Source organism: Malus sylvestris, chromosome 5, assembly GCF_916048215.2.
Source record: "Malus sylvestris chromosome 5, drMalSylv7.2, whole genome shotgun sequence".
Classification (NCBI taxonomy): Eukaryota; Viridiplantae; Streptophyta; class Magnoliopsida; order Rosales; family Rosaceae; genus Malus; species Malus sylvestris.
Window position 1 is genome coordinate 32,036,847 of NC_062264.1, and position 141,561 is coordinate 32,178,407.

Consider the following 141,561-nt stretch of genomic DNA (forward strand, 5'->3'; position numbering starts at 1 on the left):
GGGACCATACGCATTCTAGGGGTGATGAGGCTTAGTTGTACTTGGTACATTTCGATAGGTGACCGTATATTAGTTGGATTCTATTGAGTGGCCAAAATCCATACTTTTGCTAATTTCCATAAGGTTAGTCCAGCCCTAGATTCGAGTGAATAGGAATTGCTCATAGTAGACGTTGTGTTTTTAAATTAGATTTATCATGTTTTCACTTGGAATCCAGGTAGGGAATTATGTAGAATTCCTTTATTAAATTTCGTGAATTGATATGTGATTTATTAATTGATTAACATAGTTAAATGTTAATATCGTGCATCTTTGATTCATGGAATTGATTAATTGACGTGATTGTGGAATGACGTTGGATATGATTGTTATTATTATGATTAGATTAGTTGATCACTGTGGCTTAAGAATAATATTGTACTTCGTTGGTTATTTGATATGTTACATGTTGTGGATTGAGGTATCATATTGAAAACATAGTGATTTATATGATGGATGAATGGAAATCTTGAATGTCAAGTGGGTTTTTTATGTAGCCCTGAACCTAGTAATTTCATGTTTGTCAAGTTCTAATAATTGATTGAGGAATGCTACGTTTTTTTTGCTTGAACGTACTGTGATAAACGTCGGAGCGTAGTGAAATGTAAACTACGAATGGCTTGATCCCTTCTTAGGTTACATAGGCAGTCTAACGCAAGGTTGGATGCAGTCGTGGAATAAAAGAAAATGACTATGTGGTTAAATAATTGATTGTGTTTTGGTTTTGTCTAAGAGTCGAGACATGATAGATAAACAGGAATGTGGTGACGTCACGTGTCGATCTTGGACGTATGTCGGGATCGGGGCGTGACAACTCCACCCCTTGGTGTAGGTACTATCGTTTGTTAAAAAAAAGTCAATAATTGTTGTTGCCTAATTGTGTAGGCAATTACTACCCTACGAGTTGGAACCACTCTTAAGATGGAGAAATTTTTTAGTGTGCCCGAAACAGGAGCGAGACATCACATGTTATTATATAAATGAATGAAAATTTTATTTTTAAGTGTCCTTTCACTTATATTATATAAGAAAATCTCTAGGCAATATATACAATTTTATATAAGAAAATTATAAATGATTGAACATATCATTTATAAAATTTTATTTTTAAGTGTCCCTCCACTTATTTTTGGTCTAGCTGACATACGATGTACTCAATATCTTCGATCATTTCATTTACGTCCAACTTTCGCAACGTTTTAACACATAGTTGCTAGAAAAAACGAAACAAATTTACAATCGTCTCAACAACCTTGGGATTCCAGTAGGCCGAATACCAATTGGAAAAAACTGCTACAATAAGACATGATAGTCATGACTCTTTAAACCCAACAATGTCTCAATGTCCATTTTAACATGTTTTGATATATTGCTAGCGTACCCGTCTGGAAATTTCACACTTTGCTGTCACTTGAAGAACTCATTCTTGTCATTCAGCTTGAAAGTATAATTGGTGTTCTTTTTCTTGTACTTACCATGGATTAATGTAGGCCAGAGGTTGAATCTTATCCCCATTGCTTGCATGCCAATGCGAGTCTTCGTGGTGTCCTTCGATTTTCCCTCGATAGGTAGAGTCGTTCCCAAAACATTATCGCAAACATTCTTCTCAATATGCATGAGGTTAGCAATGTGTTTGATTTTCAATTTTGACCACTATTCCAAATCAGAGAGTATACTATTTATTATCCAATTTAGTTTTCAATTGGTTTCGAACCTTCCCCAAATTAGAGCGTATTCAACTTGGACAATATTTCATCTCTAAACAATTCTCTTGGTCTAGGTCGATACTTTATTTTCCAATCAAATGTTTCAGGCTTGTTACGCCACTCGTGATCCCAGAGGAGCCATTTTTGGTGAGCCAAGTAACATATCTTTCCAGCGTGCCAAAATGATGATTTGTCTTTACTGCATGTTGGGCATGTCATATAACCTTTCGTACTCCATCCCGACAACATACAATAAGTTGGAAAATCATTAATTGTCCACATAGCTGCGACTTGCAAAGTGAACATGTCCCCATTAGACCTGTCGTACGTTCGTATACCTTTTGTCTATAAATTTATCTACTCATCAATCAACGACCGCAAATAAACATCAACGGTATCACCGAGTGATCTGTGCTCGGGTATTAAAAGACTCGTAATCGTAAATTATTTATTCATGCACCTCTAGGAGTAATTTATAATGAAGCATGACCACTGGCCAAGTGCTGTACTCATTCGAAAAATTTCTAAACATATTGAAGTAGTTAGAATCAAGTCATAACTTGACATTTGTTGGCTCTGCAGCCAAATATGGATGGATTTCATCAAATCATTTTCATGATATGCCATCAGTCGGATGTTGTAGAACATCATCATCATCATCAACTTGTTCCTTCTTATGAATCTTTGTAATCTTGGCTTAAGTGAAAAATAACACCTTGTTTGGAATCTTATTCTTTTGAAATCTCGGCTTGTTGAACTTAGGAAAATTATCTAACTTCTTGAATTAACCATAAAACAATACACAATTGTTTGTGCATGCATAGATCTTGTCATGTCCCAACCCGAGATATTCAAGATCTTCTTCGAGCCAAAATGATTTACAAGCAATGCATTTGGTTTCAGAAGCATACTTTTAACAATTCCCATCATCATATATATCGTAGTTATGATTGGTCATATTACACTTTACTTTCATATACATAAACTTTAGAACAATTTTTATTACGAAAAACCTTCACAACCAAAGTACATTCTCGTTGAGTTTCCTTGAGCAATTTATCGTAATTCTAGGGATATGTGGACGACTCTTTGTCTATATTGAGCGAAACATTAGGGAAAGCATCATTCAATATGTTCATCACTTGGTCACCATTAACACAGACAGATAAAGAGGGTTTATGCTTAACTATCTCACTGTCGGAAGATGTTGACGCTGTAATGAGTGGTTCTCCGTTATAAGTCTAATTGGAGTAGTTGTATACCATCCTATTCATATACAAGTGATATCGAACTTCGTCCAGTGTCATCCAAACATAGTTGTTACATTTCACGCAATGACACCTCATACAACTATGAGCACTGATATGTTTGCTTTCAAATCGAATAATGTTGTTGATCACATCTGTTTGTACCATACTTGACCAATCTCAAAACTACTGAGCACCGGTCAATGTTATACCGTCAAGGACCCAGAAGAGTTTCCCTCCAACTAGGAGGCCAATCACAGCGCGACACTTGTTGACATCAGAAGCCAATCATAACGCGACACGTGTCAACATCAGAAGCCAATCACAACACGACACGTGTTAATGTCAGAATGAAACTAGAAACTCTCTTCTATAAATAGAGATCATTCTCTCACAATATTTCCTAATGTCATTTGTACTAAATCATTCATTAGTACTTACTAAAGGAGAGCTTGAACCTATGTACTTGTGTAAACCCTTCACAATTAATGAGAACTCCTCTACTCCGTGGACGTAGCCAATCTGGGTGAACCACGTACATCTTGTGTTTGCTTCTCTATCTCTATCCATTTAACAATTTAGCGAAAGTCACAAACTTAACACTTTCTGTTGTACCAAAGTCCTCAATGATTTTGTGTATCAACATTTGGCGTCGTCTGTGGGAACGACACTTATTCCCACTCTCTTCAGCTTTGCCAAGCTGGTTTCCACCATTCGTACACTCTCTTTTAACCAGGCATCTCTCTCTAACATGGGGAGCGAAAGAAGCCACAACACATAGAATGACACCTCTCTTGCACCTAGTGCAAAGCAACGAAAGAAGGAAGGAAAGAGGGTTGCTTTTCAAGCTAAAGTTGATGAGCTAGAAGCTCAGAACAACAAGATAGCAATGAAGAATGAGGTCCTCCAGGAGCAGTATGAGAAGCTCTTTGAGACGCTCCACGAAACTAGGCGTATTCAAACATGCGAGCTCGTTGCCCCAGTGGACATTAACCATCATCTGGGTGCCCCCCAACACGAAGGGTCACCTCCCTTCGACATGGGTATCCCTGATGAGGAGTGAGCTAATTATCAAAACATTGATCAACATGAGACTTCTCTCAACCCAGATGCTTCGACTCGAAATAGAAGAAGTGGAGGAAGACACATCTTTACAGAAGGGTTGGAAGGATCGAAAGCCGTTTATCGTGACTGCCGAGACTTCCTAAAGCAACGTCGGAGAATCCCCTCCACATATGCTCGAAGATTAATGACCCAAGGGTTTCTGAAAGACTTAGTCCCTTCCCACGACCCAGGCCAGCTGTCAATCTAGGGAAAGAACGACAGGTCCAAAGGAACATGAAAGTACGGGGGACTCTGAGGTATTCCGACAGACTCACCCTAGAAGTCAGTACGACGAGTCCAAGAAAAAACCACACACCCTTGCTCAAACTTTCCTACTTCCAAGAGACGATGAAGACTTACGAAAGAAAATTCCAATGGTACATGACTCTACTCAGGACCCCCTTATCCTACAGCTCTTTGGGGAAGTAAACAAGTTGAAGGCCGAACGTCAGGCCGAGATACCTGACTGGAATCAACCCAGGCCTGGCCCTCTCACAAGAAGGATCATCAACACCCCCTTCAAGCGAAGACAAAACAAAAGCTTGGTTTACAACTCTATCTTGGAAGGGAGGACCCAATTGAACACCTTAACCTCTTTGAGTCCACCATGGCATATCAGATACACACCGACGAAGAGCGATGTCTTCTCTTCCCCTCCACCCTCTCTCGCGGAGCTGTAAACTAGTATTGCCGTCTTTCACCTGAGACATTAGACTCATTTGAGGAATTGAGGAAACTGTTTGTCTCTCAACACATCTTCCAGACCAATCACTTGCATTCTGCAGATGACTTGTACACTATTCGCCAGAAGCCGAATGAGTCACTACGAGGGTATGCCGGTCGCTTCAGCCATGAGTATTCTTGCTGCGCTGAGGCAGATGACAAGACTGCCCTCAAGGCCTTCACGGAAGGCCTACGTGATTGTTTTTTCAAGTACATGATCAATGCCAACACTTGGAAGACTTACTCTGAGGTGATGGCACAGGCTTACAACCACGCCTCCGCCGAAGCAAGGACATAATAAGGGAACCCCCATATGGTTAACCCCTGTCAACAAATGGGAAGTGGAAGTCAAGTTCTACCAAGTGAGGAGATATTGGCCATTCAAACACCCATTGCATCATCTCCTGCCTCATTTAGCTACTCGCTAAGTCACCAAACATATCTGTCTCTTGGTAAGAGGAAAGATTTTTACTCTCAGCAAGCCCATTACAACAAGAGGGATAAAAGTTCGTATCAAGACAACCAGGGGTGAACTTATCGTCAACTATTATGACTATGGGGCCAAGCCTCACTCTTTCAAAGTGGAGGACTAGGTACTGAAGGAAATGCTATTATAAGAAGGCATACACATTACAAATGTTTTAACTCTCAACCACTTGAGATCTTTTGCCACACAAGCCATTCGGCAAATATTTAAAGAAGAGGGAATTTAGACAACTTCTTTTGAGTCTTTTACGTTCCTAGCATTGGAACACTTGGTCTACGCTGACATACCCTTATACTCCAACTCAGAGCTTCAAAATGCGTACATTGACAAAGTATGTGATACTAAGTGTTACAACTAACATGGTTCACATATCAAAAGCATGGATCCCTTCATGCATATCAAAACATTCATAAGCATCACTCATATCAATCAGCATAAACATTATACATTCCAACACATTCATACATTCCAACACATTCATTCCAACACATTCATACATAAACATCATGCATTCCAACACATTCATACATAAACATCATACATTCCATTACATCCATACATAAGCCAATTGTGCTTCGAAAGGGTTCAACATACTTTGTGTCTTCGACACTTGCTACAATGTGCCTCAACACTTTGCCCTTATTCTCACCAACCAGGTGATGAAATGTGAAGAAGGAACTCATCTTCATGCCACCAACCAGGTGATGAAATGTACAACCTGTACTCTCATATCATTTGGCAACTTGCCACTCATGCCACCAACCAGGTGAAGAAGGAACTCATCTTCGTACCACCAACCAAGTGATGAAAGCAACTCACCATTCATTCCACCTACCAAAAGACGAGTGGTACAACTTGTACATGTGAACTCCTAGCATTCACAAATAATCAAAAACCCTCAAGCTTGACAACTCAACTAGGGGAGCACTTATGCCCAACAAGAGTTAGTCACCAACAAAGTCTTATTGCAAGCCAACAACAACTTCAGTGCATGGCATACGAAGATCAAGCTATTCAGCCATCTTGCATCTGCTTCAGACATTTCCCTTTTGTAACAATGCAAACACTACAACTCGTAGAAAGCTTCACACACTCTTGATCAAGACAGTGTGAAGCAAAACCAATTTATGGTGCCAACAAGAGCTTCATCAAAGGAGTTCAACCACAATTCTCAAAAGCTTCACACACTCTTGATCAAGACAGTGTGAAGAAAAACCAATTTATGGTGCCAACAAGAGCTTCATCAAAGGAGTTCAACCACAATTCTCAAAAGCTTCACACACTCTTGATCAAGACAGTGTGAAGCAAAACCAATTTATGGTGCTAACAAGAGCTTCATCAATGGAAGGCAACCATAATTCTCCAAAGCTTCACACACTCTTGATCAAGACAGTGTGAAGCAAAACCAATTTATGGTGCCAACAAGAGCTTCATCAAAAGAAGTTCAACCACAATTCTCAAAAGCTTCACACACTCTTGATCAAGACAGTGTGAAGCAAAACCAATTTATGGTGCCAACAAGAGCTTCATCAATGGAGGGCAACCATAATTCTCAAATGTTTCACACTCTTGATCAAGACAGTGTGAAGCAAAACCAATTTATGGTGCCAACAAAAGCTTCATCAAAGGAGTTCAACCACAATTCTTAAAAGCTTCACACACTCTTGATCAAGACAGTGTGAAGCAAAACCAATTTATGGTGCCAACAAAAGCTTCATTAATGGAGGGCAATTACAATTCTCAAACCTTCGAAGCAAATTCAATTTATATGGTTCATCCAAACCTTCGACTACTACAAGGTGTGACTTGCATCACAATCTTTTGCTCAACAGTGTGGAAGCAAAATTTGTATATGTTGTCTCTCCCACATTTTCAAATTTCTAGTTTCCCAAAAAAAAAAAAGGAAAAAAAGGGAAATTCAACAAAGCTTCATCAATAGAGGACAACTACAAATTCTCAAAAGCTTCACACTATCTTGATCAAGATAGTGTGAAGCAAAATCAATTCGTGGTACCCAACAAAGCTTCACCAACAAAAGCTTCATCAATGGAGGACAACTATAAATTCTCAAAAGCTTAACACTATCTTGATCAAGATAGTGTGAAGCAAAATCAATTCATGGTACCCAACAAAAACTTCAACTCCAAAGCTACACCAACAAAAGCTTCATCAATGGAAGACAACTACAAATTCTCAAAAGCTTCACACTATCTTGATCAAGATAGTGTGAAGCAAAATCAATTCATGGTACCCAATAAAAGCTTCATCAATGGAGGACAACTACAAATTCTCAAAAGCTTCACACTATCTTGATCAAGATAGTGTGAAGCAAAATCAATTCATGGTACCCAACAAAAGCTTCAACTCCAAAGCTTCACCTACAAAGCTTCAACTCCAAAGCTTCACCTACAAAAGCTTCACCCACAATAGCTTCACCTACAAAAGCTTCACCTACAAAAGTTTCACCCACCACAAAACCTTCACCCATAAAAGCTTCACCCACCACAAAAGCTTCACCTACAAAAGCTTCACCCACAAAAGCTTCCCCTACAAAAGTTTCCCCACCACAAAAGCTTCACCCACAAAAGCTTCCCCCACCATAAAAGCTTCACCAACAAAAGCTTCACCCATAAAAGCTTCACCAACAAAAGCTTCACCCACAAAAGCTTCACCTACAAAGCTTCAACACAAAAGCTTCACCTACAAAAGCTTCACACTATCTTGATCAAGATAGTGTGAAGCAAAATCAATTCATGGTACCCAACAAAGCTTCAACCTCAAAGCTTCACCTATAAAGTTTCAACACCAAAACTTCACCTACAAAAGCTTCACACTATCTTGATCAAGATAATGTGAAGCAAAATCAATTCATGGTACCCAACAAAGCTTAAACCTCAAAGCTTCACCTACAAAACTTTAACACCAAAGCTTCACCTACAAAGCTTTAAAAAATATATATATTTTTTTTTCAAAAATTCGAAAATTTGGAAATTCAGAAATTCGAAAATTTGAAAATTAGAAAAAAAAAATTTTCAAAAAAAAAAAAATTCAAAAAAAAAATTGCGTAGGCCTCATTTTCTTTGGGCCTAACAACTTTCATAACAAATATATATGAAGAAGGAGTTTTGGGCTACCACTTAGAAAGGAAACGCCTCATTCAACTCCATCGACCGGAGACTTGGGGGACTCCTACCATATGCTACTGCACCTTGATACTCAGAAGTCTCACGACCACTCAGTGACTTGGATTTTTCAAGTCTCTAAACGAGAAGTTTTCCTCACTCGAGAAATTAAGGGAGCACTACCTCAACCTACATGCTTCACTCATAAAGCTTCAACATACAAGCTTTAACAAAAGGAAAAATTCAAAGAACTTAGTGAAGAAGGCCTTGGTGTATTTAACACAATACGTTGAAATGAAGCAAAGCTTGTTTATTGATATCTCCGATAAGTTACAAATATGTACATATACATGAATCAAAATAAACAAACAAGAGGGAGCCTTCACAAAGGTTGCTCATGAGAAGTCTCAGCAGTCGGCAGAGCCCCAGAAAGAGGAGGCACCAGAGGGTGATTATTTGGAGCCTCAATAATAGGCAGAACCCCAGAAGGAGAAGGCACCGAAGGTTGATCATTTGGAGCTTCATTACGCGGTACAGCCCAAGAAGACGAAGGCAATAAATGTCTTTAGAACAAACCTACAAACCTGTGATGATCAAGTAAAATCTGACCATCAGATTCCTACAGCTGGTTGAGCTTCCTCTTCATGTTTGTAACATAGTTATGTGCGAGCCTATGCAACTGTTTATTCTCATGCTTGAGCCCTCTGATCTCCTGTTTGAGACTTATCACTTCAGCCGCCAATGATTCAACTTGGCGGGTTCGAGCAAATAGGTGTTTGACCATATTAGACACAGAACCTGCACACTGAACACTGAGAGCCAGAGAATCCTTAACAGCCAACTCATTAGACCGTTTGGAAAGTAGTCTGTTATCTTTGGGAGTGAGAAAGTTCCTGGCCACCACCGCATCGGTCATATCATTCTTCATCACAGAGTCCCCAACGGTAAGTTGACCAGTAGGGGATAAGAAGGATGGGCACCATATGTTGTCTTAAGAAGGCATGGCTGCCTCTTCACCAAAGTTCAAGTCAAAAAGACGGTTGGATGGGCCAGACATTCTCAGAAATGATGAAGGAGAAATGAGGTGCAATAAATCTCTGAAGTAAAAGGAAAATTCCTACAAGCAATAACTCTCTGAATGTACTTCTTGCACACAATTGGTGCCCTTATAAACGAAAGGGCAACATGGCCATTGATTCAAAAATCGAATAGGCACCACTCTCCGGATTTCGAAGTGGCACCACTTTCCATACGCAACATCAGCTCCTCGGGTACCACAGATAACTTTGCCAAAGATCTCTAACAAAGTTTAGACACATAAATTTTGAAGGTCCAGCTACCCTACTATTACCCACAAGGGTAAAGGAACAACACCACTGCTTGATAACTAGAAAGTCCCAATGTATGTCAACCTCCATCCTCCACAGCCAGGCAGACCTGCAAATATAAAAAAATGCTCAACTTTTCTTCACATCCGAGAGGGCACTCTCAGCAGAATCTCTCGAAATACTCAGATTCTTTTCCTCCCGATAATACCTCTGCAAACAAGCCACACCAAAGAAAGAGTATCTCATATCATTAGGGTTAAAAGTAAAAGTATCCCATATCATGCTTTTCCCCTATCTTTTCCTTTGGCCTTGTTCTTACCTGCAAGACAAGGAGAAAGAGAGCAATCAGTCAGCACTTGGAATCAAGCTTCCAGTTAGGAACTGATTGCCTGGAACCCCTTGCCTGATTACTTACCTGGCATTGCTCTTGAGTACTCATCTTCAACATCTTATGCTTCTAGAGAAGATACCACATCTGTTTGAGGAACATATAGGGCAAGTGAGAAGGATACAAGGAAGCAAGTGGAGACAAGCATAACAGAACACGTGCTGATACATCCACTACTTTGTCAACAGCAAAAGTATCCCATATCATCAGGGTCAAACGTACTCTAGATTTGATGGACTTGTTTTGACCCTCAATTCTTGAGTCGGCCTTATACTCTGGAGGAAACCAGAAAACTATCCAGCCCAGTTCAAGAATAAGCCTGTAGAAAGTTACATCTTCAAAAGCAAAAGTATCTCATATCATCTCTTCTCCATTTGCTTCTCCTTATCCTTATTGCTGTTTACGACACAAGGAGAATGAGAACAATCAACCGGAAGCCGAAGTCGAACCTTTGATCTAGGTTGCTTGCTTGGAAGTCTGATTGCTTACCTTGTCTGTTACCTCATTCGGCAAATCTCCTAGCTCGGTGACTTGGGGGACTTCTACTATAGGGTTTGTATCGCACTTGACCAAGCCCGAAACTACAAGTAAGTTTCAAGTGAAATTGATAGATTGCCTTGTGCATCTTCATCGGTTAAAGATACTACCCATGGATGGAGGAAAAGTACTTCCAGAGAAGATGCCACATCTACATATGAGACAGATAAGGCAAGTGAAAATGATACCACACTTCGGTACTTAGAAGTTTCATGATTACTGAATGGCTTGGATCTTGCAAGTTCCCAACCGAGGAGCTTCCCTCACTCGGGAACTTAGGGGAGCACTGTTTGTACCATACTTGACCAATCCCAAAACTACTGAGCATTGGTTAACGTTATACCGTCAAGGACCCAGAAGAGTTTCCCTCCAACCAGGAGGCCAATCACAGCGCGACACGTGTCGGCATCAGAAGCCAATCATAGCACGACACGTGTCAACATCAGAAGCCAATCACAACATGACACGTGTCAATGTCAGAATGAAACTAGAAACTCTCTTCTATAAATATAGATCATTCTCTCACAATATTTCCTAATGTCATTTGTACTAAATCATTCACTAGTACTGACTAAAGGAGAGCTTGAACCTATGTACTTATGTAAACCCTTCACAATTAATGAGAACTCCTCTACTCTGTGGATGTAGCCAATCTGGGTGAACCACGTACATCTTGTGTTTGCTTCTCTGTCTCTATCCATTTACATACTTATCCATAATAGTGACCATAGCAATTTAGCGAAAGTCACAAACTTAACACTTTATGTTTTATCAAAGTCCTCACTGATTTTATGCATCAACAACATCCAAATATTGGTCACGACTTCTATCTTGCAACTTGATCCACTCCTTGTCCATTGTGTCTGTTTTCAGAGAATTTAGTCATCATAATAATTTGATATGCTTCATCACCACTTTATGCCTCCAGTAATAATCATATCCCGTTTCAAAGTGCACTTTTTGTGTTGCAATTTGCAATTCATACCACTATTTCTTATATTAAAAAATTCGGCAGCCTCTCCCTAGGTTTCCAAGTGCATGACGTAAATATTGCAAACAAATATCTAGTATGCACTTGAAGAACATTAGGATGATACAATTGAATTTTTCATGACGAAACTTAGCCATGTTCACCGCAAACCCTAAACACATACTAGTGCACTCCTAAACTGTCCGAACTGGACAATTCAAGAATCAGTTAAATCGCGGAGCCGCATAGTACGTCTACACACGCATCGAACTGAATCTCAATTAGGTCTAAGTTTTTTTTTTTGAATTTATTATAAGAATTTAATCAACATAATTAATTTCGTATAAACGGTTATGAAATTTTAACAAATTTTACACCACGATTTCTAGACTAAAGCTGCACAAATTAAATTTGGGTAACACACAAACTCAAAGTTTCACATATCACACAATTTCAACATACATGTATATCACAATTAAACAAATTCAAACTTACTAATTTATAATTAAGAGAGAATTACATACCTTTCTTTTAATTTACTTCTAATCCAATCACAAACCTACAAGAATCAAAATTAACCAATCACATTCAAATAAAAAATTATTCAACAAATAAAAATAAACTAACCTTAAATTAATTGCGAGAGGGAGAGATGAAGGAGAAGGTGTGAGTGAGAGAGAGAAAGGGGCATGGGGTTTGCAGAAGCAGTGGTGGCAGCTGGGGTAGGAAGACAAGAAAAAATGAGGAGAAAGAAGAAGACACATACCTATTTGAGAATAAGGGTTTGCCCGACAAACCATCTCGTCAGGCAAGTACTAGGACAACGTCAAGCAAGGGCTTTGTTGGTGGATTTTAAACACGTTATCGTGGACCTTTGACCAACGACGTGAAAGCGTGGGCCGATGAAGTGGCCCATCAGATAAAGGACATGTAGCCGATGAGCACAAGTTTCGTCACACAAACCTTAAGGTATTACGCACCAGTTTTTTTCTCTTGGTGCCAAAAACTTGCTAGACGAATATAACCTTGCCGACAACTATGTTCCGTCTCGTACAAGTTTTGAATAAACCCTAAATGTTGTTTAGCTTTGCTCTATCAACTCAAAAATTTGTCGGGTAAAAGATCTTTATCCAACAAAATGTTGTTGGTCGGGCCATAGATTTTATAGAGCAACCCCAATTTTCTGGTAATTTTTTCTGCAGCAGGTCTGCCCAAATTTGATACCTAAATCTTGAAATCAAATGATTAATAACTAATCGGAGACTTTAACTTATGAGTCAAGTTCTAAATGATGGTTTTTTTTTTTTGGTAAATAAAATATATTCATGAGAAAAATAAAATACAAGCAGTAAAGAGTAGTTGAAAATACAAACACGTAACAAAGAGTTGCATCTAAAAGAAAAATAGACAGCATCTGCATCAAAGCAGCAAAAAAAAGACACTAACTATTCATAGTTATATTCCATTCCCATAAAGTAGAGTCATTAGTAGCTTAATGGGTGATTTTCAAAGAACTCAATCAAAGTCTAATGGTGGACTTAAATGAGTGGAAATGGGTTGACTTGAGTTCTTGAATCTACGGTTGTTCTACTCCCTCCAAACATAATACACTGTAACATCAAGACTTAACTTCAAAACCATCAAAGATAGAGATATTCCCTTGCAACAGCTGGTAGCCCACATGACAAAAAGAGGCCAAGGGAGCCTTAGCCAAGGGACACCACACTTGAATAGCACCGAAGGCCAAATACCATCGGTAAAAGGACACTCAAAGAAGAGGTGGCAATGAGACTCCGTAGCACTAGAGCAGAGTACACAAGTGACAGGAACTGACGAAGCAAAAGTTAAAATTCTATCCATAGTAGAAAGCTTGCATTTAATAGCCAACCAAAGAATGAAGCTCATCTTGGGAATATTTTGATTATACCAAACAAGCTTAGAGCAACCAACTGTAGGCTTGGATTTCCGAAACTTATCCCAAGCAGAAGCAACAGAGTAGATGCCAAATGATGAAGGAGTCCATCTAAATGATGGTTTCCCAAACAATTAACTATGTCAATAAATGTGGTCAAAATTAAGAAATTTGAGTAAAAATAAGATTTTCTTGTCAAATTTTAAGAAAGACATGACTTCTTACAAAAATCCAAATTGCATATCACAGAGTAACCAAAAGAATAATACTAAGGAAACCAAATTTTAAACTAAATTTGCAGATCAAATGATGTGTTACTAATACCAATAGGAAATATACACGTTATTCTACACTTCAGTAATCCAATCATCAACATCCACATCATTAGTTTACAAAGTTTGGTTTGGAAATTTAGTATTCCTAGCATTACTTTTATCCCCAATCAAAGTTAACAAAATTCACCATTCATACTACATATTCAAACGGGGTCCAACCTTAATGAGAGAGTTTTTTTTTTGGAAAAATTAGTATCCGGTCTCTAGTTTCTAATAGTTATTGACTAAGACCTTATCAGTTTTTAGATTTTGATCAAAGTCTCCATCATTAATATATTAATGAATTACATGTAAGTTACATAATTTTTATAATAAAAATTAGTAATTGATTTAGAGTTTTAATACTCACACCCTTATTAAACTCCTAATTTACTTTCAATTCAAACATTTTTAAAATATAAAAAATAAATTATAATAAGTTTTGTACCCATTAAATTAAATTTTCAATTTTTTAATCTTATATGTATCTATTCTTAAATATACCAATTTGTTATATGAAAAATGTACCATTTTTTTAATATAAAATGTAACCTGTTTTTAATATAAAATTCATTCAATCTTTTCTCTAATCTATTTTTTAAACTTATATGGGTACATTCTATTTCGTTGATTTGAGAATATATCCATGTCAAGTTTAATAGAAGAAATTTAGTAATGTTACTAAGCCTAATATCTTTTTTTTAATTGTTTTTGAAGAACGTACCCATGTTTTGGTACAATAATTTTTGGTTAGTTTTGATGAACGTACCCATATATATATATATATATATATATATATGTGCACTGTTACATCTCGGCCCGGGCTCCCACCACATCCTGGGCTCGACTTCACCGTAGCACGATATTGTCTGCTTTGGGCCCCGACCAAGCCCTCACGGTTTTGTTTATGGGAACTCACACGAGAACTTCCCAATGGGTCACCCATCATGGGATTGCTCTCGCACGAACTCGCTTAACTTCAGAATTCTTATGGAACTCGAAGCCAGTTAGCTCTCAAAAGGCCTCGTGTTAGGTAGAGATGTTTATACACATATAAGGCTTACAGGATCCACTCTCCTGGGCGTTGTGGGATGTAAGACCCACTGGGAAGTTCTCATATGAGTTCCCAGAAACAAAACCGTGAGGGCGTGGTCGGGGCCCAAAGCGGACAATATCGTGCTACGGTAGAGTCGAGCCCGGAAGGTGGTGGGGCCCGAGGCAGGATGTGACACACACACACTCACAATATATTGGAGAGTAATTCATCTTTAATATTTTTAATCCCATAAATTATGGGTTTTATTTAAAATCTCATTATATAAATAACTACAAATTTCATTTTTAATTTAAATTATGGGTTTTATTTAAAATCTCATTATATAAATAACTACAAATTTCATTTTTAATTTAAATTATGGGTTTTATTTAAAATCTCATTATATAAATAACTACAAATTTCATTTTTAATTTAATCCCTATATAGAAAGACATTATTACATTAATGTCACGGACTTCGATAAAAAAAACTAAAAGCCACAAAGATTTTAGTCAAAGAACATTAATAGTTAAAGACCGCATTCAAAGTGTTCTTATTTTTTTCTTTAGGTAATTTTATTAGATCCGAATATATCCGTTCATTTTAATAATCTTCCCCTATATCGGACCAGATTCAAGCCAATAAATTTCATTTCTGATAAAGACAATAAAGCACAACCACCTTCTGCCACATATGGATGAACTTCACATGTTACCCTAGCTAGCACATACACCACCAGATATGAACAAATGCAAGAAAAACAAAACAAAACACGCATCCAAGGGTTCCCACTCCCTAACATGAAAAGATATATCTGATAAAAAAAATTTGAAAAAACCCAAAACAGTACTACTAGCTAGAAACATATCAAGAACGTGAGATCAGGGGGACACGCGAACCATGCATGCAAACACAGCTCCGAGCTCTTCATTTTTTGTAATCTTCTCTGAAGCAAAGAGCCACCTGCCCTGCAACAAAAAATGAGGTGTAGGCAATTCAAAGCAACATAGCCATGCAAAGAGAAAAATGTCGAATGATGCCTTACACACATATGCATACGTGTCCCTCCTTCTCCTCCTCCTCCTCCCCCTATAAATACCAACGCCTTCTACTCGCCACTTCCACCATCTCAAACTCAAAGCAACATATCAACTTAGTAGCTTTCACTGATCACTCCTTTTGCATTTTTACCATGACGAAGTCTTTGGTTTTTTCTCTTTGCTTGCTTCTTGTTTTCAATGGCTGCTTAGCAGCACGACAGCAGTTCCAGCAGCAGGGCAAACAGAATGAGTGTCAACTCAACCAGCTCCAAGCTCGGGAACCCAGCAACAGCATTAGGGCGGAAGCCGGGCAGATCGAGACATGGAACCACAACGAGGATGACTTCCAGTGCGCTGGTGTCGCCGCTGAGAGAATCACCATCGAGCGCAACGGCCTTCACTTGCCTGCCTACTCCAACGCCCCTCAACTCATCTACGTCGTCCAAGGCAATGTCTAATTATATTAATCAACATGTTAATTAATTACTAAACTCTGTAATTACCTGAAATATTTACTTCGTCCAATATGTAAATATACCGTTGTATTAAAGAAATATTAAAACATTTAATGTGTGATTGTTCATGCAGGTAGTGGTGTTCTAGGAGTCGCGTTCCCTGGGTGCCCTGAGACATTCGAAGAGAATATGGACCAATCTCAGCAGCAATTCCAGGGAGGCGGCCAAGAGCAGCGCGAACAACAGAAACAACAAGAAGAGCAGCAGAGACGTCAGCAAGAGCAACAGGGACAACAAGGACAGCGAGGCCAGCAGGAACAGGAGCAATGGCGCCACCAACAAGGCCAACAAGGCCAACAAGGGCGGCAACAACAAGGCCAGCAAGGTCAGCAAGAGCAGCAAGACCGCCACCAGAAGGTCCGCCGCATCAGGGCTGGTGATGTCATCGTCATCCCCGCCGGGGTCGCCTTCTGGACCTACAATGACGGCGACCAGGAGCTTGTTAAAGTCAGCCTCCTCGATGTCAGCAACGACCACAACCAGCTAGACCAAAACCCTAGGGTACTATTAACGTGCTTAATTACCTATGAATTGATTATTTTTTTAGGAACTGTTTTTAGCACTTCAAAAATCTCATTTGGCACTCTTTACAAATGTTTTTTTGTTTTTTTGTTTGTTTTTGTTTGTTTTTAATATAAAAAGTTTGGAGTGACAAATGAGATTTTTGGGGTGTCAATAACAATTTTAATTTTTTTTTGTCAAACGATATATTTGTTAGATTAGGAAGTCAACCGGTTTGAACTCAGGTTATGATGTAAAGGCAACACTCCAGGGCCACTAGCTAATGAATTAATTATTATTTAACAAACCAAAACCCTTGGTTATTATTTACGTCCTAACTTAATTAAATAAACATAAAAATGAAGGTTGTGTCTCGCATACAATTCATTCGTGTCTAATTGCTGTTATGAAGTGCAAATGCATGATCGACCTTAATTAGTTAACTAACTTGTTTTTATTTCAAAAATTGTAGAAATTCTATCTCGCTGGTAACCCAGAGAATGAGTTTGAGCAACAAGGCCAGAGCCAACGCCAACCACGCCAATTCGGGCAGGGCGGCCAGAGAGAGCAGCAACAATTTGGGCAGCATGGACAACAAGGACGACAACAACAACAACAACAAGGACGCCAACAACAACAGGGCCGCGGCCAGCAGCAACAAGGAAGCAGCAACAATGTCTTCTCGGGTATGAATACTCAACTCCTCGCCCAGGCACTCAACATCGACGAAGAGACCGCCAGGAGCCTCCAGGGATCAGAGAACGACAACAGGAACCAGATCATCCAAGTCAGAGGCCAGCTCGAATTCCTCCAGCCACCTAGAGGCCGACAGCAGCGCGAGCACGAGGAGAGGGAGCAGCGCCAGGTGGAGCAGGAGAGGAGGCAACAAGGCGGACAGCAGGGTTTGGTGGCGGCCAACGGCCTCGAGGAGACTTTCTGCTCCATGAGGTTGATTGAGCACCTTGGCAACCCTCAGCGCGCCGATGTCTACTCTCCTCAGGCAGGCCGTATCAGCACCCTCAACAGCCTCAACCTCCCCATCCTCAGTGCTGTCCAACTCAGTGCCGAGAGAGGCTTCTTCTACAGCGTAAGTAAAATAATTTACATGCATAAATACCTTTTTATGAAGTATTAATATCTTTTTTTGAACAAAAAGTATTTTTTTATTAATTTAAAGGAATATTGATATTTGGACAATTTTCCTTTAAAATAAAGTGGAAGAGTAATGCTAGTGAGACTCAATTTGGAGGTTAAATTTTGAAAACTAAAGGACATAGAAGTTGATGATTGATTTTTTACTTAGGCATTGATAGACGTGTTCATTTATATTGATGACTCATCATTTAGTTTGTAAATTTAGTTTTCAAATTGAGTCTCCCTAGCATTACTCAAAAATTCATTGTCATTTCTATTATCCCTAAAGAGGTAGATGATTACATTATTACTTCAATGTTGATTAATGTGCTTATTTCTATTTGTGACACATCATTTAGTTTGCATATTTAGTTTACAAATTTAGTCTACTTAATATATATTACCCTTACCCAAAATATAAAGGGAGTTTTAACGAAAAACCCACGATACTGTTCACTTTAACAAAAAATCACATTTTTACACTAAAAAGTCAAACCTGATACTATTCACTTTATCCTTTATTTTGTCATTATCATTAAAACTCAAAGTTTTCAAGTTCTTTTCATTAGTTTTCCTAAATATTAAATGATCAATCAGAGACAATACAAATAATTTTATTCCAATTTCAGAAATTAATATTAAGGCTTCCAGAACTCATTTTTCTTTAAAGAAATGATGCAAAACATTGTGATCACCTTGCAACACAAGCAATCTTGTTCTAATTCAGTAATTAATTAATTATATATAGACGTGACAATGATTTATGGGGATGATTTTTGTCATGCAGAACGGTATCTACACCCCACACTGGAACATAAACGCCCACTCAGCGGTCTACGTGATCAGAGGAAGCGCTAGGGTTCAGATCGTGAACGAGAACGGCAACCCGATCTTGGATGACCAAGTGCAGGAGGGACAAATGTTCATCATTCCCCAGAACCACGGAGTGATCTCGCAAGCCGGCAACGAGGGATTCGAGTACATCGCCTTCAAGACCAACGACAACGCCATGATCAGCCCTCTTGCCGGCCGGACTTCCTTACTCCGCGCACTGCCGCTGGAGGTGCTCACCAACGCCTACCAGATTGAGCGCCAGCAGGCCCAGCAGATCAAGTACAACAGGCCAGAGAGCATTGCCTTGAGCTCCAGCCAATCTTTCCAGAGGAGGGCAGTTGCGTAAATGTATGTTGGATGAATGGGAAGAATGTAGTGAGTGCGGCACGTAGTTTTTTTTTTTTTTTGGAGCTATGAAGTGAAGAGGGTGAAAATAAATAAATAAATAAATAAATAAATAAATAAAAGCCCTTATAGGGCTTTAAACTACTAATGTAAGAGGAAAGAGTGTGTACCTACTAAGTAAATAAGTACTACGTGTAACCTTATGCATGTAATAATAATCCCATCTAATGAAATTTTCCTTTTCCCTAAACATGGCTTTGGCTCGATTGTTGCAAATTAACAACCTTCAATTCATAGTGTATGAACTGAGAATATCCATAATTCTCTTGACCAATAACTCTAATTAAGAAACAATAATAATTTTCTCCACGCAAATGACGTGTTCTTTAGGATGGGCATACGCTTTTTTCAAAAAATGTACCGTTTGTCAAAGTATTTCTTGGATATATCCCTGAAAGTGAAAATGTCCACTGATTGTACTGAGCTCTCCGACCTCGGATGACCACTGATTGTCTATTCCTCTTTGGTGGCCGCATACATAGTCATATGTAGGCTATCTATGGCTACAGAGCAAGAGAGTTACAGTTGTTAGAATTGTGGGCAAGAAAACTATTGCCTTATCCCTTTTTTTCTACTATAGTGATTATCACTGTTCTGTGTAAGTGGTTCTCAATTGAGTCCTTTTCTGTTGCCGTTGATCCTAGCTACGGCTGGGATCGGTGGGTTTTTTTTTGTTTGTTTCTTCCTCTCTTTCTCTTCTTCCATCCGCTATTTTCTTTCTTGGGTTTCTTGGTTGATCTGCCTTTCTCTCTTCCCTTTGTTGTCTCTCATCCATCTTCATCCAATTTCCGAGCTTCTGTCACCTTTGACTGCGATTTGTTGTGGTATTTTGAGTGGGTGTGTATCGATCTGGTGCTTCCATTGGGTCGGGTGTTCCTTGCACCGTCACCTTCTCTTTGTTGTCTGCCTTTGTTGGCAGTGTTGCTCGTGGACTCCCACGAGCTTCTTTCAATTGGCTGTAGGTTCTTGGTGGTTTGTAGCTGTGCTCAGAGTGAAGCTTGGATTTGGCTGCGGGTATCGATGAGGTGCAGTTTAATTTGGGGCAAGATTTTGGATGGATCGACATGCACAGCTGCTGTTTTGATGGTTGTAGCGGTGGTGGTGGCGGACGATGCAGCGGAAGTGGATGTTTCTGGGTTTTCTTTTGTTTTCGTCTCAACTTTTGGTTGGGCTGCTGTTCTTTGTTTGTGTGTTTTGTTTTTGGGCCTTTGTGTTGTATATTTTGGCTCTTTGTGTTGTAATATTTGTGGTTGAATATATGTTGCCTTTGTTTCCAAAAAATAAAAAATAAAAAATTAGACTTCATTAGTAGATGTATTATAATTCAAGAGTTAAAGTTTTCTTGGTTAGGAACAGTTAGCTCTCGTGGTTGAGGGTGAAATCTCTTTTGTAGTAATGAACTTGATCATATCGCAACTCGTAAGAGAGACACATGGCATTTGTTTATCGGCCATGATGTGACCTTTATTCCGTACACCAAATTCACTAGCCGTTTGAATGAAAGAGATTTTTTAGTGTGAACAGTACACAGAATGATATACTACGTGTCACTATATAAATAATGGGATATATGTGTTACAAAGTTAATTTCCACCACTTATATTTCGATCACAATAAAAAAATTTCTCATTGAATGGAGAGACGTAAAAGACGATGCAATTTAGAGTCAATGATCTGTGATCACTAATTGTGTCAATCGTTAAACGTGTGACCAGCCCTAGATTTATGGTATGATTCCTCCATCAGTTGAAACTTACCTGATCCGCGGGTCCATGTTATGTTTAGTAAGTTTCTCGGTCATGCTTGGCCTTAGTGTGTCTGATCCGCGGGTCCAGTAGATTTCCTTCCTTGGTCCATAATCCGAAACTCACCACTTCACCTGCATCAGTTGAAGTAGGCCAGATCGCACATATCTTTTCTGTGGGAATTTGAGGGACGGATCGTTAATGAGGTTCTCCCAGGCTACGTGTGTATATCTCATTGCATGGTGAAAATGAATTTCCAAATTAATCATCAATCCGTGTGTTGCTAACTTTTTTTCTTTTTAAAAGAGAAACAACATATTTTATTCCATGAAGGGGAAAATATAATATTCTAATACAAATGAAGATGATGACCCCAAACATGTTAGAAACCAATGCATCTGGTGCAGATGAGTATTTGCAAACAAGATTTGAAACTACAACATAATAATCTCAGATGTAACAAAAAATTATGAGAGTCAGAAGAATTCATAGAAACCAATGCATCTAGTGTTGCAAAATCATGTTGTCAATATGACCACGGAAAAGGGTTAGCATTCTCTTTGGATTCAATGTGATTCTACTTTGGCAGTGCACTATCTTTCCAATAAATTTGACCGTTGGCGTTTATTGGTTGATTGGTCTAACTATTGCACTATTCTCCCTTCCATGCGCATTCGAGTTTCTCACATCTATCATGAAGGTAATTAGGTGGCTGATTGTTTATCGAATTTTGGTGCAGATAATGTTGGGATTCATGGTAGGAATCTTCTCCTCTGTGCGCAGTTGCAACTTTTGTTCTTGATCATTCGCGGCTTCCAAACTTCCGCTTCTCTTAAGAATTATTTTAATGGCTTTCTCATGATCTAGATTTGAGTTTCATAATTTCATTGTTGGTTTGAGCCTGGATCATTCTTTATTGCTCAATCATTTTCATTTTTGTTGTTTCTAATGGATTATTAACACTGTGCTAAGATTAGGTTTCTTGTTTCCCAAACTTCTTGTACCTTTAGTTTTTATATTATCAATAAATTCACAATGTTTTTCCACGATAGCAATATATGCTGGAATGAATTTGATATTGTTGTTTTAATTTTTTTTTTTATTTTTAAAATTGTTGCAAGATTATGTGAGAGATGAAAGTTCTCAAACCACTTGTGGGATAGGAAAACACCATACTTTTATATGGTATTTAGTGAACAGGACTTCGCGGCTTCAAATCACCTTATGATCCCAAAGGACAATTTTAGAGTAGGTCCAGCAAAATCAACCAGTTTACCTCCGGTACTCTAGGTACTGTTTGATACGCAGACGGAACAGGACGGAACAGATGATATAAATATTGAAAAAGATAAGGAGAAATTTTGTCATAAAATGTTATAAATTTGTGTTCCACGGATGTGGAATGAGTCGTTCCAGGGGGAAGAGGTGGAACGAAAAATTAGCCAAATTTCGTCCCATGGGACAACCCGTTCCACAGTTTTTAGGCGCACCAAACGTAGGATGGAACGGCTCGTCCCGTTCCGTCCCGTCCCGTCCCACGTACCAAACGGTACCCTAGTGAACCACCAAATTGACCACAAAACAACCAAACTCGCCTATAGCGAGACTATCAACTCACCTGAAGCGAGATGACCAAACTCGTCATGAGAGACAATACTTATACTGAGTTTCTGGAGTTATTAGTTATTACAAAACAAGACTTGAAAAAAAAAAGGCAAAAACTAACAGGCAACATTACTCAACAAGATCCTCCCACTGATGATTTGTATCTATGCAGACTAGATCATCGTTGTCGTCCAAACCAGATCCAAACTTGATCCTTCAATGCACCAATCGAGCCGAGAAATCTAGTACATGACTCGATTTGGATAGAAACTACTCATGACTCGAAAGCCTCAAACGCTTGTAGAAATTAGAGAGTGGAACAACCATTGATCCGTCCAAAAGACAGAATCAAGACAAACTAACACCAAAGATAAGAGCTCACCGAGACGAAAGAGATGGTGAGGGTTCGACAATGAAAGACCGCCGGACGAAGGAGATGCGGTCCCCGCCACAAACGCGACAAAATTATCTTAATTAATTGTTGGACCACTGCAAGTGGGCTTTTACAACAGTGGTAAAAATGTGTTGTACCCTTGTATAACAGCGTGAGTTTGAATCCCGTCGGAGGCTATCTAACTTACTAACGCACATCTAACTTACTAAATCTATCGTTCGACTCAAAAAAAAAAAAAAAAAATTGTTGGACCACTTAGTATTCGTTTATTACCATGTTGGGATCTTTTTGGTATTTAATGTCTAAAAATGTTTTATGGTAGGATAAGGATCCTAATTTTAAGTTTCGAGATTGTATTCCTTTGTTTAAAAAATGAAGTCTTTATATATATACATTTTAAATAATCAGGAAGGAAAATATATGTTATGCAAAATGCAGTCCTTTTATTATGTAGTAGTCGTAGTATCAGGTGGTGCTCCTCTGTTTTTAGTCAATCAAAGAAGAATCAGTGACACACCCCGACCTGAATCGAGGCGTGCTGACCGTCATATGAGAATGACGTAGCCATGTGCGCAGTGCAGAAGTGATAGTGAAAATGTGGGTAAATAAAAACCAAACTAACTAGTTTACACTAGATACATACATAAGTGCGAGTAGAGATGTTTATAGTATAGCCAGAGCATAGGTAACCTGGATGCAGTCCAGCCAGCTAAATATTAATTATACAAGACATGAAAGAAATTCGTACATTATTTGAAGTTTGTCAGAACTGCCATAAGTCCTCGTAAGCCACCAACACGAACGTCTAACTAGAACCTGGAGGGGTAAAAACAAAGCTTTTTGAAACCATTTCTCTTTCCAAAAATAATAACCCCTTGCTGTAAAACCCGTATAATTTCCCAGAAAATAATAATACATACGTATGCAGAAATCATGCTCGAGAGCAATGAAACCAAGTATATGCCATGTCAAGTATCTCAGTAATAAATATGTATGATGAAGGATCATCTGAGGAGTCACACATAGAATTAAAGTCAAAAGGGGCATCATCTAATGAGTATTCTATTGCCAAGAAACGTCCTAGGAGGGTGGTTACAAAACCCATCAGATTCCAAGATTAAGAAGGCTAATAATGTTAAACTGCTCTATCTATTGGGTTTCTCTATTTATTTCATGTACTAGTTTATGTTCTTTTTTATTGTATAAATAACTTGTACTTGGGATGTGGGAAGGCAAGTTTGATTTGAATGAAATTACTACTATTGAGTTATCTGTCAAGCTTCTCTTTATTCCACGCTTGCATTTTGCTCTACCTTTCCAATTCTCTACAGCCCTAAGAGGACTGTATCAATTGGCATCAGAGCCAAGAGTCATTGGGATCTCGTTTCCGCGCAGTCACTTGTAACTCGATGGTTCGAGGTGGACGTGGAGGTGGACGTGGTCATCACCAACGTGATCCTCGCGATATCGAGAATGAGGAATTGAGGAGACAATTGCAGCAGTTGACGGAACGTTTGGAACGTCTCGAAACCCATAACCATCACAATGATGGTCAAGCCTCTGATGAAGATGGCAACCCCTTCCACTTACGCGTTCCGGATGAAGAGTCAAGTGAAGAGGGCAGAAACAGACATGGTGATCATCTAAATGACAGGTTCAACGACATCAATATGAAGGTGGACATTCCAGAATTCGAAGGGAAGATCAGACCAGAAGAGTTTATCGACTGGCTGAATACTGTTGAGAGGGTCTTTGACTACAAAGAAGTTCCAGACCATCGTAAAGTGAAGATTGTTGCCATTAAGTTAACCAAGTATGCATCCACTTGGTGGGAACAATTAACGGTTCGAAGAGAACGAATAGGGAAGTTGAAAATCACATCTTGGGATAAGATGAAGAGAGTATTAAGAAAAAAATTCCTACCTGATAATTATCTTCAAGAGTGGTATTCGAAGATGTATAATTTTCGGCAAGGAAGCATGTCAGTAGATGAGTACGTTGAGGAATTTGACTTGCTCATGGTTCGTTGTGGTGTAGATGAGCTGGAAGAGCAGACGATTGCACGCTACCTTGGTGGGTTACGCAGGGAGATTCATGATGTGGTTGTGTTGTATCCCCATTGGTCGTATGATGATGTCTACAAATTAGCAATCAAGGTAGAGAAGCAACTTAAGCAGAAATGTAGTCGACCGGCAACGGGATTCAACAATCGTTACCCAAGTCAAAGGGAGCAGATTTTCGACTCCATTCGAAAGGGAAATTTCAATCCAAAAGCTTCTGATAAAGAAAGCAACAGCAAGACTAATACGGGTCCAAGTTCGAATCTACAATTCACACCAAAGCCTCATGTCTTAAAATGCATCAAGTGTTCCGATTTAGGGCATGTACAAGCCGATTGCCCAAATAAAAAGTTCATCAATCTTGCAGAAGAAGTTTTATTTGATGAAGACTCATTCAAGGAAGAAACAGCCCCGATATACGATGTTTACAAAGACGAAGAAGAAGTCACATGGAGCGATCATGGGGAAGCTCTTGTTGTTCGGCGAAACATGAATGTTGTTCGGGTTAATAACGAAGATTGGTTGCGCCATAGTATTTTCCACACCCGATGTACTTCTGGGGGAAAGGTATGCAATGTAATAATAGATGGGGGAAGCTGTGAGAATGTTGTATCGCAAGAAATGGTGGACAAGCTTAATCTAGAGACCGAGAAGCGACCAACTTCCTACAAGCTTTCTTGGTTCAAGAAGGGAAATGAGGTAACTGTCGATAAACGTTGTTTGGTGTCATTTTCAATTGGCAAGACATATCAAGATGAAGCTTGGTGTGATGTGGTGCCCATGGATGCTTGTCATTTATTATTAGGAAGGCCTTGGCAATTTGATCGAAAGGTTTTTCATGATGGGTATAAAAATACCTACACCTTTGTTAAAGATGGAGTGAAGGTGATTTTGGGGCCATCAAAATATGACCATGTGGAAAAAATAGGCAGAAAGAATGGCGCTAGTTATCTCACCATGGCAGAATTTATGGAGGCAATCAAAGGTGAGACTCACGTGTATGCGTTAGTGATCAAAGAGCAAAATTTGGGGGGCAACATTCCTCTTTCTGTTAAACCTTTAATGCAAGAATTTTCTGATGCCATTCCGGAAGAATTACCATTTGGCTTACCACCAATGAGGGACATACAACATCAAATTGACCTCATTCCCAGTGCAAATCTGCCAAATAAGGCTGCCTATCGAATGAGTCCTAGTGAGCATCAAGAGCTACAGAGGCAAGTACTAGAATTGATGGAGAAAGGGTTGATTCGAGAAAGCATGAGCCCATGCGCCGTTCCAGCTCTTTTGGCTCCTAAGAAAGATCAAACGTGGCGAATGTGTACGGACAACAGGGCTATAAACAGAATCACCATCAAATATTGTTTTCCGATTCCCCATCCGGATGACATAATGGATTCACTAAGTGGTTCTCAAGTGTTTTCAAAAATTGACTTAAGGAGCGGATATCACCAAATCAGAATCAAACCGGGCGACGAATGGAAGACGGCTTTTAAAACAAGGGATGGGTTATATGAATGGCTCGTTATGCCTTTTGGTTTATCAAACGCACCAAGTACATTCATGCGGTTGATGAATCAAATATTCAGGCCATTTATTGGTAAATTTGTGGTTGTTTATTTTGATGACATTTTGGTGTATAGTAAGAATGAAGAACAGCACGTTGGACACCTTAGGCAAGTTTTGCAAGTCCTACGAACAGAAAAGTTATATGCCAATCTCAAGAAGTGTGACTTCCTGACTAATAGTGTGCTTTTCTTGGGGTATGTCGTATCCAACGAAGGCATAAAAATGGATCCTAGCAAGGTGGATGCCATTCTCAACTGGGCCGTTCCTACAAATATTCATGAGGTACAGAGTTTCCATGGTTTAGCCTCTTTTTATAGGAGATTCATTCGTAATTTTAGCGCGATTATCACTCCAATCACTGATTGCTTGAAGAAAGGAGAATTTAAGTGGACTAAAGATACATATAAGAGTTTTCAACTAATAAAAGAGAAGATGACTACTACTCCTGTATTGGCACTTCCAGATTTTGAGAAAATATTTTCTCTAGATTGTGATGCCTCACACAAGGGAATTGGGGGTGTTTCAAGCCAAGATGGAAGGCCTGTTGCTTTCTTCAGTGAAAAACTTAATGATGCAAAGCGACGCTACTCAACTTATGATGTAGAATTCTACGCAATTGTTCAGGCTTTGCGATACTGGAGGCACTACTTAATTCAAAGAGAGTTCATTCTTTTCTCTGACCATGAAGCTTTGAAGTATATTAATGGCGAGCACCGGCTAAATCCCCAACATGCTAAATGGGTGGCTTATCTACAAGAGTTCACTTTTGTCATTCGTCACAAATCCGGCAGTCAAAATAAAGTCGCTGATGCATTCAGTAGGAGGACTTTTTTGTTAACATCTATGCAAGCCACGGTGACTGCATTTAAAGCACTCAAGGAGCAGTATGCGGATGATCCTGATTTTGGAAAAATTTGGGCTGATTGTCAAGCTGGGAATAATTCCAAGTTCATGTTACATGAAGGCTATTTATTTTTTTGCAGCCGACTATGCATACCAAGGACTTCTCTACGCCATATTATAATCTCTGAATTGCATGATGGAGGTCTTGGAGGTCATTTTGGACGAGATAAGACTTTGGGGCTAGTAAATGAAAAATTTTATTGGCCAAAGATGCACAGGGACATTACAAGACATGTGGAGCGGTGTAGAGTTTGTCATGTGGCCAAGAGTAAGTCCCAAAATGTTGGTTTGTATGAGCCATTACCAGTTCCTAATGCACCTTGGGAGGATGTTTCTATGGATTTTGTCTTGGGGTTACCGAGGACCAGACAAGGTGTTGTTTCCATATTCGTAGTGGTGGACAGATTTTCCAAGATGGCTCACTTCATCGCGTGCAACAAGACTTTTGATGCAACTCATGTGGCTGGACTATACTTCAAAGAGGTCGTCAAACTCCATGGCATACCTAAGACTATTACGTCTGATCGCGATCCCAAATTTGTTAGTCACTTTTGGAGAACATTATGGCGCAAATTGGGCACTTGCCTCCAATTTAGCAGCTCTTATCACCCTCAAACCGACGGTCAAACTGAAGTGGTAAACCGCTTGCTTGGAAACCTCTTGAGAAGTTTAGTTGGAAAGGAAAAACATAATTGGGACCTCACTTTGTCGCAAGCTGAATTTGCCTACAATAACTCTAAGAATAGATCAACGGGAAAGTGTCCCTTTGAGATAGTTTATGGGCTAACTCCAAATGGACCCCTTGATCTTATTCCTTTGCCAATCACTAGTAAATTTAGTGGAGATGCTTCTGACATGGCATCTCACATCAAGGAGTTACATTCTCAAGTGCGAAAAAAGCTTGACGAAAGTAACAAGAAGTACAAGCTTGCAGCCGACAAGCATCGGAGATCTTCCGAGTTTCAAGAAGGAGATTTGGTATGGGTTAATCTCAGTAAAGAAAGGTTTCCGAGGGGGAAGTTTGGCAAACTACAAGATCGAGCCTATGGTCCTTGTCGAATACTAAAGCGTCTTGGAGCAAACGCTTACCAAATAGAGCTTCCAGCGGATATGGAGGTGTCAACAACATTTAATGAGGCTGATTTGCAACCGTACTATGCGGATGTCAAAGAGCAAGACTTTGACTCGATGACGAGTCATTTTCAACCTGGAGGGACTGATGAATAATCATCTGAGGAGTCACACATAGAATTAAAGTCAAAAGGGGCATCATCTAATGAGTATTCTATTGCCAGGGAACGTCCTAGGAGGGTGGTTACAAAACCCATCAGATTCCAAGATTAAGAAGGCTAATAATGTTAAACTGCTCTGTCTATTGGGTTTCTCAATTTATTTCATGTACTAGTTTATGTTCTTTTTTATTGTATAAATAACTTGTACTTGGGATGTGGGAGGGCAAGTTTGATTTGAATGAAATTACTACTATTGAGTTAGCTGTCAAGCTTCTCTTTATTCCACGCTTGCATTTTGCTTTACCTTTCCAATTCTTTACAGCCCTAAGAGGACTGTATCAATGTAAGCCAGGTGATGTGAATCAATATAAAATGATATGTCAGCCGGAGTCACCTAACGTGACCTATACGGCTGAACCTATAGCTCATAAACCAATTCCTGCACACGAGTCGGAACCACCTAATGTGGTCTGTATGACAGGATGGGTGTAAATAAGTACGCTCAAGTGCTACGATCATGTAAAGGTTGTGCGATGAATCGCGGGTCACCTACAAGTTGGAACCACCTAATGTGGCATGTACAGCAGGCCAACACCAAACTTGGATCCAAGGTGAGCGTACGGTGCGGGAGGTGAACAATCACGTGAAGGTTGTGTCCTGACCTCGGGAGGGAGCACTAACATCGGGGTGCAAGATAATGAGCTCTAAATGCATCTACGTATAACCATAAACAATGCAACCACTACCATCATACAGTACTCACCTGAAGCTTACATGGGCATTGGCAGCGTCATTCAATATTATGCATAACTATACTAATGCAAATACTAAAATGTAACGCATCCATGACATGGCATTTAAAACGTAAATTCAATTAAAAGCAGTTTATGGGATCGTAAAGCATATATACGTATATATAGAAAACAAAAGTCCACTCACTGGTATGTAGTAGGGTCGTAACCCCCGAGTCTCGCTTGGCTACGCTCGTCCTTCGGAAACGTCTCACCTATATATGAAACAACTAATTTAACATTAATTCAAAAGTACATAACCAAAACCGTTAATAACTTCTCATACACTGCTCAATTGGGGTGTTTGAATATATCATCGCGGTCTACTCAACACCATGAGCATCCCCATATTTTTAGAAAAAAATTATGATGTCTCACGCGCCATGACGGGCCGGCCAAGGCATAGCCACACGCACCGGCCAAGGCATGACCACATGCTCCGGCCAAGGCATGACCACACGCACCAGCCATGCGTATGCACGTTGGACGGAAACCATAACAGCGTTAGGGAATATTCCATTAAATAGAATCATATTCCGTTAGATTTACCTGACGCCATTAGTATATTCTATCAAAGTTGACATAATATTCTCTATCTTCTCCGATGGTCTTCGCTAGAGCTGCCGCAGGCCACCGTCTGCAACACTGGATTATGGAAAATCTTAAAACCTTAATATCTCTCTCAATTCTCAACCAAAATTCACGAATTTTATATAGATTTGAAGCTCTTGAAGTCTAGAACACAACCATACCTATTTGAAGTCCTAAAACCGACGGAAAACGGCGGGAAAAATTCTTGAAAAAACCGACTAACTTTGCAATTCCACGATCGTGCTTATTCCGACGTCCAAACTTCTCCAAAACTAGTCTAAAATGTTGGGGAAGTTGAGTGAATGCCTTACTAAGCCTCAAAACCAAGTGAATCACCCACGATCACGTCAAAGCTATTTTAGCTCTTCGTTGGAGTTTTTGAATTCCAGGGTTTTTGAGATCAACTCACTTAACAAATGGTACCACAAGATTCTAGAGCTCGAGAGAAGTATGATTATAGAAATCTCGAGTTCGATATGTAAAGTATGATGGTGTATGAAGGTTGGAGGGCTCGGGTTGTACGGACGAGATGGTGTATGAAGGTTGGAGGGCTCGGGTTGTACGGACGAGAGAGAGAGTTCGAGAAGAAAGGAGAGGGTGAGGGTTGCACGTGTGTGTGTGTGGTCACGGGTTAGCCAATTTAAAATGGTCTCAAGCCCTAATTGGGCTATAGAATTTAGGGCTTACACAAAAGTGTTCAAATAGGAGTAAAACCAACCCAATCTCACTTATTCATCCGTAACATTTTCGTTACGAACCCGATTCGGCCCTAACTCACGTCAACACACTCGTGACGACGTGTACAATTTAATTACGTCAGCTAGAAAAATAATTTAAAACTATATTCATACATCCACATCACTAAGCCTCGAAGGCATTATCGTCACTTTATACTCTTGGGAGAAAATATATATAATAATTTGGGACGGGTTGTGACAATCAGAATTTACAATAAGTATTTTTCTTCTTTTGTCTTTAAATTTTGGACACTTATCAGAATTTACAACTCTCGTATGTCAGTGGTGGAAGGCCTGAAAAATCTCTCTCCCGTGTTGAGCAAGACAAGAATTGTTCCTGAATTCCACAAGGCAACAAACAATTTCGAATTCATAATAAAATATATAATTTCTAGGCCCCCTCCCAACTTCACTCACTGTTCCGTTTCATCCATTTACTCTTAATATTAGTCATTTAAAGTAAGTTTTGTTGGTCAAATTAAAGTTTTCTCTAACCCTAGTACCCGACGCACCAAAACCCAGAGAGACAAACCAAATTAAGTACCAAAGGGTTTGGTTCTTTTCCATACATTGTTAAAGTTGAAACTGGATCTTTTTTCTTCTCTTTCCTTCATTTATCTACCGTACGCTCTCATGTACATATACAAAATTCTGGCTCCGCTCTTGAGTTATGTATATCAATCTTTTACTTGTCCAGAATTCCTACCTGATGAAAATGATGAATTCACTACTTTGTAAATCCAAAGTTCTCAGACTTTGCATATATGGTCAAAATCAGTCGTTGATCATGAAAGCTTTTTATTTTAGATAGTATATTCACGCCTATTTTTACATCCTTATTAATTTTTTACCCTTAATCTTTTTTTAATTTATTCGCTTTGATTTTTAATTTATTCGCTTTGATGGCCACAAATTAAGAGAGAAGTAAGATGTTTTGATGGCCACAAATTTATTCGCTTTGATGGCCACAAATTAAGAGAGAAGATGTTTTGATGGCCACAAATTAAGAGAGGTGTGTTGTAAAAATAATTTGTGGATTGATTTTATGATCAAAGGAATCGTTCGTTGACATTGTATATTGTTGGAGGTTGGAACATACATATATGTATAAATTCATGTCTCGGTAATTTACTCAACTAGTAAGTCTAGTACTGCTGTATAGTTTATTAGTAATATATTTTTTCTTCTTATTTATAATATATATATATATATATAAAGTACTGTTTATAAATGTCCACAAGTGAGATATTTAGTTGGCTAATGCTTTTGATTTTATGATCAAAGGAGAAAGAAGAAACGAACTGGAAACCATGCACATGAAGGAAAATTTATTTAGATAAGCTAGATTATTACATGCATAAGCCTCCACGTAGCATTTATTTACTTATTACAAGCTAAGCTCACGCTCCTTTTAGCCCTAATACATACAGCCATTTATAAGGCCTGTTATTTCTCCTAGTCTCTCTACCTACCTTTATTTGTTACTAGAAAACCCCAAAAAACAAAACACTACGTGCCGCATTTGGTAGATTTTAGGTTATCTCATCACATTCATGCCATGATCGACCATGGTCGGCGTGAGGAAGAAGAGCTGGCACTCAACACTCGGGTCTCCTGCCTGTTGTTCTTGAGATCCCTGACCTGTTGGCGGTCAATCTGGAAGGCATTGCGAAGCACATCCTCCGGGATCGCCCTCAACACGGCAGTCCTCCCTGCCATGGTGTTAATGAGGGCCAAGTCATTCGTCCTGAAGGAAATGTACTCGAATCCCTGGTTGCCTGCCTGGGTGATGACGGCGTGGTTCTGGGGAATCAAGAACACCTGTCCCTCGTTGACCTGGTCGTCCAAGATGGCGTCTCCGTTCTCGTTCACCACCTGAACCCTAGCATTGCCTCTGATCACGTATACAAGTTCGTTCGCGTTGAGGTTCCAGTATGGACTGTATATGGCATTCTGCACATAATTTATTCTCATTAGTACATATTATCCTTATATAATCTTTTTTTTTCTTTCTATAAACTGTTATTAGTAATTTTTTTTTTAACTTCATACATATAACAATTTTTATTTTTTCGAAATTCATAACCTCTTTCAAGAATATGTAGTAAATTATTTATTTAAAATCTAGTGTACCATCTTCTAACATTACTTACGTTATAAAGGACGCCATGCTCGGCGCTGAGGCGGAGAGCGCTGAGGATGGGGAGGGTGCCGCTGTTGACGACGGAAACGCGGCCAGCCTGAGGGCTGTAGAAGTCGGCGTTAGAAGGGTCGCGGATGTTCTCCTTGAGCCTCATGCTGCAGAATGTCTCCTCCAAACCGTTGGCGCGGCCTCCTCCTCCCATCTGGCGTCTCCCTTCCTGCTCGCCCTGGCTGAATGGGCTGACAAAGTCGAGCTGGCCCTGCACCTGGACAATCTCGTTCCTGTCGTCGTTCCGTCCCTGGAGCCTGGTGACGATCTCTTCGTCGACATTCAGAGCCTGAGCGAGCATCTGAGTGTCGAATCCGGCAAAGAGGTTTTTGCCGTTGCCCCCCTGTTGCTGCTGTCCACGCCGGCCTTGTTGGCCCCGTTCTTGCTGTCCACCCTGGCCTTGCTGCTGCTGTTGGCGGCCCTGCTGTTGCTGTTGGCGTCCCTGCTGATACCGTTGGCCTTGTTGCTGGCTGAACTCGTCTTGTGGGTTGCCAGCTAGATAAAATCTCTTTATATACAGAGTACAACAAATTACATAGAGCCACGTCATTAACCAGTCAATAAATAAATGATAAAATTCGAACTCTGTGCACGCGAAACACACAAAACACATCTCCTAGTCAATGTGGGCAACGTTTCCACGCAAGATTAAAAAAAAAAAAAAAACTTTTTATTAATTGTACTGCTTAATATTACTTACCCTAGGCTGTTGGTCGAGCTGGTTCTGCTCGTTGCTGAAGTCAAGGAGGGAGATAGCAACGAGATCCTGGTTGCCGTTGTTGTAGCTCCAGTAAGCGACACCGGCGGGCAAGGCGATGATATCACCCTCTCTGATGTGTCGGACCTTCTGGTGGCGGTCTTGGTTCTCCTCGCTTTGCTGTTGTTGTTGTCCCTGTCCTCCGTGTCGTCGGGAGGGCTGGAACGGCTGGAATTGTTGTTGGTGCTGGAATTGCCGGTCCTGAGAATCCTCGAACGTCTCAGGACAGCCGGGGAACGCCACACCCAACACACCCCTACCTGTAAGAGCACAAATTAAAGTATTGTGCGTAAATGTGAATCAAACAGCAGCGCTCTAACGTGAATGGATCATGCATATATGGATTGACTAATTAATTAAAAAATAATAACAAGGTGTTAAATAATAAATTACCTTGAACAATGTAGATGAGTTGCGGAGAGTTGAGGAAGGAAGGCAAGTGAAGGCCGTTGGGTTGGATGGTGCGCCGAACCATGGCAACGCCGGCGCATTGGAACTGCTGGTCGTTGGGGTTCCAGGACTCGGTCAGACCAGCCTCGGATTGAATCTGGTTGTCGGGCTCCCGGGACTGGAGCTGGTTGAACTGGCACTCATTCTGCTGCTGAAACTGCTGGCGGGACCCTAGGGAGCAGTTGATTATAAGAAGCAAGCAAAGAGAGAAAACAAAAAGCTTAGCCATGGGGAATAGATATATTACAGAAGGAGAGAGAGGCTGCTTTGAGTTCGGATGTGGTGAAGCGGCGAGCAGGATGCGTTAGTATTTATAGGGGGAGGAGGAGGAGAGGGAGGGACACGTATGCATTTGTGTGTAAGGCATCTTTCGCCATTTTTCTCTTTGCATGGCTATGGTGGTTTGAATTGTTTACACCTCATTTTTTGTTGCAGGGTAGGTGGCTTTTGGCTTCTGAGAAGAAACAAAGTTTGTTGAAATATGTGGCAACTAGTTGGTACTATCTCTCATTGTTGTCTTGTTTTCAAGTAAATATTTACTGACTTGAACCTGTTCTAATACAAGAGAAAGTAAGAAAATTCTGACATGCACCAACATATAGATAATTAAATACTCGGTTAAGACCACGGATCAACAATAAAAGATTTAACGATAAAAAATATCAGTCCATAACTCTATATTATACATCAGTGCATATATACAGTGAAAGAATAATATTTGTCTCTCTTTCTTTGGAATTAGCTCATTCCAACACTTATAAATAATGTATCTTAACTGTAGAAATTTTATAATCGAATTTTTTTTTTAACTTTCATTTGAATAATTCATTTTTTTAAATGAGATTGATAAGTCATTCAAATGCATCAAATAAATCAATGATATATGTACCAAATAACATAGTACCAATGAACTGTCTATTTATTTGATACATTTTGATGACCATACAATTTCCTTTTTTCAATGATTTTTTGTAGAAATGATCATTAGACGAAGATTAAAAAATTGAATAGTTTCCATTATAAAATCATTACGATAATATACATTAATTACAAATAAAAAAATAAGCTCACCCACTAGAAAAATGCAAAGTATTATTCATACTAAAATATTCCGAGAAATAAAAGCTAGTTTGCAATATGTGGCAACCAAGTAGGTACTCTTTCTCTCTCGCCATTGCTGTCATGTTTAATATGAAGCGAATTTTTACTGCCAGAACCTGGTTCAGTTTTACTGGAGAAATAATTATATCCGTTTTGCATGCAGGGACCATGGTAATTAAAGTAAATTCTCAGGTGAAGCCATGCAGGCGTGTTGGTGAAAAACGTGAACTCCACCTGATGGTTTCTGATCAGCTTTGGTTCTATCCCAACTCTTCTTGCATGTTCCACATTGTTCCATATCCTCCTCAGTCTCGATCCATCATCATCTATATATGATAATTTATGCACGTTCTTTTTCTTTCGCTTCACTACACCCACCTACTTAGTATTGACTTTAAAAATAGGGTTTTTATATTAACACCCCACAAAATGTTGAATGCATCCCACATTAAAATTTAATATTAAATGATTTATTTACTCTACTATGTAATGACAATTTTGACCTTATTAGGTTTTAAAAAAATAAAGATTTATAAATACACCCCAAATCACTTTTAGCGTATTATTTATCTTCTCAACTATCAAACATGTTGATTAAGAAAAATTGTTTTTGACAAATGGAACACGAAATCGATGTTTCAGGAGCTTCACATGAGGTAAGACTTCATAGTTTTCATTGGTTTAGTGATTTCGATGACATCAATAATTATTTAATCTTGTGTTTGCTGCATTATTTAAACTTCTATATTCATATTCATCTTTTAGTGTTCATATGGTTAGATTCAATCCTTGAAAATTAAAAATGAGTGTTATAAGATTTGAGAAATGTGGGGTGTATATACAAAATATAAGATATATATTGAGAATGTGGGGTGTGTGGGTATTATGGGAAAGTAAGTGGGGTGTATTAAGATAATTTTTAAGTGAAAAAGCAAATGTGAGGTGGATTAAGTTTGTGGGGTTTATTCAACAATTTGTGAGGTGTTAATATAATTAGCCTAAAAATATACATTTATACATACATATATATATATGGCAAATTAAGTGACAAATATACATGTGTACAAATATTTAAAAAAAAAAGTGTGACAAATATACATCTGTGCATATTCTATAATGTAATATGTTTTTAAACAACTCTCATATCCTTCAACAATAGTTAATACAATACTCATATGCTTTACACAAGAAAAGGAAGGGGATGGGAGGAAAGATAAATTGGAGGGGAGAGAATCTCCAATGAATATATATGTTCACCCTTTTGTTGTTGTGTTATCAATGAAAAGCACAATCAAGTTCCAGCACAATCAAGTTCCAACGCTCTCAAGTCCAAAGCTTTTTAGCACGTGCACCAAAAGACAATGAGAAATGCTAAAGAGACTCTCTTAAAAGTGGAATTTTTTATGAACTCTCTATCTCTTCATATTTTTAGCACAATATTTTATAATGTTGGCATGTAAATTGACGTTAAACTGTAAAGTGAGAAAGAGTTTATGGAGAATTTTACTATGAGAGAGTCTCTTTAGCATTTCTCAAAGACAATCACCCTCCACGTGTAACCAAACTTCCAAAAAACACTGAACCATGAGTACAAGTTAAAACAACATGTATTTACACGTCTTAGTTGAATCACATATATTTAGGGAAATCACATTACGAGTTTGAAATAAATATCCATATCCTAATAATGTGATTAAGAATATTGAGTTAGAGAAAGATCGAATTGCATTGCAACTGAATAGATTCTCTAAACTATTCTATATTCTCTTAGGTAGTATGACACATGACTAGATATCACTATGACTTGTGAGCCCTCTCGAGGACTAACCACATAGTCGTAGATTAGAAGAATTAAAAGAATGTTTTAAAGTGATTGCAATAGTACTAATCACCTTACTGCCTCGCAAGTTAAAACTTAAAGGGTCGTACACCGATGCGCTAGTGTATTGAGATAAGTAAGGGATGAAGGAAACAATTAGTTAAATTAATAAAATAGAGGCGAAATTAATTAGTCTTAATTCATCATACTAACCATAAGAAGTCAATTTTGGGCCTTGAAATATTTTCGGGTTTGCGGAGCCCATTGGACCATCCCTCTGTGTATGGCCCAGTCTACAAGTGTTGGGTGAGTACCTGAATGTCCCAAAAAAAAAAAAAAAAAAAAACTCCAAAAGGAGGAGCGAAAAAGACAGACCGGGTTTGAAACCGAGTCAAATCTCCAGAAACTCAGATCCCAAACAGAAGACAGACAGAAACCCCACCACCAAAAATGAAGCAAATATTAGTTCAACTGAGTCAACTCGCTCTTCTTCTTCTTCTGCTACTTGTTGCCTGCTCTGTTCCCACAACGACGGCCCGAAACCAACGGCCAGGATTTCTCTTCACAAGAACAACAGGAAGATGCACTCCTCAGTAAGCAAACCTCTCTTTAAACTCCTCTCTCTTTTTTCTCTTTCTTCAGTTGGGACCGATGTGTTGGGGATTAAATTGCAATTGGTGTCCGTAGTTTAACTACGATTTCACTTTTATTTATTTTATTTTTATTTTTATTCGTCCTTGTAGTTTCATTTTGTTTTCGTTTTAGTCCAATCCTTCTTTGAAAAATAGAGAATAGAAATATTGGTTATGAAATAGCATTAAATAGATTTGGTCTCTAAATTAAAAAATAAAAATTAATTAAAACTATTACCGGAATTTAACAAAAAATGGAGCATTACTCAATACTCATTTAGGGTAATTCCGTGAGAATTTCCGTCAAAAGTAAGCATGTGCTTGAATCAAACATTTGCTTTGTTTAGATTTACTAAGCAAAAGGATTTCACGTCCTTAGTTTTGAGAAAGGGATCGATCATCTCTGAATCTCTTTCACCTAATCTTCTTGACTTTAAAATTTTATCCAATTGCTACAAGCAAGGTTTACTTTAAAAGTTATAATAATTTTAGTCGTTTGATCAAATTTTAAGTATCGGATTCTTTAATGAGGAGAATTAGGTGAAAGAGATCCGGTATGGATCTCTTTCCTTAGTTTTGAAGGAAATTCTTACGGAGTGGCGTAAAGGTGGTAACCAGGTGGAACTAAAAGGATGAAAATGTAAGTAAAGAAACTATGAGAACAAAAGTGAAAATTCATAAAAATTACTGGCCTACTACTATTAGTTCAATTCAGCCTCTCTGTTGTTTGCACAGGTATTGGGGGAGCAGGAGGGAGGCGTGGCCGAAGATGGTCCCACAAACATCGACGGTGTCAAAGGTGTTTGGATCACGAGCATACGAACGTTACAGATCCGATCTGACATTGCTTGAAGCGACGGTCAGGAATGACGAGGAGAATGCTTACCCTAGGCTGGTGAAGCAGGCGAGTGCAGCACTGCTGAACTCTTATGCAAGAAAAGGGTATCCTTACACAGCATGGGAGGTCAAGACTTTGTTGATCCAAGCTTTGGTGTCTGAGAAAGCAGCTGCCCTTCAAGCCCAACACTTTTCTACTGCCAATGAGGCTTGTCACTAGCATTAGCAAGCGACCCTTGTCGCCCTCTTTATGTTTCGAGCGATATTTTATTTTAATCTGAATTACGGTGATGAAAATTCAATCGTAAGAGTAGAACTAGAGCATGCTGCTCTAACTAACTTAGTTACACTATGATTTTGGTTGTATGAACGTTAATACTAGTAGAATACTTCATTCTTAAGAGCGATATTTTATTTCGTTTTACGCTGCATAAGTAGACCACTAACTCTCTTTTCACTCTTCCTCACTACACCTCAAAACTTTTCCAAACATCTGCTCTCCACCATTACGATGTTTTTGCAACGTCCCAAATCTTTGGGTATTCGTCAATCTTCCACGAGAGGCATGAGATTTACGACGTGTTTTCCGATCTGACGACGATCGGTCTCCTGGTTGCAAACGACTATTTCATAAACACCTCAGATACCTTCCACACCTATCGCATGACTTAAACTATGATAATTATTGACACTCCAAAAACTCTTGATAAAAAGTTTGTAGTGCATAATTAGATTTTTAGAAGGGAAATTTTATTTAAACCCATGCAATCTCTTTTTACACCCAACTTAAAATTTTGAATGTTAATTGTCTATTTTACCTTATTGCATAATTACTATTAAGTACAAAATGAAATTAATAATAAAACTCAAATTTATCAATAAACCCTCTCTCTCTCCTCTCTCTCTCTCTCTAGGATCACGATTCACAATCTCACTCTGTTCTTCAGCAGTCTTATTAAACCCTGCAATTCTTTTCCTGTTCTAGTTTCCATTTATCTGAAATCTCAATAGGGTTTTCTCGGACCAGGATTTGGATCAACTTTTGACTCTTGTAAAATTCGGGTTTCTTTTCCTCCTCCTTGCAGATAAATCTGAGAGCTGAGAGAGAAGCTTTTATTTTACAGGCTGGGGTTCGTAAATGATTGTGTTTACTTTTGATTGTAACTGACCGTCCATATTATTTCTTCTGATTCGGCTCAAGTTGATTTTCGCATTCTAAGGGCTATTGCTATTGAACATCCCTTCGATGCCGATGCAGCTGTCCTTGATGTTCTTAGTGAGTTCCCTAACTTGGCTACAGTCATATTTGGCTGTCAGTCCTGTGCAGGTTCAGAGTCCTGGGACTCCACCGGTACAAGCAGGTATTCGTTTTTTTTTTTACCAATAATATGTATTATCTTGGGATAATAAATCTTGTTTTGATATTTGAAAGCGTATTCTTAATGTTTTGTTTGTGTTATTTTGCTGACGCACCATTGTCATGGAGTTAGTTTTTGGCGGCACCATTTTTTCTCTCCTCCCCGATGATAGAGTTCCTAATCATTTAACAATGTTGCAGAAAACCCTATTTTCAGCCATGGAATCGGTCATCAACATGATGAGAGAAGTGGAGGTCCAGGAGAAAGCGGTGGATATTGTTCAAGAGCAAGCTTCTAGGGGAGGTTTGGATATCATGGTCAAGGTGGAGGAGCTTAAACGGATGTTGGCACATGCAAAAGACGCAAATGACATGGTTGTATTTTGTGAAATGTAATTAAAGTTTGAAGTTAATGGATTCTTAGTTCTGCTAATTTTAATTAAGGGTGCATCATAACTGAGGTTATATTCTTTCTGTGCAGCATGCTGGACAAGTCTTTGGGGATAAATCAATTTTAGCAACTGAAGCGAGGGAGCTTCAGTCTCGATTGCTCAACTTATCAGATGAGAGAGATAAATCACTTGCGATTCTTAATTAGGTTGACTCCACTTCATTGAGTTGCTTATTGAACTGCATTACTGTTGGTGCATGCTCTAGTTCACTAATTTATCCATTTATCTTTAGATTGCCTCATTTTTATGCTGTCTTTTTCATATCGTATTCTTCAAAAACAACAATTGTATGATCTATTTCATTATATTTATTTATCAAACAATATCATCACAAAAGATGTTAAGTATTTGCACAGTAAAAAAATCAAATGGGTGTAAAAATAAATCCACATATTGAATTGGATTTATAGGGGTATATTAGGTATTAAATTTGGATTTAAAGAGATATTGATAGTTTAGTTAAAAATCAAATGGGTGAAAAGAGTAAGTTTGGTATAGAAATAGGTTAGATGAGTTTAAATAAAATTTCCCTTTTAAGAATGCCAATTTGGCAACAAAATGGAAAGTAATGGGCCGCCCCAACAGTATTGGGCCTCTATTTTCGTATTGGGCTCATTCATCTCCCAGATCTGCCGGTAAACAGAAACCCTAGGGCGTGTTTTGGTTTGGAGAAGTGTAACATCCACGTTCATCTCCTTGTTTGTTCGTCCCTTTCTTCCTTCCCACGCAGGGACACTGTCTACTAATTCAGACACCCCACCCTGCAAAAAACTCAATAAACAAAAATCGAAACGCCATTGGGTTTTTGTCTGTTTTTCTCTGCCCGAAAGTTGTTAACTCGCCTCCAATTTAATGGCGGGCAGAAAGCTAGTGCGAGATTTGCACCTCTACAGACAACCCCTCTTTCTTCATCTGACCTCCCAACAGCAGGTTCGTTCTAAATTCTACAGGAAGAAGTTATGAATCAAAGACCGAAGTTTTTTGGGTTAATTTTGATATTTTTTTTGTGGGCTGGGTGTTGGGGATTTGATGAGATAGGTTTCGGGCACGAGAGGTCGATTGATTTCGGCCAATGGGTTTTTGGGGAATCGTCGATTCAGTGTCTTCAATGAGTTTTCGAAGCAAGTCAAAGGAGAAGCTACTAAGTACCTCTCTCTCTCTCTCTCTCTCTCTCTCTCTCTAATTTGCCTGTGTAATATCTGCTATTTTAATTGGTTTTTCTTGTTTAAGTGTTGGCTCAAAATTGTTTTACTTGCAACAAATTGTTAAGCCTGTGTTTATAATCAACAAAAATTTGAACTTTATATTTGAAGTTTGTTTCTTGAACTAAAAAACCGGTAACAGCTAGATATTTGAATGTGGAAAGTAATGCAGTCCATCGGCTTAGTTTTCGGCTTTGTTTTCCGCTCTTTTGCTCAGTGAAGTTGTTATTCAAACCGCAACCGTTAACATTTAACTTTTATTGAGTTCTCATAAGGAATTTTTGGGACATCTGGCTCACCATCATTGCTCTGCTTGCAGGAATCCCGAATTTCAACAGTCAGTGAAGGAGCTGAAAGAGAAAGCGGAAGAGCTCAAAGGGGTTAAAGACGATTTCAAAGTGAGGTAATTGTTTGATATAGTCACTTTATGCCATAATTAGTATTCGTAGTTCATAGGCTGAGACATACCCTTGTATGTCAAGGGCACTTCTAAGTGGAGGCTCTGAGATGGTGAAATGGCGAATGCAGAACGAAGCAGACAACTGAGCAGCTATACAAGCAGGTGGATGGTGCTTGGACAGAGGCAGAAGCAACGGCAAAGAAGGTATCATTTCAAATACAGTAAAATCTTCCATGCTTCAATATGTCGAGTACTCAATGGTGCTGAATTTGCACAAGATATCCACCCCAGCCCGTTAGGTTGTTTGTGGTGTAATCAAGTTTTTGTTGTTTATTACCATAAGAAACTTGCATTTGTTTCTACGATTATGTTGTCAACTTGTCATTGAATTTATATTTGCAGGTTTCCGCCAATGTAAAAGAGAAGATCTCTGCTGCCACAGAGGAGGTCTGCTTGCTGCTTTATTCTTTGTCTCTTGCATCTGTACTTGTAAATGCTTTGATCTGCTGAACTTTATTGTTTTTCTACTTCTCTGTTGTTCTATGTAGGTCAAAGGAACTTTTGGAATTGAGAAAGAAGAGGCTTCAGGGCCTTCTGGTGCAAAATCTGAGCATGTTGCTGATGATGGAATGAAGGACTCGTCTGGGGAACATAATCACCAGCAATCTGGGGAATATAAAAACCAGCAGTCAGGGTCTAGTAGTACTGAACAAACATTTTTTGGAAAATTTAGGTCAAGTGTTTCTTCCTCGTATTTTTCCTCTGCCTTCTCTAGAGTTAAGGATGCAAAGGTTACGGACTTGGCTAAAAAAGGATATGACATTGTAAAGGGTGAGTTAACTGGTACTACAACTAAGAGAAAGCACCTGGAGTTTGATCCTTCTTCGACCCCGAAAGTTGAAACTAGTTCAAGAACGGACCTTGTTGCTGTACCCCAATCTCGCTGGAGTAAAAAGTGGGAGGCTTTCAGAATGAAGGTTAACTTTTTATCCGCTCCTTAAATATTACAAAATTAATATCTAGTTGCCTGTCCCCTATGAATTATTTAATTTTTTTTCCTCTCTTACCTAGATGCAAGGTTATCCTATATTCAAGCGTCTTGATGAAATACGTAAACCAGTTACAAACAAAACCCAGGAGGTATGTTATTCAATTGTTGTGTCTGTTCTGTGAAAAATCTAGTGTATACTTAATGTTTATGGACGGATAACATTTATGCTGTATTTTGTATTGCTTCTTTTTTTAATGTTATAGTGTTGTCAAGGAAGTTGTCATTTGTATAAAAATCTACCCAGTAAATTTCTGTTGGCCTTGTGTTTCACAACCTTTTTATATGTACTAAATCTCTTGAGGTTGCTGTATGTCCCTGATGAAATTGGCAGATTGCTGAGGACATACGGGATCGTTGGGATACAAGCGATAGCCCAATCGTTCACAAAATTCAGGAGTATGCTGCTAAACTTTCTTTAATTCTTGTTTGTTCTTTACACCTGAGTCATCGTTTGTTTTTTTCTTTTCAAAACGGGCTCTACTTTGCTGTTTGTCCCCACAGAATGAGAGTTTTTCCCTAAAACAGTAGCTTGTAAATATATGAGTGGTGGAGCCAGTTGTAAAATATTTGAGTCCTGAATTGACCCTACTTCCTTTGGCAGTTTAAACGAAACTATTTTTCAAGAAACAGACACCGCTGCATCAATCAAGGAGATACGTCGCCGAGATCCGTATGATCATATTTTCATTTGCTGGTGCTTCTTGTCATACTTATTTTGTATTTGGATTACTATTAATTTCTTTTTCTAATTGTAATCCTTGGATGGTAGATCCTTCTCTTTACCAGACTTTTTGTCAGAAGTTCAGGATGCTGTTAAACCTGTGCTGAATGCTTACATCAAGGTTAGTGCTGGAACTGTCCCTCTTTCTCCCTCCTCGCCTCTCATCTTTGTTTTTCTTGTTTGTGTTTTGCTGTCAACGTATCATGATTCCAATTATGCCCCTGTGAGTACCATTTGAGTTTCTCAAATTTATGGAATAACACGTGCATTTTATATGCAGGGGGATCTTGAGACATTGAAGAAGTATTGTAGTAAGGAGGTGATTGAGCGGTGTAAAGCTGAGCATGATGGTTTTAAAAGCCATGGCATCTTTTTCGATCACAAGGTAGAAAGCGTGCCTCTTCCTAAGATGAGTGTTTCCATGCTAATTACCGTTGCATTCTATACTGATTTTGTCTACTATTATTGATCATACAATATTGATCTCATACTCAATGATGGTGCATTCTAATTTATGATTTTTTTGGTGGTGTGCAGATTCTACATATTTCTGAGGCGGAAATAAAAGAGACCAAAATGATGGGACATTCTCCCATTATTATTGTAATGGTAGGCATTTTCGATTTTGATTTTCCAAGTTCCATTTGTTTAGCAGAATTTGACAGTGACAGCCATTTTCGATGAATTAACAGTTCCGAACGCAGCAAGTGTATTGTGTACGAGATAGAAATGGTGATGTAACTGATGGTGGCAAGGTAAATAACACACCCCCTACACACATTATATCAAATGTATTATATTCCCCTTTCAAACCGCAGTTCTCTACGGAAATATGTACTATCGTGTCATTATATTGCTTATTTGAGGTTTTATACATACAAACTCATGTTTTGTGAAATCGTATTGTTTCATCAGGACACTATCCACACGGTGTATTATGCCTGGGCAATGCAACAGGTAGATCCAGAAGAACTCGGTGAAGGTGCTATTTATCCAATTTGGAAAGTAAGAGAGATGCAGCAATTCGGAGTTCAAGCCCTCATTTAGTTCTTCGTATAAGTTGCGACCGTCTTGATGGATGTTGTAGCGTTTTTATTGTTCGGAATATATTCGTTTTTTCGTTTTTCCAGCGTCAGAATTTCCCTGGGTTTTGTTATTCACTTCTGGGGAGTTTTGTCCATTCTTTATGAAGGAAGTGGAATAATATCCGTTTGTTGGTGCCATCCCTTTATTCCACGCGACCTTGGAATATTTTCGAAAGTTGCAGAAAAAAAGAAGAAAAGTAGATGCATTTTGTACTACTGCAGTACTGCACTTGCTTCATGTGATTGCAATTACAAGTTGAGAGAAGAGACAACAAAAAGGGGGACATGAAGGCATCCATATCAATCATATTTCTTATGAGGACATTTAGAAAACTAAGATGGGGCCTAGGCTGGTTATTAGCTTTGATCTTTATGCTAATAGCAAAAGATGGAACAGAAGTTCTTCAAAGTTCACAACTCACTAGCACCAGAGTATTAGGGTAACGAGTTTGATACTTAATTCTTATGGTTAACTTGCGGCTTAGCTCAAAATTACCCTTTTACTTGGTTGGAATAATCAATTGGATCATTGGTTGACGATTTTTTTTTTTTATTCCGTGCGTACTAGTGCATGCTGTGAATGTAGGCCTTACATATATTTTTTAGAAAATATAGAATGAATGGGAAAAATTACAATCCAAAATGTTAGTAAACGCATTTAACGTGGTGTAATTGTAATTCTCATTCTAGATAAGTAAACATGTCATAATTTAAAATTGATTGATAATCTTATTCGATTCTAACTCATAAAGTTCACTTATAAGTTTAGGTTAAGCTCATTCCAATCCTGGTAGACTGATCTTGGGATATAGGTAAGCTTTTCAATACGTCCAAAATTCATGGATAAGTTGAAGCCTGGATCAAAACTGCTTTTTGCCTGCCCCCAAAGACGCCTACTTCTTTGGATTTTTCTTTCATGTCAAACGCGTAGAGTAAGAAGTAAGCTACCTTTAATTAGTCCAAAAGCGAATCCACAATCCAAAAGCTGAAAGAATCTCTCTAGCAGCTTATAAAAAAAGCCATTCTCCACAAACTCTTCGCAAACCCTAGTTATCCATGTCTTGCTTGAGATTGAGGCTTCCACCAGCCAGAAGGGCCTGGAAGAGCTTCACCTCCAAACTACAGAGGAAACTCCACAAGCCTAAAGGCATCGCAAAACCCCGAAAAAACTGTGTGAAAGCCATTACTGCTGCTTCTTCATCTTCTGCTTCTCCTGCTTTTTTTGTTTCTTCTGTTGGACTGAAACCCTACAAGTTTCTCCAGCTGCGTTTTAAACGCAAAGGGCGTCTCGCCCTACGTTTTCGATACAACCGGCGTCAGCTTCCTCAGAACCGTGGTAGCGCTGCGCATGTCTACGTTGACAAGCTTTTTAAAGAGCCTGCTGTGACTGAGTTGGTGGGGAGTTCTGAGCCTCCGGTAGCGAAGTGCAAGCAAGCTACCGCTGCTGCTGCCGGTGCTGAAAGTGGGGCTGAGAGAGGATCTCCTGCGACGGCGGATGATATGTGGGAGTCATTGGGATTTGCTTCCCCAATGATGCACGGGATTGACGAAAGAGCTGAGGAGTTCATAGCCAAATTTAGAAAGGAAATGGAGGTTCAGGAGAAGTTGGCACGTGATCATTTGTAGCATAAGTCTTGCTTCTTTAATTAGATTAAGAAATCTGTACATGATGTAAATTAAGTGTGATTATTCTGAAAAATAATTTGTTTCGCATGAATTTCTGTTATATTTATTTATTGGCTTCAATGAGGGGATAAAAAAATAAAATAAAATAAAACGCCGGTGGGTAGAAGAGGAAGAATAAGATGAAGCTTTTACAGCTTTTACATAATCATGACTTGGAAGGGGAAGATTATTGGCTGTCCCCGGTGATATATTCCGTTTTTCCAATACTCTTATCACCTGATCACGAGATGAGACACAGAGAGATATATTCCATTCTTTGTTAAGAAAGACTAGAGTTCAGAGTTTACATCTGATTATATGCAAGAATTTAACCGCATAATGAGAAATACAGAAAGACTATATTTGTATGCAAGAATTTTAACATTTTTTTATTTTAACATATATAATATTCTAATGGAAGATATAGGATGGTTACCAAAAATTTTGATGCAGCCGATAGTCTATTCTAAATAAATCTATTGAATGAGAGAAAATTCGAACTTTTAAGTGCAAATAGAGGAACTTAATAATCTAAACAATTTGACTTAACTTTCATCTTTTTCAATAGGAAACATGTAATTTTCCGATTTTATACATAAATGTGGAAGTAACATAATAAGAGCTATTTTAGAAGTGATTTCAAAATAACTGAAAATGTTTTCGGTAAAAATATTTTTAAAACCAATCCTTGATAAAAATCCAAGTGGATACTTAAAGTGCACTTTTAAGTAAGAAACACATATTTAGTGTTTCTTTCAAAAAGTACTTAAAATTCTTTTACAACCTAACATCAATTTCACCAATAAAACTTTTAATTATTTTAAAAACACTTCAAACAAGTGCAGTTTTGGTTTCAACAATTTATTAAATGATGAGCATCAGAACAAGAACATGATAGGTAAATTCAACGTAATGCCATACACAACTCATTAACATGACACTCGAGCACAAGGTAAACAGCAATTTAAATGAGTAGCCGCTTATCGGCATTCCCCCTTCAATCTCATGTCTCAACCACAGGGTAGCTCATGTAATAGCTCTACAGTAATCACACTCGAGAGGGCACAAATTAAAAGACGGAGTCAGCCGAGTTATACCACAACCGGAGAAATTCAAGAAATCGGCTTGCAGAACTGCAGAAGCCATGCCAGTACATCGAGTTGACAGCCTCGAAGGTGTTTTGAGAATAGAGCTCCCATCAGAATTATGCCACATCTCAACTTAGTTCAGAAAGTCCTTCATTGGATCATCATGGTGGACCTTCTTCATCCTATAGGCTTCCATATCCTCAGCAGTAACATCATCGTTCCATTTAACATTGTATTTGCGCTTTCTCTCGTCTCTCTCTTCTCTCTTTCTCTGATCCTCCTGTATCAAAATTGTATAATATTTAGAAACTAGTTCAACAATAAATACATACACAGGTCATCTTTTCAGCTCAATAATTCAACTTGAATTAAGTTCAGAAACCCTCACCTTCTTAAGAGCTTCAGCAAGTAATTTCTCATCTAAAACCAAATCATCTGGGATATCAGTTCCCCAAGTAGCAGGTCTTTTCTCCTCCACTGGTGCAGGCACATCTGTTTTGAGGTTGGGAACACAAATTGTTAATAAAACAACCAAATCAAAGGCAGTACTGGAGAATGGTTTACACATGACATATCAACATAAAAGATATTATCTATTTGAAAATAAAATTGCACGAGGAAAGGGGAAAGCCGATGGACTAACCTCCATTGGCCTCTTTACGCGCAATGTTAGCCTTCATAAGATCAGTTGCAGCCTCAGCAGCCTCAATTCCAGCAGCGCCCGTGCAATAGCTATTGCGAGTAACCTGCTTACAACACCTGTAGCCCCATTGATGATCCTTCCACCATGAACCCCATACAGTGGTGTGGTTATTGACATAGACATCTTCTTCATACTTGCTTCTGGGAAGTGCTATATCCTGTATTATTGCATAGTATATTCATCAGCTGTCTACATAATTGAGTCTTTGACACACTGATTAAGGCCTTATGTTCCATAATGAGGCAGATACAAAGTTTTTAGTTCTGAAATAAAAAGGATGAAGAGAAATGGTAGATGCAAATAGTTTACCTGGCCCTTGATGATTCTCCCAGCACGATCATATTCAACTTCCCTTTCACTTTGTCCCAGTAGAAGCTCCCTAGGAAATTCTTCTTCATTAGCTGCATTGCCGTACTTCTCCAGAACAGTGTCTTTTGTTTTTGACTTCAAATTCTCCTTGATCACCTGATAATTCTTATAAAGCAACTCCGCCTGGGAAGGCGCTGCTTGCATGTGGATATCTTGTCCCTTCTCAAATGCTTCCCAAGCATGGATGTTGAGCTCCTTGAACTCCATGGCTTGACCACTATTTCTATATCGATTATCACCCCCATAAAACTTCTCATTCGGATCAGCATCTGGAAGAGGGTCTTCCCGCATAGATCGGGTTTTGGGGTCATAATGTGCAGAGTTGACATCGAGGTTCAAAAGATATTTCGCTGTATCCTCACGAATACGCAAATTCCTGCAAATAAAAATATCTCAGTAAGGAGTCATATATAGAGACCAACACACAAGTGAAAAAGCAATTAAAAATAATAATAAAGCATTATGACGATAATAATGCCCCCTCAACACAAGATAGAAATTAAAAAAACCGGTTTTAAACTCTTACCTGACAGTTCCTGTGCTTCCACCACCAGTTGTACGTACACGCTTCTCAACCTTTGCAAAGTCCATTTGTTTACTCTCATCAACCTTGGCTTCATCTACCCTCAAATCATCCTCATCCTCGTCTTCATCTTCATCCACATCACTAACCTTGTCCTCGCCATTTGGATTATTATTTTTCTCCTCTAATTTCTTGAGTTGCTGTTCCTTTAAGAATTTCTTTCGAGCTTCATCTCTTGATTCATATCTCTCTACTACAAGAGCATAGCTCGTTGCATCATATCCATTCCAGCGGTCCCGCTTTCCATCATAGTCAAGCTCAAAAGTCTCTATCTTCTCATCAGGAGCAATGTGTGTGTTTGTCCACTTTGCTCCCACTTTCCTGGGCCTATCCATGCATGACTTGGAGTCGTGTGTACTGGCACCACAGCTGTAAGAATGGACATTCAAACATTAATCTCTAGTCTTTGATATATACTGAAGGGGAAAGAAAAGCCTTACATTTGACAGGTAAGTGAAGAACCCAATGCCACTTACCACAAAGTGCAATTAATCAAGTACAGATATTGAAATTTAAAATCAAAAGATGTTTATGAACTTCGGTTAGGGTCTTAATTCAATGAAATTGTTTACAATTTGGTTTGCAAGAAACACACGGCAAGAGAGGAGAGAGAGGAGAGAGAGGCTTACTTCTCACATGCACCCTTTCTATATTTATCAGCCTGGAATATCTTTGCACCTCTGTCATACCATGATGTTGTATAATTTGGATCTGATTTCCATTTCCTTTGATGTTTCAAGCTCTGATTTAGTAAAATAAAAAGTATCAATATTCAGACGTATACGACAAGGGTGCGATTATCAAAACTAAAAACTTATTAGAAAGAAAACAAACAACTTACAGGCCTCTCGTGTTTGAGATACCAAGGAGCAGATGACATATATTGGGGAATATGAGGATTAATCTCTTTTCCATCCTCGTCCAGTTCAGCTGGTGCAAGCCCAGCTTTACGCGCTTCTTCCAATTCTATTTGCTTACGATGGTCTTCCCTAGATTTGAATGACCCTACAAGACCAACCACACGAGATGCATCAATATACGAGTAGCAGAGGAGAAACCGAAAAACACCAAAATCTACCAGTTTTGCCAACGGACTGCATCATCACAGTAAGGAAAAATCAACTTTTCACAACAAAGTACAAAACTTAATCGCATAGCATTTATCTACGCTGTAATCCCTACTTTCGAATACATATATTTGTTTCACCAATTCATATATTCAACAGAATCGAATGTGATGAGTGGTAAAACCCATTAAATTTCAAATTTTTACCACGTAATTCCAACCCAGGTCCAGAAGAAACCCTGAGTCTCCACATACGAATCAAAATTTGGTTTTGGACCAATCGAACTCAAAACCCCAAATCGCCGATCGAAATTAGGTAATGATACGATTCGTAAATCTTACACCGATCAATTTCAACAAAAATAGCACTAAAGAATGTTACTTTCAAACGATTGATCAAATTTGAAGTAAAAAAAGTGTAAAATTCATGATAGATTGGGGATAAACGAAGGAGAAGAAGAACGAACCTGAAGCGGTCGCCATGTTCGCTGCCCTCCAAGCTCAAACTTCAAAAAATCTGGTTCGAATTTGTGCAGTCGAAGATGAAGAATCAAAACCCTAGCCCCAACCGAAAAAATTGAACTGAGAGATCAGATTTTGGAGGAGGTGTTTGCGGTTTGTTAATTAATTTATATACAAACTTCTTTTTCTTCCGCTGCAGATGGGAGTACCGATGCGGTTAAGGAAGTTTTAACGAAAAAGCTACGGTATTATTTATTTTAACGAAAAATTATATTTTTATATTAAAAAATTAAACCTCTTATTATTTATTTTATTTTTTATTTTATTCTAATCGTTAAAATTTAAAATTTTCAAACATTTTTCATTAATTTTTTTTTACGTTAATTCCCGCCTAAACGACAACGTTTCACCTTCTCCGCAAACTATAAGGCAACAGGGCTTTGGTTTTCTTGCTGATCTCGGCCCAAAGAAATCCAAATAAGGTTTACGGATTGGGCCTTTCTTTTGGGCCCAAAGTTTGGTACTAGGTTTCCATCTACTCTCGTTTTTGTTACATGTGACGGCAGAACATGATGAATGGAAGATACGAAGTCGATTTTGTAATAGAATTTTTTTGACAAACGATAGGATAATTCACATCAAACTTATCTAATTATGGGGAGAGGGATTTGAACATGGGATCTTCGATGCAAAGACGAATGCTCTAACCAACTGAGCTACAAGCCATTTGCAAAAGACATTCAAATGATCTCATGGGGATATGTAGGGGAGTTAGTCATAATGGCGTGCAAATGTCCTTACACCCATGTTTATGCTATATAAACCACTAAACTTCATGTTAGTTATGTGATCATCTGGATAACTTTGAATATAAACTTTTTTTTTTGGGGGGGTGGTTGGAACTCTGAGCGGAAAAAAAAAAAAAATTATGCCAATGGAGCCTTGTTTGAAGACTGTGTGTTGGGGGTGTGGTATTGAGGAAAACGGCAGATATGAATCAAGCTTTGTCGGCTAAAATTGGATGAATAATTCAAGCTAAGGATAGATGCCTTTGGGCAAAAATCTATGAGCTGAAATACTTGCAAGGGAGCTCTATTTTGGATACTAAATTACATGAGAGATCTAACTGCTCCTATACTTGAAAAGGAATTCTGTATGGAATTGAGTTGTTGTGCAAATGTATGAAATGGAGAATTTGGATAGGTGTTGGTGTCAAGTTTGGAAAGACTCTAGTGTGTTGAATGCTCATTTGATTAATTATATTGATGCAATGACTTTGATGATGAGGATTTCTCAAATCTAATTACTTTCGTGATGGTTGGTGGGATGTGAGTTCTTCTAAAAAATTGAGGCATGAGATTGTGGTTCAACCCGTAATTGAGATAGTTTTGTGTAGTTTATCCAATTTAAATTGATTTGTTCGATCAAAACTGTAACATCCCACATTGACCAACGAAGATGAGGTGATGTGCCTTATATGTACATGCCCACCTCCATATAACACGAGGCCTTTTAGGAACTCACTGGCTTCGAATTCCATCGGAACTCCGAAGTTAAGCAGGTCGGGTGAGAGCAATCCTAGGATGGGTGACCCACTGGGAAGTTCTCGTCTGAGTTCCCAAAAACAAAACTGTGAGGACCGTGAGGATGTGGTCGGGGCCCAAAGCGGACAATATTGTGTTACGGCGGAATCGAAACCGGGATGTGACAAAAACCTCCTACAAACTGGGCACTAGAGATGCATGTTGGTAGCTATTGTGTGTTCTCCTTTAATACGGTCCCCTCAACCAAGCTTGAGCATTTCAAAGGCAATTTTGTTAGACTGCTAGTACTAGTGTTAGTAGTAGTTCATGAGGGTGGCAAAGTTGATTAATTAGCTTTAGATTTGCGTTGCTAAATGTATAGTTTAGTTGAGTGGATGTTAGCACAGAGACATGCAAATCATTTGGGGATTATTTAGGATTAATATCCTGTCAAAAAAAAAGGGGGAGATAAAAAGACTGGATTAAATATTGCTTTAAGCTCGTGCTAGACTTAGCTATTACATGCACAAATCTAAGCGCAGGTGTTCGCCACATATTTGTTTTTTGTTCTTAGTTCATGCACGCCTGCAAAGGAAGGATTATAAAATAGGTTAGATTGCTGATAACTCCAAATTTCATGTGAAAATCTATCGTTTGGTAATCCATGCTCTTAAGTGGAGTCCATGGTGAGAGAAGAGAGAGGCATATGATTATTATAACAAGAAAAAGATAATTTGGCCTAATTAATTGGTGGGGAATACTTTTGTTCACCCACTAAGTCTAGAATGATAGGTTTTTTTAAGTAAAGAGTATTCAAACGGTATTTTACATGTCATAATATAAGTAAAAGTGGACTGATTGTCTTTAAAATTCGTGTTCTAGATCAATAAAGCAAACTGATCTAACGTTAACTAATGAAAATGAACAAAGATGCAATAGATGGATGGAATAATTTGGTATGGGTTGGAGGTTTGGTCCATTTTTTGTGTTTTTGGTATGAGTTGGAAATATAACATCATTTTTCGAAAAAGTACATATCGCTTGATAAGGGAACGTTACTGCATATATCGACATAGTATTTTATTTGATGTTTAAAATATCAGGAAAATCATTTTCACAGTTTGTTCAGTTAACAGGTTAGATGTTTGATAAGAAAATATTATTATTATTCTGAAAACCGAAATTATTTCATTACCAGGCCGGAATCCACAAGAAAACCAGGAAAGCCAGTCATTGCAATCAACATCTTCAACATAAAAGAGGAAATAAGGGAGATAGGTAAGGACGTGGGAGAACACCAAGATAGTCCCTTACAACCTCCAGAGAAAAAAAAATAAAAAAAGGCTAATTAGAGGGCATGGAAGCCCGTCCTTGTTCAGTAGTCACACATTTCTGTGCCAAAATGAGACACTACGTAATCTGCTGCTTCATATGCCGATCTTGAAACCCAATACCAATCGCACGCGTGAAAGGAGTTTCCCAGCCGCCTAACTAACCATGCATGTACGACATTAGCTTGGCAAATTTCCACCAAAATTTCCTTATTTCATAATTTTAAATGCCATATTCTATGATCTATTTTTTGCCGAAAACTAGATACATCTGGTTAAGTAGTTTCTTTTTCTAGTTCTTAGCAATAACTGTCGACTCATGCGTTTGAGATATAGCATATCTCATATATCAGAATCCAAATGATACTACAGAGTAATTCAACTTCTTGTAAGAATATATTAGGTCTCTTAGTTATTCGATATGAGTTTCATACTATCGAGAGACGTCTTTTTACGTATGGGGTCATTTAAGTTTAACACGTGAACAACACATATTAAAATGTAGGAGCATGTGTGTTGTTGGGATTAACATATGAATGAAGGACGGATTACGAAGCTTCCTTAAAATTAAAAGCTGAAGGTCTCGGGTTCAAAACCCGTTGCTAGTGTGGAAGCTAGACTTGTGGCCAGAGGAGGTTGAAATGCATCTGTGACTCTTCTTGGCTCCTGAAGAAGTGGATAACCGTGGCTTGTCACTAGTTGTCACCCTTTAAAAAAATAAAATAAAATAAAAAAAACCCCACAAATATTAGGCGACGAGTGAACTACTTTAATATAAGAAGGAATCGGAGTTTCATTGTAGAGTATAAAACGGATTACAAAATGAAGAATAACACAATTTCGTGTACTAAGCCTTTTAATTATCCGATGTGAGATTAGATGGTTGGCCATAAATCCTCAGCCTATCTGAAACTCATTTGAGCTGTAATTAATAAATGATTGCGTTACCAATCGAATACTGATATGAATACAATTTTGTCCACAAGTAAATTCACTCGGGCAAGTTTGACAAATCATTCGGAAAAATTGAACAAGAATTATATTAATTTTTGCCGCGTTGAATACGATGGATTCCCATCTCAAAAGGTCAAAGAAATTGACAGCAACAAAAGAAAATTCTTTTTGCCAACTCACAACTTCATGAACAAAATCATAAAACAGCCTTCCTTATTGACATATCAAATTCTAACAATTCTGGAATTTCCCCAGCTCCCAGGAAATTATTAAACCAAAAATCCATGTTGTTGTCATTGTACATATCTAAACTAAAACCACCATCAGTAGGTCCAACATTCACTCGTGGATCACCACCAAATGCCTGAAACTCATTCACAATCTCATCAGAATTCCCGGCTGATAAGACTTCCGACCAAAAACTATCATCCGCTACCGGTAAATTTGTTTGGTAATCATCAAATTTCATGCATGCATCGTTGTTGTTGTTGTCGTCGTCGCCGGTCGTAACAGATGACGTGCCACTGGAAGTACATTGAGACGGCGAAACGGGCCCACAATCCAAGCTCTCAGATTTTGCATAACATGAAGAATTATCAACGGGGTCTAGCTCTTGCTCCATTTTGATAGAGTAGAAATGTGGCTTAGACTCTGGTTCGGTGTGGTTCGATTTCAGTTTTTTTTTCAAATGGGTGTGCCATACATTTTTTATTTCATTGTCTGTGCGACCAGGCAATCTCGCCGCGATTTGTGACCATCTGAAGAAAAAACAACAGATAAGTCAGATTAAGGGATATCAAATCTGTCCTGTTGTGTCACATGAATCATTGTGCGCACCATACAAAAGTGCAAAAAACCGTTGCTTAGTATTTTAAATGCTTGAAAAACGTGTTTATCATTTTTATTTTATGGTTTTTAGGTAGTGCAAGTGAAAGTTATGTAAGGAATCTTTTTTTCAGTCCCACATGTTTCACTAGTCGACTAGATTGTCACCTAGCCCCCACATGCATCAATGTTCTTAATTGGTATGATATGATTCCCTTTAGAATTTAAGGATAAAAAAAAGTTTGTAAAGAGTATGAATTCCTATTCAATACAAACACGTTTCAATGATTTATATTTTGATGAAAAAAATGAAGTCATCGATCTAATAGTTATATTTGCGTAAACATGCCGTTATTGAAAATGAATACGTCCAATAACTTAATGTGATCTATATACTATGGCAGAGAACGGTGAAATTATCGATTTAACTGTTTGCGTTAACATGCAATGCAAATTCGCAGAAAAATGGAACTACCACATACCTATTCCCCAATATTTGATGTAAGTTGATGATGGTGTCTTCTTCTTCCTTGCTAAAATTTCCTCTTTTGATATCTGGCCTCAAGTAGTTTGTCCATCTGAGTCTACAACTTTTTCCACACCTTAACAAACCTAGAAAAAAGAAACACCAAGGTCAATCAAAAGCTCAAAACTTTCTAGTATATACAATTCTTCTCCCAAATGTTCGATGCACTTTGGAAGAACCCAAGAAACAATTTCTTGTTTAAATTAGTGGATTAGCAGTTAATTAAGCAAAGTCTAATCAGTAATTACCAGCTAGTTTTGGGAGAGCTCTCCAGTTTCCATGGCCATGCTGCTGAATGTAAGTGACAAGTATGTGATCTTCTTCTGGAGTCCAAATCCCTTTCTTCAACCCCATCTTCGCACAGCAAGGAGCTCTAACCATTTTTCTCTTTCGAAGTTGATCAGGAAATGATTAAAACTCTCTGTTCGGGCCTAAATTAGTGGCACGCTCACGCAGTCAATCACTTGGCCTATTTCCGAGGCTGAGGCGATATCGTAGGAGTAAACACTTTTAGCTGCTGCTGCTGCTTCTTCTTCTGCTTAGGCTGCTGCTATAAGCTTAAAAACAATGGCACGGCCTAAGATTGTGAAGACTCCCAAGTCCTTTTATATACATGTATCTGTGCATGCTGGCTGTCTTTGACTTTGTACGAAATAGTCAAAAGAACAAACACAAATGATTTCAAATATTGTAAAGGACAAATTTCGCCTCCACTGTATATTTCTACGAAATCTCCTTTTCTCCATTTATTTGTGGGGTGCAGTGTATATATGACTATATTTGCTTTTATCAGTCAAACTAAAACGTGGGGATTTATATTTTCCCGAAATGGCTGTGTGAACTTTTCTTTTTCAAACTTTATTTTTATGCAATATGAGCTTCAACTAGTCAAGATATATAGTGGAGCATGCTCCTCTCACATTTGCTCTTGAATATTCAACACCATTTACCCTTTTTTTTCTTTTTCTTTTTAAGAAAAATTAGTATTCGGTCCCTAGTTTCTAATGTTCATTGGCTGAGACCTTATCAGTTTTTAAAATTTGATCAAAGTCCCAAGTATTAATGTATTAATAAATTACATGTGAGTTACATAATTTTTTAAAATAAAAATTAATAATTGATTTAGGGTTTTAATACTCACACCCTTATTAAACTCCTAATTAATTTTCAAAATATAAAAAATAAAATTAGAATAAGCTTGTACCATTAATTTTTATATAAAAAATTTCAATTTTTTAATCTTATATGTACCCATTCATATAATTCTTCAATTTTTTTCTAATCTTAAATGTACCCATTCTTAAATATACCAATTTGTTATATGTAAAATGTACCACTTTTTTAAATATAAAATGTACCATTTTTTATATAAAATTCATTCAATCTTTTCTCTAATCCATTTTTTTAAACTTATATGGGTACATTCTATTTCGTTGATTTAATAGAAGAAATTTAATAATGTTATTAAGCGTAATATCTTTTTCTTTTGTGTTTTTGAAAAATGTACCCATGTTTTGGTACAATAATTTTTTGGTTAGTTTTGATGAACGTACCCATGTACACACACACACACACACACAAACTATATATATTGGAGAGTATAATTTATCTTTAATATTTTTGACCCCATAAATTATGGTTTTATTTAAAATCTCATTAATATAAATAAATACAAATTTTATTTTTAATTTAAAAATACAATAACCTACATAGTAATACACTATTACATTAATGTCAGGGACTTCGATCAAAACTGAAAATCACAAGGATTTCACTCAAAGAATATTGGTAGTTAGAAATCGCATCCAAAGTCTTCGTTCTTTTTAACATTTGCATTGTAATTAATCATATAAAGCATCTCACTATTGAAGATTCTAAGATATTTATTCAAATTCTGCAATAAAAACACAAGTAGTCTGGCGAATCTAATCCATGATCCAAGATATTTATCGAGACAAATTCCTATTCTCAAATTTCAACATATTTTTATGGAAATACACATGTCAACAGATGCTTTTACAAGCATAAGTAAAATCACTCTTTGAATTTGTAATTTATCTTAAGGAAGTCATAGTTAAGATCAGCTTTGATATATACGATCTAAAGATCCGTCGTGAATCTTTTTACAAAAATTTGTGTGTTTTAGAAAAATCGTAGTAAACATGTAAAATACCATTTTGAAGGGAAAAAATTTGTGGAGTGGAAGTTTCTTGAGGCTGTGATGCACCGGCTGAGGTTTTCTGTTCGGTGGATTAGTATGGTCATGTTGTGTGTTACAACAGTATCTTACTCCTTTAAGTTGAATGGTGATCATGTGGGTTATGTGCATCCGGAAAGAGGAATACGGTAAGGTGATCCTATGTCCCCCTATTTGTTTGTTATGTGTGCAGAGGGACTTTTGGCACTATTGACGAGGGTTGAGCTCGATGGAGATTTGAAGGGGATCAAGGTATGTCGTGTTGCACCTAGTATTCACCATTTGTTTTTCGCTGATGATAGCTTTCTATTCCCTCGAGGCACAATTAGTGAGTGCCAGAATATCAAGCAGGTGTTGAGTATGCATGAATTTGCGTTTGGACAGGCAGTAAATTTTGAGAAGAGTTGTGTTTCGTTCAGTTCCAATCTCACTGATTGGGATAAGCAGTTATTAGCAAATTTTCTTGGTATGTGAAGAGTGGATTTTCATGATAAATATTTGAGGCTCCTGGTGTTAATCCGAAAGTCGAAGAAAGAAACGTTTGCATATGTGAAGGATAGGGTGTGTAAAAAGCTGTAGAGTTGGCGATGGGGCTTTTGAGTAATGCGGGTTGTGAGCTACTGGTGAAGACAATAGCTTAGGCACTACCGATGTATTCCATGCAATGCTTTATGCTCCCTAAAACGTTTTGTGATGAATTGAATATGATGATAGCTAAGTTTTGGTGGAGTGGAGATCCGAGCAAGAGGAAAATACATTGGCTCAACTAGAGGACTTTGTGTAAACCTAAACATGAGGGGGGCCTTGGTTTCGAGATCTTTATGCGTTTAACCAGGCTTTGCTGGCTAAACAAGCTTGGTGTTTCCTTCAAGATCCTGAGACTCTTGTGTATCGGGTTTCCCTACGACAGATTTTCTGGATGCTCGGATGACTTCTAATAGTTCATATGTTTGGAGAAGTATTGAAGCTTCACTCCCGGTACTACAAAAAGGCATTCGCTGGCGTATGGGTAACAAGAGGAAGGTCAAAATATGGAAGGACAATTGGGTGCCGATGGACTTCTGTCTCCAGATTTTGACTCCAACACCGGTCTATTAGGATGAGGAGGCCACGGTAGAGAACTTATTTTGGCTGGAATCGAAGCAGTGGAACATTCAGTAGATGAATAAGTTATTTTCCCAGGAGAAGGTGGATCTAATTTGTGGCATTCCTCTAAGTCGATAATGAGGATTGTAGGGTTTGCCATTATAAACGGAATGCGAAATTCACTTTCCGAAGTGCATATCATGTTGCATGGGGGATGAATGTAGCAAATGGCGAAGGGGCAATTGACTCATCATCTTCTTCTAGTATTGTTGGCAAGAAGTTTTGGAAGAAGCTGTGGAGTGCTTGTGTTTCGAGGAAGGTCAAGATTTGTGTGTGGCGTGCATGTGTTGACGCTCTGCCGACAAAATTGAATCATTGTAAACGAAGAGTGATGATCGAGGAGGTGTGTGTAGTTTGCAGAGGTCCGGTGGAATCAATGGAACATGTTTTCAGGGATTGTCATATGGCTAATATGGTGTGGTTTCGAGGCCTAGGCATACAGGTGGATGGTGTGCAGGGCAAGTGTTTTATGAAGTGGTTAGTTAATTTACAGCTTAATGGGCCCGCTTCGGGGTTTGATTTAGGCTTAATGTTGAATTGGGCTATGTGGAAGCATAGAAATGAGATTCTTTGGACTGGCAAGGCACTACAGTCGCTTGAAATTGTGCTTCGGATAGAGGGTTGGATGCAAGAATTCTATAAGTGGCATAAGCCATCGGCAAAGAAGAAAAGCTGAGAGACTTAGAGATGGGGAAGACTTGCGGAAGGGTAGATTAAGTGCAACTTTGATGGAGCTTGGAATAAGAGAAGTAACCGGGGAGGCTTTGGGGTGGTGATTCGAAATCATTTGGGGGAGTGTCTTGCTGCTGGTCCCTTTGAGAGAGTTTCTTTTGTGGTGCATGGTGAGTTCTTTGCAGCTCGGAGAGCTGCAATATTGGTCCGCTTTATTGGTATGGTGGAGATGAAGGTTCAGTTTGAAGATGACTTGGCGTTGGTGTTTGCTGCCATGAGGGGGAGTGGGGACGACCACTTTACCCTTGGTCTTATAATTAATGATCTCCGGTGTCTTCACATGGAGTGGGTGGAGTCAGTGGTTAGTCATATTCAATGGGAAGGGAACTCGGCAGCCCATCAACTTGCTCGGATGAGACTTAATAGTGCTCAGGAGGTAGTGTGGTTTGAGGAAACCCCAAATTTGATCCAAGATATACTTCTACAAGAGAGTGTGTAATTCTTTTCAACTGTTCATTTGAGGATGGCTCTCTTTTGTGCAGGACGCTCTTTTCCTTCGACTGGGTTGAAATCCCCGGCAAGATTTTTATCGAGGTTCATTATGCACACTATCCTCAGTTTGTACGATTTCGGTCTTAATTAATGAATATCGTACCTTTGATCAAACTGCAGTAAGCATAAGTAAAATCACTCTTTGATTTTGTATTTTTCTTAAGGAAGTCATAGTTAAGATCAGTTTTGATTTATATGATCTAAAGATCCGTCGAGAATCTTTCTTCAATTTTTTTGTGTTTTAGAAAAATCGTACTAAACATGTAAAATACCATTTTGAAGGGAAAAAAAAAAAAAAAACCTTGAACTCAGTTTTTTCAATTTTTTCGTGTTAAGATCAGTTTTGATTTTGTATTGCACCTTAGTTGTCTTTCCCGACATCGACGGTTAATAGGTGATGAGTATCTTTCTATAATTTAATTCCGAAGTGATTTTCGTTAACATTAGCATGCAGCCCGGGAGATAACACTACTAATGCATTCACTTCCTAAGTAGGACAGAATATTTAAAGACCTTGGTGTAGTTTACTTTTGCTTCTGCCTCTTTTGTATAACAGTATAAGACAAAGGCACATTTATGAATAGGGAGAAAAACAGGCAAGGCCAACCTTCTTCTGGCATTGTTTCAAGTTCAACACCAATGCTTTGGGGGTCAAGAAAGAGGGCTAGTTTTCTTGAACTTGTACAGGTAAAAATAAACACTATTCTTTTAAAGTTGCGTAATTTGAACGGGGTCCATTTTTAAACCCCTTAGATAAAAGTTCTTTGAGAAAATAAATTGTTATGTTTAGAGCATGATAATATTTTTTAATTAATTCTTTAACGTGAAGCTTATTGTGCATATTATATCATTACATGAATTAGTAACACAACATATATATCACAAACAAAAAATGATAGGCATCCATCATGACGATATAAATGTAACCTCTTAAAATATGTACGAGTCTTGACTGTAAAACAGGCTCAATACGTATACGGTATACACATTAGATTATTAGAAGCATGCACCCAATTCAACCTAGACAAAAGCCACATACGTGTGGTTTTAGACTGAGTAAAAACCAAATTTTGTTCAGATTCAAGTTCTCAGTTTATGAGAATATTAAGAAAATCACATCATATCCAATTAAACATACAAAACTCTCAAACCAATTACAAGGGAAACTATAAATTAACTAGTAGGTCATGGAAATGGCACGGAGTTCACCACTTGCTTCATCAATTATATATCACCCTATTTTTCTATGTTGATCATTATCTGTGTGTAAAGTGTTCAAACACATGGCATTAAAATATTTTTGCTGACTTTGAACAGGGGACCTGGACATAATTACCTTATTTAAAAAAAAAAGGAAATACCCGAAATTTCAATGATGATATCACTAAATTGAACTGAAGATAAGTAGGAGAATTAGTGGCAAATCCAGTCATCATGTGGATTAATTAAGAAGTGATGACTAAGTCTAATGAAACACAATTAAAAAAAATAATACTAGAGAGATTAAATTTTTTAAGGATAATGCTAGGGAGACTAAATTTATAAAGAAAGTTTTGGAAACTAAAAGACATGGAAGTTGATGATTGATTTATTATTTAAACGTTAGTGACACATTATTTAGTTTGCAAATTTAATCTCCAAATTTAATCTCTCTAGCATTACCCATTTTTTAAATCAAATGATGTGTCACCAATTAGAAACAAGCACATTAACCGACACTTAATTAATAATCTAATCATCTACAACCACATTATTTAGTTTATAAATTTAATTTAAAAAAAAATAATTTCTGTAACATTACTCTTAAAAAAAATTGTGCCATAGAACAAACTGCACGCCTATCACTTTCTCGATTACACACTAATGATGTCACTAGTGCAGTAAAGTTACACTAACGATTTCTTTTTTTTCCTACACGAGACTGACTAAAACTTTAAAAATCTGTTAATGCATATTTAATTCGAAATATGAAGAAATTAGTTGCCAGATTTGTTTCTCCGTATCGTATTACTGACCATAGAGTGTGTAGGACTATTCCTCTTAAGTTTTGAGGGTGAACATTTTGCGTTCTAACATTAGCTAATCTTCCATTTTATTCTTAAAAAAAAATCTTCACAATTGACACCTTTTAGGTCCCACATGGTTCACTGCTCAAATTTAATCACGTATTGTTAAGTGTGGAATTTAATCACCAAAGATCTTGATAATATCAAAAGTAAATCTCCCATATATATAAGCTATATATTTTTTTTGTTATGTTTTTTCAATGTAAAACTCTATTTTCCATTGCCAACGTAAGTACTGGACACTGAAATTAAACTTCTATATCTGAAAGTCATGCCAATATTAGCTACCATCCATATATGCCCAGAAGCAAATCAAAGTCCATGCTTTGATATGCTTATAATTTCATTTTCTAGCAAACAATATTATCTACACTAAGAGGGAGGGGGTGAATTTAACCTCATAATGGATTAGCAATAATGATGTTCAAATTCGTCTTTGATAAAACTTGAACCTAAAATCTCACTTACAAGTAAAGAGGAATACCACATCATAGTACTAAGTGGCATAAAATTTGGATTAGCAAAAGATAATTAAATATTTAATAATTGTTTTTTGATCGCTGAATATTTAATAATTTTATTTAGTTATTTTTTTATGATAAGGTAGGTCGCTCGGAAAATGATTGAATTACAATAAACTATGCACACGTATATGATCGGTCCTACACTACACAAAACTTAACTTCAACTTGACTTCCCAAGGAAAATAAATAGCAAGGCAGCCATTTCAATTTCAATCTTTCATCTTCGTCACATTATTATATATGTGTTGAACTTTGGCCGCTGCTTCATGGTTAATTGTATTGAGACATAAGATTATGTATGAGTTACGGAAGACTGAAGATAACATATTATAAAAGAAGTAAAATCTTCAATCTTGACTCTAATGTTCTTCATACATATAATACATATCTAGCTTTTGAATTAGGGAGGATGCCCTACAATAATGGAAAATGATTCTCTCTAGATTCTCTTTATGGTGATTCGGGAGATCAATCAATCATGTCTGTTCATCATATATCTTGCGGTAAAAAATCATTTAAAATTTAAAATTAAATATAAATAGTACCTAACGAAAACTAACCGTACGATGTATAATAAACAGATATAATTGATTGATCTGCGAATCCCCACAAGAAGGATCCGGAGAGAATCATTTTCCTACAATAATATCCTAAAGTAGTTCAACGTACTGGCTCGAAAAACTAAAGTTAGTCAATCACTTCACCGATCCACAATTGGATATGGTAATTCTATATAACTCAACAAGTAGCTGATCATACTTCAATATATATATATATATATATATATATATATATATATTTATTTATTTATTTATTTATTTATTTTATTTGAAATCCCAAATGCTAATCAATTAGTAATTAATTTATTACCACAAGCTTACTACACGTTTGAGGTCACAATATTTTTCTCGGAACATTTCATTTACGAGTAGAAGAGCAATTTTCATTTTCAAAATAGTGTTTGACTGGTAAGACCGTTAGTTCAAATTCAATTCAATGAGATCTTTTAAGACTTTTATTCACATTTTTTCCATCAAGAACGTTTTATAAAATTCTTGGACTTCCAAATTTGGAGTATCCAAAAGATTTAAACCATTTATTTTTGAAAATCTCGTTCAAATATCATCCTTTACAACTATTCATCCAAATCAGAGAAATTTTCAATATCTAATTGTGAAAGAAAAAATTGACAAATACAGTGTTGCTGAAACATAATAAAATGTGAAGAGATTTTTAATTTATAACAATTTATAAATGTTCATGTATTCATAGTCCAACCATGCAAGGAAGATGGAGCTAGATATGCTCGATCCTTGATTAAAATATATAGAAAACAAATTCTACCCGTCAAACATTTAGACAGGATCTACTAGTGTGGATATATTGCAATATATTCCTTTGTGGTGGATCCATATAGGGACCCGGGACCCTCCGGAAGCCCCTAGAAACACTTGTGATCGACCTTTGGGCCCTCCAACAATTTGGGCAGGTGCATTGGAGATGCTTGTTGCCTCCATGGATGTGCATGCAACCGTGCTTATAACAAAGAAGAAGAGGTTTCTAATTTTTGTTTTAAAATACCATTTGCCGTTCCACCACCTCTAGCTACCTAATTTTATTTCTTCTCCTGACCCTAGTCAAGCAGACTCACCAGCTTGGAGCCTCGAACCCGGGACCTCCCTGTTTTTTGTATTTTGAGAGCCGAAATCTGTGCCCTTACTACTGGGCCACTTGATGTGGTTGATTAATTTTGATTATTCAATGAACGAAATTCAATAAAAAATAGCGATATGGACCCACACTAGTCTAATATTTTTTTTTAAAAACTTTTATCTTGGGACCCCTGATCTTGAAATCCTGAATCCACCACTCTGTGAGAGATTCCCAGAATTTCAAACCTACTCTCTTTGACAGAAACTTGGATTGGATGTGAAATTCAAATTTATATTTATTTAATATAATTCAAGGAACTTGTATATGTGATATGACGATGACTGCAACTTCAAACAAGTACAGAGATGACAAATCGTGGCACATGCACGTGTAATTAACATTAGGGTTAAATTTCTAATGCTCTGTTTAACTTGGACATTAGGACATTCAAATCACTTACGCCTGCATTTGAAACAATCAATGTTGGTGTTGCCAAATAAAGTAGTAGACAAATGTACACCAAATACGATATCGATCGATAAAAAAAGTAAGAAACTTAGATTGAGATGATAAATGATGCATTATTTTGACAAAGTTGCACTCCAACTTTTCTTATGATAAAGTGAATATTGAACCTCAACTTTTGACCCGTGTCAAGTAGCTAGCTTAATTATATATCTCCAAGTTACAAAAATATAAGAGAAGAGTGTGTGATCACACTTCTTTAGAATGTCAATAAACAGTGTTCATCATTTATCATATCAGATCACTACTGTTAACTTAAAAACTAATTAAGAATATAAAAGTATGCATGGGACCTGCAGATGCAAGGAAGGAGTGCATGTATTATATCAGCCGGCATGCATGATTGTATTTGTATCCACTGTCCACCGACTGAAGAATTTGAAGATGTTCAACTTCCTTGTAGGCTGGCTGGCCCTCACATATATCCAATGGAGTTACAGATGCCGTGTGTATGTGTGTCCGACCAGAAATCGGCAGCCATTACAAAACTGGAAAGTCTGCCCGAATTCAATTAATATATATATACGTCGGCGTTGTCTAGCTGTGAGAGATGTCTGTAAAAGCCAAAAACGCCAAAGAAAAAGGAAGATATGCTTTTTAATTTAATTTTTGAATAAAGTGAGAAGAAAATTTCAATGGCGTGTTATCCTCGTCACCGCCTTTTCTTTTCTACTCTTGGACTGAATAAATCGGCTACAATATTATATAGAATTTGTCAATTTGAGCACCAAAAATCACCATTACAAAAAGTGCAAATTAACCAAACCTTCAAGGCATCGAGGAGTGTATTGAGATAATAAGAGTGTAATATATATATATATATATATATGAAGGGAGAAGGCAAAAATGATGAAACATTCATAATCCCAAAATTACTCTCATTAAATTTTCAAATAAAATAAGAAATTCACAACAAAAAAAACCCACTTCTGTAAATAACTTTATTTTTAATTTTTAAATGTATTATTATTTGTTTTTCTGTTTTGTATTATTTTTTAAATGTATGTTGGATAACTATTTTGTTTTTTTTTTTCCTTTCGCTTTTTGTATTTGAGATATGAGAAAAATGTATAGGAGATGATGGATGTTGAAGGGCAATGAGAGGAGAGAATGAAGAGAGGGGATCCTCGTTGGATTCATTCTCTTTCTGAGAATCCTGGAGATCATCCAATCACATCCGTTCATCGTACATCGTGCGACCAGTTTTTGTTAAGTACTGTTTATATTCAATTTCAAATACAAAAATTTACAATGATTTCTGATTGAACAATATACGATAAACCAATGTGATTGAAAGATTCCCAAATTCTCACAAAGAGGAGAATGAAAACAAAATCTTAAAAGTGAAAACAACTTGAAATAAATTTTGGTTTTTTAATTTTAGTTTTCATTATGTATTCCATTTTTTTTTTTGTACATTTTTACATCTATCATTCATACCATCATTCTTCCGCTCCACTCTTTTTCATCCATCTTTCCCTTATATAATTTTCTTCACATCTCAAGCACATAAGATAAAAACTAAAATCAAAATGATTATCAATCGAGACATAAAATATGTAGTGACCATTAAACTGTTTTTTCTGAGGAATGTGTTTAAACATAAGAAAAGTGGCCTGAATAAAAGTTTAGGGAGCAAATTGACTGTAAGGTACAGAGGTAAATAGGCAAAAACCTAATACGATGATCCTCAATACAACTGAAGTTCGCTACTTCTATAAACATTTCGTGTCACAAAGTACCTGCTTTTTCCGATCCTATCCGTACCAAAGAATTTCAATATCTTGAAGAATTATTATCTGTAGCTACATTCGACCCCCACGAAAAACGGCTTCCTGTTCCATCGAGAAATCGATCGGTATGCCACCCCTTGGCCTGCAGTTCCGATACAAATGGACCAAATACGTCATTCATCTTCTCGTAAGCCTCTTCCAGTGCGCTTGAGCTCGGCACATGAAAAGACTTCTCTATATCTGCAGCGTATCCAGCAACAAGCCACCCTCTCAATGCGTCTTCACCGGTAGCATTTTGCTCCAATATCATGTCAACCCCTTTGTTTCCACGATTTAAAAGAAACTTTTCTTCGGGGAATATTTCTTTCAATTCACCAAGTTTTGAAGGCTTAATGACCTCGTGGAAAGACCTTCCCACTCTTACATTTCCGGCATCCTTTATGAGTCGCCCCGGGAATAGGAGGTCTTCCCGATACCTCAGGTCAGCCGGGCTTGATACTTTTCCTGTCTTAAGAAAATCAGCCACAATCATTGCAGTCCTCTGTGGATTCAATGTGTTGATAGGAGTTGCCCGCATTTCTTCAATAACACAGTATACATGCACCATTGAAAGAAGAGGCCCAACAACCATCTGCAACAAGTTAAAGATCATTAGAATCTATTTCCTTCAAAAGGAAATTAGAAATTCACAACTACCGTACGAAACAAATTCAGAATAACACACATAACGCAATATTCACTGCTGTCATAACACACGAGGTGATGCAAACCTGTTTTTAACTCTTAGTTTGAAAATGGGTTTTTGGCGCAATTACGAACACAATAGAATTAAATGATGAGGCTGAGTGGTAAAAATTGAGAGTTACACAGTGAATTATATCCACTACCTTTCCTTGCATAGACAAGCAGACAGTAGATGCTAATTGGATCCCTGCTCCTATTCCAATGACATTGAACACAGTTGAGATTGCCTCCCCTTTGGCAAACAGATCACTAAGATTGCCCTCTTTTGCAAAGGCCGAATAAATTGGTAATCTTGTTGCTCTCGCTGCAACAACTGCCATCCCCTGTTAACTTCAAAGGTGAAAATCCTAAAGAACAATCTATAAAATTATATTTTAGGATTGGAGAAGGGACTCAAACGTTACACAGACATGGTACTAAATACAAAGACAGTAAAATAAATTTCAACGACAAGTTTACCTATTACTTCAAATAAAACATGAAATCAGAAAAAGGAAAAAAAAAAAACCTAATGTTTACCAGCAGTAAACAAATTATAATAAAAAATGAAAAAGAGAGGAGGATTTGAAAAAAGAAATTAATATACACATGTATGCATCTCTATGAAAACTATACCTTTGCAAAATTGCCTAAACCTGCGACTTGAAGAAAAAGCTGCGGACACAAAGGAGAAAGAACTTCCATGCCAGTGCCAAAGTCATAGAGCACGTCAGCTGCAAGGCGGAAAGCTTAATCTAATTAAAAATCTTCTAAAAGCATTAAAATCACTTCCCACCAAAAACATATAGTTAGATAAGAATTAAAGCTCCCAAACAGACCCAAAATTCTCCAACGTTTAGGCTCAGAATCCATTCTTGCGCCCAGATTGCTACATATAATCTTTCCCATGTGCTGCATCCCATCCTTTAGAACCTGCATGTCAAATATAAGGAATTTGATGATATCTGAAAATGGAAGTGATCCGAGTCATGATTTAGTTGCAAGTGATCTTATACTCTTAAAAAATTGAGAACTTACCCAGCTTACAACAGTTGCCTGTGCAGGGGTTGGTCGCAAGCCTGCAGCAAATAGGAGTGACTGTAAAGGAAGTAAGAGTGCAGCCCATGGCCCAAATTTCAGTTGTCATTAAGATTTCTTATTTTAGGGTGGGGTGTTGGGAAGACAGAGAATATGAACATCTGTAGCTTATATGAGGAATCGTTGCTCAAGAATTGTAGCAAATAAATACATAGTATATACTATATAAGCATACGGAGAAATGTAAGCACAAAAAGCAACATATAAAAGGTCCAAGGTGCAATATTGACCAGAAATCATTGGGTATTTCCATGCAAGAAATATAAATATTGATTTTAAATACATTGAAGGTATCAGAAAAAAGGACCTGAGTTGAAAGCACTGAAAGGGCTGCACTGGTTAAGTGCTGCAGTGCCCGGAATTGTGTGTATCTGAGATATCCTTCATTTACACTTCACAAGTAAAAGGTACATGAGTAATTGAACGAATTTATGGGCTCTCAAAAGGAATAAACCAATACTTACCTATATGGATATCCCGAGGGAAAAAATTTATTGACAAACGAGTCACCGACCTTACGGAATACTGGCCTCGAATCATCAAGAATCTTCACCTGCAGAAAACTCAATGCAGTTAAAGTAGTTCAACTAAAGCAAGAACAAAATCAACCCACCACGCAAAAAACACACAGGACCACAGCTACTTCAACTAATCCTCTTTCCATTTCCCAAAACCCGAATTCCCACCTGGTTCCCAATTCCCATTTTTACAATGGCTATGCACGAATTTTGGCCAAAATTCTAAGACATTGTTGAAAAGAAAAACTACACCTTCTTTGATTTCCACACTATGTTTATTTCAAAACAGATCTCTCTCTCTCTCTCTCTCTCTCTCTCTCTGCCCATTTACACTAAAATCAAACCCAGCAACCCAACACTCAGTGACCGACTTGCATTGCCATTTGACCACAAAGTCCCCAACTTTTCACCAAATTAACAAGAACCCCTAGCTCAAATCAACCCAAATTGGAATTTCAGTCAAGGGTGCATCGGCAGCTAAAACTACCGCGTACCCAGCAGCACCCAGAAGTGAATACGCAATTTAAACATGGGGAATAAGATGAACAACTTACAGAAAGTTGACCCGTGGGGTCAAACTCGCAACGGTAGGAGACCGACTCGGAAGTTTCAATCCAGTACGCCGGCACCTCAGGAGGGGCTGGAGCTTTATCTGGCTCCTTCTTCTGCATCTTTATCTTCTCCTATTGAATCACGAATGAAAAAAATGTATGATAAAAATATATACGTACATGTGTATGTATAGGTGTATGTATAGGTGTAGGGACATACCAGCAAGTTCATGGGAGGGGGAAGAGGAGGAGTGAAATGGGTAACGGTGCACAAGGGGGATAAGATTTCGGCGGCAGAATCGGGAGGGCCAAATATCTTGGAAATAGTATTCAAGGATCATGAGGCGCTAGCTAAACGGTGTCGTATTTGTTGGAAGAAAGTCCAGGTGGACACATTCCAATACTCTTTTAAGTTTATCTTGTGTCATCGCGTGTTTTAACTTGATACTACCGTTATTATTGTGTAATTGAGTTGAGTTACCGATGCCACCTTGATGTCCAGTTGAATGTACGTTTGTTTGCTCATCTTCATGTAGTTATTTTATCAAATTATTACATTCGGTTGTTAGTTTGTGATTTGCAAGTAACGAGAAAACACATTAATGGTAAGAAGCCCAAACATATTCCACGATTGATTTTATTTGGAAACGAGCATTTACAAATGCACTTAGCCGAATCTTTGCTTAATGAATCACAATCCTCTCGTATCTTAACCATTTGAGTTGCAAGCCAATTGTTATTGCTTTCTCGTGTCCAATATTTTTTACAATGAATTTGACAGCAACCCAATTTCTCAAGTAAAAACTTGATGGCACGATGCAACCTTGTAAGATGGAAAACAAATCAAAACAATGTTGAAAGATTGAAAACAATATTTCTCATGAAATTTGCTTCCTATTTGAAGTTTCACATTTGTTCAAGTAACAAGATCTAAGCAGAAATAACCAAAATCTTAAATACTATCAGGACTCGGGTGTAATACTTACGGCCTGAGATAAGATTAATTACACAAGTGAAAAGGGGGGTTTTGCTTGCCTGAGAGGCATGGCTTTCGACAATCAAAATATTTCTCAAACGAAAGCGCTCGGTCCCAGCTCTTGCTCGCGTAGAGCTCATATGGAAAGGTAAACCATAAGTTCCCCATTCACTATGACATCTCAGCATCATCTTCATAGTCGTAATCTTGTTCGCTTGAAGGTCTGATTCTCTTCGCGTCCCTCGGTGCAGGTCTTCCCTTCTTTGGCTTTCCTCTGTGACATAAATTATATATTTCAGACAGTGATGCCAGGAGATAGAGCCTCAAGGATAAATGGTGACAATTGATAAAATCTGTCTCCCAGCTTTGGTAAAGCTTGAGTAGAACTTTTAACATGCCACTTAACACGTATAGAAATAGTGGAGTACTTACTGCCCATTCCCATATATACCGCCTTTGGACCGACCTGGACCAAAGTCTGATCTCCCATCTACAATAAACACAAAGGGACAAAACAATGAATAAAAATTGCGGAGACTGTTGTTGCGTATTTGCCAATATAAGCTTTACCATCTCGTGCAGCCGCAAGTTCCTCAGCCTGAGAAGATAGAAGAGAAACTATGACATCGGTTTACATGTTTCAAACAATTATTTATCAATGTCAATCCATAAACACAGTCAATTGTGGTTTGAAATTTTAGGTCCACATTCACTTATATGAACGTACTGATAATGTGGAGATGACATTAAATTACAACAACAAACGATGAAGAGGACAGTTACAGCCACCATAACGGGACTTTAAATGTTTAGAATACTTACTGCTGGTGATGTAACAGAAGATAATGAAAACATCCTATCTTCAGGCTGAAATTTCCTAGACCGCTTCAAGCTGCAGTCAAAAGGTATGAAGAATTCCATTCCATTAATACGTATCCTAAATCCAAACATGAAAACTTTGTGCATATAACGCAGAAAACATCAGTGCTGCATGCTTGATTTAATATAACTTGCATGTGCCATGTGGAATCTTATGGATTGAAAAATCTAACTGGATATATAGATTATTTGGGGGAAATGTGCTGTATGAACATTCAATTCAGATGCCATCAGAGCAATGAGTAACGGCCAATCATCTCCCAGCTAAATCATGTCTCTGACATAAAGTAGGCTTGCCCGAGTTATAATTCAAGAATATAATCTATCCAAAAGCGCCTAATATCATATGCAGAGATAATCATTCCATAAATATAAACTCAATATGCGAAACCAAAGCTCATTTTGTGAGTTTTTGTATATAGATAATGGGGATCACTAGATGAGCTAATACTAACGGTTTTAGCTGCAAAAGTGGTCAGTGAAAGAACCCTGCTAGCAAGAAAAAGATTGCTTGGAGGAATAACTCAACAGGTTAGATCAGAAAGGAAGAGAACCAGAGAGAAATTGAGTAATCAGAGTATTCGATCATGAATAAGTAGCCACAGTACAAAAGAACCAGTTCTTCATGGGAACTAAAGTAGATTGTTTTAGACTATCAAGCAAACACAGAAGCCCCATAGGCAAGAGTTAACTAAGGACGATAACCCTACATAAGAGTAAAAAGAAAAAAAGTGAAGCCAAAGGAAATGATCTATTAGCTAGTTCTTACAGGTTAGTGTTCTTGGATGATGATAGAAACCCTTCAAAACCTTTTAATACATTTCCACATTGAGTTGGATCCTGCAGATAACTAGTCTCCAAATCATAGACCTGCATTGTAAGAAAACATTAGTTCCAGTAAAGAGACGCATCAAATACGCAGCTCAGCTGCAACTACAACAAGACATAAAAGAACTTTTCCATCCGTAGCTTGTGCTGCATTTCGATTCTAAACTGTGGACCAAACCAAAAGGAGAAAGAAAACAATTACAATCAAAACTCCCGTGGCAACATAACCAAGAAAAACTTACCTATCACGGGCGTATACACTCTCTCTCTATCTCTCTCATCACATGCTTATACACTCATTTCATGTAAGTTTTTCTCCATTAAGACACGAGACAGAAAAGGGCTTTATTCTTTAAACATACCATACAAACCAATTAATTTTTTCTTCACTAATTTGCATACATTTGCATCCATAGCTTTTGCTGCATTTTGGTTCTAAACTGTGGACCGAACCAAAAAGAGAAAGAACGAAACTACAGGAAAATTTCCATAGAAGGATCATTAAGACGAGAAACGCTTACCTGCCACAGGCTAACCTACAGTTACATGTCACATGACAAGGAAGATAGACACAAAAAGAGGTTACACATCCGTTTCATGTAAGTTTTTCTTCATAACGATTTATAACACAATAAAGAAAAAGCTTAGTTCTTAAACCATAATGACACACATTTCTGATTTTCTATACAAGACCAATTAAAATCATTTGTGTACCCCCACAAAAAAAAAAAAAAAAAAAAAAAAAAAGAGAGAGAAAGCTATATCCCCAAAAATGACCTCTAACTAATTAACCCAAAAGCCAAAAAACTCATTAACCAACCCTGAATAAAAGAATAATAAAAATTAAATTAAATTATTTAAGAAATAAATAAATAAATAAAAATTTGAACCTGTTTTTCAATCCCTCGGAGTTCATCTTGAAGCTTGGCTCTCCTGCTCAGAAGAGAAGCGAGCATTACCGACGGATTATTGCTCGGCGCTTTTTGCGCAGCTAAAAATTAACACAAAAATAAAAAGAAATCAAATTTTCATTGATAATAAATTAAAGATCAAATTTTTTCAATTATTTTTTGGAAGAAGAAAATCCCGACGCGTACCTTCTGAATCCATTTTCATCAGGGAATCGTTTCGCAGCTGCCCAGGAACCAAATTTCGCAAAACCCAAAAAACCCCAAATTTTTAGGGCACAAAATTTTCGATCCAGGAAAGGAGTTGATGTTTCGGGTTTGGGTTGCGGATGCTCCGGCTCTTTGTTGGTGGAGAGCTCGTGACATTTTCACACTTAAGTAAAAATACTATTTGGGATTGGGAACCACACATGTACACAAATTTTATGCGTTTTTCCTTTTTTGAAAGGTGCTATTGCATATAAAAGGACAATTATTATACTTCAAACATTTAATTATATATTTTTTATAAAAAGATTTTTTTTCTTAAATAAAAAATTTAGAGCATCAATAACAACTTTAATATAGAAATACAGTGCAATAAGAACATAGTCAAAATAGAGTTAATTTTTTTTTTCTTTAACCATTTTTTAGCATCAAAGAGATGGATCCTATGTGGACATGAATAGAAATACTAGCCGGCTAAAAACATAAAAAAAAAATAAAAAAAAAAATAACAAAGTTATGTCAGTCATGACATCTCTTGATGATCCCCCATGAATTATAAGAAGCTTATGGTATGGCAAGAATGCCATAAAAATAGGTTTTATAATCATTATTGTAGAACTTCACGAAACGAAATCGTAAGTAAGAACTCATAAGTTTTCCTAGAAAATGCAATCCGAAGTTTATTTCTGTGCCAAAAAATCACGCCCTTCAAGCAACATAGATTTTCATACATACTGTCTGTTGCAGTCTATTTTTTTGGATCAAATGATTATTTAAATTACTCTAATTTATGTTTTTTGGATAAGGGAGTTATCTAAATTACTCTAATAAGTAGTTATGAGAAAGGAGAGATCAAAATTCGAATATGAGGAGAAGAATGCAACATAAACGCCACAATAGTGCTAGTTGAAGCTGATTGCAAACAGTCAATATGAAATTAATTTCCAGTGTAAATGTAAGTTTTTGTTTCTCATCAATAAAAAAAAACATACTATAACCAACTGAACTAACTTACATTTTTCGTAATTCAAACGATTCGTAATTCAAACGAAAAGATGGACCGTAAGGTGCATAATAATAGATTTGTCTTGGCAGTAACAAAGGGTAGAGTCTGTCTCCTGTACGTGGCGAATGGATAACGATGTGTATGCAGCGTGGACGGTGGTGGAGGGCAGTCCCTCCCTGAATCCCTGGTCCCCAAATTCAACGTCGGCAATTTGCTTGCAAGCAAAGCGTTAGTCTCACGCAGCACCATCGCCATGTGTGCGTATCTTTCAACACCAGAGAACCTCACAGCAAAAGGGTACGTATCTTTCTACCTTTCTATTTTTCTTCCCATTTCCTTATTCTTTTTCTAGACCGCAGAAAAAAGGAAGAGAATATTATGTAGTTTATTAAGTTGATTTTCTTTTTCGATGTTTTGACTGGTACAGTTCGGTTCGTTTCAGATTTCCTATTTGCTTATCTTTTCTTCTGCATGCCTCATTGGTTCAAATATCTCTTTAGCTGCTAGCCTTCTCTGAATAATCTGTTCGTTCTTGTTCTTGATCAAACTTTCTCTTTGGACTTGAGATTTTCATGGCTGCAATGTCTTTCAGAGGGCTCGGTCGGGTACTCTCTCTCTCTTTCTCTCTCTCTCTCTCTCTCTCTCTATGTTGGTTTTTGAAGCTTGGTTGGTTTGGTTTAATTGTCGGTTTTTGTTTAGTGTCTTAATTTTATTCAAGAGCTCAAGATTTTGTGTCAAATCCCATGTTTCTGTAAAGATAATTCAGTTTGATGTAGCTTCGGATGAACCCGATTCATTGTATATAATATCTATCTAGTTGATTCTCAAGGAACTTTCTGCAGACATGAGTTAAGCTAGTTAATCAGCGCAGTGTTCCTGCACCATATTCGATATCCCTCCTTATAAATTAGAGTAGTTTGGAATATCGCTGTGTGATCCTTCATAGTCCTCAACTTCTCAGCGACCAAACAGAGGATAGATGTCTAGGCAAAATAGTTACTAAGCTTTCCTTAGTATTGGGTTAAATTATATAACAGAATTGGTTTTTTTTTTTTTTTTTTTTTGTGTTTTCCAGCCAAATGCTTCATGTGCCATGGGGGTTTCCGATGAGAGCAAGAACACTTTCATGGAGCTCCAGAGGAAGAAACTTCACCGCTATGTGATATTCAAGGTTGATGAGAAGAAGAGGGAGGTTGTAGTTGAAAAAATTGGCGGTCCGGCGGAGAGCTATGATGATTTTGTGGCAGCTTTGCCGGATAATGATTGTCGATATGCCGTATATGACTTTGATTTCGTAACTTCTGAGAACTGTCAAAAGAGCAAGATCTTCTTCATCGCATGGTTAGTTTTTGCCCTTAATCTCTTCACCATATGATTTATGTATAGACTATCGAGTCACTATTAGTCCCGTTAAACGATCATTCTCAAATCCAGACGCAGATTATGTTAGTTGGCCAGATCATTGTGTTTCTTCCTGGCACCCAAGTTCGAAATCCCGCTCCCCATAGATTAGACTAGTCTAGTACAATGGAGGAACAATATCACAAATTCTGATCCAATTCCAAAGCTGCAATTTTCAAATACCTGCAGTTATTTGCAAATCCATGATTTTTTTATATAAATCATACATAAATTTGCATTTGCACCCTTGATTTTGTATCCAGTGATGATCCTTTCATACAAAATCAGTGGTGCAGAATACTATTGGTTCAAATTTTAGGCCTAAAAAACCAGAACTTGCGTGAGCTTGGAAATCCAAATACTTGTTCTATCTTGTGCTAATTCATGATTATTTATATACTAATGCTCAGGTCCCCTTCAACCTCTCGAATCCGTGCGAAGATGCTCTATGCCACATCTAAAAACAGGTTTAGGAGGGAGCTGGACGGTATCCACTACGAGATTCAGGCTACTGACCCAACAGAGATGGATCTTGAGGTGCTCAAAGACCGCGCCCATTGAACCGTCTCTGCAGTACTAAAACACATGTTCCTCAGTCAATCAAAGTCTCTAGGGTTCTGCAAGTTTGTTCTGCTGGCTTCACCATGTATAGAACCCGTTACCAGCACAAAACTGCATTACTGTTCCTCGAATGAACTGGCAGGTGAGTTAGCTGGTACGAAAAGTATGGTTTGATGTTTTCTTCTTGCTTCAAACTTTAATTACCTTTAGGTGATGTAAACCCGAAAATTGTTGCTCTATACATTTGGTTTCTTATGGATTTATGTTTGCGGAGCAAGAAATGCACAACCAGTCATTGATCTTCTGGTCTTGAACAAATTCATAACCCGAAATATATGCTTAATAGTCAATGTAGACGGAAAGATAAGCGAAGATCAACCATGAACTTTAATACAAGGGACAAACAACAACAAAAATACAGAGAAGACTATGCGGTTTCTACTTTAATGTAATACATAATGATATAAAGACCGAAACAGAGAAAAATGAAAACTTATCCTAAAAAAATTGATCCATTTGTAGATGAAGTGATGAACAATAGAAACTCCCTTCTCGTCTATGTGATCTAGGGCTGCTTTCGATCTCTTACTTCCTTAGTTGTGTTCGTTGCTTTCGCCAGACAGTTCCTCCAAAGATTTTCCTTTCGATTCAGGTACAAAGAACGTAAATAATAAACCCAAAAAGTTGATCACACCCAACATAATAAGTGAGTTCTTGACCCCTATACCAGCAGGAAACCCTGCTTCTGCCTTAGCCTTGTCCTGCGGTTGCGCTAAGAACAAGAATCCGAATGCACCCACCATTGCCCCTAACTTTCCGGCTGCTGCAGATATGCCATGGCAAGTTGACCGCAGTCTAGCCGGGAAAATTTCAGCTGGCACCACAAATGTAGTAGCATTAGGTCCGAAATTTGCAAAGAAGAAAGTCAGTGAGTAGAATACCACAAACCCTATCAAGTGATGTGTCCAATAATCGTAGAGAAATGCCAATACAAACATGAACACTGTCATGAAGAAGAATCCCATCATTTGGATAGTGAATCTTCCGATTTTATCAATGAAGGCTACAGTGAACCAGTATCCGGGTACAGTACTGCATAGGGCGATAAGCGTTTGTGCCCTTGCAATTCTATAAACCTCTGAAACGGCATTCAAAGTTTTAGCATTAGGAATCCATCCAATGGCGCTGAAAATGTCTTTCTGAAACAGATTTTGGCTATAAAATGCAATGTCAAGCAAGAACCATGTGCTTGTGGTTCCAAGCAAGTGGAGTCCATGGCGGTGCATAAACTCCTTAGAGAATAAACCGAAAGATTTCACAGTTTCCTTAGGCAACCTGACGGGTTCAGGTTCTATGTCAACCTGCAATACTTTTCCCATATCAGCATTAGCCTGGTTGACATCTTTCGCAACAAGCGCTGTGTAACGAGCAGTTTCTGGCATCTTTGAGCGCGAGTAGTAGGTTAGAGCTGCCGGAAGTGCTCCAACCATTAGAATGATTCTCCAAAGGTAGTCTGCTTGTGGGACAGTTGAACCAACTGGATCAACTTCATAAGATGCAGCCTTGAATTTGGCCTCAAAAATCGCAGAGATGAGCATTGCAAACAACCCTCCTGCTAGAATTCCAAACCCCTGCATGGCAAACACCGCGGCAACAAAGGCACCACGAGTCTTTTTATTTGCGTATTCAGACATTATGGTGGCGGAAAGAGGGTAGTCACCACCAATGCCGAACCCTAGCCAGAACCGAAAGAAACAAAGCGTGGTCATTACAGACTTCGCGGTGTGCCCAAAGGAGAGCGCGGAACCAATGGAGCATATGATCATGAGCATAAGTGTCATGCCATACACTTTTTTTCTCCCCATTTTGTCACCAAGCCAGCCGAAGACCACTTGCCCTGCCAATGTGCCAACAAGCGCCACGCCATTGACAGCTGCTGACACATTTGGAGGCAATGTGCCTGGTTTTGGTGATCCTTCAACGTGGTAATATATGCGGCCAAGCAATTTGGTGACGAGGGATATGCAGAAGAGATCGTATGCGTCGGTGAAGAATCCCATTCCGGCGATTACGATTGTGGTGAAATGGTACCATTGTGTTTTTGCAGTGTCAAGTGCACTGAGCACATGCAGTTGTTCCTTGGCCATGGATTTAGCCTTGCTTGGTTTGATCTCTCTCTTGCAAACTCTATTTCTCTGGTTCATCAATATGCAAGAACACAAACGGTAAGATTACATTTCCATAACACTGTATGAATAAAGAATGATTTAAATGTGAATTTGATTGATATAAACACAGAAGATTAAAACACAAGAGTTTCACATTTCTTGAAGAAACTTCAAATAAGTCGGAAAAATTCACATAAAGAGGATATAACTAATTGTTCCCGGAAACTATACGTGCAAGACGTTCATTCTTTAGTAAACAACGGATGTGCATTGATACTGCTGAAAATCCGTCAACATGTTTGTACGTTTTGTTACAGACAATGATATTGACACATTATCGATGACATATCAACACTTTGTTGATTAATAAAGAACAAGCATCAGTTCCATAGCCAGACAAATAATTCTTCATAAATAATTGAAAGATTGCATTGTAATACATAGGATGGGACCAAAATAATTCCTAGAATTAATTTACAAAAATTCAACAATGGTAAATAAAATATGAAAAACATGCAGCTTCATCAAGAAGAAACGAGAACATGCATGCATAGAGTTTTTTTCCTAACCTGGATCTTCTCTCTCAACCTAGAGAGAGAGAGAGAGAGAGAAACTCCGACTCCAACTCCGACTCCGAGAGATCTAGAGAGAGGGGTAGGTAATAGGTTATGCTCTAGGGGAAGCAGGGAATGAGAATTTATAAGGGAAGGGCGCGTCGCCGAGCAACCGGAATATTACAATGGCATATTCTTCCCCTCCATTTTAGCTAGCTGTTGTTTCTCTGCTGACCCTTCTGTTCAACAAACTCAAGACATCTTTCAGCGGTATATTCCGAATGTCTGAGAATTTCTAGTAGAAACCGGTAGTAGCCAAAACCGAAAACAGTTCCATATACATTACCAGAACGCGTATTTCCACAGTTGTCCAATTTCTATATTTAGTTTTCAAATTTGAGGTTCAAATTTTAGACATAAATGGTACGTAATATATACTTTGGTGAAGGAATTAAATTCCATATAATCTGAGGGGATGGAATATATGTCCTAACTGCTATGCTAGCTAGCTGGAGGATCGTAAAAGATTTCATTACAAGATTCATTTCTGATTTGGGGGGAGATTTTCAGGTAAAAGTAATCAATAATTTCTCAATGATTTGGAGACCAAAAGCAAAGAAATTATAGAATGATGGTAGAAATAAATGGATTAATGGAACAGTGTCCCGAGTGTACGAATGTAGGAACACCCTCTATATTAATTTGGAAAGTAAAAAAGTTCCAAGTTTTTGAATCCTCAATCACGTTGAGAAGAAAAAATGTACATGACACATGTTCTATTTGACTCCTTTTAAGTGTTACAAATATAAGATTTCTATTAAATATAAGGAATATAATATTAAATTTTCTCCTCGTAATCGTATTGTCGAGATTTCCTTAGAAAAAATAAAGAAAAATAATATCAATGAAACCTGAGTGGCAGGAGTTCTTGAGTGTGAATGATTGTGCATACTATACGTTTATCTCTATTATTACGTGACTACGACTACGATCTGATACAGGACATACTCTGAACAGTGAGTGGACTAGCCACTCTGCCTTAAGAGAAAATACGCAAATCTACCTAACCCCCCAAAACAAATTCGACTTTCACATTGAGAAACAGAAAACAGTTGATGATTCACTTCTACTTTATATACTCAATACCATTTAGTCACAGCTGCGGAGAGAAACATGGGTACCCTAGTTTTGATCATACACGCGACACCGTAGATGACAGTTTGAAACACAAGACCTCAGGTTCAAAGATAAACGCTGACGCTTTACGTACACACATGTTATACATGGAAAATGCACACTTTATCTGGCATCCTTTGTAAAAGCCAGGACATAGACTCATGTGAATACCACAAAGGATGAAATACCCCTCCCCAAAATGAACTACAGGCTTACATTACAACATTATTTTCTGCACTGCTTATAGATCCAACCTACACAACTGGAACTGTCCTGTTGTTATAGTTTGATTGCTCCAACTCCACTGTCCTGGTTTCGCTTTCTTCTTCGTTCTCACCCGACATCTCCTCCAACGACCTCCCATTCGATTCAGGCACCAAGAAAGTGAACAATATCCCCAAGAAGTTGACCACACCCAAAGCAAGGAGCGAGTTTTTAACCCCGATGCCTGGAGGGTACCCTGCATCTGTCTTGTTCTTATCTTTGTTCTGAGCCAAGTACAAGAACCCGAATGCACCAACTATGGCGCCAAGCTTCCCGGACGCAGCTGAGATTCCATGACACGTAGACCGGAACCTAGCTGGGAAAATCTCAGCCGGCACAACAAATGTGGTTGCATTAGGACCGAAGTTTGCGAAAAAGAAGGTCAATGCGTAGATCACTACGAACCCAATTCGGTTGTCCTTGTGAGTCCAGTGATCGTAGGGAATAGCCAGTGCAAACATGAACACTGTCATGAAGAAGAATCCCATCAATTGAATTGCAAATCTTCCAATCCTGTCAATGAAAGCTACCGTAAACCAGTAGCCAGGGACAGTACTGCACAATGCAATAAGAGTTTGGGCCCTTGCGATTCTGTAGACTTCTTCAATAGCATTCATCGTCTCTGCAGGAGGAATCCATCCGATCGCACTGAAAATATCCTTTTGGAACAGATTTTGGCTGTAGAATGCAATGTCAAGTAAGAACCAAGTGCTTGTTGTTCCAAGCAAGTGAAGTCCATGACGGTGCATAAACTCCTTGGAGAACATAGCAAATGCATTAGCAGTCGGCTCAGCCCTCTGGGGTTCTGCTTCAATTTCTACCTGCAGAACCTTTGACATGTCGGATGCAGCCTGTCTCGCATTCTTTGCAACGAGGGCGGTGTAACGGGCAGTTTCAGGCATCTTCATGAGCCAGTAGTAAGTCATTGCAGCTGGGATTGCTCCTACCATCACAATAATCCTCCACAGATAGTCCGCTTGTGGAACGGTTGAGGCAAGTGCATTGACCTTATATGTTGGAGCATCAAAATTGGCATTAAACGCGGCCGAACAGATAATAGCAAATATCCCACCAGCTAAAATTCCAAACCCCTGCATGGCAAAGACCGCGGCAATGAAAGCTCCCCGAGTCTTCTGTTGTGCTAGGATAGCACCGAACATTTTAGAACCAACTCAAGTTAACCCACAGGAAATTTATCAAATAAAAATGCAAGAACAAAATATTAAAGACACCAAGATTTTAACGAGGTTCCTCAACAGTCAGTGTAACTGGAGTACGTCCTCGGAGCAGTAGGAGCTCACCCAATAATCCACTATCAACCAAATGGGAGTTTACAAAGTGTTGGCAATCTCACAACCCAAATAACCCAATACACCCAATAACTCTCACACACCACAGAAACAAATAGAGAAAGAAATATAATGAATAATTTCTTCTCTATACATGTAGCTCAAAGCTATTACAACAATAACTATGATGGATGATTGCTAACAAAAAAGAAGAGCACATTCTTCTTCTTTTCAACAAAGGGTTGCTGCACCCTTTCTATTTTCTGATGCTCTGCAGCTTGCACTCCTTTTCTCTGCAACTCTCTTCTCTCTTCTCTCTTCTGCTCTAATCTGAAAATTGAGCTCTCCTTTTCTTTGCTTCTACCGAAACAAAACAATGAATTATTATTCAAAACAAGCCATCACTTTCGGCTAATAAAAAACCACAAAAGAAGAAAAACATCATCATGATGCCTCCTCATCATGATGTCTTTATAATTTTATAACCAAAAGTTTTTTTCTTTTCCTTTTTTTAATAGCCGAAAGTTGTTTGTTTGGCCATAATTCAACATCTTCTTGTTAGCATACTCAGACATGATTGTGGCAGAAAGAGGGTAGTCACCGCCAATACCAAACCGTAGCCAGAACCGGAAGAAACAAAGCGTTGACATAACGGTTTTTGGGTTATGCCCATATGAGAGACCTGAAGCAATAGAACATATGACCATAAGCATAAGAGTCATTCCATAAACTCTCTTCCTTCCCATCTTGTCACCAAGCCAGCCAAAGAAGCGCTGGCCTGCTAAGGTTCCACAAAGCGCCACACCATTTACGGCGGCTGACACATTCGGAGGCAATGTCCCGGGCTTCTCTGCGCCTTCAACGTGGTAGTATATGCGGCCGAGCAACTTGGTCACCATAGAAATGCAGAAGAGATCATATGCATCTGTGAAGAATCCCATTCCAGCAATGATAATTGCAGTGAAATGGTACCATTGTGTTTTTGCTACATCAAGTGCATTGAGAACCTGTAATTGCTCATTAGCCATGGCTAAGCTAGCTTTTACAAATTCTCTCTCTCTTCTCTTTCTTTCTCACCAGCTTTTTTTTTTATCTGCACAATTTGAAGAGTGAGAAAATGAAAAAAATATTTATCGTGCGGAAGCGGCAAGTACAACGTAAAATATTCGAACAATAATATAGCAACACAACATTAACAGTTGGTCATACGTTGAAAATTAAATTTTGCCTCACCTAGAATTCCAGGTTCAACCAATTCACTGTATAATTTCTGACTTTTCAAAATTTTTTGTCACTAATTTATCACATCACAACATTAACTAGAGAAAAAGAATTCTTATAAAGGATACTATAATGAAATGCTATGGAGACTTTTTCAAAAATAGGATTCTCCATGTACTATCTTTCCTTTTATGTTTTTGGCATAAAACTTTATATGTTGTTACAAAAATTGATGTTAAATTGAAAAGTGACAAAAAATTCATGAAGAGTTAACACTTTAAGAGAGTTTTTTTTAGTATTTCTCTAACTAATTACACAGTCCAAAGAAATTTTATTTGCCACCCCCCAAAAAAAGGGACCATTTTATTTGAGCATGAAAAAGTGAAATGATCTTCTGAAACTAGGAAAACTTCCATGACTACTGGAAAAGTGGAGGAAAAGACAAATAATGAACTCTGCCTCATTCTACCACTGAAGAGGTTTTTGTTTTTTTGGCCAGATTTCTAAGTGAGAAAAGCTCTGGTGGGCATTTGGACAACGTCGCCTGTCGTACTTTGCTTTCAATTTCATATTAATTTCACTCGGCGTGAGAGTTGTCGTACACAAATTTTTGAAGCTTGAACTAGGAAAATCACGTTCAAACTGCCCCACACAAGGGACAAGGATTGTCTGCACTCAATTTTTGGTGTCCTTCCCGTGCCCTTTTGTTTGTGTGGTTACGGTTAAGTTACGTCAACATTTTATATTACTATTCATTTTTGTCTTATTATAACTAATAAAAAAACAATATAAAATGTTAACATGACTTAACCGTGACCATACAAAATAGAAGAGTACGAAAAGAGCACCGGAAATGGAGGACAGACAATCCTTGTTCCTACACAAGTAGACAAACAGATAACCTACTGAGGATTTAATAGAAGTCTCAAAGTATCTACCAAACCATTTAAAACCCCACTCACTTCACACTTTACACTACACTATGCACTTTGAGCTTGCAACTTGCATGCATGGAGAGATCAGCGGACTTAATTACAAGATCAACAACAATGGAAGCAAAAATTAAGCATAAACAAAGATGTTTAATATCTAATTAGATAAATTAATTGATTTAATTTGCAGCCTAACCTGTTGGGAGCGAGCGAGAGGGAGACGAAGAAATTTGACGGTGAGACAAGGAAAATGAAGGGATGCGAATATTTATAGGCAACGGCAGCAGCCAATGCGTTCACACGAAGGAATTTCCACCGGCATTTTCCATTTTCTCCCCCGCGTCCGTTTTTATTTTTTCAGTCAACCGTCGCACCATGTTTCAAGTCTCACCTTGCCCACCTTCCCCGTCTTGCTCGACGATTTCGACACGTGGTCCCACTCTCTTTATTTATTTACTTCCTTTATTCTTTCATGAGCTGAACACATTGAGATATTGGCTACCAGTGCAAGTTGTTTTTAAATCGATTTACAGTCTTAGTTGCATTCAAATTGCCCCTCCTAAAATTGTTATCCAACAAGAAGTCACACTCTGTGACTAAAATAGAATAGTCTACGACTCAAAGCGTATGGAATGAATCGGTTGTTAAGACTTTTGAACGTTCCATTGTCATTTTCATGAGCCCCCCTAAGAAGGAATAAATTGGAAGCCTCTCTTTATAATACTATTTTTCACTCTTAATATTTTTTATCGTATCCATTTTATTTGTGTTCATTTAATCTAGCAGAGTGTTTTTGTTATTGAAATAACATAAATAAATATTATGAAAATAGTAAGGTCCGAGAAATTTTACTACTTGTAGATTGTCATGATGGTTAAATACATTATTTTTAAATGTGTCACAGTTAATATCTTTTGCCTTTTTCAATTTACTTTTTAGTAATATTCATTTTTACTTGTAAGTGAGATGTCTTTGATTCGAATATCGTAAATAACAAGTTTAATACCAATTTATTTTCTTGCTACTTAATGAAAATATATCATTCTGTAAGATAATAAAGTAGGAAAATTATTTGTAATACATGAATATAAAAATAAAAGGGTCAAAAAAAAAAAAATTTAGTAAGTGATACGGTTGTGGGGAAGTTTCTGTTCACATACTAGGAATCAAATATTGGTCCCAATTAGTGCGAAATCTTTGAATTCTTTTACTAATACAGTCCAAATTTCAACATCTCCCTTGTTTGAGAGAAAACGGCAAACCTTTACCTTGAAGGCTTGAACGTTTTGAAAGGTTCTACTTTTTGGGGTGTGCCAGTTATCAATCATAGTCCTCATCCTAGATGTTAAGATTTTGAACCAAAAAAAAAAAAAAAAAAGGGAAAGAATCCTAGATGTTAAGATTAAGATGTTTGTGGTCATGGACACTATTGTTTTTTTTTTCTTTTTTGGTAGCAAAAATATGATGAAGTGATTTTTTTTTTCAAAAAGTAATCCGCGTATATTTTTGCTCCTGTATAATTTTCATTTTCAATCTTGGTGAATTTGTATCTATAAAACAATTAAACACATTTAATCAAAGATCAAAATCATGCACCAATGGAGTGGAGGGGAGGGGTTTGGCTAAGGTTATTTCCAACTGAAGGGTCCAGAGGACCAGATGGTCGAAAATAGCCTGAAATCGTCTCCAACCGAGGGCTAGGTCAGAGGGCTCGTGGAATCTGAGAGGGCCCCATAGAATCTGAAAGGGCCAAAGGGTTGGAGGGCTGGCTGCATGCCTGAGGCTAGCCAGAAAAAACATTAATTCTGTCGGTTATAACCAATAGGAATGCTTAAGTTAAAATTCAAATGCAACGGCTATTTGACGTCAGCTAGCCGTTGCCGTTGCCTTTGATTTTTTATTTTTGATTTTTATAGTTTTATTATTATTTTTATTTAGAAAATTTTTCCTATAACTTCTATTTTTCATTTTTTTTAATTTTATTTTTTTCCTATAACTTTTATTTTATGAAAAATTTCAGTTTTTCCTATAACTTCTATTTCACAAAATTTGTTTCATTTTATTTTAAATTCTATTTTTTTTTCTATAACTTCTATTTCACAAAATTTGTTTCATATATATTTTTTTAAATTATATTTTTTTCCTATAACTTCTATTTCACAAAATTTGTTTCATATATTTTTTTAAATTATATTTTCTTTTCCTATAACTTCTATTTCACAAAATTTGTTTCATATTTTTTTTAAATTATATATTTTTTCCTATAACTTCCTAAGCCATTATAAAACATTAAATTAAATTAAGTAACATGAACCAACATTAAACAATATAAAACAACATTAAATAACATTAACCAACATACAAATTATACAACATAAAAAAAACATTTAACAACATGAAACTTAAACAACATTTTTAAAAACATTTAACAACATAAAACTTAAACGCCTACTCCATGCTTCTTTTGGCCTAAAGATGTGCAATAAGATCTTGTTGTAGGTACTTGTTTGTGGCATGAGAACGTATCATTCTATAGCTCCTGATGTACTCATTTATAGAGATACTACTAGCTCTTGGATTGAAAGGGAAATTAAGCCCATCATATATTTTTGCACAAGCCCTTCTTGACCTATTTGGATATTCTTGGTCGTTATCAGACTCTCCGTCAATATACCCATCTCGCTTATCCTTCACTATCATATTGTGTAATATGATGCAAGACATCATGATGGAGTCCAAATTTTCTCGACTCCACCCTCTTGTCGATTTGTTGATGATCTTCCACCGTGCTTGTAGAATACCGAAAGCTCTCTCAACATCTTTCCGGTATGCCTCTTGGTGACTTTTCTATGTCATTCCTAGGGTTTGGAATTGCTTGGACAAGTGTTGCCCACTTTGGGTAGATGTCATCTGCCAAGTAATACCCCATATTGTATTGACGGCTGTTGATATAGTAGTCAAATTGAGGTGCTTTACCTTCCGTCAAGTTATTGAAGATGGGTGAACTCCCAAGAATTGTAATGTCATTTTGGGATCCAAGGACTTCAAAGAAAACATGCTAGATCCATGTGTCATATGAGGCAACCGCCTCTAACACAAAAGTTGGCTTTCTCGACCTTCCGCTAAAACCTCATTGCCATTTGGTGGGACAGTTCTTCCAATCCCAATGCATGCAGTTTAATGACCTATCATGCCCTGAAACCTACGGTCTTCAACTTTGTGAATGAGCCGATTTAGATCTTCTAGATTTGGCTCGCGGAGTTACTCGTCTTTGTAAACTTGAACAATTGTGTCACAAAATCATTCAAAAGTATCACGGCATGTAGACTTAGACATACCATGGGTTTCATCCATTGAATCAACTGGGGAGCCATAGGCCATCATTCAGAGTGCAACAATAAACGCTCGAAGACATGATGCCTCATCCGGAAGCGATGTCTGAAATCCTCTTCTGTGTACACCGAGTTGGGGTTGAAGTAGTTGTTCATCAGATTAGCATCCGCCATCGCTCTGTTTTGTGGTTTGTAAGAGCGACCAGCAACAAAGCCACCCTATTAAGGTTGTTCCTCATTTGGTTGACACACCATGGCTGCTGCTCTGTTTTGTTTGTTGTGCCTTACTTGTACTTCTTCATCAGACTCCTCATGTTCTCGTCTCATTTGCGCCCATTTTGCTTCCAATTTGGAATTGAATGAGGAACCTCAATTGGAATCCGAAGAGGATCCAAAGTTGGAATTCATTGCAAACTTGAATTGAAAAAGACTGAATTCAAAGTTGTGTGAATTATAGCTCAATATCCACCCTATTTATAGCAAAAAAAATTCAAATCCAACGGCTAGCTGACGTCAGCATGATGTCAGTTACCAACGGCTAGCTGGCCGTTGGATTTGAATTTAAGTTGTAGTTTTTAAATAATAAATTATGTTTGGCCCTATGGCCTTTTGGCCCTCGGTTGGAGACGATTTTTTGTGACAGGGCTAAAACGAGCCTTATGGCCCTTTGGCTCTCAGTTGGAGACGGAGGCAAATATGGCCCTGTACTGTTCATTAAAATATTAATATCTTGGAGGGCCAGATGGCTAAAACGAGCCATTTGGCTAGCCCTCGGTTAGAGATGCCCTAATTTACAATGCCTAAGTGAATTTCTTTGAAAAAAAAATGTTTAGGGCTTAGTTGCATAGCAAAATCTTACCATAAATTGGTTTAGGACGGGGTACTTATAGGAGCTAGAGTCGGTCCCATGTGTAGGGTTTTTCATGCCATGTGTCAATATTTAGTTGGCCAAGTTGTGTCATTCGTAGGACGGAGAAGAAAATTATCCTAAAGATATTATTTAATTAATAATATTATCTCGTAAAATCCTTGATTAGATTCGGTTGTGATTCCTTACTTGATTAAGTTGGTCTTCAATAAGGAAAGTTTAAAGGTATGAATTAGTTATTAATCTTATCTTTAATTCCTTTAACTTTTCTCCTTGCCATGAGCATGAGAGCTTGAAGAAGTTGCGGTCAGCAACTTAAGTCTTCTTAATGGTTGAACTACGCATGGAACAAATGTGAGCCTCGCTAATTTAATGAGGGTTTCGTTGTCACTTGTGGGTAAAAGTTCAAGTGTCAGATCCAAGATTTTCTAAATTATTTTTGGCTCCACAAATGCCTCACACCTGTTGTGCTGCGTGTAAGAGGTGCATGAGGTGTAGAAATTCAAGTCGATAGGCTTGCTCGATAGGCTTGCCAGAAACGAGTCCTTGACTACATAGGATTGTGAGATCTAACTTGTAATGAATGTTTTATGGGATATGGGGTCTAACTACCTATAAAATCTATTTAACTCTACTTAAGTGGATGATTAAATAAACCTAGAGAACAATTATTTTCCAAACAAGAAAGAAAAAAAACTGGAGGAAATTATGCCTCATCCCCTAGTTTTCTTCTTTACTTGCCCCGCAAAGGGTTGATTGTCTTCGTCGTTGTTGTTGCGCCTCAAGGTAAAGAAAATAAAATATTTCTTCTTCTTACTACTGCCACAGGACAGCTTGGGACGAGTGGAATGAGGCCCATGTGCGTGACATGGTAAAAATGGCTGCTTAAAGATATGTGTAGCTCGACTGAAGCCAAGGAATAGGGTCGCAAGGGTAGCTGGAGCCACTAGCCAACGGCTAGTGTAGGCCAAATTGCAAGGGGAAAAAGAAGCGGGTCATTGGGCCCGTGATGCTTAACCTAGTGTGGCGTGGAAGGTTGGACCCCGATGGGTTGCGCAAGCATGGTTGTTGGACTTAACAGGAATTAGTGGATATGGTATGGTGCTAAGGCGTTAGGCTCATGTGGCTCGAGAGATAGAATGGAGGCGCTAGGCTAGGCGTGGTGCATTAGGCTTGGCCTGGTACCATGTGAGGATGGACCACAAAGTTTATTTGGAGAAGAGGCTGGCGCAAGTGCAGGATAGGCCTACCATTTAAGCTTTACAGCAACTATTAAGGCTTGAGTGCCAATGGGTTGCATGTGGTAGAGATAACATCGTAGTTGGAGCCATTAGAAGGCGTCGATGTAACTAAGAGCTGTGGTGCGAGAGTCATTGAGGCTAGAAGCCACATAGCTGAATCGGTATGGCTGGGAGAAATAAAGCAATAGTAGACGTTATGGTGAGTCACATAGTAGAAGTAAATGTAATTGGGGCAGCAAGCGAGGCGCATGACTTTATTGGTAGGTTAGCCTACTTGCTTGATCTTTAATTGAGAAGAAACCAAAGACTTCTTTTGTTGCTCGTGAAAGTTCTGCTGCTTTGGGAAAACTTGTTATCAAGCAGTCTCATTCAATGGATGAAAGAAAACTGATGAGCCTGTGAAATATGTCACTTCGAAAGAGGTTAAATTCTTGTCCTAGAAGACCGCTCAACGTAAGAGTTCTTTGCTGCTACTAAAGTCAAGGTCCAAAGATAGAGTGAAGCGTCCATCTGTGGCTAAGTCTGGATCGGCTTCTAAAAGGGTCACCACTATTCGAAGTGAGGAGGAAAGTTTGTCACTTGAGAAAATGGATCAATCGCTAAATAGGTATCAAAGCCTGCTCCTTCTATTGTTCCGCGTCTGTGATGCCTGCTAGGAAAGGGGAATGATTATGCATACTATATGTTTATCTTTATTATTACATGACTACAACTACGATCTGATATAAGACATACTATGAACAGTGAAAATTAACTAGCCACTATGCCTTAAGAGAAAATGTGCAAAACTACCTAAACCCTCAAAACAAATTCAACTTTTACATTGAGAAACAAAAAACGGTTGATGATTCTCTTATACCTTATATACTCAATACCCTTTAGTCACAGCTGCGGAGAGAAACATGAGTACCCTAATTTTGATAATACACGCGACACCGCATATGACAGTTTCAAACACAAGACCTCAGGTTCAAAGATAAACCCTGACGCTTTACGTACACACATGTTATGCATGGAAAATGCACACTTTATTTGGCATCATTTGTAAAAGCCAGGACCATTTGCCCTGCTAATCTGCCAACAAGCGTCATGCCATTGACAGCTACTGACACATTTGGAGGCAATGTGCCTGATTTTGGTGATCATTCAACTGGTAATATATGCGGCCAAGCAATTTGGTGACAAGGGAAATGCAGAAGAGATAGTACGCGTCGGTGAAGAATCCCATTCTGGCGATTACAATTGCGGTGAAATGGTACCATTGTGTTTTTGCAGTGTCAAGTGCACTGAGCACGTGCAGTTGTTCCTTGGCCATGGATTTAGCTTTGCTTGGTTTGATCTCTCTCTTGCAAACTCTATTTCTCTGGTTCATCAATATGCAAGAACACAACGGTAAGATTACATTTACATAACAATGTATGAATAAAGAATGATTTAAATGTGAATTTGATTGATATAAACACAGAATATTAAAACACAAGAGTTTCACATTTCTTGAAGAAACTTAAAATAAGTTGGAAAAGTTCACATAGAGATGATATAACTAATTGTTCCCAGAAACTATACGTGCAAGACGTTCATTCTTTAGTAAACAATGGATATGCATCGATACTGCTGAAAATCTGTCAACAACATGTATGTACATTTGGTTACAGACAATGATATTATTGAACTTTTTAGTTTCAACTATTTGTATAATTCATCATAAGAAACTAAGTACAAGGGAGAAGCTCTTATAGAGAGCTTGAGAGTGACTTAAAGGCTAAAAAGACAAAGCCTAATAATAGGCCATATAAAGAACCAAAAGGAATAAGCTAGCTAACGTGCAACAAATGTATAATTACAAGTTTCAAGGGAGACATAAGACCATGAATTAAGGATTCAAATTAAGGAACAAAGGAAAAGTGGTGGTACATCACTTCCATCACGTCAAGTACATCACTCACTTCCATCACATCAAGTACACGACTCACTTCCATCACGTCAAGTACATCACTTCCAATACTCCCCCTCAAGCTGGATCAAGAGGGTTAATTGATCCAAGCTTGCACAACAACCGTTGAAATTGGGTAGAGTCTAGAGTTTTTGTGAAGAGATCAGTAAGTTGATCATGGCTTCTAGTGTATACAGTGTTGATGACATTGGATTGAACTTGTGTACGAATGTAATGACAATCAACTTCAATGTGCTTTATCATTTCATGAAATACGAGATTAAAAGCAATATGCATTGTGGCCCGGTTGTCACAAAACAACGACATTGGTTCTTTGCTGGTGAAGCCAAGATCAAATAGAAGACTCTTCAACCATATAAGTTCACAAGCTGCTGCTGCTATAGCCCTATATTTAGTTTCAGCACTGGATCTTGCAACCACAGTTTGTTTCTTACTTTTCTAGGTGACCAGATTACCTTCAACAAAAGTACAAAAACCTATGGTGGACTTTCGATCAAGGGCATTACCAACTCAATCAGCATCAATGTAGGCCATGATGTGAGTGGACCCATTTTTCTTCATGAGTATGCCTCTACTGACCGAACCTTTGAGATATCTAAGTATTCTCTTGACAATTTCCCAATGAACCGATGTAGAAGAGTGCATAAACTGGCTGACAAGGCTCACTGAGTAAGCAATGTCAAGTCGAGTAATCGTGAGGTGTAAATAAGTTTTCCAACCATACGCTGATAAAAACTAGGATTAGAGAAGCTCACCTTTGGCATCCAACTGAAGTTTGCTAACAAGGGGAGTGCGAGCAAGTTTACACTCAAGCATGTGTGCTTCATCAAGAAGATCAACTACATACTTTCTTTGATTTAAGAATAACCCTTTGGAAGAAATGGCCACCTTAATGCCAAGAAAGTATTTCAAGACTTCTAAGTCTTTAATGGCAAAATGTTAGTGTAGGGAGCACTTAAGAGCATTGATTTCCTTCACACTGTCCCCTGTAATTATAAGATCATCAATATATATAAACACAACGAGCTTGCCTAGGACACCAATGCGAACAAATAAGGAGGAGTCAGCATGACTTCTTTTGAACCCTGTAACTTCAAGAACTGAGCTCAGTTTGGAATACCAAGCTCGAGGGGATTGTTTGAGTCCATATATAGCCTTATGGAGCTTGCAAACCTTGTTAAGTTTACCTGCTTGTAAGTGTCCAAGAGGTAGCTTCATGCATACATCTTCTTCAAGATCACCATGGAGGAAAACATTTTTTACATCCATTTTGTTGATGCACAAAATTGGAGGTCTTGGAACAACGTAAATCCGGCCATGAATCTACAAGAAAGTAAATAACATAAGATGTATCGTGGTTCACCCCCAATATTTGGGCTACGTCCACACTAATATTGTATTTCTCTATTTGTGAGAGGATTATGAGGGAGAGAGAGCTTGAGAGCTTTGTTCTGAATATGAGAGGCTTCAGGATTGTGAGGGTGAGGATGTCATTTTATAGAATAAGGGCTTATCCCCTTTTTACATATTTGCCGATCCATTTATTATATAATTACATTTGAGTCCCCCGAGTATTTATACGAGGTCTAAATACGGAGGCCCTAAGTATGGTACAAACAGTAGTCCTCCAAGTCTTCAGTTAAGAGAGTCTTTTGGCTAGAAACTTGAAATTCAGTCCATGTGTGAGCCGAAGTAACTAGATGTCGTTTAGGACTGATACTCGATATGAGGCGGTGCTCAATTTGAAATGATTCTCAACTAGAAGTAGCACATGTTGCGAGACTGCTCGGTTTGTGGCTTATGTTGCCTTGGTTGGCTTGGCTTGTGGCATTGAAGGTGAGAGAGTTTCCTTTTATAGAATAAGGGCTCCTCACTTCAATACATAAGTGATGGGTTAGGAGTGATGCTCGTGGCGAGGCGGTTGTGACACGCCCCGACCCTGATATTTCCCGAATACCAGGACCGACACGTGCTGGCCGACACCCGGGGGTGACGAAAGCCATTAATTGATACAAAAGCTAAGAATAAGAAATAAATAAAGGTTAGAAATTTGAAATACAATGAACTAACAATTTAGGAACGTGTTCAGAGCATACAACTAAACCTAGTCACTAACAAGAATTAAGATAAGATTGAATGAACAAAGGAGTGGGTCCTACCCCGAGAGGACTCGAAGATGCTGCTGCGGAAGTGCCTTGACGCTGGGATTAGGTGCCTTGATTCTAAGTCTTGAATGGGGGCGCAAAACAAAGGTGAGTGGACCAAGTTTATATATAATATAATAATAAAACAGTTGTCAAGATACTAACCCCCACAGTTATATAATGAAAACTACTAGCATAATAAATGATGGATTTAATAAAAATCCTAGCATGCCAAAAATATCTCAAAAGCCATATCTCGCGGAAAAACATCGCGGAAATCAAAATATCAAACGTCTCATAAATCGTCTCGTAAACGCGGTGTGCTGCTAGTAAGATCACCGAATAAATATAACTCCCGGCCCAATGCCTGCACCTAAGTCTCTGCGCCCGTAGCCAGAGATAATTACCACCCGGCCCAATGCCTCTTCATGTCCCTCAGCCCGTAGCTAGGGATTATTTCTCCCGGCCTAAATGCCAACACCAGATCCTCGCCCCAGGCGGCATAGTGTCCACTAGGTACGCACAAAATGTTACGCCTCTCGTAAATACCACTTCATAGCGTAGGTTACCGATCATCGTCTACACTATAAAGAGGGGTTCAAAATCATGTTCTAGCATCCTATCGTCATTTATCAGATAGTCTACCAGTTCATGGTTTTAATAGAAAATACGATATATTAAAATATAGCTCAATATAGGCTAATAAATAATTCCTCACCAAAACACGAGACGATAATCAATATATTAAATCATCAGGCTTCACATAAATCAAATCATAAATTCGTAGGCATGCTAATCATTTATGGAATTAAATTATCAAATCATGTAATTTTAGAAGAGGTCCACTCACAGTACTTAGTTGCCAAAAGCTGCGCCACCAGCGAAGACGGAAACATCACAATAATTGTCCCTAAGCACATTAAAGAGTCCAATAAATAAAACTATATAATAGAAATTGAATTTGGGAAAACAGACATTGGAAATGGATTCAGAGCGTTGAATTACCCTAAGAAGGGTCCCGGACGAAAACCCGAAAAGTCAACCTTAAAGTCAACGTTGACTGGAGGTCAACGGTCAAACTAGGTCAAACGAGTTTTAGGCTTGAATCCGGATTTAGGGTTTAGGTTAAATAAAATAGGGGATTTGGGATTGGATGGGTTTAGGGTTTTAAAGGATTTTAGGAACCTAGGGTTTTTGGGTTAAAAGGGTATTAGGGTGAGAATGGGTGGTTTGGGCTCAAGCCCAAACCCATACAACTAACACACACACACCTAATACACACACACACAAAGCCCGGCCCTAAGGCCTCACAAAAGAAAACAGGGCTTTAAGCCCCTTCATTTAAATCCGGCCCAAGGCCCTTAGGTTTTAAAAACACATAACTAAAAATAAAAAGGATGTGGGCTGGGGTACTGGGTTGGTCCAAAACGGGCTAAGGCCCGTTGGGTTTTCTAAAGGGCCTGAGAGACCTGGTTTTGCCGAAGAAGAAGGCCGGAGATTCGGCCGGAAAACCACCCAACTTTAAACGGCCATAACTTTATCACTACTCAACGAAATCAAGCGAGATAAAAATAAAAGTTGTAGCCCTGGAAGAGACGAAGAGAATGATACCTCACACGACATCTAACTCGCCGTGGTTTAGCCGGAAAATGCCTCGAAAGCCGTCGGACTCGCTGGAAACTGGGTAAGATTCAAATGAGTATAACTTCTTTAATACTCAACGAAATTGAGTGAAAGAAAAAGGAAAGTTGTAGTACTCAGGGAGACGAAGAGATTGATACCTTGCACGCCGGCCAACTCGCTGTGGTTTGGCCGGAAATGGCCTCGAAAGGGGTTGTTCTCGCCGGAGCTCGTGTACGGGGCTTCATGGTTCGACTTTCAAGATGCCAATACTATGGTTGAGTTCGTAGCGACGAGATAAAGACGATGGTGATATTTGTTGGTAAGAAAACCCTCGGATGGGTTGAGATAGAGAGGGCCGAGAGAGTGAGGGAGAGTTGCGGGAGAGGTGATGAAAAAGAGAGAACTGAGAGAAGAGAGACCGGAAAACAAAAAAATAAAACAAGGTGGGCCCCACGGGCTCACCAATTAAGGTTTTAAAACAATTTTAAAATATAAAAGAGGTTGGGGTGTTTCAGGTTGCTTAGCTGGCGGCGATACTCTCTAATGAAAGTGAAGGAATCCCTTTTATAAAATAAAGGCTTGCTCATCAGTACATGAATAATGGGTTAGAGTTGATGCTCTCTAATGATGGTAATGGAGTGATGCTCAAGGCGAAGCGGTTACTCAGCAGGCGGCGATGCTCTCTAATGATGGTGAGGGAGTCCCTTTTATAGAATAAGGGCTCGTTCCTCAATACATAGGTAATGGGTGTTTTCTAATGAAAGTGAGGAAGTCCATTTTATATAATAAGGGCTCGCTCCTCAATACATAAATAATGAGCTAAGTCCCTCAAGTATTTTTCATGAGGCCCAGTTGAGGCCCAATATATGGTACATAATGTAGTCCCCCAAGTCTTCAGTCAATAGAGCCTGTTGGCTGGAGACTTCAAATTGAATCCATGTATGGGCCGAAATGGTGGCTGTTCGGATGCGGTATTTGTATACCTTGCACTGAAGCTTTGCAAGTGAAGGTTTGAAGCTAGAGATTTTGTAAAAGAAGCTTTTGAAGTTGGAACTCTCAAAGCTGGAACTCTGTAAATGAAGCTTTCGAAGCTGATTGACATGAGTGATGCTCATGAATGTTTATGTTGATTGACATGAGTGATGCTCATGGATGTTGGCATGAGTGATGCTTATGAATGTTGACATGAGTGATGCTCATGAATGTTGACATGAATGATGCTCATGAATGTTTATGTATGATTGACTTGAGTAATGCTCATAAAGGTTTATGTATGATTGACATGAGTGATGCTCATGTATAATTTTGAAGTACTGGACGTACTTTTGATCACCTAGTGGGTGATAATAGTGGCAGGCTGCCGAAGAATTTTTGGAGTACTGGACGTACTTTTAATCACCTGGTTGGTGATAATAGCGGCAGTGTGCCGAATAATTTTAGAGTACTGGGTGTACTTTTGATCACATGGTTGGTGATAATAGCGGCATGGTGCCGAATAATTTTGGAGAACTTGGCGTACTTTTGATCACCTGGTTGATGATAAAGCGGCAGGCTGCCGAATAAATTTGAAGCCGTAGGGCCTGGCTCTTTTGGGCATAGGGGCCTTTGCCCTCCACATAACATTCCAACCCATTATTTTGGGCTTGCCTTTTTTTTTTAACTCTCTGATGGGGTTTATACAGATGTCTCCGAAAGATAAGAAAAATAAATCACATCATTCAAAAATAAATCCGACCCTCAGTTCAATGGGTCATGCCCATAATTCCCTTTTCTGCATGTCATCACCACTACACTTATGTCTTTTTTTTTTTATCTTCTTTTGCTTTCTGCTTTTACTTTCTGCTTTTCTTTCTGCTTTTCTTGATCTCTCCGCTCCTTCTCTGTCCACCCATGTTGCTTTGTAAGGTATCTTTTGCTTGCAAACCACTTGCTTTTCTTGGACAGCCTGGTCATGCCCATCCATTCTCACTCCTTCTTTTTCTTTTTCTTTTGCTTTTTTCCTTTTGCTTTCGTTTTTGTTTCCCACTCCATTTCCAGGCATAATGGGTCCATTTTTCAAAGCATGCTCCTTTGCAGATTTGCATGCTTACTTTATAGCAAACACACCCATAGCTAACTTTTCCATATGGGTGGTCGATAAAAGCCATCCATGTGGGTGGTTGATTAAACTCTTCAGACTCACCAGATTAAATTAATGACAGCTGATAACATTACAACAAACACAGTTGGCAGTATACAACATATTATGAAAGGAAATGAGATCACATTCATGCCAGAAGGATGTTGATGAGGTCGCCCGCCATGTAAGATCGAGCATATTCCTCAACATGTCAATATCAAGGGATTTCTATCTTTATGCACATGATATCGTCTGCATAATTTCTCCAAAGTTGCAACAGAATGCTGCATTGCATTTAGTTTCGTATCCATGAACATTCTCTGATAGTCATCGCCATACTCCTCAATGAGTCAACCAAGATGAAGACGCTGCATGGCCGTTTATGGTTGTAGTGGTGCAGATTTTTTGTTTCTTCCCTAGACTAGTTTTCAAATCGTCCTTTTTGAGATCGCTGTCGTCGGCGAAATAGAGCTTTGCATCAGGGTCATCGGAGGGCGGAGGGGGGACCTGGAGGGAATCGCTCTCGACCATTTGAGAATTGCGAGACCGGAGGCTGAGCAAGTTAGGGTTGGAAACGAAGCCGAAGGACTTGTAGTTTTAGATGGCGGAGCCTTCGGTGTCCCATTAAGGGGCTAAGGCCAGCCCTTGCTGCTCCAGCAAGGTGCGGAGCTTCGGAAGGAGGCAGAAGGCGGGCTTGAATACGTTGAGCTTTCTCTTCGGCAGCCCCACGAGCACCTTCGTCCGCGACTGCTTGTACTTTCTTCTTGACCTTCCCATCTCTCTCTCTCTCTCTAGAGTAAAGAGAAAGTGGCGAATGTCTGTGAGAAGAAACAAGAGTCACATATGGTGTCGAATTTGGAGCCATTATTGTTGTTTCTCTCTTCTCATCTTCTTTCTTCTTTCTTGCTGTCTGAAGAGAAAACTGGAATTTCTAGAGAAAGAAAGATAGAAATAGGAGAGCGAAAGAAAGTGTTTGGTGAGGAGGCTGTCTGCAGAGAGAGAGAAAGAAAGAGAATGAACCATTGGGTTTTCTCGGAAAGCTTTGGGTTTTTGGGTTTTTGCAGATTCACGGCGGATGTGAAAAAAGGAAAGAGAACCGACACAACTTTTCATATCGATTCCCACAGACGGCGCCAAATGTTAATGCACAAAATCGGAGGTCTTAGAACAACGTAAATCCGACCATGAATCTGCAAGAAAGTAAACAACACAAGATGTATCGTGGTTCACCCCAATGTTTGGGCTACATCCACATTGATATTGTATTTCTCTATTTGTGAGAGGATTATGAGGGAGAGAGAGCTTGAGAGCTTTGCTCTAAATATGAGAGGCTTCAAGGTTGTGAGGGTGAAGAGGTCCTTTTATAGAATAAGGGCTCCTCCCCTTTTACATATATGCCCCTTCATTTATTACATAATTACATTTGAGTCCTCCGAGTATTTATACAAGGTTTAAATACGGAGGCCTTAAGTATGGTACAAACACATTTGAAACAAGGGCTACTCGTGATTGATTTCCATTGATAACAACACCCTCACTGTGTTCATTTTGGCAACCGGGGTAAAAGTCTCCTTGTAATCAATATCGTAGGTTTATGTGAAATCACGGGCTACCAATCGAGCCCTGTGTCTCTCAATGGTACCGTTGGAATTGAATTTTATCTTGTATATCCATCTACTCCCGACAACCTTCTTGCCTTTGGGAAGATCAACCATATTCCAAGTTTGATTTTCATCCAATGCTTTGAGCTCTTCATGCATGGCTTTTTGCCACACAGGTGTACACACGGCTTCTTGAAAACTTCTTGGCTCAAGATTGTTTGACAATTGGTTTAGAAATAATGCACGGGAGGTTGACAATTTTTGGTAAGTAATAGCTTCAGAGATAGGGTACCTTGCAGAGTACGTAACGTACTCTTGTAACCTTAACGGGGGATGTCGATCTCTAGCAGGGTTTCTTCTTGGTGCTACTACTGATTATGGAGTTGCAGCTTGTGGTTGTGGTGCTAGAGCACTGGGTACTTCCTCATTGACCACTTCATCAATGTTGGAATTAATGATCGGGATTGGGAGGTTTGCATGAATTTCTCCAGGAGTAGGCAGTGGAAAGGTGTCCATTAGACTCTCCCCCTGAGGATTATTCTCAGAATCCTTGTGAAAGAAAGAAGTGACTTCATCAAACCGAATATCTCTAGAGACAACAAGCTTCCCAGTGTGTGAGTTATAACATTTGTATCCCTTTTGAGAACTAGAGTACCTCATAAATGCACATTTCACAGCTCTAGGTTCTAGTTTATTACGATGAGTAGCTTGGATGTGGACATAACTATTGACTAGCATAAGAAGGGTAGTATGGTCAAAATGTTTAAAATGGTGCTGATGTGTAAAACTGTTATAAAAGACAGTTAGTTAGTTAGATTGGTTGGATTAAAAAGCTTAGGAGATAAGGTAGTACTTGGATATATAAGGGTGTAAGAATCTTGTAAACTGATTCATTCAATACAATACGCCGAAACTCATATCTTTTGATCTCTCTCTATCTTCAATTCTTTTTCTCTCTTTCTCTAAGCTTTTCTGGTTTTCTTTGATTCTCTAAGTACTGTTATCATGGTATCAAGAGCCAACCGATTCTTGGTTCTCATTTCCGCTGTGCAAACCTTCTCGATCAGTTGAAGCTTGATGATGGTTGCAAATTCTCAGTGTTTTCTGCTCAAAGGGTCGAAGGTTTCGTTCATATCAGGTTCTTTGTTTCTGTTTTTCGTAGTGCACACCATCTGTTTGTGTTAATGTCTTAGTGAAGATTTTTCTGTGCATCTTGTAAGTATCAAGGCCGATAGCCGTATACTTACTTTTTCAAGGCCGATAGCCATTGTTAGATCAAGATTTATTGAGGTTAAGAAGCTGTTTTCATAGAAGAAAGGAAAAGGCCGATAGCCACAAGAAACAAAGGGTAGTATAGTTGGGGTTCAAGAATACATTTTATTTGGTTGTTTGGTATTCATATTATCTGTTTTCTGGTTCAAATGGCGGCATCTAATGTCAAGGTTGAAGGGTTGCTTGGTATGCTCACGGTCAAGCTTCAGGATGACAATTTTGTTAAATGGAGTTTTCAGTTTCAGTCTGTTCTTAGGGGATACGATCTCTTTGATCATTTCACGGGTGAAGATCCATGTCCTCCGAGATTTGTTATTGATACAGAGGCAGGAGTTACTAATGAGGTTACTGTGGCATATAAAGATTGGGTGAAGAAAGATCTAGCGTTACTTAGTCTTCTCATTGCTACATTGTCTGATGATGTGATGGAGCACATTATTGGTTGTAAGACTGCGTGTGAGGCTTGGACTTGCTTACAAGAACTATTTGCGTCTGTCTCCATGGTCAGAATCAATCAACTGAAGAGTGAATTGCATACTATCCAAAAAGGTGGGGAATCTGTGGATAGATTTCTTTTACGGGTTAAAGCAATTAAAGATCAACTAGTATCTGCTGGAGAAAGGATAACTGAGAATGATTTTCTTATAGCTGTGTTATCTGGATTACCTCCTGAGTTTGAAATGATAAAGACTGTGATTTTGGCTCGGGATTCTCCTATATCATATAAAGATTTAAGGGCTCAACTTCTTGGTGCAGAGGCTAATATTGAATCAAGAATGAAGTCTTTGAGTACAACAATGGCAGCAATGTATGTTCACGGAGACGGTTCTGGTTCCAATGGTTTTCAGAGTAATCATAACAGTTTTGAAGTTGGTGAAAGTTCAAATTCTCATAGGTTTCAAAGGGAATATGATGAAGAACATTCTAATGCCTTTCATGGTGGTTCTGGTTTTGTGGGGAATGGTGACAAGTTTGTGCAGAAGCCCAATTTTTCTGGGGGAAATAGGAAATATAATGGCAATTATAACAATGGTTCAAGAAATTTTTCTGGCAATGGAAATCAATTTGGTCACAGAAGTAACAATGGCAGTTTTAATGGCAATTTCTCTGGAAATGGTAAAAATTTTCAGTCACATAATGGAAGCAGTTTCTCAGGAAATGGAAGCAGTCTCTCAAGTAGTGGTTTTCATAAAAGTAATACTTGGAATGGTAATACAACTTACAGATCGGGTATTTCACCTGAATGTCAAATATGTTCTAGGAGAGGACACACAGCAGCTAATTGCTATCACAGAGTTGCTACTGGTAATACAGGGTTCATTGCTTGCCAGATTTGTGGGAAAAGAGGACATATTGCACTGGAGTGTTATCATCGAAATAATTTTGCTTATCAGGGTAATCCACCACCTCCTTCCTTGACTGCAATGACTGCACAAGCTACTCTTGGACAGAATGTACCACAGAATAATGGACATGGGTTCTCAAATGGGGATACTTGGATTCTAGACACTGGAGCTACACACCACATGACTTCTAATGTTCATGCCCTCTCTCAAGTCAATCCTTACAATGGGGAGGAGAAAATAACAATTGGAAATGGTGAAGGTTTGGCAGTCAAGAATATTGGTTCTTCTACACTTACAACTCCTTCTAATAATTTAATTTTGCATAATGTTTTGCATGTGCCTCAAATCACTGTGAATCTTTTGTCTGTTAAGAAACTATGCCAAGATAATGGATGTTGGTTTATTTGTGATGATGTGGATTTCTTTATACAGGACAAGGCCACAAGGGTGATTTTGTACAAAGGAAGGAGTGATGATGGGGAACTCTTCAAGATTCCAGTGACTACCTTTGACAATTCATTTGCTACAAGGTTAAGTCGATGTGCTGCATTCTTGGGTCAGAAAGTAAGGACTGCGATTTGGCATCAACGACTAGGACATCCATCTGAGGAGATTTTGGCTAGAATGTTGAAGGCTGCTGATATTACTACTAGTAAAGATTCTTGTCCCAATATGTGTAATTCTTGTGTAAAAGGGAAAATGTGTAGACAAGTATTTCCAGTTCGACAGAATAAAGCTAAGTGTTTGTTTGAGAAAGTTCACTCCGATGTATGGGGACCATCTCCAATACAATCTGTAGAAGGATATAAGTACTACATTACATTTGTGGATGAATTTTCCAGATTCATGTGGATATTTCCCATGATTAATAAATCAGAAGCTTGTTCAATTTTTGTGAAGTTCACTGCCTTTGTATTCAATCAGTTTAATACTTCAATTAAATGTTTTCAATCTGATGGAGGAGGTGAATATATGAGTAAAGAATTTAAGGGGTTTTTAGCAAGTAAGGGTATTTCACATATGATTTCTTGCCCCTATACTCCTCAGCAGAATGGTATTGCTGAAAGGAGACACCGTCATGTGGTAGAAACTGCCATCACTTTAATGACAGAAGCAAATTTGCCTCAAATATTCTGGTATCATGCTTGCTCTCATGCAGTCTTCTTAATTAACAGAATGCCATCTCAGCCGTTAGAGTTTAAGTCTCCATATCAGCTTTTGTTTGGGAAAACACCAGAGATTCATAATTTTAAAGTCTTTGGCACTGCAATTTATCCTTTACTGAGACCATATACTGTCAACAAGTTTCAAGCTCGATCTTCACTCTGTGTTTTTCTTGGCTATGCTTTGGGATACAAAGGAGCCATATGCTATGATCTGACCAATAGAAAATTGATTTTGTCACGACATGTCATATACAATGAAGCTGTGTTTCCATATAAAACAGAACCATCTCGAGGATGTATTCATTCTGAAAAGCCTAAGCAGATAACTGGAGATGTGGTTATGGTTCAAATGCTTATTCCTGCAGTTAATAGTTCAGTACCAGTATCAAGTGATGTGTCTATTCATGAGTTACAAGAAGATTCAGTTCCAGATACTGTTTCTCAGCAGCAAGTATCAAGTGTGCAGCCAAGTACTGATATGGCAGCATCTGATTCATCTAGTTCAAGCACATCTCCAACATCAACTTCCCATCATCATCACTCCACTTCAGAAGTCAATGAATCACCCTTGTTGCCTGTCCATCACAGTACTCAACTAGAGGTATTACTTCCTATTTCTCCACACCCAGCTGCATTATCTACTCATCCCATGGTTACAAGATTGAAGAGTGGGACTATACAAAGACAGGATTATGCTGCATACTTGACATCTTTTCCAGAATTAAAAACATTACAAATTACAGAAGATGAGGCGTTTTTTGGTGGTTATTCATTTGTGACAGAGATAACTGATACTAAAGAACCTTCTAATTTTCGAAAAGCTGCAAGTATTCCACATTGGCAGAAAGCAATGCAGGAAGAATATGACTCTCTTAGGGCTCAAGGTACGTGGCAGCTAGTTCCATATCCTAGTAACCGATCTGTGGTTGGTAGTAAATGGGTTTACAAGGTCAAAAAGAACTCTGATGGCAGTATATCAAGATACAAAGCTCGGTTGGTGGCTCAAGGATTCTCGCAGGAGCATGGAATTGATTATTCAGAGACGTTTAGTCCAGTTGTTAGACACACAACCGTAAGAATCATTCTTGCTATGGCTGCAATGCATCACTGGGAGATGAAACAGTTAGACATTAAAAATGCATTCTTACATGGGGATTTACAAGAGGAAGTTTATATGCAACAACCTCAGGGTTTTATTGATCCCACCTATCCTACTCATGTATGTAAACTGGTTAAATCATTGTACGGCCTTAAACAAGCACCACGGGCCTGGAACTCTAAGTTTACCAGCTATCTGGGTACTATGGGATTTCATGCTTCATTGTCTGACACCAGTTTGTTTGTAAAACACATTGGTGCTGATATCATCATCCTACTTCTCTATGTGGATGATATAATTTTGACAGGTTCTAAGTCTGTCCAAGTTCAACAAGTCATTCATGAATTATCAGAGGTGTTTGAGTTAAAAGATTTGGGAAGACTCAGCTATTTCTTAGGACTACAGATATCATATCAATCCAATGGTGATATATTTGTCAACCAGTCGAAATACATCACAGATTTGATACATAAAGCTGGAATGGATTCTTGTAAGCCGGCCACAACACCATGTAAGCCACACAATTCATTACTTGTCACTGAAGGCATGTCATTGCTTGATCCTACATTTTACAGAAGTATTGTAGGTTCTCTTCAATACCTGACATTTACTAGGCCGGATATTGCCTTTGCGGTTAATTCTGTGTGCCAATTTATGAAAGCACCAACTGATGTTCATCTTGGCGCTGTGAAAAGAATCTTGAGGTATCTTAAAGGTACAGTGCAGTATGGTATTGTGTATTCAGCAGCTACAAACCCGATTCTTAATGCTTTTTCAGACTCGGACTGGGCTGCAGATTTAAACACTCGAAGGTCTGTGACAGGTTATCTTGTTTTCCTTGGTAATAATCCTATTTCCTGGCAGTCGAAGAAGCAAAGTTCTGTCTCTCGAAGCTCTACTGAAGCGGAATACAAAGCCTTGGCTCACACTGCAGCTGATCTAGCTTGGATAAGGGCGGTTTTGAAGGATTTGGCGTTGTTTCTGCCATCACCACCAGTTATACACTGTGATAATCTGTCTACAATTGCATTAAGTGCAAATCCAGTGTTTCATTCCCGAATCAAGCACTTGGATACAGATTACCATTTTGTCAGAGAGAAGGTGCAACAAGGTGATTTAGCAGTCTCCTACATTCCCACTGAAGATCAATCTGCCGATATTCTAACTAAGGGGTTGCATGGTCCGTTATTCGTCAAGCATTGTTACAATCTTAAACTTGGTAACCCAAGTTAAGATTGAGGGGGGATATTGACTAGCATAAGAAGGGTAGTATGGTCAAAATGTTTAAAATGGTGCTGATGTGTAAAACTGTTATAAAAGACAGTTAGTTAGTTAGATTGGTTGGATTAAAAAGCTTAGGAGATAAGGTAGTACTTGGATATATAAGGGTGTAAGAATCTTGTAAATTGATTCATTCAATACAATACGCCGAAACTCATATCTTTTGATCTCTCTCTATCTTCAATTCTTTTTCTCTCTTTCTCTAAGCTTTTCTGGTTTTCTTTGATTCTCTAAGTACTGTTATCAATAACAAGTACATCCAAAGATCCTGAGATGAGTCAAATCGATAGTTCTTCCTTTCATCACTTCAAAATGTGACTTAGCATTCAACACACGAGTTGGAAATCTGTTAATGATGTAGGTTGCAGTGAGAAGTGCTTGGGACCAGAATCTTTTAGGAACTTGCATCTGAAACATAAGGGACCTTGTTTTCTCTAACAAATCCCTATTCTTTTGCTCGGCTACACCGTTTTGTTGTGGTGTACCAATACAACTAGTTTGATGCAAGATGCCATGATTGCTTAAGTAATTGGACATGTTATTGGATGTATACTCGGTGCCATTATCTGACCTTAAAGTATATAATTTAGAGGCAAATTGATTGGTTATTAGTTTGTGAAAGTCTTTGAAAGCTTCAAAAAATCACCTTTAAACTTTAAAAGATATAACCAGGTAACCCTAGAATAATCATCAATAAAAGTGACATAATACTTGTATCCATCGAATCACTCAACACGAGAAGGTCCCCAAATATCTTAGTGGACAACTTCAAAAAGCTTACTGGTTTTAGACTGAGAGGATACAAAATACAGCCTAGTGTATTTTGACATTTGACAGATCTCGCACTCATGTGTGCTTTTACAAAAATTTGGAAATAACTTAGACATCACTTGTTCTGAGGGATGAGTGAGACGTTGGTGCCAAAGTTGGTACTCCTGGGCATGACTTAGGTTGGCAATGAGATCCTTAACAAGATTGAACTTCTTTAAGAGGTAGTATAGACTACTTAAGAAGAACCCTTCACCAATCTTCTTCTGAGTGACTCGATCCTGAAACACAATGTTATGAGGACAAAATATGGCAAGGCAGTCCAAAGTGTGTGTGATTTTTCCTACGGAAAAAAGCTGGAATGGAAATGAAGATACGTAAAGTGCAGTGGACTCTACATCATTACCCATCAACCTAATTTTTCCTTTTCCTAGAACAGGTTCCCTTTTACCATTTGCTACAGATACATGAGTACGATTAGATAATTTTTGAAACTCATGTAGACAAGATGTTTTATTAGTTCTATGATCAGTGACACCTGAGTCTACAATCCAAAAATCATATGTGAGATATGCATTGAGAGTAATGGAGAGTGCACTGATAATACCTGGGATATTGTCGTGTGTTGTGGTATCTAACCTTCCAAGAAGTCATCGAATTTTCCAAGCATGGCAGTGGAGTTTTCAGTGATCATCTTTTCATTCTCAGTGGTCCCGTTCTTTTTTTGGAGAAAGGTAGCAAATTCATTAATCAAGGAAATCAGATTTGAAGTGAAGTTTGCCATCTCATCAGCTGAACACTTAGTTGCACGGAGGGCCTTTGAAGCAAACCCTTTCCCATCTTTGATCATTTTCCCTTCCTTGTCATACTTAGGTTTTAACTCAGGACGTAAGATCCAACATTTTTCCCATAGATGCCCCTTAGTGTTGCAATATATGCACTTCCAGTCAGCCTTCTTCCCATTAAAAACTCTTTCACCAGAGATTTTGTGGTTGCTAGTGAAAACCCTAGCCTTAGAGCTAGACTTGGGCTAAATATGCATTACCTTTCTTCGAGTTTCTTCCCTTTGAACTGCATGACACACGCTGATGAATAATGGTAATTCTGGAGTCATCAGCAAATGACAACGAAGATCTTCATACTTAGCTCCCAAGCTTGCCAACGGTTGAAACACTTTATCTTCATCAGCCCTCTTCAAGAGCACAACGGATTCGATTTTGTGTGGATGTTATAAATCAAGCTTATTCCACATAAATTTCATGCTTCCAATGTGCTGAATGAAGGATTGGTCACCTTGCTTTAGGCCATCAAGACTCTTCTTCAGTTCAAATACACAGGTAGCATTATTTTGGCTGCCATACATTTCCTTGACAACTTCCCAGAGTAGGTGTGAAAATCCTGAATAGCTGAATAGCTCTGACAACTTGGGCTCTATCGAGTTGAGAATCCAAGACATTATGAGCTGATCATTTGAATGCCATGCATAAAAAGAGAGTGAGGTGGATTCTGGAGGCTTGATGGTTCCATTTACGTACTCTAGCTTCGATATTCCTCCTAGGGCAAGAGAGACGGCTCATGACCAAGGCAAATAGTTGAACTTGTTCAACAATACTGAGCACAGTCGTTGGTTTGGATTGATATCACCGTGTATCATGTTGGTTGGTGTTGAGGTTGAGGAACTTGTATCCCTAGAACTGAATGGATTGTCTTCTGCCATCTCAACAAATGATGAACAGAAGGAAAAATGAAACAAAAGAAAAACAACAGAGACATGACCCTATGGTTCTTGCTCTGATACCATATTGAACTTTTTAGTTTCAACTATTTGTATAATTCATCATAAGAAACCAAATACAAGGGAGAAGCTCTTACAGAGAGCTTGAGAGTGACTTAAAGGCTAAAAAGGCAAAGCCTAATAATAGGCCATATAAAGAACAAAAAAGAATAAGCTAGCTAACGTGCAGCAAATCTATAATTACAAGTTTCAAGGGATACATAAGACCATAAATTAAGGAGCAAATTAGAGCAACTCCAGCGTAGGAGCCCTCTCCCCAGGCAATTCACTATTCAATCCACCCAGTGAACAGTAACTACCCTTAATGAACAGTAACTGCCTTTTGCATTTCTAGCGTGGGAGCCCTCTCCTTGGCAATAGGTAATAAAATATTTGTATTTTATTTATTTATAAAATAATACAAAATAATTTTATTTGTAATTTCGGATATGATTTTTAATCAATCTTGTTGTACCATTTTCTATTAAAAAATTATTTTTATTTTTTATTTTCACATGTAGCACTAGTCCAAAACTTTTGTTTTTTTATTATTATTTTTCTTCTTTTCACATGATGGTGCCAACGCATCGTCACTCATCAACATTTTTTTTCTTCTTTTCACACCATTTTCAACCCACACCCAAATTTTCAACCTGTGTCGCCCCCTCCCCCCCCCCCACAACGCACCCAAACCCTCATCGCCTCTCTTCCTCTATCTTCACCACCCCACCGTTGCCTCTCTTCTTCCATCGTCACCATCACACCCACCTCAGCCTCCATCAACGGTCCCGATCTTTCCCGCTCCCTAACCAAACTCTCTCTCTCTCCTCTTTCCCCCAAAAACAAATCCCAAATCGTCCAATTTGGGCACGCCAGTTGCAGCGGAGGATGGACTGGATCTCTGCCATTTGTCTGTGGGTGTTCATCAACCTCGGCGACGAACTCCGGCAAGAGCCGTTGAGTTCGAAGCCTGGGTTTTACAATTTTTTTAATTTTTTTTTAATTTTACTTTTTAATTTTATTAATATTTTATATTTTTATTAATTTTATATTATGGCTGACGTCAACCCACGTCACGTTGCCTTTGGGCTCTCGGGCTGGCATTCGTGCCAGGCCTGTTGCTCGGGTTTGGCCTGTCCATCGGGCTTCCACACGCTGGAGCACTCTCCCCGAGCTCTATGGCACTGTTCACGGGCCTTCCCCTCGAGCACCAGCCCACGCTGGAGTTGCTCTTAAGGAACAAAGGAAAAGTGTCGGTACATCACTTCCATCACGTCAAGTACATCATTTCCAATAGATATTAACACATTATCGATGACATATCAACAACACTCTGTTGATTAATAAAGAACGGGCATCAGTTCCATAGCCAGACAAATAATTCTTCATATATAATTGATAGATTGCATTGTAATACATAGGATGGGACCAAAATAATTCCTAGAATTAATTTATAAAAATTCAACAATGGTAAATAAAATATGAAAAACATGCAGCTTCATCAAGAAGAAACAAGAACATGCATGCATAGAACTGCAGTTTTTTTCCTAACCTGGATCTTCTCTCTCAACCTAGAGAGAGAGAGACACACAGAAACTCCGACTCCAACTCCGACTCCGAGAGATCTAGACAGAGGGTTAGGTAATAGGTTATGCTCTAGGGGAAGCAGGGAATGAGAATTTATAAGGGAAGGGCGCGTCGCCGAGCAATCGGAATATTACAGTGGTATGCTCTTCCCCTCCATTTTAGCTAGCTGTTGTTTCTCTGCAGACCCTTCTGTTCAACAAACTCAAGACATCTTTCAGCGGTATATTCCGAATGTCTGAGAATTTCTAGTAGAAACCAGTAGTAGCCAAAACCGAAAACAGTTCCATATACATTACCAGAACGCGTATTTCCACAGTTGTCCAATTTCTATATTTAGTTTTCAAATTTGAGGTTCAAATTTTACGTAATATATACTTTGGTGAAGGAATTAAATTCCATATAATCTGAGGGGATGGAATATATGTCCTAATTGCTATGCTAGCTAGCTGGAGGATCGTAAAAGATTTCATTACAAGATTCATTTCTGATGTGGGGGGAGATTTTCAGGTAAAGGTAATCAATAATTTCTCAATGATTTGGAGACCAAAAGCAAAGAAATTATAGAATGATGGTAGAAATAAATGGATTAATGGAATAGTGTGCCGAGTGTAAGAATGTACGAACACCCTCTGTATTAATTTGGAAAGTAAAAAAGTTCTATAAGTTCGAATCCTCAATCACATTGAGAAGAAAAAAATACATGAAACACGTTTTGTTTGACTTCTTTTGAGCATTACAAATATAAGATTTCTATTAAAAACAAGGAATATAATATTAAATTTTCTCTTCGTATTGTCAAGATTTCCTTAGAAAAAATAAAGAAAAATAATATCAACGAAATCTGAGTGGCTGGAGTTCTTGAGTGTGAATGATTGTGCTTTATCTCTATTATTACGTGACTACAACTACGATCTGATATAAGACATACTCTGAACAGTGAGTATGGACTAGCCACGCTGCCTTAAGAGAAAATGTGCAAAACAACCTAAACCCCCAAAATAAATTCAACTTTCACATTGAGAAACAGAAAACGGTTGATGATTCTCTTCTACTTTATATACTCAATGCCATTTAGTCACAGCTGCGGAGAGAAACATGGGTACCCTAGTTTTGATCATACACGCGACACCGCAGATGACAATTTCAAACACAAAACATTAGGTTCAAAGATAAACGCTGACGCTTTACGTACACACATGTTATACCACAAAGGATGAAATACCCCTCCCCAAAATGAACTACAGGCTTACATTACAACATTATTTTCTGCACTGCTTATAGATCCAACCTACACAACTGGAACTGTCCTGTTGTTATAGCTTGATTGCTCCAACTCCACTGTCCCGGTTTCGCTTTCTTCTTCGTTCTCACCCGACATCTCCTCCAACGACCTCCCATTCGATTCAGGCACCAAGAAGGTGAACAATATCCCCAAGAAGTTGACCACACCCAACACAAGGAGCGAGTTTTTAACCCCGATGCCTGGAGGGTACCCTGCATCTGTCTTGTTCTTATCTTTGTTCTGAGCCAAGTACAAGAACCCGAATGCACCAACTATGGCGCCAAGCTTCCCGGACGCAGCTGAGATTCCATGACACGTAGACCGGAACCTAGCTGGGAAAATCTCAGCCGGCACAACAAATGTGGTTGCATTAGGACCGAAGTTTGCGAAAAAGAAGGTCAATGAGTAGATCACTACGAACCCAATTCGGTTGTCCTTGTGAGTCCAATGTTCGTAGGGAATAGCCAGTGCAAACATGAACACTGTCATGAAGAAGAATCCCATCAACTGAATTGCAAATCTTCCAATCCTGTCAATGAAAGCTACCGTAAACCAGTAGCCAGGGACAGTACTGCACAATGCAATAAGAGTTTGGGCCCTTGCGATTCTGTAAACTTCTTCAATAGCATTCATTGTCTCTGCAGGAGGAATCCATCCGATCGCACTGAAAATATCCTTTTGGAACAGATTTTGGCTGTAGAATGCAATGTCAAGTAAGAACCAAGTGCTTGTTGTTCCAAGCAAGTGAAGTCCATGACGGTGCATAAACTCCTTGGAGAACAAAGCAAATGCATTAGCAGTCGGCTCAGCCTTCTGGGGTTCTGCTTCAATTTCTACCTGCAGAACCTTTGACATGTCGGATGCAGCCTGTTTCGCATTCTTTGCAACAAGGGCGGTGTAACGGGCAGTTTCAGGCATCTTCATGCGCCAGTAGTAAGTCAGTGCAGCTGGGATTGCTCCTACCATCACAATAATCCTCCACAGATAGTCCGCTTGTGGAACGGTTGAGGCAAGTGCATTGACCTTATATGTTGGAGCATCAAAATTGGCATTAAACGCGGCCGAACAGATAATAGCAAATATCCCACCTGCTAAAATTCCAAACCCCTGCATGGCAAAGACCGCGGCAATGAAAGCGCCCCGAGTCTTCTTGTTAGCATACTCAGACATGATTGTGGCAGAAAGAGGGTAGTCACCGCCAATACCAAACCCTAGCCAGAACCGGAAGAAACAAAGCGTTGACATTACGGTTGTTGGGGTATGCCCAAATGAGAGACCTGAAGCAATAGAACATATGACCATAAGCATAAGAGTCATTCCATAAACTTTCTTCCTTCCCATCTTGTCACCAAGCCAGCCAAAGAAGAGCTGGCCTGCTAAGGTTCCACAAAACGCCACACCATTTACGGCAGCTGACACATTCGGAGGCAATGTCCCGGGCTTCTCTGCGCCTTCAACGTGGTAGTATATGCGGCCGAGCAACTTGGTCACCAAAGAAATGCAGAAGAGATCATATGCATCTGTGAAGAATCCCATTCCAGCAATGATAATTGCAGTGAAATGGTACCATTGTGTTTTTGCTACGTCAAGTGCATTGAGAACCTGTAATTGCTCTTTAGCCATGGCTAAGCTAGCTTTTACAAATTCTCTCTCTTCTCTTTCTTTCTCACCAACTTTTTTTTTTTTATCTGCACAATTTGAAGAGTGATAAAATGAAAAAAATATTTATTGTGCGGAAGTGGCAAATACAACCTAAAATATTCAAACAATAATATAACAACAAATATAAATAACGAGAGAATAATACAACAATTTATAACGGTTCGGCTTTACTACACCTAGTTTGAAGACAGCGAAAATTTTAAAAATTTAAAATTAGTATTTACATTTAGTACCACAGTCTACTAGTATTCCTCTTCACTTGTAAGTGAAATGTCTTAGATTCAATTCTCGTCAAAGGTGAATTTGAACAATATTATTGTTAGTCCATTGTAAGGCTAAACGCATCTTCTTCTCCATTAATGTAGAATATCGTTTATCCAAAAAAAAAAAAAAAAAACAATCACAACTCAAATCCTGAATACATCTAAATCATCGGAAGTTTCCAATGAGCGTGATAATAAATGAGTCAATCTTCAACAAAGGGGAAAAACAAAGGAAAAGTCAAACAATTGTTTAATTATCAACAAGGGAGTTTGAAAATTGGACTCCCAACGCTGGCAGGTCAAAAATAATTTCTGACTACAGAGCCCTCGATTTTCCACCAGTTGGTCATACGTTGAAAATTAAATTTTGCCTCACCTAGAATTCCAGGTTCAACCAATTCACTTTATATTTTCTGACTTTTCAAAATTTTTTGCCACTAATTTATCACATCACAACATTAACTAGAGAAAAAGAATTCTTATAAAGGATACTATAACGAAATGCTAAGGAGACTTTTTTTTCAGAAGTAGGATTCTCATGTACTCTCTCCCCTTTATGTTTTTAACCCAAAATTTTATATATTGTTACAGAAATTGACGTTAAATTAAAAAGTGACAAAAAATTTATAAAGAGTCAACACTTTAAAAAAATCTTTTTAGCATTTCTCTAACTTATTACACATTCCAAAGAAATTTTATTTGCCACCCCCCAAAAAAAGGGACCATTTTATTTGAGCATGAAAAAGTGAAATGATCTGATGAAACTAGCAAAACTTCCATGACTACTGGAAAAGTGGAAGAAAAGACAAACAATGAACTCTGCCTCATTCTACCACTGAAGAGGTTTTTGTTTTTTTGGCCAGATTTCTCAAGTGAGAAAAGCTCTGGTGGGGCATTTGGACCACGTCGCCTGTCATACTTTGCTCCTTTCAATTTCATATTAATTTTACTCGACGTGAGAGTCGTCCTATACAAATTTTTGAAGCTTGAACTAGGAAAATCACATTCAAACTGCCCCACACAAGCAGACAAACAGAAGTTCACAGTCTCTATACCAAACCATTTAAAATATGCACCAACCAATCTTTATCTCTAATAAAATTTAAAATTATTTTAAAATCTTCAACCTTTGTCTCTCCAACGATATCAAAACCACGTGGAAGTAAATTAAATTTTCAATCTTTGCACTCTAAGAGTCTAAAGACTACGTCATTAGACTGTAAAGTTAAACCCTTTAAATTACCCTTCAAACAGAGCGGCCTAGGCCTATTTTTCCAGGGTTGTTTAACCAGATTTCTAAGGATCAAAAATATCAAAACAGTAATTTAATTGGCTTAAACTAATATTTACAGCTATTTACAGATGAAGATTATGAATGCGATTAATTGTTTGAACGGGTACAAATCTTTAATACTCTAAATTCAGAAGATAATCTCAGATCCAAAACTCAGAATTAATACTACTTTTAACTTATTTTTCCAACTTACCTGCATCTGATGCACAATGGGTTTCTGAAAATTCTATCTTTTCTACTTCATCTCTGCTTAAGACCCCAAAAAAATAAAATAAAAAATACAATGAAAGGAGGAGTTTTTAGAGTCAAAACCAGAAAATTAGTTTCTGATATGGTAGCTGACACGTCTGTGCTGTAATTTCGAGAGGGGGATTTTGAACTCGGGTACAAGGGGCGGGCAAACTGTCCCGAGTATTCTGACTGACTAAGCGGCCGAACTCACATTTCAGCGGTTCATAAATCAGAAGCGGGACAAATTAAGAAAGAGATACCCATGTGAGAATTGCAAAAGGGAAGAGAACCCCATGGACGATATGCATCGAAAAAGCTACAAATTGTATCTATTCTCAATGACAAAGAAAACCCCACTCACTTTACACTTTACACTTTGTACTTAGATCTTGCAACTTGCATGCATGATAGAGAATTATGCATGGAGAGATCAGTGCGCTTAATTACAAGATCAACAACAATGGAAGCAAAAATTAAGCATAAACAGAGATGTTTAATATCTAATTAGATAAATTAATTGATTTAATTTGCACACTAACCTGTTGGGAGCGAGCGAGCGAGAGATGAAGAAATTTGATGGTGAGAAAAGGAAAATGAAGGGATGCGAATATTTATAGGCAGGCAGCAGCCAATGCGTTCACACGAAGGAATTTCCACCGGCATATTCCATTTTCTCCCTGCGTCCGTTTTTATTTTTCAAGTCAACCGTCGCACCCTGTTTCAAGTCACCTTCCCCGTCTTGCTCGACGATTTCGACACGTGGTCCCACTCTCTTTGTTTATTTACGTCCTTTAGAACATTTTTAATCGTCGTCTTAAATTACGGTGTATGCTTATTATATATCTAATTATTTATCATGTGTTATTTTATTTAATTTTAATTAATTTTTTAAAATTTTAAAAATAACATTTAATATAAAAATTAACTAGAATAGTAAAAAAGACACGTGACAGGTTATGGTTAGGAGCAAAAATGGTTTTTTTTTTTTTCGGTTTGGCAACTGACAATTGGTCGCACATGGGCTCATTTTTTTGTTTATTCCTTTTTTTGGTACTACTACTTGCGAATTGGAAAATGCTAGGAAGACTTGCCAAACCTTTAATGCAATCTAGCCGTTGATGTAAGTAGGTATCGCTTATGAATTTTAATTGTTGATGCATTTTGTTTTGGGAATTGTTATTAGCACTTTAAAAATCTCATTTTATATTCTAAACTTTCTATATTATGAAAGAAAAATACATTTATATGAAGTGTAGAATGAGATTTTTAAAGTGCCAATAACACTTTCCTTTGTTTCACAAAAACAATGATTCGTGCTCGGGTTTTTTTATTTATATTGGTTGTACTCAATTCGATTGCTTCAATTTAATTTATGAAAAAAATTTCTATCTGAAGGATTTGCGAATCAGTCCTGCTTATGTTAAAACTTTCCGGGGCCCGCCTTATTGCATGTAGCATATGGACTTAAGCCTGGGGAATGCTTTGGTTGTAATATATCTTTATCGGTGCTGTAAACGAGTTGAGATAGAATATATATCATTCAACTCAAGTTTGGATTGTTTAACTATTTTTCAGTTTGAGCTAAGTAGCTTGCTTCTAACACAAATGGAGCTTGAGTCAACCTGGAAATTTCAAGCTCGATACCGAACTCAAACTGTTTCGAGCTAAGTTTTGTTAGAAAGAAAATGATGAAGACGGTGAGACATAACATCAATGTAAACATATTTCTTTTTCCAAAACAATCTCAAAGCTGATGTTTTATTGCAAGCAGATTAACTTCTTAATATAATCTAGTTCGATTGTCTCATGAAAAACATGAATTGTTCAAAATTTAGGAGCCGAACAAATAAATGTATAAATTTGACATGTTTTTTATCGAGTCAAACATTAATTAACTTGTTTTTTTCACAAGTTGAACACATTGAGATAGGGGTGTGCTATCCACACACCTCTTTTTACTTCTCTCACACCCTTGTTAATTTATGTCCTTTGATCTTCTTTAATTCATCACATCCGACGGCAAAAAATTAAAAGGGTGTGAGAGAAGTAAAAATAAGTGTGTGGATATCACACTCCTTGAGATATTGTCTACAAGTTCAAGTTGTTTTTAAATCAATTTATAGTCTTAGTTGCATGTAAATTGCCCCTCCTAATATTGTTATCCAACAAGAAGTCACACTCTGTCACTAAAATAAAATAGTCTACGACTCAAAGTGTATGGAATGAATCGGTTATTAAGACTTTTGAACGTTCCATTGTCATTTTCATTAGTCCCCCCTAAGAAGGAATAAATTGGAAGACTCTTTTTAATACTATTTTTCACACTCTTAATATTTTTATTGTATCCATTTTATTTGTGTTTATTTAATCTAACAGAGTGTTTTTGTTATTGAAAATAACATAAATACATATTATGAAAATAGCAAGTTCCGAGAAACTTTACCATTGGTAGATTGTCATGATGGTTAAGTACATTATTTTTAAATGTGTCACAGTTAATATCTTTTGCCTTTTTCAATTTACTTTTTAGTAGTATTCATTTTCACTTATAAGTGAGAGATTTTTTATTCAAATATCGTAAATAACAAGTTCGATATCAATTTATTTTCTTGCTATTTAATGAAAATATATCATTATGTAAGATAATAAAGTAGTAAAATTATTTGTAATACATGAATATAAAAATAAAGGGGTCAAAAAAAGATTTTTATAAGTGATACGGTTGTGGGGAAGTTTCTGATCACATACTAAGAATCAAATATTGGTCCCAATTAGTGTGAAATCTTTGAATTCTTTTACTAATACAGTCCAAATTTCACATACTAAGAATCAGATATTGGTCCCAATTAGTGTAAAAATAAAGGGCTTGAACGTATTGAAAGGTTCTACTTGTTTTTTGGGGTGTGCCAGTTGTCAATCATAGTCCTCATCCTAGATGTTAAGATTTTGAACAAAAAACAAAAAAAATCCTAGATGTTAAGATTAAGATGTTTGTGGTCATGGACACCCGCAAGTATAGGATTTTTTTTTTTTTGGTGGTAGCAAAAATCTGATGAAGTGATTTTTTTTTCAAAAAGTAATCCGTGTATATTTTTGCTCCTACATAATTTTCATTTGTAGTCTTGACGAATTTGTATCTACAAAACAATTAAATACATTTGATCGAAGATCAAAGATCAAAATCATGCACCAATGGAGTGGAGGGGAGGGGTTTGGCTAATAGATTTACAATGCCTAAGTGAATTTCTTTGAAAAGAGAGAGTTTAGGGCTTAGTTGCATAGCAAAATCTTACCATAAATTGGTTTAGGACGGGGTATTTATAGGATCTAGAGTCGGTCCCATGTGTAGGGTTTTCCATGCCATGTGTCGATATTTAGTTGGCCAAGGTGTGTCATTCGTTGGACAGAGAATAAAATTATCCCGAAGATTTTATTTAATTAATAATGTCATCTCGTAGAATCCTTGATTGGATTCGATTGTGATTCCTTACTTGATTAAGTTGGTCTTCAATAAGGAAAGTTTAAAGGTATGGATTAGTTATTAATCTTATCTTTAATTCCTTTAAATTTTCTCCTTGTCATGAGCATGAGAGCTTGAAGAAGTCGTAGTCAGCAACTCAAGTCTTCTTAATGGTTGAACTACGCATGGAACAGATGTGGGCCTCGCCAATTTAATGAGGGTTTGGTCATCACTTGTGGATAAAAGTTCACATGTCAGCTCCAAGATTTTTTGAATTATTTTTGGCTCCACAAATGCCTCACACCTGTTGTGCTGGGTGTAAGAGGTGCATGAGGTGTAGAAATCCAAGTCGATAGGCTTGCCAAAAATGAGTCCTTGACTACATAGGATTCTGAGATCTAACTTGTAATGAACGTTTTATGGGATATGGGGTCTAACTACCTATAAAATCTATTTAACTCTACTTACGTGGATGATTAAATAAATCTAGAGAACAATTATTTTCCAAACAAGAAGGAATAAAAACTAGAGGAAATTATGCCTCATCCCCCAGTTTTCTTCTTTGCTTGCCCCACAAAGGGTTGATTGTCTTCGTCGTTGTTGTTGCGCCTCAAGGTTAAAAAAAAAAAAAATTCTTCTTCTTACTACTGCTACATGACAGCTTAGGACGAGTGGGATTGGGCTCATATGGGTGACATGGTAACAATGGTTGCTTGAAAATCGGTGTAGCTCAACTAGAGCAGAGGAATGGAGTCACAAAGGCAGTTGCAACTGCTAGCCAGCGGCTACCATGGGCCAAGTTGCAAGGGGAGGAAGAAGCGAGTCGTTGGGTCCGTGATGATTAACCTGGTGTGGCTTGAAAGGTTGGACCCCGTTGGGCTGCGCGAGCAGGGTCATTAAACTTAGCAGGAGTTGGTTGATAAGGTCTAGCGCTGAGGAGTTAGGTTCATGTGGCTCGAGAGATAGAATGGATTAGGTTCATGTGGCTCGAGAGATATAATGGAGGCGCTAGGCTGGGCGTGGTGCATTATGTCACATCCCGACCCGAGCCCTCATCACATCCCGGGCTCAACTCCACCGTAGTACGATATTGTCCGTTTTGGGCCCTGACCACGCCCTCACGGTTTTGTTTCTTGGAACTCACGCTAGCAGAACTTCCTATCTAGGGAATGCTTTGGCCTCTTTCTCACTTAACTTCGGAGTTCCTACGGAATCCGAAGCCAGTGAGATCCCAAAAGGCCTCATGCTAAGTAGAGATGAGAATATACATATAAGGCTTACAAGATTCACTCCCCTAGACGATGTAGGATGTTACACATTAGGCTTGGCCTGATACCATGTGAGGATGGGCCATAAAGCTTATTTGGATGAGAGGCTAACGCAAATGTGGGATGGGCCTGCCATTTAGGCTGTTACCGCAACTGTTAAGGCTTGAGTGCGAATGGGTTGCATGTAGTGGAGCCAACATCGTAGGTGGAGCCGTTAGAAGGCGTCAACGTGGCTAGGAGCTGCGGTGCAAGAGTCTTTACGACTAAAAGCCATATAGTTGAATCAGTGTGGCTAGGAGAAACAAAGCAATAGTAGACGCGACGGTGAGTCACAGAGTAAAAGTAAGTGTAATTGGGGGCTGTAAGAGAGGCACAAGGCTTTACTGGTAGGTTAGCCTGCTTGCTCGATCTTTAGTTGATAAGAAACCAAGAACTTCCTCTTCTGCTCGTGAAAGTTCTACTGCTTTGGGAAAACTTGTTATCAAGCAGTCTAATTCAATGGATGAAAGAAAGCTGATGAGCCTGTGAAATATGTCACTTCGAAAGAGGTTAAATTCTTGTCCTAGAGGACCGCTCAACGCAAGAGTTCTTTGCTGCTGCCAATGTCAGGGTCCAAAGATAAAGTGAAACGTCCATCTGTGGCTAAGTCTGGATCGGCTTCTAAAAGGTTTGCCATTATTCGAAGTAAGGAGGAAAGTTTGTCACTTGGGAAAATGAATCAAGTGCTAAATAGGTGTCAAAGCCTGCTCTTTCTGCTGTTGCCGATGCCTGCCAGGAAGGGCAAAATTGCTTGACCTTGATTTCTTAACTGTTGTACATGAAGCAATTAAGGATGAAGTTGCCAAGGTCAAAGCTGTTGAAGATAAGGTGGCAGTGGGGCGAGATGCTGAAGGTGAGGTGGTTGCTTAGGAGCTAGAAATCATCCAAATTGCTAATAATAGAATATACCAAAGAATATTATAACACAATTTAAAAACATAATACTTTAAGATGGTTATGATAATTAAATATTTTCCATGCATAAGTTTTGTTAGAAAGAAAAAGATAAAGACAGTGAGACATAATATCAATCTTGTGTATTTAAATTGGAAATAATCAATTTAAACATATTTCTGTAAATAAAAATAAATAATAAATAAATAAATCTCAAACATGATGTTTCATTGCAAGCAAATTAATTTATTGAACATAATCTAGTTCGAATTGTCTCGTGAAAAAAAAAAAATTGAGTTAGTAAAAAGCTTACAAGCCAAACAGATCAATGTATAAACTTGACTAGTTTTTTATCGAGTCAAACATAAGTTTGACTTGCTTCTTTCACGAGTCGAACACATATCTCAATTTGTATACAAGTTCAAGTTGTTTATATATTGCTTTACAGTCTTACATGTTCGTATCATACAATATCTCAATTGCATGGGAATTGCTCTCCGAATTGTTTCTCGTTGTATCCAACAACGAGTCGCACTCTGGATTATAATAAACCAGTACACGACTAAATGTGTATGGAATGAATCAGAGGAATAAATTAGAAGCAGAGCCGGCCCTCATATTTTTAAGGCGCGTGAAGTCGTAAAAAATGTGTCCTAACTCCATATAAGCAAAATTATTTGTTTTCACAAGTAAGACTTCGATAAAATTATACTTAGAAAATCACTTCAAACTCAATAATTTATAAACACGGAAAAACTAATTTATTTTGTATTGTGAGTATATGACTAAAAGAATTAATAATATTTTGAAGTTTTTAATTGATATGTATAAGTAATGAATGAACACTAAATTAAATCAATTAGGGACCCATAATTTGATTTGCAAATTTGGTCCAAATTTTACGCATTACTCTTTGTTGAAGGTTAGACTTGAATGGAAATGAATGTTTAAAAATAGCAACTCACATAGCTACTAGCTAGTAATTAAAAAGAAATTAACAACTAAATAGAAATTTGTAAAAAATAAGAAAGAATAAACATGCACATAACATTTCGAACTCAGGACCTCTCATTCATTTTAAACAACAAAAAATCAATGTTTTTGATTAAATTTTGTAAAAAAAAAAACACATAACACTTCGAAGACAATATTTAATTAATAATATATTGGGATTATCTTGTAGAATCATTGATTGGATTTGATTTTAACTCCTTGCTTGATCGAGTTGGAACTCCGCCTGTGTAAGTTTATCTTACATTGTCGGTCCCAAGCCCGGGTAAAGGAGGAGGGGGAGGACGTCAGGTAGTCGACAGCCGGCACTCCACAGTTACGTCGAATCCTTATGAAAATGAATCCAGAACGAAATCGCGCTAAAGCTAGGGTGTCACCCGTAAGTGGCGCGCTGTGTGGCCCGAGCACAGTGATAAGTGAGCAAGGGTCGCTGTATCTCCATCGGCACCCGGATGCAATGTTAAATGAGCAAGGGGACCATAGAAACTTCTTTTCGAATGACTCCACTCAAAGTTGTTTGGGAGCATATGCTCCTATCAACTTTACACAGGACACATAAAAGAAGTACTTTGATTCTATTGGACGGGGGAGGGTGAAGAAGCTAGGACAGAAGGGTAGAGTTCAAGAGAGCAGAATGCGTTTACGAACGTGGAATATAGGAACCTTAACGGGAAAATCTATGGAAGTAGTGGAAGTTATGGTGAGGAGAAAGATAAATATTATGTGCCTACAAGAAACTAAGTGGGTTGGTCTTAAGGCAAAGGATCTAGAAAACTCAGGGTTTAAACTTTGGTATTCGGGCACAAATAGAACGAGAAACGGTGTTGGCATCATCGTGGACAAGACTTTGACACAAGATGTTGTAGATGTCAAGAGGGTAGGAGATAGAACCATGGCAATCAAGATTGTAATAGGACAAGAACTCATCAATGTGATTAGTGCGTACGCACCTCAAGTAGGGTTGGATACGAGTTCGAAGGAGAAATTTTGGGAAGACCTTGGAGACTTGGTGCAAGGAATTGCCCAGACGGAGAAGTTATTTATAGGAGGAGATTTAAATGGACACGTGGGCAGGGAGACAGGCAACTATGGAGGTTTTCATGGTGGCCATGGTTTTGGGGAGAGAAACGAGGATGGGGAAGCTATCTTGGATTTTGCAATGGCATATGATCTCTTCTTAGCCAACACTTTCTTTAAGAAGAGAGAAGAACATGTGATCACCTACAAGAGTGGGTCGTCAAAAACACAAATAGATTTTCTTCTAATGAGGAAAGGGGATCGTATAACTTGTAAGGATTGCAAAGTTATACCGGGAGAGAGCTTGGCTAATCAACATCACTTGTTGGTGATGGATGTACATATCAAAAGAGTGAGAAAAAAGAACAAGACTTGGAAGTGCCCAAGGACTAGATGGTGGAATCTAAAAGGAGAAAAACAAGCCATTTTCAAAGAGAAAGTAATCACCCAGTGTGGGTGGGATAGAGAGGGGGAAGCTAGCCAAGGGTGGGATTCTATGGCTAGTTGTATCCGAAAAGTAGCAAAAGAGGTATTAGGAGAGTTCAAGGGCTTTGCTCCACACCAAAAGGAATCTTGGTGGTGGAATGAGAAGGTACAAACAAAGGTGAAGGCTAAGAAGGAATGTTGTAAAGCCTTATACAAGGACAAGACCGATGAAAATGGTGAAAGGTATAGAAAAGCGAAGCAAGAGGCGAAGAAAGCTGTGAGAGAAGCTAAGTTAGCGGCTTATGACGATATGTATAAGCGACTAGATACCAAAGAATGAGAGTTTGATATCTATAAACTAGCTAGAGCAAGGGAAAAGAAGACAAGGGACCTAAACCAAGTGAGGTGCATCAAGGATGAGGATGGAAAGGTTCTTGCTACAGAGAACGCGGTCAAAGACAGATGGAGAGGTTATTTTCATAATCTTTTCAATGAAGGACATGAAAAGAGTACTTCTTTAGGGGAGTTGAGTAACTCAGAAGAGTGTAGAAACTACTCATTTTATCGTCGAATCAGGAAAGAAGAAGTGGTTGTAGCTTTGAAGAAGATGAAGCATAGAAAAACAGTGGGCCCAGAAGATATACCGATCGAAGTGTGTAAAGTCTTAGGAGAGACAGGTATAGCATGGCTCACTGACCTTTTCAATAGGATTTTGAAAATGAAGAAGATGCCAAATGAGTGGCGAAAGAGCACTTTGGTGCCTATCTACAAGAATAAAGGCGATGTACAAAATTGCATGAACTATAGGGGTATTAAGCTAATGAGTCATACAATGAAGCTCTGGGAGAGAGTCATTGAGCATAGATTGAGGCAAGAGACACGGGTTTCAGACAACCAATTCGGGTTCATGCCAGGGCGCTCAACCATAGAGGCAATCTATCTCTTACGAAGATTGATGGAAAGATATAGAGATGGGAAAAAGGATTTACACATGGTCTTTATAGATTTGGAAAAAGCGTATGATAGGGTCCCAAGAGACATTCTTTGGAGGATTTTAGAGAAGAAAGGAGTACGAGTAGCATATATCCAAGCTATAAAGGATATGTATGAAGGAGCAAAGACTGCCGTAAGAACTTATGAAGGACAAACCGAAAGCTTCCCCATAACTGTAGGATTACATCAAGGCTCATCCTTAAGTCCTTACCTTTTTGCGTTGGTAATGGATGAGTTAACAGGACATATTCAAGATGATATTCCTTGGTGTATGCTTTTCGCAGACGATATAGTGTTGATAAATGAAACTCAGGAAGGGGTAAATGCGAAGCTTAACCTTTGGAGAGAAGTTTTGGAATCTAAAGGTCTTCGCCTAAGCCGATCAAAGACAGAATATATGGAGTGTAAGTTCAATGCAAATGGAGGCCAAAATGAGTTAGGGGTGAGGATCGGAGATCAGGAAATACCAAAGAGCGATCGTTTTCGCTACTTAGGATCTATCTTGCAAAAGAACGGAAAATTAGATGGAGATCTCAACCATAGAATACAAGCTGGATGGATGAAGTGGAAGAGTGCATCCGGCGTGTTGTGTGACCGCTGTATGCCACTGAAGCTCAAGGGAAAATTTTATAGGACGGCAATAAGGCCGGCGATGTTGTATGGCACAGAATGTTGGGCGGTGAAGCATCAACACGTACACAAAATGGGTGTAGCGGAGATGAGGATGCTTCGTTGGATGTGTGGGCACACGAGAAAGGATAAGATTAGGAATGAGGATATCCGAGGTAAAGTAGGAGTAGCCGAAATTGTAGGAAAGTTGAGAGAAAATCGGTTACGGTGGTTTGAACATGTGCAAAGAAGGCCTACTGACGCTCCGGTTAGAAGATGCGACTACGGGACAGAGGTTCAGGGCCAAAAGGGTAGAGGAAGACCTAGGAAAACTTTGGATGAGACTCTAAGAAAAGACTTAGAGTATTTGGATCTAACGAAGGACATGACACAGGACCGAGCACAATGGCGTTCTAAGATTCATATAGCCGACCCCACTCAGTGAAGAAAGCTTTGGTGTATTTAACACAATACGTTGGAAATGAAGCAAAGCTTATTTATTGATATCTCCGATAAGTTACAAATATGTATATATACATGAGTCAAAATAAACAAACAAGAGGGAGCCTTCACAAAGGTTGCTTAGGAGAAGTCTCAGCAGTCGGTAGAGCCCCAGAAAGAGAAGGCATTGGAGGGGGATCATTCGGAGCCTCAGTACTGGACAGAACCCTAGAAGGAAGAGGCATCGGAGGTTGATCATTTGGAGCTTCATTATGCGGTACAGCCCCAGAAGACGAAGGCAATAAATGCCTTTGGAACAAACCCACAAACCGCTGATGATCAAGTAAAACCTGACCATCAGATTCCTTCATCTGGTCAAGCTTCCTCTTCATGTTTGTAGCATAGTTATGTCCGAGCCGGTGCAACTGTTTACTCTCATGCTTGAGCCCTCTAATCTCCTGTTTGAGACTCATCACTTCAGCCGCCAATGATTCAACTTGGCGGGTTCGAGCAAATAGGCATTGGGCCATATTAGACACAGAACCTGCACACTGAATACTCAGAGCCAAAAAATCCTTCATAACCAATTCATCAGACCGTTTGAAAAGTAGTCTGTTATCTTTGGGAGTGAGAAGGTTCCTGGCCACCACCGCAGCGGTCATATCATTCTTCATCACGGAATCCCCAACGGTAAGAGGACCAGTAAGGGATAAGAAGGATGGGCGCCATATGTTGTCTGGAGAAGGCGTGGCTGCCTCTTCAACAAGGTTCAAGTCAAAACGACGGTCAGATGGGCCAGGCATTTTCAAAGGTGTTGAAGAGAGAAGAGGTCGGACAAATTAAGATCTTAGAAGTGCAAGAAAGGAGCTTCTACTGGTGAAGATTCAAGTGTGCTTTGAAACTTAATGCCAGCCTCTATAAAAATCTGCACTCGACGGAGCTTCAGAAATCGAAGAGGCGTCTGCTCAGAAATCGAAAAGGCGTTTGCTTTCTCAAAAGCTAGGCTGCTCAGAGACCACGAGGGCCGATCTCAGAAATCGAAGAGGTATTTGCTTTCTCAAAAGCTGAGCTGCTCAAAGACCACGAAGATCGATCTCAGAAATCGAAGAGGCTTGCTTTCTCAAAAGCTGGGCTGCTCAGAGACCACGAGGGCCGATCTCAGAAATCGAAGAGGCACTTTTCAGCCTTGTCAGCACCTGTCACATGCACACTCAGCTTTACTGAAATTACGGGCATTCTGTTGAAGATTTCTGGTGAAGTAGAAAGCACGTGAATCTTACTGTTTAATCATCCACTTTTCACACGCACCATCAGCTCAGGGGTACCACAGATAACTTTGCCAAAGATCTCTGACAAAGTTTAGACACGTGAAGCTTGCAGCTCCCACTACATCGCTATGACCAAGAAGGGTAAAAGAATAGCAAAGAAACAACACTAACAAAGTTTAGACACATAAATTTTGAAGGTCTAGCTATCATATTATTACCCACAAGGGTAAAGGAACAGCACCACTGCTGGATAATTGGAAAGTCCCTGTGTATCAACCTCTGTGCTCCGTGGCAAGGTAGACTAGCAAACATGCCCTACCTTTACTCACTTTTGAGAAAACACTCCCAACAAGATTACTTGCTCCAAAATCGAAGTGGCACCGTTCTCCGAATCTCGAGAGCCAGACTCCCAACATGATTAATTTCTCAAAAATCGAAGAGACACCGCTCTCCGAATCTTGAGAGCCAGACTCCCAGCAAGATTGCTCTCTCAAAAATCGAAGAGGCACCGTTCTCTAAATCTCGAGAGCCAGATCCCCGACAGGATTGCTTGTTCGAAAACTGAAGAGGCATCGCTTTCTCAACTTCGAGAGCCAGATCTTCTTGGATAAAGCTTGTCTGTAATCTTCACACGCAACATCAGCTTTCCAGATACCACAGACCACTTTTTCAAAGTGCTTTGACACACGTGAAGCTGGCAGCTCCCACTACCGTGCTATGACCAAGCAGGGTAAAGGAATAGCATTACTACTTGTTGTTAGGGAGACTCCTATATATGTCAACCTCCATCCTCAACGGACAGGCAGACCTGCAAAAATGCTCAACCCTCCATCCTCCATCCTCAGCTTTCTTTCCCCCCGATAATACCTCTGCAAACAAGCTACACTAGAGCAAGAATATCTCATATCATTAGGGTTAAAAGCAAGAGTATCCCATATCATGCTTTTTCCCTGTCTTTTCCTTTGGCCTTGTTCTTACCTGCAAGACAAGGCGAAAGAGAGCAATCAGTCAGCACTTGGAATCAAGCTTCCAGTCAGGAACTGACTGCCTGGAACCCCTTACCTGATTACTTACCTGGCATTGCTTTCGAGTACTCATCTTCAACATCTTATGCTTCTAGAGAAGATACCACATCTGCCTGAGGAATCGATAGGAAAAGTGAGAATGATACAAGGAAGCATGTGGAGACAAGCGTAACAGAACGCGTGCCGATACATCCACTACTTTGTCAACAGCAAAAGTATCCCATATCAGCAGGGTCGAACGTACTTTAGATTTGATGGACTTGTTTTGACCCTCAAATTCTTCAGTCGGCCTTATACTCTGGAGGAAACCAGAAAACCCTCCCACCCAATTCAAGAATAAGCCTGTGGAAAGTTACTTCTTCAAAAGCAAAAATATCTCATATCATCTATTCTCCTTTTCTTCTCTTTATCCTTCATGCTGCCTGCAAGATAGGGAGAATGAAAACAATCAGCCGGAACTCGAAATCAAACTTTTGATCTGGGACTGATTGCTTGGAGCTCTGATTGCTTACCTTGTCTGTCACCTCTTTCAGCAGATCCCCTAGCTCGGCGACTTGGGGGACTCCTACTACATGGTTTGTATCGCGCTTGACCAAGCCTGAAACTACAAGTAAGCTTCAAGTGAAATTGATACATTACCTTGTGCATCTCCACTAGTTAAAGATACCACCCCTAGATGGAGGAAGAGTACTTCCAGAGAAGATGTCACATCTACCTATGAGACAGATAAAGCAAGTGAAGACGATACCAGACTTCGGTACTTAGAAGTTTCGTGATTACGAGATCATTCTCCCACAATATTTCCTAATGTCATTTGTACTAAATCATTCATTTGTACTCACTAAAGGAGAGCTTGAACCTATGTACTTGTGTAAACCCTTCACAATTAATGAGAACTCATTTACTCCGTGGACGTAGCCAATCTGGGTGAACCACGTACATCTTATGTTTGCTTTCCTGTCTTTATCCTTTTACATACTTATCCACACTAATGACCAGAGCAATAACTTAATACTTTCTGTTGTACCAAAGTCCTCACTGATTTTGTGCATCAACAATCCTTAAGTCCTTACCCTTTTGCGTTGGTAATGGATGAGTTAACAGGACATATTCAAGATGATATTCCTTGGTGTATGATTCTCGCAAATGATATAGTGTTGATAGATGAAACTCAGGAGGGGTAAATGCGAAGCTTAACCTTTGGAGAGAAGTGTTGGAATCTAAAGGTCTTCGCCCAAGCCGATCAAAGACAGAATATATGGAGTGCAAGCTCAGTGCAAATGGAGGCCAAAATGAGTTAGGGGCGAGGATCGGAGATCAGGTAATACCAAAGAGCGACCGTTTTCGCTACCTAGGATCTATCTTGTAAAAGAACGGAGAATTAGATGGAGATCTCAACCATAGAATACAAGCTGGATGGATGAAGTGGAAGAGTGCATCCGGCGTGTTGTGTGACCGTCGTAGGCCACTGAAGCTTAAGGGAAAATTTTATAGGACGGTAATAAGGCCGGTGATGATGTATGGCACAGAATGTTGGGCGGTGAAGCATCAACACGTACACAAAATAGGTTTGGACATGTGCAAAACCAAGCGCAATGGCGTTCTAGGATTCATATAGCCGACCCCACTTAATGGGAAAAGGCTTTGTTGTTGTTGTTGTTGTTGCTTGATCGAGTTGGTCTTCAATAAGAAAAGTTTAAATATAGGCATTAGTTATTAATCTTATCTTTAATTCCTTAAACTTTTCTCCTTGCCATAACCAAGAGAGCTTGAAGAAGTTGCAGTCAGCAGCTCAGGTCTTCTTGAGGATTGAAATGCACGTGGAACACATGTGGGTCTCTGTGAGATCCCAAGAATTTATTACCAAAGAAGAAAATTATTTGGAAACTATTTATCGAAAAGGTCATTATATGAAGATAGTAGGAATTATTATGAGCTCGTGGCATTTTTGAAATACATTTCGAAGTTCATATGAATATAGAATTTACAGCTGGACCAATGAATTGATGACACATGGCAGCAATTGAGTGGCTAAGTTTGCCACATGGGATCAACCAACATGCCAGCACAGACATTTGTCATGTTAATAGCATGCTAGGTGGAAAGTGATTAGATGAGGTAGTCAAATTACTACACCAATATTAAGCAGGAGGTGGCCTTTCTTTACATGTGGAAGTCTAAAAGTTAATCAAACTTTCTACAAACTACAGGTGGAAGTAAGTTTACATGCATACAAAGGAGATGCAAGTGACTCATGATTTTATTAGTAGGACGTGTTTGTATCAGAGAAACTATTATCCAAAGTGGAGATAAAAATATCCAGCAGGTGACTTGCTTAATGCCCAAGCTTTTATCTAATTGGCATGTAGTTTGCAGCCGCCTCCTATTGCTATAAATAGGAGATCATCTCCATATGTTTTCGAAGGAGAGCTAGCACGCAATGCAGGCTCTGTAGCTTATGTGTGCGTGTATATATGTCTATATATTTATATCGATATGGTCGTACGCATATTATATGATATATATGTTTGCATATACTTGTATGCATACCTACGCGCATATATATATATATATATATATATATATATATATATATATATATATAGAGAGAGAGAGAGAGAGAGAGAGAGAGAGAGAGTAGAAAACAAAAGAAAGTGGAAGAAATATATGGCGTTCGGAGTGATCAAGGACTTTATTCAAGTACGTGGAGCTTAACTATTTCAGTGGTGACGTGGATAAGTACGTGGACAATTAGTTATTTCTGGTAGTGATGTGGATCTTCGTTTTAACTTTGGAATCCAGGTAGGGGAAATAAGGCAGACCTTTACAGAAATTGATTTTATTAAATTTCATAAAGTGCTATAATATTCTTGATCTTTTTGGTTGATTAATGTGATTGAATATTAATTGGCTAATTGCTTCAATTAAGTGTTTACTTGTTATTGGATATGGAATTAATGCTGGAATGCTATTCGTTGAGAATATACTATGATACATGTGGAAGATAAATTGATATTATTATTTGTGCATCATTCATGTTGATGTGGTAGGAATTTCAGTGTTCAGATTGGAAGTATGGAAATGAGGGTAGTTGGAAAAGATCTTTTGTGTAGTTGAATCTATTCATTGTGAAACCAGTTCCAGGCGAGCCCGATGTGCACAATAGAATAGGATATCGACGGGAATTGTCGATGTGGGTGATTTGGGCTGGAGATCAATGAATTAGATAAGACGACTAGCAAAAGGGGTTTATGAACTTGGGATATCATATGGGGGTTAGTTTCTATAATAGAACATTCGAACCACTTCTGCAGGGGTAAAATGCATGGTATGGGACGTGCAGGTTCGCGTGTTTTATTTTATAAATTAACGGGGGTAACTGAAGAGGTTGCATGGCATTCATGCATCGTTATAATTGCTGTTTTGAGATTTGTCTATATGATTTCATGATACTTAATTTAATATTGTCAATTTACTGTGATAAGGTTATGTCCCTACTGAGCTGTTGAAGCTCATCCCTTTATTATTATTATTATGCAGGTTTATGAACTAGACGTTCAAGTGAATAGGCAAGATGAGATCAGATTAGATTGGAAGAATAAAAATTTTATTCATCTCTTTACTGTAGGTTGTAAAGAATTCTTGATTTGTTTGATAATCATGAATTATTTTTTAATAAGAGGAGTTATTTTCCAACCCGTGTCAAATTTTATTTATTTATTGAGCTTTTAACTCACGTTTCTGATTCAGGTTCGAGTTTTATTACCGACTCCGGGTCTGGGGCGTGACAGTCTCGCCAATTTAATGAAGGCATTCTCCTCTCTTGTGGGTTAAAAACCACGTGTCAGCGCTAGGATTTCCTGGATTATTTTTTGCTCCACTAGTACCCTCACACCTGCTGTGTTGTACGTAGAAGGTGCCTGAATCCAAGTTGAGCAGAATTGTGAAAAACGGGTTTCTTGACTACATTGGATTATAAGCTCTTACTTGTAGTGAAAGTCTTCTGGGATATGGGGTTCAATTGCCTATAGAATTTATTTAACTCTATCTTAAGTAGAGGATTAAATAAATCTAGAGAATAATTATTTTTTCAAATAAGAAAGAGAGATAACCAGAGGAAATTGTATCCCCTTCCCCTACTTTTCTTCTTTGTTTGCCTGGTGAAGAATTGATTTGTCGTCGACGTCATTGTTGTTGTTGTTATTGTGTCCAAGGTGAGAAAAAAATTTCTTTCTTCTTCTTACTGCTGCCACAAGGTAGCTTGGAATGAGTAGGTTGGGGCCAATGTGGGTGACACAACAATAAGGGCTACTTGGAGATCAACGCCATTGAAGTTGCTAGCTAAAGGCTAATGAGGGCCAGGTTACATGAGGAAGAAAAAGCGGGCTACTGCATCTGGTGTCACATGGAAGGTTGGATCGCTCCAGGCTGCGTGAGCAGGGTCATCAAACTTGGTAAACGATGGTGGATGGGGTTTACCGCTAAAGCGTTGGGCTCATAAGGCGAGAGAGATAGAATGGAGTCGCTCGGTTGAGCGTAGTGCGCTAAGCTGGAGTGGTGTCATGTGAGGATGGGTCACATGGCCATGTGGGCTACTTCCACAGCTTCTAAAGCTTAAGCGTAGATGGGTTACGCATGGTAGAGTCGACAATGCAGGTGGAGTCGTTGGAGGGTGTCGGCGCAGCTTTGAGCTGTGGTGCAAGAGTAATCACAGCAAGCAGGAACCACAAAGATGAATTGGTGTGGCTGGGAGCTACATAGCAATATTCCATAAGGTCGGGATTCGTGGAGCAATAGTCGATGCAACGGGGAGCTACGAAGCAAAAGTCTATGTGGTTGGGGTCGCAAAAGAAGCACGGGGCCTTACTAGTAGGTTGGCTTGCTTGCTCGACCTTCAGTTGAGAAGTAATCAAAGACTTTCTCTGCTGCTCGTTGAAGTTCTTTTTCTTCCGAAAAACTTGTTATCAAGTTGTCTCCTTCAATGGATGAAAAATAAGCTGTTGAATTTGTGAAATTTGTCCCTTCAAAAGAGTTGAGAAGATCGCTCAATGCAGAAGTTTTGTGCTACCCCTAATGTTTGGGGTCCGAAGATAGAATGAAGTGATCATATGTGGCTAAGACTGGATCAGCTTCTGAAAGGCTCGCCACTATCAGAAGTATGGAGGAAAGTTCGCCATTTGGAAACATGGATCGACCACTAAAGATGCGTCAAAGCCTTCTCCTTTTGTTGTTGCCAAGTATGTGCTGCCTGCAAAAAATGAGGAAACTGCTCGCGCTTGATTTCTCAACTATTGTAGATGAAGCAGTTGAGGATAAAGTTGCCAAAATTGAAGCTATTGACAATGAGATGGCGGTGGTGTGAGCTGCTAAAAGCAAGATGGCTGTTGAGGAGCCAAAGATCATCCAAGCTGCTAATAATAGAATATATACAAGATAGCATTATAACACAAAATTTAAAAACATAATAATGTAAGATTGTTCACGATAATTAAATCTTTTTCATGCCTAAATTTCATTAGAAAGAAAAAGATGAAGACGGTGAGACATAATGTGAAATCCCATCCCTGGATTTCACTATTTAAAATTACGTATCTCGTATTTCATATTCGTATTCGTAGGTTCAATGCTTTTTTATTTACGGCGTATAGTTTTTTTATAAGTAAAAGGACGAAAATGCCTTTAACAAACTAAACGGAATTCTACAAGGTTGTATTTGATCCTTACATATTTTTTGACTTATTTTTTCATATTTGGATAGTGCTCGTCGATACGAACGCGTGAGCGCAAACGGAATGTAATTGAAATTATAACGAAGAAGTATAGACAAGCAAAGACAGGGGTAAAATGGTCATTTGACCATTATTTAGACGGCTCCAGATTTGCTGGAGCAGCAATTTGGAAGCCACATGTGTTGCTGTGAGGGATAGAAGGGAAGAGAAATGAAGGCAATAAGGGAGAGAAGGGCCAATCAGAAGAAAACAAGGAGGGGAAAAGAGAGAAAAGAGAAATGAGAGGAATCAGCTAACCCTACTTATCCATTTGACCCGTTTTCGACCCGCGTAACCCGACCCTTGACCCGGTTTTTGCAATCAATTTCTGACGCCATCCTCAATGTTTCTTAGATGAATCACAGCGCGAGGCCACTTGGTAACAACTCAGCATCAACCTCTCTTCCATATTTACCCATAAAATTGAAAAGATAGGCCTTGATTTCACGGTGGGTATGATGGTACCTTGCCGGCGATCCACCATTTCTGAAACGTGCTCCTTCAATCACCACCGAAAATACTCTTCTTGAGCTCAGGAACAAACCCTAAATAAGTTTAGGGACGGCGGAGCACGGGAGAATATGAATTAAAGTGCACCATTTTCTAGGGTTTCCAGCGGATCTAGGTGGTTTTCAGGTATTTCCCGGCTAAATTGGACTTTGGCCTAGGTATGAAAGTTCTTCCCGTTATTGTGCTCTACATTCTTACAAAATTTGGTAATTTTTGGAGTTAGGTGAATTTTTCGGTGAGTCAGGGCGATCGGCCGCTGCATGTAGTGGCGCGTGGCCCAATGACCCACTTGACCCTTCTAGGCTAAATTTGATACCCTGATTCCATATGTGACATCTGATGGACGAGATCCCATCATTCGAACATAGTTTCGTTAAGGTCCACCTCTTGATCATTATAACCATCGACGATCTGACCGTTGGATCGTCACCAAACTTTAATGCGTTATAGCACAATATATTTGAGAATATTAGAAATCTTGATGAATTGAATTATTAAGTTTTTAAAACTAATTGTTGACCGCCACCTAATTCTAGCAATTGACGGAGATCTGACCATTGGATCGTTTCGAAATTTTGAGGATATTGTTCTAGAAAACTAATGAAACTCTTGGGAAATTACGGATCTGTAATCCGTGGGTGGATATTCTGGATCGAAATATGTAGGGTTGTGGACCCCACCATTGACTGAGAGTTGACTTTTAGTTAACATGTCTCGAATCGTTTTTAATACTAAAATTAGTACTACTAGAGACTAAGTGAAGTCTAGTGGGCCTACATTGGTTAATGAGTGACTTTAATAAATGTGATATGGTTATTATCCTGATTTTGTATTTAATATCCTTTATGGATATGACTTGGTTTTATAAATGTGATTTCTAGTAAAATGTATTGATCTATTGTTATGAAATGTGATTTGACTTGTGTATTGAGAATATTTGTGAAATGTGATTTGAAATGCATGTTGGATTGTTTGTTAAATGCGAGGGCTAGTAGCGGATAATTAACCCATTATCATGGGGATTCGTTGCTTTGATATTGTTTTATTTCTTGCTTCATTGATCCGTTCTAAATTAGTAATTGTGCTTGTTTCATTTCGTTGACCTTAGTGAATTGAGTAACTTGATTCATGTATTGTTTCTTCGAGCAGTTGTTATGTTTCTTGGACTTCCGCTCGGTTCCTTTCAATGGTCCAAAACTGGGTTCCGTTGGGGTTCCGTTGAGTAGTCTGGTTCCCTGCTCCGTCTCGATTTTGTTGAGTGATCCAGAATCCCTCGTGCTTCGCAATTCTGTTGAGTGGTCTGGAATTGTATCATGCTTTGAATTTTGTTGAGTGGTCCGATATCCATTGTACTCTACGATTCTGTTGAGTGGTCTGGAATTGTATCCACTCGGATTCCGTTGAGAGGTCTGAAATCCCTTCTACTCCGCGATTCCGTTGAGTGGTCTGAAATCGTATCCTGGTTTGGATTCCATTGAGTGGTCTGGAATCCCGCTTGTTATCTTGGTTCCGTTGAGTGGTCCGGATCTCGATGTTATTGGATTTCGTTGAGTGGTCTGAAATCGCATTCTTCAGAGATGTAGGCTTCGACCGAACTGTGTCGCTCTAATTATACATTTTGGTGTATTGTATGTGTTATTGATTGATGTGATTGTTGAATGGTGTTGGAAAGAATATGTGTGTGTGAATGGCATGATGACAACTGTTGTTTGGCTTATGGTTGATGTGTGGTATGGTACTCTATGTTTTCTGCTAGAAAGTGTTTTATGAAATGTTTAGAGTTTAACGAATGGTGAACTACGAATGGCTTGATCCCTATTTAGGGTACGTAGGCAGTCTAACGAAGATGTTAGATGCAGCCATAAAGTATACAAAAAATTACTACACAATCCGAATCTTGAGTTATACTTTATCCATATCCTAGAGACAGGGTATGTTAGATATATGGGTACTTGATTACGTCACATGTCGGTCCGAGGCGTATGTCGGGATCGGGGCTTGACACATAATATTAATTTTGTTCATTTAAATTGAAGATAGTCAATGTAAACATATTTCTTCTTCAAAAAACAAAAATCTTAAATGTGACGTTTCATTGCAAGCAAATTAACTTCTTGAACATAAGGCCATCTCCAACCAATCCGGCCAGAGGGCCATAGGGTTAAAAATAGCCTGAAATGACACGAAAATCGTCTCCAATCGAGGGGCTAGGCCAAATGGCTTGTGGGCCCCATTGGGCCAAAACCAATCAATTAGGCTAACCGATTAGCCATCTCTAGCCAGCCAGCCCGATGAGCCTAGCCCACATTTTTTTTTGGACAATTTTTTTTTTTAATTTCTAATTTTTTTCCTACACCATTTCTTACATACTTTTCACCATTTCATACTATCTTACCTCATTTTATTTCAAATTTTCACATTCTATTCTCTTCCAATAATCTTTCCTTTAATTTTTTCAATAATTTTCAAATGGCCACCTCTTTCAATAATCTTTCAAAATGTCCGAAAATCTTATTTTAATATAGTAGTTTAATTTAATTATCTATATTAATTCAATTACAATAATAAATTATGTTTGGCCTATGACATTTTAGTCCCCTCGGTTGGAGATGATTTTTTGTCACAGAGCTATATTTGGCCTATGACCTTTTGACCCATTCGGTTGGAGATGGTATGCAATATGGACTGACATTGTTCATTAAAATATAATTTCTTTGAGGGCTATAAGCTAAAGAGAGCCCTCTGACCCTCCTTTGGTTGGAGATGGTCTAATCTAGTTCAATTTGTCTTGTGAAAAAAAAAATGAGTTACTCAAAAGTTTTGTGAGCCGAACAAATTAATGTATAAGATTGACTTGTTTTTTATCGAATCAAACATAAATTTGAATTGTTTCTTTAAGGAGTCGAACACATATCTCAATTTGTGTACAAGTTCAAGTTGGTTATATATCAACTAGCCTTCATGCACGTGCAGAAGGCATTTTTTAAATCACGGCGTGCTACGTGCGACTTACACGTTTTAAATGTATTTATATGTGTAAATTGACAAAAGGAAAATCAAAAATTTGAAGTAAATGAATAATCTTAGATCATGCTAAAAGAAACCCTTCATAAACCAATTAAAGCAGTTGAATTTACATAATAAAATTGGTCTTTATAGAATTTACAATAAGAATAGAGAAAATAATATTTAATGAACAATTGATTGAATCACATTATTGCTAGCCTATTGTGATGCTAAGTCCACCCTCTCTTCCTTAATGTAGATAATATCGTGTGTTAAAAAAATAATTATTTGACAACTAATTTAATCACAATATTATCCGCGTGCAAAAGACCTTTTTTATAACCGGCATTACACACCTCTTAAGATGTTTTGAACGTGTTTAAAAATAGAGAAAATAATATTAAATAAACAACTAATTGAATCACATTATTACTAGCTCATTGTGAGGCTAAGCACACCCCCTCCTCCTTAGTATAGATAATGTTGTTTGTTAAAAAAAAACAATAATTTGATAACTAATTTAATCATATTATTATCAGCATGTGAAAATCTTTTTTCATAACCGGACTTGAGAGAGAAAGAAAGGCAGGCATAAAAACATTGAAAATGAGGAGAGGGAGAGACGCGAGGGATGAGAGATGAGAGAGAGGGGGGACGGATGGAACCCCTTACATTTTTTTAATCTTATTTTTTTTGTCCAACAACCCATTACTTTATATTGATTATGATCAAATTACCAAATTACAGTTGCATAATTTGATATATTATTTTGGACATGTTTTGAATTTTTTTGACCGAGGGGTAATTTGGTCCATTTATTTTTATCACCCTCCATGAGCCTCTCGCTTAATATATAATAGATTTACAATCTTGCATGTTCGTACCAACACATATCTCGATTACTTGAGAATTACTCCTCCGAAAGTTGTTTCTTATTATATCCAACAAGAAGTCACTCTGTGGATTATAATAAAATGGTCGACGACTCAACACGTCTGGAATGAATCGGTTGTTAAGACTTTTGAACGCCATTGTCATTTTCATGAGTCACCCGTGAGAAGGAATAAATTGGAAGACTCTCTTTTTAATACTAGTTTCACACTCATTATTTTATAGTATCCACTTTATTTGTGTTCAATTAATCTGGCAGAGTGTTTTTGTTATTGAAAACAACAGAAATAAATATTATGAAAATAACAAGGTTAGAGTCTTAGAGAAACTTTACTAATAGTAGATTGTCATGATAGTTAAGGTCATTATTTTTTAATTTATTATGTTTAATGTTTATATCCTTTGCCTTTTTAAATACAGTTTTGTAATATTCATCTTCATTTATAAATGAAAGATTTTTTATTCTAATATTATGAGTAGTAAATTCAATACCAATTTATTTTCACGTTATTAACTGTAAATATATCGTTGTGTAAGAAAATAAAATCGTAAAATTATTTATAATAAATAAATATAAAAGTAAAAAGATCAGAAAACTTTTAGAGTCAGTGATATGGTTGTTGGTGATGGCGTGTCAATAAGGCCAAAATAACACAAATGAATTAGTGAGGAAGTTTCTGATCACATGATAGGAGTCAAACATTGGTCCCAATTGTTTGCCAAAAAAAAAAACATTGGTCCCAATTATTATGACATCTTTGCATTCTTCAAGGATATTCAACTTTTAGGTTAGAGAAAATAAGAGCTCTATGTTTCCTATAAAAACCACGGAAAATGATCATCGTCGGATCATTTTTTTAAGGATTTCGGAGATTTTGTGATCGTCATCATTTATTGTGCGGTCATAATTATTTAAAATTTAAATTTTAAAATTAAATATAAATAGTACCTAACGAAAACTGATCTTATAATATACGATGAATGGTCACAATCACGGAATCCCTATGACGGTGAGGATCCTTTCCAATAGTACAGTCCTCATCCTAGATATTTAGAGCTCTTGTTTGTGAGAACGGCAAATATTTACCTTGAACACTTTGAAAGATTCAATCTTCTAGAGTGCGTCAATTGTCAATCATAGTCCTCATCCTGGATAATAACAAGATGTTTGTGTTCATGGAAACCCTCAACCATAGTTTTCTTTTGCTTTTCTATTCCATATATTGTTGAAAATGATTGAAATAAACAAACCATATTCAATAATTTTACTTAGGTGCTATTTTATATTTGGAACTTTCTTTTTGTACTTTGTAATATAGATTGGATTCTGAGAAGGAAATCCGTTATCAGGTCGAATTATTTTGAGATTTAAAAATGTAAGAATCCAATATAATCCGTTAAGTCATCAAGATTGACCAGAATGGAATTTGATTTGTCTTATTGGATGCACTGGTTGAAATTTTAAATAGAACTTACTTCTAAATGGGTATGGTTCACGATTTTCTCGACCATAACTATAGTTGTCAAAATGTATGGACTAGTTGTTGCTTGTTTGTGTCATATGGAAAAGTGAATCATTTTTTGGAAACTACTACTTGTTGATTGTCCATTGTGTGATATGTCATGCTTTGAAAATTAGGAAAACTAATGAAAATGATTTGAAAACTTTGAGTTTTAACGATAAGGATAAAATAAAAGGTAAAGCGAATAGTACCAGGTTTGACTTTTTAGTGTAAAAATGTGGTTTTTCGTTAAAGTGAATAGTCTGCAGGCTTTTCGTTAAAACTTCCTTGAAAATTGCCTATAGACTTTGAGTCTCTTACTGTGGCTGTCCTATAATATTGCTGAAACTGAGTAGCTTAATTTGCTAAAAAAAAAATATTGCGATCAATGTGATTCATTTCACTCCATGTTTTGCTGTCCATTGAATTCCCAAGCCTCCAATATCTTCGTAGTCCTAACATAATGCTCTCATGATCGAGCCATCATGCATGATGGAACACTTATTTTTTCTTTTCGTTTCTTATAGGGCCACTAAGGAACTATTCATTTGGATATGGACCCATATCAATAATCCTCTTTATATAATATTTTACTCATAATTTTACTAATCACGAATTTGATGAAAATGAAACTCCTAATTTGAGTTGGAAAATATTTGACTTAGGTCATGACATAAGTCATTCCTCATTTTATAACGATCTGACATCATTTTTTTTATACAAATATTATACTGTAACAGTTCATTATCTTTATTATTTAGTGATTTCGTTTGAAAACTTCATTTAATTTAGAAACCTTTTAGCCATTCACGTGCCAACAAACAACAATTATGGTAACAAGTAGATAAACAATTTTCAATGAAACGATTTTTTTTTTAGAAATGATCATAAAAAGAATGGACGGTCCCAATTATGACGCTTGTATAGTCAAATAAGTTTTAGTATCCCAAACCTAACCTGGTATTTGGAACCAACTTTTCCTGTTTTGCTCGCGTCTTTGCGAGTAGCTCAATTACTTATAAACATATGCAATGTCTCTCCTTGCATTAATGTGAGATTCATTCTCAACACGCCCCCTCATATATGAGGAATTTTCAAGCCTAACACATGAACAACACAACTCGGGTGACGTGTGTGGCCGTTAGGAACCTACTCTGATACCATGAAGAAAATTGAGATTCCACCATGAAACCAATTGGCAATATGAAGAGTAGTCCAACTACTTATAAGCACATGTAAGGTCATTCTTCTCACCAATGTGAAATTCATTCTTAACACTTTGTAGAAGTGTGTAGGAATAGTTACAAAACATGAACAACTAACTCTCGTATGCTATTCTTTTATCTTTTCTTATACTGTTGTCGGTTTGAACCATAAACAGTTCCCAACTCGACTACGTGACTCCAAAGTTTTATTATATGTGTATTTTTTACGCGTTGATTCGTCTCGTGTTGTTAACTTGTTGCTCCAAATCAATTAAAGAGAATTTTAACGAAAAATCATATTTTTACATTAAAAAATCAATCTTGGTACTATTTATTTGACTTTTTATTTTATCCCTATCGTTAAAACTCATAATTTTCAAATTATTTTCATTAGTTTTGGCCGTCTCTTGTGAGAATTTTTCTCCCTTTGATAGTATGTGACCACTTTATCGGAATTCCAAGCACCTAACTGCGGAAACACATTTGGTCCTATAGGTAGTAATTTCGCTCTTGAAGGTTCAAAGGTCAAAGGGTACAGTTAGGTAAATTATACAAAATTATTTTAATGATAGATCGAATAACAATGTCATACCTTATGTTTTAAAAGTTATAATATCATACATTATCTTACGAATTTATTGTAATGTTAGACATTCGTTAAAAATTCTGTTAATTTGTCTGTTAACTGCTAATATGGTAGACGGAGGTTCCACTCTCTTGCCCAATTGATTTAAAAAATTAATTAAATATTAAAAGATTAAAAATGAATTAAATATTAAAAATTTAAAAAATCTCTTCCAATTCGCTCTCTCCCTTTTGACAAAAAAAAAAAAAAAAAAAAAATTGTCTCTCTCCCTCCCTCCAGCTCTCGTTTCTCCCAATCTGCTATTCCCCCGAGCCACCGAGTGAAACCCGACCCTGCTGACTCGCCACTGCAATCGTCGCACCTGCTCATTACCAAACCACTTGCATCCCCCCATCACTTGCATGACCCACTGCCGCCGCACTTGATCTGTGATGCCCATAACCTGCACCGTTGCCAGAACGCAGCCAATCCCGAACCACCATGATCCGCACCTACTGCTGCTCGACCCATCGCAAACCTGCGCCTACCTGACCACCTGCTGTCTGCAATCTGTACCCCCTATTTGAAAGACAAACACGATGTGTCTCCTCCGGCGAATCTAAGGCACTTCGATGATCAATCTCAAGATCCACCGTCGCTCATCGATCAATTGATCGATCCCATTTCGCCTTTGAAATCTAAAATCCATTTTTATTTCCTTGATTTGTTAGATTTAGATTGTGTTTGTTATCGACTAGCGTCAATCGCATTGAATAACGGCACCGCCAGGATCGGCATCACGCCGTCGTCTGGGTTTGCGGGCCCGGGGGGGGTTGGGTTTGCCCTTCGAATTAGCGGAAAACCGTCGAATAGCCACCTCCGGTGAGGTTTCAGTTTGTTCTTCGAGTTCGCCGTCGATAGGAGGGAGGGAGGGAGAGAGATGAGAGAGAATTGGAAGAGATTTTTTATATTTAACTTATTTTTATATTTTTTAATATTTAATTACTTTTTTCAATTCAATTGGGTAAGAGAGTAAGTAGTAATTAACAGATAAATTAACAGTTTTTTTAACGGAGATTTATAATATTGCAACAAATTTGTAAAATGAGATATGATTTTGTAATTTTTAAAATATGAAATATAAAATTATGATTCGACCTATAATTGAGATATTTTTGTTTAATTTACCCAAGAAACTTTATGCGGAAGAAACATGGTGAATTCATAACGCTTTTTGAGTTGACATGAGCACGAATGTGTGGGTCACTCCCATTGTGATACATGTTCGATCTACGTGATTAAGACCAGG

The 141,561-nt window shown here is 38.2% G+C and overlaps 15 protein-coding genes and 2 pseudogenes across 21 annotated transcripts; 7 read left to right on the forward strand and 10 right to left on the reverse strand.

Moving 5' to 3' along the window:
• Window positions 1-16,060: 16,060 nt before the first annotated feature.
• Window positions 16,061-19,532, forward strand: LOC126621102 (prunin 1 Pru du 6.0101-like). The gene is made up of 4 exons (XM_050289490.1): window positions 16,061-16,400; window positions 16,542-16,969; window positions 17,442-18,056; window positions 18,891-19,532. The coding sequence occupies exons 1-4, from the start codon at window positions 16,106-16,108 to the stop codon at window positions 19,281-19,283; spliced, it is 1,731 nt and encodes a 576-aa protein (XP_050145447.1). The 5' UTR covers window positions 16,061-16,105; the 3' UTR covers window positions 19,284-19,532.
• A 12,748-nt stretch (window positions 19,533-32,280) lies between these two features.
• LOC126621228 (prunin 1 Pru du 6.0101-like) lies at window positions 32,281-34,640 on the reverse strand. Its single transcript, XM_050289627.1, has 4 exons — window positions 34,311-34,640; window positions 33,861-34,177; window positions 33,123-33,668; window positions 32,281-32,922 (listed from the first exon to the last, which is right to left on the reverse strand). The coding sequence occupies exons 1-4, from the start codon at window positions 34,594-34,596 to the stop codon at window positions 32,521-32,523; spliced, it is 1,551 nt and encodes a 516-aa protein (XP_050145584.1). The 5' UTR covers window positions 34,597-34,640; the 3' UTR covers window positions 32,281-32,520.
• A 3,010-nt stretch (window positions 34,641-37,650) lies between these two features.
• LOC126621280 (uncharacterized) lies at window positions 37,651-39,157 on the forward strand. Its single transcript, XM_050289681.1, has 2 exons — window positions 37,651-37,880; window positions 38,655-39,157. The coding sequence occupies exons 1-2, from the start codon at window positions 37,738-37,740 to the stop codon at window positions 38,974-38,976; spliced, it is 465 nt and encodes a 154-aa protein (XP_050145638.1). The 5' UTR covers window positions 37,651-37,737; the 3' UTR covers window positions 38,977-39,157.
• Window positions 39,158-40,002: 845 nt separating this feature from the next.
• Window positions 40,003-40,711, forward strand: LOC126622786 (uncharacterized). Its single transcript, XM_050291506.1, has 3 exons — window positions 40,003-40,107; window positions 40,315-40,488; window positions 40,595-40,711. The coding sequence occupies exons 1-3, from the start codon at window positions 40,003-40,005 to the stop codon at window positions 40,709-40,711; spliced, it is 396 nt and encodes a 131-aa protein (XP_050147463.1).
• Window positions 40,712-41,228: 517 nt separating this feature from the next.
• Window positions 41,229-45,237, forward strand: LOC126624010 (mitochondrial import inner membrane translocase subunit TIM44-2-like). Its single transcript, XM_050293005.1, has 14 exons — window positions 41,229-41,495; window positions 41,604-41,710; window positions 42,087-42,170; window positions 42,296-42,371; window positions 42,570-42,614; window positions 42,716-43,144; window positions 43,239-43,307; window positions 43,550-43,614; window positions 43,820-43,888; window positions 43,988-44,060; window positions 44,220-44,324; window positions 44,477-44,548; window positions 44,632-44,694; window positions 44,855-45,237. The coding sequence occupies exons 1-14, from the start codon at window positions 41,418-41,420 to the stop codon at window positions 44,984-44,986; spliced, it is 1,467 nt and encodes a 488-aa protein (XP_050148962.1). The 5' UTR covers window positions 41,229-41,417; the 3' UTR covers window positions 44,987-45,237.
• A 695-nt stretch (window positions 45,238-45,932) lies between these two features.
• LOC126624011 (uncharacterized) lies at window positions 45,933-46,741 on the forward strand. Its single transcript, XM_050293006.1, has one exon. The coding sequence runs from the start codon at window positions 46,081-46,083 to the stop codon at window positions 46,648-46,650; it is 570 nt and encodes a 189-aa protein (XP_050148963.1). The 5' UTR covers window positions 45,933-46,080; the 3' UTR covers window positions 46,651-46,741.
• Window positions 46,742-47,534: 793 nt separating this feature from the next.
• Window positions 47,535-51,175, reverse strand: LOC126623409 (pre-mRNA-splicing factor SLU7-A-like). The gene is made up of 8 exons (XM_050292295.1): window positions 50,966-51,175; window positions 50,274-50,437; window positions 50,062-50,174; window positions 49,376-49,801; window positions 48,790-49,225; window positions 48,421-48,637; window positions 48,166-48,269; window positions 47,535-48,057 (listed from the first exon to the last, which is right to left on the reverse strand). The coding sequence occupies exons 1-8, from the start codon at window positions 50,979-50,981 to the stop codon at window positions 47,911-47,913; spliced, it is 1,623 nt and encodes a 540-aa protein (XP_050148252.1). The 5' UTR covers window positions 50,982-51,175; the 3' UTR covers window positions 47,535-47,910.
• A 3,655-nt stretch (window positions 51,176-54,830) lies between these two features.
• LOC126620667 (transcription factor MYB30-like) lies at window positions 54,831-56,708 on the reverse strand. The gene is made up of 3 exons (XM_050288890.1): window positions 56,368-56,708; window positions 56,076-56,205; window positions 54,831-55,526 (listed from the first exon to the last, which is right to left on the reverse strand). The coding sequence occupies exons 1-3, from the start codon at window positions 56,498-56,500 to the stop codon at window positions 54,965-54,967; spliced, it is 825 nt and encodes a 274-aa protein (XP_050144847.1). The 5' UTR covers window positions 56,501-56,708; the 3' UTR covers window positions 54,831-54,964.
• A 10,292-nt stretch (window positions 56,709-67,000) lies between these two features.
• On the reverse strand, window positions 67,001-70,472 carry LOC126624003 (protein root UVB sensitive 2, chloroplastic-like). 4 transcript variants are annotated; one of them, XM_050292996.1, is made up of 9 exons: window positions 70,298-70,472; window positions 70,081-70,209; window positions 69,473-69,561; window positions 69,316-69,400; window positions 68,949-69,008; window positions 68,750-68,843; window positions 68,547-68,644; window positions 68,075-68,254; window positions 67,001-67,818 (listed from the first exon to the last, which is right to left on the reverse strand). In XM_050292996.1, exons 1-9 carry the CDS (start codon window positions 70,307-70,309, stop codon window positions 67,231-67,233), a joined length of 1,335 nt encoding a protein of 444 aa, XP_050148953.1. In that variant the 5' UTR covers window positions 70,310-70,472; the 3' UTR covers window positions 67,001-67,230. The 4 variants fall into 4 exon arrangements, with proteins under 4 accessions (XP_050148953.1, XP_050148954.1, XP_050148955.1 ...); XM_050292997.1 differs by lacking the exons at window positions 70,081-70,209; window positions 70,298-70,472 and adding an exon at window positions 69,779-70,039; XM_050292998.1 differs by lacking the exons at window positions 69,316-69,400; window positions 70,298-70,472 and having other exon boundaries at window positions 68,949-68,989.
• Window positions 70,473-70,931: 459 nt separating this feature from the next.
• Window positions 70,932-74,062, reverse strand: LOC126624005 (uncharacterized). The gene is made up of 7 exons (XM_050293000.1): window positions 73,858-74,062; window positions 73,651-73,751; window positions 72,702-72,802; window positions 71,876-71,945; window positions 71,624-71,651; window positions 71,486-71,543; window positions 70,932-71,327 (listed from the first exon to the last, which is right to left on the reverse strand). The coding sequence occupies exons 1-7, from the start codon at window positions 73,874-73,876 to the stop codon at window positions 71,225-71,227; spliced, it is 480 nt and encodes a 159-aa protein (XP_050148957.1). The 5' UTR covers window positions 73,877-74,062; the 3' UTR covers window positions 70,932-71,224.
• Window positions 74,063-75,016: 954 nt separating this feature from the next.
• Window positions 75,017-77,142, forward strand: LOC126624420 (actin-depolymerizing factor-like). Of its 2 annotated transcripts, none has more exons than XM_050293481.1 (4): window positions 75,017-75,178; window positions 75,474-75,486; window positions 75,957-76,222; window positions 76,693-77,142. In XM_050293481.1, exons 1-4 carry the CDS (start codon window positions 75,135-75,137, stop codon window positions 76,841-76,843), a joined length of 474 nt encoding a protein of 157 aa, XP_050149438.1. In that variant the 5' UTR covers window positions 75,017-75,134; the 3' UTR covers window positions 76,844-77,142. The 2 variants fall into 2 exon arrangements, with proteins under 2 accessions (XP_050149438.1, XP_050149439.1); XM_050293482.1 differs by having other exon boundaries at window positions 75,043-75,178; window positions 75,324-75,486.
• On the reverse strand, window positions 77,139-80,161 carry LOC126624419 (inorganic phosphate transporter 1-4-like). The gene is made up of 2 exons (XM_050293480.1): window positions 79,581-80,161; window positions 77,139-79,038 (listed from the first exon to the last, which is right to left on the reverse strand). Exon 2 carries the CDS (start codon window positions 78,988-78,990, stop codon window positions 77,437-77,439), a length of 1,554 nt encoding a protein of 517 aa, XP_050149437.1. The 5' UTR covers window positions 78,991-79,038; window positions 79,581-80,161; the 3' UTR covers window positions 77,139-77,436.
• Window positions 80,162-80,805: 644 nt separating this feature from the next.
• Window positions 80,806-115,048, reverse strand: LOC126621894 (inorganic phosphate transporter 1-4). 3 transcript variants are annotated; one of them, XM_050290510.1, is made up of 3 exons: window positions 114,894-115,047; window positions 110,911-112,592; window positions 80,806-80,995 (listed from the first exon to the last, which is right to left on the reverse strand). In XM_050290510.1, the coding sequence occupies exons 1-2, from the start codon at window positions 115,015-115,017 to the stop codon at window positions 110,911-110,913; spliced, it is 1,806 nt and encodes a 601-aa protein (XP_050146467.1). In that variant the 5' UTR covers window positions 115,018-115,047; the 3' UTR covers window positions 80,806-80,995. The 3 variants fall into 3 exon arrangements, with proteins under 3 accessions (XP_050146467.1, XP_050146468.1, XP_050146466.1); XM_050290511.1 differs by lacking the exon at window positions 80,806-80,995 and adding an exon at window positions 80,996-81,125 and having other exon boundaries at window positions 111,041-112,592; window positions 114,894-115,048; XM_050290509.1 differs by lacking the exon at window positions 80,806-80,995 and having other exon boundaries at window positions 110,609-112,592.
• On the reverse strand, window positions 81,471-82,180 carry LOC126621895 (probable inorganic phosphate transporter 1-7; annotated as a pseudogene).
• Window positions 82,228-84,779, reverse strand: LOC126621896 (inorganic phosphate transporter 1-4-like). Its single transcript, XM_050290512.1, has 2 exons — window positions 84,644-84,779; window positions 82,228-83,387 (listed from the first exon to the last, which is right to left on the reverse strand). Exon 2 carries the CDS (start codon window positions 83,320-83,322, stop codon window positions 82,774-82,776), a length of 549 nt encoding a protein of 182 aa, XP_050146469.1. The 5' UTR covers window positions 83,323-83,387; window positions 84,644-84,779; the 3' UTR covers window positions 82,228-82,773.
• On the reverse strand, window positions 97,932-98,515 carry LOC126621103 (uncharacterized; annotated as a pseudogene).
• A 6,201-nt stretch (window positions 115,049-121,249) lies between the features above and the next one.
• Window positions 121,250-122,822, forward strand: LOC126620770 (uncharacterized). The gene has a single exon (XM_050289049.1). It carries the CDS (start codon window positions 121,661-121,663, stop codon window positions 122,807-122,809), a length of 1,149 nt encoding a protein of 382 aa, XP_050145006.1. The 5' UTR covers window positions 121,250-121,660; the 3' UTR covers window positions 122,810-122,822.
• The last annotated feature ends 18,739 nt before the right edge of the window (window positions 122,823-141,561 follow it).

Coding starts and splice junctions, on each gene's coding strand:
- LOC126624003 (XM_050292996.1), bottom strand. Junction 68,844..68,948: donor AGGCAACTGTTGTAAGCTGG/GTAAGTTCTCAA, acceptor TTTGACATGCAG/GTTCTAAAGGATGGGATGCA. Junction 67,819..68,074: donor GCTTGTCTATGCAAGGAAAG/GTAGTGGATATA, acceptor AACTTGTTGCAG/ATGGTTGTTGGGCCTCTTCT.
- LOC126624011 (XM_050293006.1), top strand. CDS start 46,081: ATGTCTTGCTTGAGATTGAGGCTTCCACCAGCCAGAAGGGCCTGGAAG.
- LOC126621102 (XM_050289490.1), top strand. CDS start 16,106: ATGACGAAGTCTTTGGTTTTTTCTCTTTGCTTGCTTCTTGTTTTCAAT. Junction 16,401..16,541: donor ACTCATCTACGTCGTCCAAG/GCAATGTCTAAT, acceptor TTGTTCATGCAG/GTAGTGGTGTTCTAGGAGTC. Junction 16,970..17,441: donor AGCTAGACCAAAACCCTAGG/GTACTATTAACG, acceptor CAAAAATTGTAG/AAATTCTATCTCGCTGGTAA.
- LOC126624420 (XM_050293481.1), top strand. CDS start 75,135: ATGTGTGCGTATCTTTCAACACCAGAGAACCTCACAGCAAAAGG. Junction 76,223..76,692: donor AAGATCTTCTTCATCGCATG/GTTAGTTTTTGC, acceptor ACTAATGCTCAG/GTCCCCTTCAACCTCTCGAA.
- LOC126621896 (XM_050290512.1), bottom strand. CDS start 83,322: ATGGCTAATGAGCAATTACAGGTTCTCAATGCACTTGATGTAGCAAAA.
- LOC126621228 (XM_050289627.1), bottom strand. CDS start 34,596: ATGGCTAAGCTTTTTGTTTTCTCTCTTTGCTTGCTTCTTATAATCAAC. Junction 34,178..34,310: donor ACTCATCTACATTGTTCAAG/GTAATTTATTAT, acceptor GTGCTCTTACAG/GTAGGGGTGTGTTGGGTGTG. Junction 32,923..33,122: donor AGCATGGCGTCCTTTATAAC/GTAAGTAATGTT, acceptor AATTATGTGCAG/AATGCCATATACAGTCCATA.
- LOC126620770 (XM_050289049.1), top strand. CDS start 121,661: ATGCGTTTACGAACGTGGAATATAGGAACCTTAACGGGAAAATCTATG.
- LOC126623409 (XM_050292295.1), bottom strand. Junction 50,175..50,273: donor ATCTCAAACACGAGAGGCCT/GTAAGTTGTTTG, acceptor TTACTAAATCAG/AGCTTGAAACATCAAAGGAA. Junction 48,638..48,789: donor GGAGAATCATCAAGGGCCAG/GTAAACTATTTG, acceptor GCAATAATACAG/GATATAGCACTTCCCAGAAG.
- LOC126624010 (XM_050293005.1), top strand. CDS start 41,418: ATGGCGGGCAGAAAGCTAGTGCGAGATTTGCACCTCTACAGACAACCC. Junction 42,372..42,569: donor CAGAAGCAACGGCAAAGAAG/GTATCATTTCAA, acceptor TTATATTTGCAG/GTTTCCGCCAATGTAAAAGA. Junction 44,061..44,219: donor TGCTGAATGCTTACATCAAG/GTTAGTGCTGGA, acceptor TTTTATATGCAG/GGGGATCTTGAGACATTGAA.
- LOC126622786 (XM_050291506.1), top strand. CDS start 40,003: ATGCCGATGCAGCTGTCCTTGATGTTCTTAGTGAGTTCCCTAACTTGG. Junction 40,108..40,314: donor AGAGTCCTGGGACTCCACCG/GTACAAGCAGGT, acceptor ACAATGTTGCAG/AAAACCCTATTTTCAGCCAT. Junction 40,489..40,594: donor CAAAAGACGCAAATGACATG/GTTGTATTTTGT, acceptor CTTTCTGTGCAG/CATGCTGGACAAGTCTTTGG.
- LOC126624419 (XM_050293480.1), bottom strand. CDS start 78,990: ATGGCCAAGGAACAACTGCATGTGCTCAGTGCACTTGACACTGCAAAA.
- LOC126621280 (XM_050289681.1), top strand. CDS start 37,738: ATGAAGCAAATATTAGTTCAACTGAGTCAACTCGCTCTTCTTCTTCTT. Junction 37,881..38,654: donor ACAGGAAGATGCACTCCTCA/GTAAGCAAACCT, acceptor TTGTTTGCACAG/GTATTGGGGGAGCAGGAGGG.
- LOC126624005 (XM_050293000.1), bottom strand. Junction 72,803..73,650: donor TCCGAGGGATTGAAAAACAG/GTTCAAATTTTT, acceptor CTTACAATGCAG/GTCTATGATTTGGAGACTAG. Junction 71,544..71,623: donor ACTTGCGGCTGCACGAGATG/GTAAAGCTTATA, acceptor TGTTTATTGTAG/ATGGGAGATCAGACTTTGGT.
- LOC126620667 (XM_050288890.1), bottom strand. CDS start 56,500: ATGGTTAGAGCTCCTTGCTGTGCGAAGATGGGGTTGAAGAAAGGGATT. Junction 56,206..56,367: donor AGCTCTCCCAAAACTAGCTG/GTAATTACTGAT, acceptor TCTTTTTTCTAG/GTTTGTTAAGGTGTGGAAAA. Junction 55,527..56,075: donor CATCAAATATTGGGGAATAG/GTATGTGGTAGT, acceptor TTTTTTCTTCAG/ATGGTCACAAATCGCGGCGA.
- LOC126621894 (XM_050290510.1), bottom strand. CDS start 115,017: ATGCCGGTGGAAATTCCTTCGTGTGAACGCATTGGCTGCTGCCTGCCT. Junction 112,593..114,893: donor CGCTCGCTCGCTCCCAACAG/GTTAGTGTGCAA, acceptor CAAATTGTGCAG/ATAAAAAAAAAAAAGTTGGT.